The 134,206-nt window shown below is 41.2% G+C and overlaps 11 protein-coding genes across 21 annotated transcripts; 6 read left to right on the top strand and 5 right to left on the bottom strand.

Annotated features, from left to right (window-relative positions):
• Positions 1-1,428: 1,428 nt before the first annotated feature.
• LOC119905769 (AP-4 complex subunit beta-1-like) lies at positions 1,429-12,141 on the top strand (the record flags this gene model as incomplete). The annotated part of the gene is given in 7 exon segments (XM_038723082.1): positions 1,429-1,540; positions 1,959-2,042; positions 2,156-2,259; positions 5,400-5,607; positions 5,686-6,000; positions 10,632-10,775; positions 11,031-12,141. Coding segments are annotated over 7 exon segments (1,455 nt in total), but the record flags the coding sequence as incomplete, so codon positions are not given.
• Positions 12,142-12,992: 851 nt separating this feature from the next.
• LOC119905770 (alpha-1,3-mannosyl-glycoprotein 4-beta-N-acetylglucosaminyltransferase C-like) lies at positions 12,993-22,769 on the top strand. 2 transcript variants are annotated; one of them, XM_038723084.1, is made up of 6 exons: positions 12,993-13,234; positions 13,380-13,398; positions 17,716-17,814; positions 18,030-18,180; positions 19,285-19,539; positions 19,646-22,769. In XM_038723084.1, exons 3-6 carry the CDS (start codon positions 17,719-17,721, stop codon positions 20,545-20,547), a joined length of 1,404 nt encoding a protein of 467 aa, XP_038579012.1. In that variant the 5' UTR covers positions 12,993-13,234; positions 13,380-13,398; positions 17,716-17,718; the 3' UTR covers positions 20,548-22,769. The 2 variants fall into 2 exon arrangements, with proteins under 2 accessions (XP_038579012.1, XP_038579011.1); XM_038723083.1 differs by lacking the exon at positions 13,380-13,398 and having other exon boundaries at positions 12,996-13,234.
• Positions 21,407-29,125, bottom strand: cfap126 (cilia and flagella associated protein 126). 2 transcript variants are annotated; one of them, XM_038723087.1, is made up of 6 exons: positions 29,041-29,125; positions 28,735-28,809; positions 28,590-28,652; positions 28,326-28,400; positions 28,024-28,224; positions 21,407-22,155 (listed from the first exon to the last, which is right to left on the bottom strand). In XM_038723087.1, exons 2-6 carry the CDS (start codon positions 28,759-28,761, stop codon positions 21,775-21,777), a joined length of 747 nt encoding a protein of 248 aa, XP_038579015.1. In that variant the 5' UTR covers positions 28,762-28,809; positions 29,041-29,125; the 3' UTR covers positions 21,407-21,774. The 2 variants fall into 2 exon arrangements, with proteins under 2 accessions (XP_038579015.1, XP_038579014.1); XM_038723086.1 differs by lacking the exon at positions 29,041-29,125 and having other exon boundaries at positions 28,735-28,886.
• A 79-nt stretch (positions 29,126-29,204) lies between these two features.
• On the top strand, positions 29,205-35,639 carry ccnq (cyclin Q). The gene is made up of 5 exons (XM_038723085.1): positions 29,205-29,548; positions 30,358-30,541; positions 31,287-31,419; positions 31,836-32,054; positions 34,498-35,639. The coding sequence occupies exons 1-5, from the start codon at positions 29,401-29,403 to the stop codon at positions 34,585-34,587; spliced, it is 774 nt and encodes a 257-aa protein (XP_038579013.1). The 5' UTR covers positions 29,205-29,400; the 3' UTR covers positions 34,588-35,639.
• Positions 35,640-54,930: 19,291 nt separating this feature from the next.
• On the top strand, positions 54,931-100,039 carry atp2b3b (ATPase plasma membrane Ca2+ transporting 3b). Of its 5 annotated transcripts, none has more exons than XM_038723076.1 (26): positions 54,931-55,497; positions 59,895-60,698; positions 64,058-64,255; positions 66,525-66,782; positions 67,332-67,457; positions 68,005-68,130; positions 70,194-70,235; positions 70,375-70,539; positions 70,946-71,017; positions 71,161-71,303; positions 72,253-72,385; positions 73,307-73,416; positions 73,658-73,792; positions 74,898-75,004; positions 75,174-75,249; positions 76,866-77,024; positions 77,157-77,336; positions 79,079-79,166; positions 79,257-79,363; positions 79,688-79,879; positions 81,669-81,882; positions 82,106-82,317; positions 86,031-86,138; positions 86,419-86,601; positions 87,778-87,864; positions 95,042-100,039. In XM_038723076.1, exons 2-26 carry the CDS (start codon positions 60,449-60,451, stop codon positions 95,546-95,548), a joined length of 3,978 nt encoding a protein of 1,325 aa, XP_038579004.1. In that variant the 5' UTR covers positions 54,931-55,497; positions 59,895-60,448; the 3' UTR covers positions 95,549-100,039. The 5 variants fall into 5 exon arrangements, with proteins under 5 accessions (XP_038579004.1, XP_038579000.1, XP_038579001.1 ...); XM_038723075.1 differs by having other exon boundaries at positions 54,932-55,497; positions 87,778-87,937; positions 95,042-95,210; XM_038723072.1 differs by lacking the exon at positions 87,778-87,864 and having other exon boundaries at positions 95,042-95,548.
• Positions 100,040-101,413: 1,374 nt separating this feature from the next.
• Positions 101,414-107,444, bottom strand: crebzf (CREB/ATF bZIP transcription factor). Of its 3 annotated transcripts, none has more exons than XM_038723079.1 (4): positions 107,350-107,444; positions 105,259-106,088; positions 104,993-105,067; positions 101,414-104,602 (listed from the first exon to the last, which is right to left on the bottom strand). In XM_038723079.1, exons 2-3 carry the CDS (start codon positions 106,026-106,028, stop codon positions 105,058-105,060), a joined length of 780 nt encoding a protein of 259 aa, XP_038579007.1. In that variant the 5' UTR covers positions 106,029-106,088; positions 107,350-107,444; the 3' UTR covers positions 101,414-104,602; positions 104,993-105,057. The 3 variants fall into 3 exon arrangements, with proteins under 3 accessions (XP_038579007.1, XP_038579006.1, XP_038579008.1); XM_038723078.1 differs by having other exon boundaries at positions 107,232-107,404; XM_038723080.1 differs by lacking the exons at positions 101,414-104,602; positions 104,993-105,067 and having other exon boundaries at positions 105,280-105,419; positions 105,520-106,088; positions 107,232-107,401.
• Positions 107,445-108,623: 1,179 nt separating this feature from the next.
• Positions 108,624-111,202, bottom strand: las1l (LAS1 like ribosome biogenesis factor). Its single transcript, XM_038723077.1, has one exon. It carries the CDS (start codon positions 111,013-111,015, stop codon positions 109,300-109,302), a length of 1,716 nt encoding a protein of 571 aa, XP_038579005.1. The 5' UTR covers positions 111,016-111,202; the 3' UTR covers positions 108,624-109,299.
• A 6,053-nt stretch (positions 111,203-117,255) lies between these two features.
• haus7 (HAUS augmin-like complex, subunit 7) lies at positions 117,256-120,413 on the top strand. Of its 2 annotated transcripts, none has more exons than XM_038723542.1 (9): positions 117,256-117,378; positions 118,118-118,233; positions 118,341-118,411; positions 118,572-118,633; positions 118,712-118,902; positions 119,075-119,186; positions 119,399-119,611; positions 119,708-119,819; positions 119,906-120,413. In XM_038723542.1, exons 1-9 carry the CDS (start codon positions 117,322-117,324, stop codon positions 120,037-120,039), a joined length of 1,068 nt encoding a protein of 355 aa, XP_038579470.1. In that variant the 5' UTR covers positions 117,256-117,321; the 3' UTR covers positions 120,040-120,413. The 2 variants fall into 2 exon arrangements, with proteins under 2 accessions (XP_038579470.1, XP_038579471.1); XM_038723543.1 differs by having other exon boundaries at positions 117,257-117,378; positions 118,118-118,238.
• Positions 120,414-120,799: 386 nt separating this feature from the next.
• Positions 120,800-121,628, bottom strand: mrpl49 (mitochondrial ribosomal protein L49). The gene has a single exon (XM_038723544.1). The coding sequence runs from the start codon at positions 121,597-121,599 to the stop codon at positions 121,081-121,083; it is 519 nt and encodes a 172-aa protein (XP_038579472.1). The 5' UTR covers positions 121,600-121,628; the 3' UTR covers positions 120,800-121,080.
• Positions 121,629-122,865: 1,237 nt separating this feature from the next.
• si:dkey-93l1.9 (uncharacterized protein LOC562339 homolog) lies at positions 122,866-127,394 on the top strand. The gene is made up of 4 exons (XM_038723536.1): positions 122,866-123,033; positions 124,470-124,704; positions 125,844-125,979; positions 126,064-127,394. Exons 1-4 carry the CDS (start codon positions 122,980-122,982, stop codon positions 126,137-126,139), a joined length of 501 nt encoding a protein of 166 aa, XP_038579464.1. The 5' UTR covers positions 122,866-122,979; the 3' UTR covers positions 126,140-127,394.
• emd (emerin (Emery-Dreifuss muscular dystrophy)) lies at positions 126,742-131,595 on the bottom strand. 2 transcript variants are annotated; one of them, XM_038723534.1, is made up of 7 exons: positions 131,378-131,595; positions 130,931-131,009; positions 130,606-130,701; positions 129,471-129,505; positions 129,336-129,361; positions 128,519-128,575; positions 126,742-127,608 (listed from the first exon to the last, which is right to left on the bottom strand). In XM_038723534.1, exons 2-7 carry the CDS (start codon positions 131,007-131,009, stop codon positions 127,395-127,397), a joined length of 507 nt encoding a protein of 168 aa, XP_038579462.1. In that variant the 5' UTR covers positions 131,378-131,595; the 3' UTR covers positions 126,742-127,394. The 2 variants fall into 2 exon arrangements, with proteins under 2 accessions (XP_038579462.1, XP_038579463.1); XM_038723535.1 differs by lacking the exon at positions 131,378-131,595 and adding an exon at positions 131,100-131,118.
• Between the last annotated feature and the right edge of the window lie 2,611 nt (positions 131,596-134,206).

The raw sequence follows: 134,206 nt of genomic DNA, 5'->3' as shown, positions 1-134,206 counted from the left end.
CAGTTTAGATTTCAAAGCCATCAAGTCAGACTGTCTGATGTCAGCAGGAAGATAATTTCAGAGAAAATAATGTACTTTGTTGTTGTTGCTATATTACAATACTCATTATTGAAAGACAACATAAAATAGCTGCTTAAAAAAATCAAATAAAGTCTGAGCATGTCTTTGCAGCTCGTCAGAAAGATACCACAGAGCTTTTAAGCTTTATGTGTTTTAATTATTGATTCCCTCCACTTGCAGCCGGAAACAATTACTCTATTGTGTCACTTATCTCTATTTGTTAACATTGTTGCTGTATCTCATGATTTCCCTCTTCTAGTCATTATTTTGTAAACAACTGCAAAACTGTTATATTTAATTTTTTTGTTATTAATTGTTGGTGTTGAATTTGGAAGAAGTGTGCGTGTGAGATATATAACGCTGAAGACCCAAAGCAAATTCTAAACATTTGTTGTTTGTCTTACTGGACAACAGTGTTTTGCGTGTGTGTGTGTTTAGTGTGCCGACGGCGTAGAGACACAAAGCGTGTTGTTTTATGCTATTTAAAATGACTGGATTAGTTTCTTTTTCAGGGAAAATATCTTGTCAGTTGGATGTGTGGCTACATATTGAGAAATGAAATGTCTTCTTCTAGTTGCTGTTGCGTTCTGTCCCTGGCCTGATGGGGGCGCACTACAAACGTTTCTTCTGTGGCTATGCTGAGCCAGCCTACATCAAGCAGAGGAAGATGCAGGTGATGCTTGTTTAGTTTTCTGTTCAAATTTCATCACACATTTCATCACACATTTCATCACACATTTCATCACAGAGGCGGCGGAGGTTCCAGCAAAAGTACAATTGTTTGGGAAATCTGCTATTCGTTGTCTTGTCTATGCTGGCAACCTCTGCTCCCAGCCAAGAAATAGTCCACCAGGTACACGCATATGTGCTAGACTATTTCCCCCCCTGTCCGCCCACCTTAAAACCACAACATGTAGTATAAACTTCAGATTCCTTACAGATTACACAAACAAGATTTAACATGTAAACCAGTAACCCCCCCCCCCCCCCCCCCCCCCCCCGTCTCCAGTCTTTATGCTAAGCTAAGCTAACGCTACAGCTTCGTATTTAGAGTACAGACATGATAGTGGTATCAGTCTTCTCATCTAACTCTCAGAAAAAATTCCCAAAGTGTTGAACTATTCCTTTAACTTATTTGATCCATTATTTTAAGCAAGTTGAGAAGATAAACGTGGCTGGAGAGTAATCCGCCTTCCCATATTTAACAAGAACTAACAACTGGTTTAAGAAGTTGAGAGGTTCAGAAAGTGTGTGACAGATTAAAAGCCAGGATATCTCCTTTAACACGCAGTGATGTCCACAGTTACGACCCAGTATTAGCAGTAGTTGTCCTTCTTTATTAAGCCTAAGGCTGGTTTGTGTTTGCAGGTGCTGGTGGAGCTGGTGAATGATGAGAATGTAGCCATGTTACTGGATGAGCTGAAAGGATACTGCACTGATGTCAACGCTGACACTGCCCAGGCTGCAATCTCAGCTATAGGTAAACACACACGCTATTATTACACACTCTCTTGTTTGCTGTGTCTTTATTACAAGTCAAACGCCTACAGACTGTCACTTTTTCATATAGTCTTTCAGCTCACGTTAAGTAACCCTTATACTCTTAAAAATCTGTAGTCTTATTTTGTTCACTCTGGCAGGAACATTATATTCATTTTCTCCTATGTCCTTGATTTTGCACTTTATTCCTAAATGTTTAACACCAGTAAAGCTCAGGCCGACTACATGTTTCTATGGGAACACTACCTGGCTCTGTTCATGCCTCATTACCTTTAAAACTGCACCTGCCTGTAATGCAAATTTCAACATTATCGGGTCCTTTCTTGGGATTCTTAAACCTCATCACCCAATGGGTTAAAGTCATACATTCACTCATGTCCTGTGTGGATTTGGTGCAGGTCGTATTGGACGGAGCTACAGCGACAGATGTCTAGAGATCCTTACTGGACTGCTCGGGCTCAGACAGGAGCACATCACTTCTGGTAAAACTCGTTCTTCCACAAACACACAATGGGTTCATATTGCACTGTCAGAATGCACCTGCATTTGTTTGAATGTTTCATCATTCAACATCTCTCCCTCTCACACTCCTCAGTGGTCGTGCAGACTATGCGTGACCTGGTCTGGGTGTGTCCTCAGTGTAGCGACACTGTGTGTTTGGCTCTCGAAGGCTGCGAGGAGACTCTGCAGGATTCCCAGGTCAGACACAGCTGCCACATCCACGTACTGCCTGGATGTAGAAATGTCACCATTTCATGAAACATTCACATTCTTGACTTCAGTGAAAGTACTGGTGCCACAGTATAAAAATATTCCATTACAAGTAAAAGTCCTGCTATCGAAATGTTACTTGGTACATTAAGTATTATCAGCAAAATATTCTTAAAGTATCAAAAGTTAAAGTTCTCATTATGCAGAATGGTCACTTATTTTAAGTGTTATTTTACTTTTCATAATCAAGGGTAAAGGCCTCGAGAAAATATTTTCTCCATCAGCTTCTTGGCTTTTTCACCAGAGAGATTTCTGTCTGTGGTGTTGTGGTTGGGCTCTTTTCACTGGTTTGAAGTGGGCAGGACTCCTATTATTTATTGTATCTGCAGTCCATATACAGTACATATTTTGATAAATTGTTCATTTATGTGTGCAGTAAACAGACATTGTGTTTATCAGTTTTTATTACAAACAATTTACATATTTCTTTCCCCTGCTAAAACCTCGTGGCTCTTGTAAATCCCATTTACGGTATGTTTACATCTTCAGAGATGGAGGATTTCCCAGCAGAACTGACAGTTGCAAATTGTGTGTGTTTAGTAACTCTATCTGAATACATAATCAACCTCTGTTAACATCACTCCTTCAATTACTGGCATGTTCCTCCCTGAAATGCAATGAGGAGGGAGATGCAGGTTGCACAAAATTCACACAAATGATATGCAAACTGGGAGCCAACACGTGTTTTGGGCAGAATGTATCAAATCTGAAGCCGCAGTGAATCTGGTCCTCAGTAATTTACACTGAGCCGTACATTAATTAATTATCATCATTTTGCGTCTTGACTGACAGGTGTACTGTTGCGCCAGTTTAATTCCGCATTTATAAAATGCTGTACATTGCATTATGGGATTGTTAGTAATAAAAGTGGTGTACGTGTCACGGATTCTAGGACTTTTTATGTTCCATTGTAGGAACGCTTGAGGGCACTATCATAGTGCATGAATTTTACCATAAATATAGTGCACTAAATAATTTACATGGAGTAAATTCTGACACAGCCTAAAGAATAATGCTTCAAGATCGTTTTTTTTTTTCAAACAAACTGAATATTTCGTGTTGTGAAGAAAAACTTTTAATATATTAATGTTGTAGATGTAGATGACTTCTAGCCACTACTACTAACTAGTATCTATAACTGTGTAATAAATGTAGTAAAAAGTCAAATAATTCCCTCTGAAATATAGTGCAATAGAAGTATAAAATTAAATTAAAATACTTAGATAAGTACCTAAAATTTGTACTAAAATGCCTGTGTCAACAGGTACCAATGCTGCTGAAACAATCTTCCTACCTACTTCCTGCCAGCTTCTGCTCTGCAGCAAACATTTAAATTAGGTTAGTTTAGCCAGGAAATGTGTGTCACTACTGAGTTCCGCATGTTCTTTTTAATTCTCTCCTCTTTCTTTTTTGCTCATTATCTTTGTTTTAAAGCATGGTGACATGTTCTTGTCAGCATGCTTGAATGCATATTAATCCCTGTACTTAAGGCAATTGTTGAGGTATAGTACTAGTATTGTACACATGGACAGATTGTGAAAGAATGGGCCCCACGGCACAGGCACATAAAAGTCCCTTGCGGCCACTTTTGGTCTCTTTCAGTGACATTTTGCAGGTTAACCACATCACAGTCCTGCTGTTGGTTGAAAGCTGCACTTGAACTTCAGTTTTTACATGCTGGAGGGAAAGAGATCCTTTCTGAATAGTTTCTAAAGCTTCTTGCCACATTAGATCCACACTGAAATTCATCTCCACAAATATTATACACAATACTCTGCAACAGCAGGTGGTGGCAGAAGTACTCATATTTTAAGTGCTTAAGTAAAAGTATAAATACCACAATGTAGAAATAGTCTGTTAGAAGTGGTCTTAGAAGTAAACCTTAAATTTTAGTAAAGTACAAGTATTAACATCCAAAATATAATAAAAGTACCAAGAGTAAAAGTAGTCATCATGCAGATTAGCCCAGTTCAGAAAATGTTATAATATTGGATTATAATTATTGATTCATTAATGTTTAATTTTATGTGTAGCTGATAAGATAACTAATATTGATTATATAATGCTGAGAAGATGTTCCTTTATTGATATATGCATTGTAGTAGTGTGCCCAGTATCTGATTATCTGGTTAGTCATTTCCATGTACACAGGCATGTTTGCAGCCTATGTGGAACTAATAAGCAAACAATCTACAATTCAAAAAAAGATAGAGATTTTATTGGTGGTTGTACTTTTTATGTTAATGAATGAATGAACTGATCGACTTCACACAAGTAGTGTGAACTATAACACATAAGCTTGTTTCCTTTGAACTAATAACCTCAACAACCACATGCCATGCATCTGTTTGTATATCGAAACTCCACTTTGCATTTGGTGTCTGATTCTGTGTGAGCACTTAGGCTCAGTGTATAGATGTGTGTGAATGGTGAATGTAAAAGTGCTTTGAGTGGTCGAACAGGCGACTAGAAAGCTATATAAATACAGAGCGTTTACAAAACTGTGTGAAATTCAGCCCTCAAATTTCCCACGCCCCACACGAAGGCAATTGAGATTTCCCATGTCACTTACCTTCAGGGAAATACTCTCTCAAGGTGTGCCATATTATCTCCATTTGCACAATTATCTATGAATGCAGAAACAATTAACAGCTTCTCCTTCAGACATGGTCAGACAACACGTTTTACTGTTTACTCCTCACGAGGCACTAAATGCTGTCACGTGGAGTTTCTTGTAAACTCAAAAAGTTATGTTTACATTCAGCGTTTCTCACCAGAGCTCATTGTGTGTCTAATAAACACGTTGAATGCATTTCCATCCTCGTAAAACATTTGCATAGACGATTTTTGGAACCTACTCCTGATCAAAATAACGGTGTGTAATCATCAGGATGACCGTGCTTCACGTCATCTACTGCACTATATTCACTACTAGTGGTTAAAAAGTTCACAGGAAGGGTACCTTTAAACCTGAGCAGAACACTGATTGGCCAGAGTAACTCAAAACATCTCATTGGGTGTTTAAACTTAGTACTAATCCTCTTCTCCTTCTCTTCATTCCCCATTAGGGCAGGCAGGCCCTGCTGTGGTTGCTGGGTGTGTATGGGGAGCGAGTCTCCAGCGCCCCCTACACTTTGGAGGTGTTCATTGATGGAGTGAGGAGCGAGTCCTCTCTGGGAGTCAAGATGGAGCTGCTGACGACCACCATGAGGCTGTTTTTGTGCCGGCCTGCTGAGACACAAGACATGCTTGGAAGACTGCTGCACTACTGCATAGGTGTGTGTGTGTGTGTGTGTGTGTGTGTGTGTGTGGTAGAGAAAGCGAGGATATCGTTAACGCTCTTGTGTTTTTCAGAGGAGGAGACAGACATGTGTGTGCGTGACCAGGCGCTTCTCTACTACCGCCTGTTACACTGTGGGATAGAAGAGACACGTAGGGTCCTTCAGTGTCGGAGGTCAGACCCGTCTCTGGGTGTTCTGATTGGCCGCCCAGCGGAGCCTATCAGTCAGTGGGCATGCAGCTTTAACACTCTGGAGCCTCTGAGACAGGGCGCCGTAGAGACAGAGTCCGCCAGCAGAGGAAGCCCTGAACATGTGACATTTGACCCCAAGCCTAACACCGACCTCTCAGGCACACTGAACTGTAGCCAAGGTGACACGGTTCATGCAGGTGAGTGTACAGTGGCGAGGCCTTTAATGAAGTTACACAGTATTTCTCTACAGTATTTTTCTTTGTAATATTGTAGTCAAAATGTAAAATTAACACGTTACTTTCTCAGCTCTATAACATCCAGTCTTTCTACCATCTTGGTGGAGTTACTGTGTTATCATAGGTGAAGCGGTTGTAGCTGTGGTGTCTCGCATTCACCAGTTTTCCTGACTAACTAGCTAGTAGTGTATAATGTGCCTGACAGTCAGTGGATGTTGGGTCAGATGTATTAGCCACGCAGTTCATTTAAGACCATTTGAGGAGAAGGGGCAGCGATATGCGAGACATTTTTAGATAAGCCAAAAATGTGGAACTGGAGAAAAAGTCAGGGGATTCATCCTCCTGGGGCCGTGAATGTTTATACACAATCACATGGCAGTCCATCTGGTAGTTATTGCAACAGGCATTTCAGTGTGGACCGACCGGCAGACAAATATTTCCACCCCTAGAGACATAAACACATTTGGTGACTGTAGAGTGCGCTTGCAACTAAACAAGCAGAGAAGGAGGGATATTGAAATGCTGAACAAACAAGTGAGGAGAAATAGGGAGACACGGACGAGGCTGATAAAATGTGCTATCTTCCTGTAAAACTCCCTTTCAGGCCCCACAGTGAGGGGAAGGACTGTGAAAATGAAGCCAATAAAATCGGGTAGACACTGTATGGATTACACCCATTTTTGATCGGTCGGGTCTAGATCAGTGTGTCGTCTGTCCTGCAGCTTGAGCAGTTCAGCGGCCCGATTTCCTACATGGCTGCTGTTTAGTGGCATCCTTTCTTACGCAGATGTACCTCTGTAGATGTTGAGAACCACGAGAAGCTTGTGTTACCTTTCCTTCTGAACCCACAGCTGTGCCATCACCAGTAGAATTGTGAACTGTTGAATTCCCATAAATGTAGAATTTATGGGAAAGCTGTTATATTAAATTGCAATATACTGGTTTTACTGCCTCACAGAAGAGAACATGGCTAATATATCTGCAGGAGACTATTAAGGCTGTTTAACAATGAATTCCACTGATTCACTGGCTTCTAACAAGCTGCTGATATTTCTAGTTTTCATAACTTATTTTTTGGCCTGCGGGAATTGCAGCTACAGAACCAATAAAACCTTGTGCTCAATCCAAGAATTACAGTGGTATTATCATAATTGTAAGTTCAGAAAGTTCACTTTTTGTGCACTTCATTGTGTTATAAATGTAACTGTCTGACAGTGATTCTAAAGGCATTTTCTTTTGAAAATGTGTAAAAAATCAAAACTGAAATCTCTCCTTTACATACAGGAAGTATTCAGTGCCTTTGCTTTAACACCCCAAAATGAGCTGTGGTGCGTAATAATAGACAATAAAAGATTTGTCATAAGCCTGCGGCAGGGGGCGTGCCAGTAGAAGATGAGTGACACACCACTAACAGTCAACATACTACTGTATAAAGAGTTGTACAGGATTTGCCACACAAAACTGGTGTCTTTCAGTTAAACAAGAGTTACAGGTTGTGAATGTTCTCAGTCATCCAGGTCGTATGTATCCAAGGAAGGTTAAAATCAAGGGCAACTGGTCTTGCAGACTACAGAAACCACCTCCGGTTTAACCTGAGATACAGACAACATAAACTTACACCTAACAGCCTACACTTCCACAGTAAAAGGACACAGCGCTGGAATGATCCTGGAAAACGCACAACACCAACTATTGAATGAGAGAGCGAGACCGATCTATGTCACCATTGAAGCCCTGAACAAAGAATCGGACAGCTTACACCGCAAGAGCAAGGAAAGACAGACCCATGAGTTCCAAAACCTACAGTCACCAGCTGGAGATCCCAAGAAAAATAACTTTCTAGGAGGAATGTGACGGAAAGGCAAGAGCAGTAACCCCATTTTTTTGAACCCGGGTCTGCAGGGTACCAAACATGCAACTTGACCGCAACGCCAAAGAGCCAGGCTCGTTGAAATGGCAGTCACAGCGCATACTCAACCGTAGTGACGGTGGTCCGTCACAAGGAGAAAGAACGACAACAGATGGGTGAAAAACCTGTCAGATAGGGAACTCACTCAACCAGAGCAAGACATTCTGACCAAAGGATTAAACACACCACAGCAGCTACCTATAGTAGCAACAGTATGTTGTTTCTGAGCTGAGCATACTCTTTACATTTCCTCCTCCACCATGGAGGCAGTAGAAACCGTTAGGACACAACTGATACAAGGCAACACCCTGAATAACAGAACTAGCCTCAGCCCTGACCAGATCTGTAAACTACTCTGGAAGAAGGGTCATCAGAACTCTGCACCACCGAGTTGAGAACATATCAACAAGTGATGAAGCCCAAGAAAAGGAAAAGAACCACCTGAAGGGGGCACTTACAGCCTGTGGAATATCCTAAATGGACCTTTGGCCGCAAGATCCAGAAAGAACAACACTAAAGGGAGTGGGGGAAAGAAGAGTTAACGCAACCACATTGTGACACATGGCTCAAAACAGAAGGGCTAACTCCTCAGGTCAAGACTCAGCAGTTTACCTACATCTGAAGGATAAAGGACACTCATTTGAGGACCATCAGTTACACATTTTAGACAGAGAGGATGGATGGTTTGAAAGAGGTGTCAAGGAAGCCATTTACACCCGGGGTGAGAAGCCGTCGCGTAACAGAGGAGGGGGTCTGCGACTCCACTTATCCCCTTCATCACTTCCCAGGAAACTTTTTGCCCCAGGTGAGGATGCCAACGATGGTAGTTCAGACTTGGCTCCAACGACCATAACGACTGTCGTTACAACATCCAGGAGCACTAATGAACCTGCAGAATTGATCATCTTTCACAACAACCCCACAGAGGTTAAATAGCTGAGTTTCCCTACCCTGTCAGTCAGAACTGAAGAAGTCTCTTGGATGAGTAATGGAAAGTCTTTGAGTATCTTCATCCAAGTCCAGTTGCCCTTGATTTCAACATTCCTTGGATGGGAGTGACAGGTCATTTTTAAGTTTCACATAGCAGGATGCCAGTGAGAAGTAGCTTAAGCCAGTAGAAGGGCAGTGGCATAACAACGAGTCCAGTGCTTTTCACTAAACGCCAGCGTCACCGTGCTAATGATGTGTAAATTCTTAGAGCATTATATTATAGTCTAAATTGTTATTATTAATTATTAGAGCAATCATAATAGTCTACATTGTCATCATTTAAAGTGTTATTTTTATCTTAGGTTATGTTATAGTTGAATTGTTATTGCCTTAAATGATGACGTTATTGAAGAAAGATTGCGTCAGTAATCATTCCCTCTCATACTCCCTCTACACTGTGTATGTGTTATATGCTATTATTTGCAGAGTCGTGACTAGTAGTTTTTGGAAACACAAGACCGATAAAAAGTATCAAACTGCTGAACTACACCACAGACTAGAGAATAACGGTAAACACGTCAGTTTTGAGAAGTTGCTGAGTCACAATGGCAATAGCGCAAAGGCCTGAGCAATAGAATCAAACAGTCCATTAGTACTATGGTTGATTTTACAATGACTATTTGATCAGAAAAACATGTATATCTTTTTAAAATATACAATCGTGTTTGAGTTTTAATGGTATCTAATTATGTACTGTATGTTTTGTCTTTGAAAAGGTACAATTTGACCTTCTAAAAGTTCTAATGGTGATTTTCAGGATTAGAGCATTCAAAAAATATAAGAACCATGTTGTTACAACAAAAAAAAGGGGGGGAATTGCATAAAAACACCGCCTAAATGGGAGGAGATTGAGGATTGCAAAAGGAAATGTGCGCTAACTGCGCACTTACTTATTCATCCTGATGCCTACTAGGATGTGACTCAGGTTTTTGTCTTTTAATGGAATAAAAACCCTTTTGCACCGATTTTTGACTGTTTCCAGAGAGGTTTTTTGGATGATAAGAAAAGTTTTGGGTTTATAACTGGCCTAGCCCTGAACTTTTTTTCGTCACTACAACATGCTAACAATGACTTTGCTAACTTGCTGACCATGTTCACCAGTTTAGATTAGCATGTTAGAAAACTAACATTTGCTTATTGGTACTAAATACAAAGTAAATCAGAGGCTGATGGGAATGTCGTTTGTTCCTGAATCAGTCTGTGAATACTTTTTTTTTTTTATAAATTTGCTAAAACTAATTATAAATGTGTTTTTGCTTTGTCGTAATGGGTTATTGCTTATATCTTTTTTTTACTTTTTTAAATTTCTAATGCCATGTCAAAGGTTTGTTTGTATCCATCTATAACACAATGAGTGCAATAGGTAAAGTGCTCTGAATACTTACTGAAACTACTGAGAAAGGTCACTGAGGGTCAGAAATATCTTCATGCCACTTCCCCATGGATCCAGCTTTACATACTTTTGTTCAAAAACTGGGAGTTTTTCCCCCCAAGGTAAGGATTCATTTCTGAGAATGCAGTGCCACTTTTAATCACTCATCCTAACTCCCTGTCTCCTTTCCACTTTAACCACATCCTCCTTCCCCGTCCACTGTTTGGCTTGCTGTTGCTGCGCCCTTATCCTCTCTCTTCGTTGCCCTTCTTTCCTTTCCTCCTTTCCTGCATCTTCCCCTTCTTTGTCCTTCCAATCCAGGCACAGACAGTGCTAATAGATGTACAAACTCCTTTTCTGATGTCCTGGCTTCCAGCGATGCAGTCCCCCTCAGTTTGTCCCTCTCCCCAGCTCTCAGCCCAGAGGAGTTTCAGCGTCTGTGGCTGCAGAGACAGACTGAGCAAGGTAATTAAATGTAAGGGGACTCTTTTCTGCAGAAGGCTTCCCTTTTGACGGGACAGGAATTGTCGCTGACAGGAGCTAACAGGCCTGCAGTAAAAAATGTAAAAACCAATACAAAATCTCCTGTGGTTGAATGTACAGTATTTAAGTACATTTCCTCAAGTACTATTAAGTACATAAGTATGTTCTGTTCTTGCTACTTCTTTTTGTCTGTCTGGCATCAGTTTCTCTGACTTTTTCTCCTTGTTTTCTCGCTAGGTGCTGAGAAAACAGAAGAGGAGGAGGATTATGTGTGTTTGGAAGAATGTGTCCAATGCCCTGCGATAACTCACTGTTCACCACAGAGCCTTCAGGCTGCGATGCAGCTGGTCAATATCCAGACATTGGCTTACACGCCACCGCACACACTCCCCTGGAGGGTCTACCTGTACACACACACCCAACGCGCACACTCTGGCAACACACCCCACAGCACGCTCATACTGGGGGAGCTGCTGTACACTGGAGAGGCAAATCAGAAAGTAGTTAGTAAGGAAGCTGTAGAGGGCGGGGAAGAGAAGCAGGTGAAAGAGGGAGAGGAGGCCACAGTTGATGGGCTGAGTGGGAGAGAGTTGGTGAGAATAAACGGAGAAGAGGAGGAAGTAAAAGTGACTCTGAAGCAGCAACCAAGAGATGACAAAGCTCTGAAGGGGTTTCTCTCCATCATCACCACTGTACTGCACACACTGTCCTCAGAGCAAAATTAAATATGCATCACAACCACACACAGACACATCATCAGCTGAAATAATTGATGCAAGAGAGGAGTCTTAACTGGAGTCAGAATGTGATTTAACAAGACCACACTGAAGTAAAGTTCAGCTGAGGGCCACTAATCTCCTCAGTTTGCTGTTTTTTCAGAGTTGAGCCATAATAAGTAGATTAAAGAATAGTTGGGGTTAGGTAAAGGTTTGGCCTACTGGGGGCACCATGGAGGACTAGCCTCACTGCAGTCAGACACATGCCCTGATGGAAGCAACCACCTTACTCATTCACAGAAAGTCGAAACAAGAGTTGTTGAAGAAGACCTGCCAGCTGCTTACTAGTTCAGAGTCAACTGAAACTGACCCAGAGTTTGAGTTACCTTTCTTTCTTTCTAAGTTAACAAACTCAGAGTTTTCACTAAGCGTGCTTTCTGGAACTGAAAGGCATTAAGAATACTGTTCTTATTTCTGTGTGCACCTCTAAGCTCTAACCAGATGCCTACCCTTGAATGTAGATTAAATTTTACTGGTGTGTGTGTGTATGTATGTACATTGGAGGCTATCATGATGTAAATGCAAACACATGAATTGCCTTAAAACAATAAACACTTGATTTCTTTCTGCACTGTTATGCGTTTGTATGTGTTTTAGGAAGGCGGTACATGGCCTGCTGGGTATGGAAAACCATCAAAATATTTATTCCTTAAAAAGTAAGTCGCTATTTATAAGCTACTAGTACTTATTTATTAGTTACTAGTAACTATTTTTTAGTTATCAGTGAGTAATTGCACATTTTTGTCCTTGAAATGTATGGTTTTGACTTCATTGCATTTTCGCCAGGTTTGTTCCATAACACTTGCCATTTTGCACTTCAGACATGTAAAGCTAGACTACAGATCTCTTTCCTCTTCTTGACCTAATCCAAGTGTAGAATAATCATTAATATTTACCAGCCAATTTGCATCATTGAAGTTATCAAGTTGTTTAGTTTGTTTGTTTGTGCCACTTTAGTAGTCATTAAAAAATGACTAGTTACAAAAAAAGTTGACTAGTAAGAATGAAAATGTCACTTGTATCTTTTGGAATAGTTATTAGTAACTAATGAATAGGTACTAGTATTGAAATAATAGAAAATAGTACAAAGGAATAGTTACTAATAGCCTAACTGATGAATGGGAGATATCTGAACTGCAAAGCCCCATAGATTTCAATGGCAAAAATACTAGTAACTAACTAAGGGAATAGTTACTAGGCTAACTAATAATGTAATAGGCTATAATCAATTGTTAAAACGTAGGCTACTACTATCGGTAAAGTTACTAGTTACTAATAAAGAAGTAGAATACAATTAGCTTTTAAATAGCGATTAGTAAGTTTTAACGAATAAAAGCTGAAACGGCTTGCCGTAGACTGAGGTCCTGTGACTGTTGCCTTTAAGTAGCAGGCGGTTGGATATCTGTCAACAGTGACGACACACCTGGCTCTATAAAGCGGCTGACACCTGGTGGCTCGTGCTCTCACCCGTGCAGCGCTGAGGAAGGACTTCATTCAGGCTATGGGGAGGAAAGAGGATGTGGCTTGTTATATGCAGATAACGGGCGCGTCTAGTTCCATCTGCGTTGATGTCTCCTGTGACTTTCCGTGCCTTATAAGTCCAGCCTCAGGGAGCGGAGCCCGCTGAAAGACGGCCAGCCGCCGGCTGAGCGAGCCGCTGAGGAGGTGAGCGGACGTTCGTTTCTACTTCAACAGCAACTGAGCGATATTTGACTGTCACACGTACTTTACTACACGCAGAGAGGGCACTAGCCTGTATCTGCGACACATTCAGCGATCTCTGTTTTTTTATTTCCCACTTCTTCAACAGGAGGAAGGCGGAGCTCGCGGTATTATTCTGATTTATTCAACTTTTTTACTCTTTAATACTGTCGCTATTGCAAGGCTGCATTCAAACGTTACGATACTTTTTTCAAGTGGAGCCTAATTATAATTTTGCTAATTAATATAATTAACCCATTATAATTAGGTATGTACGCAGTAGTCTGAAACGTGCTTCAGCTTAACACTAACTAGTTATTACCCATAATTGTGTGTTGTGTTATTTTTAAACAGCCTGTTCGAACAGAGAGCCTGGAGCTCAGTAATAACCAACAATGATAACGTTGTGTATTTTCCCTGGGAGCAGCCGACGTTACTTTAATTGAATCAGTCGGGACACGCGGAAAGGACCAGCTGCGGATTTCTTCTGGTAGCTTTATTATGGATTTATTGATTGATTTATTTATTTTTTTTAAAGAGGAAGCTCGTCATCAGTGTCAGTAGGTTTGTGCAGCACGGTTTAATATCCACTCCGTTATACAAGAGTAAACATTGTTTTGAATTTGAAGCAGAGGAGGATAATTATAGATGAGGAGGCCTGATCTATAATTAGTGTTAGCCATGGAGGTTCTGTGTACATGTTGACAAAACAAAGGCAGTGAACTCTTTCATCGTACTGTTCTGTGTGTCTTGTACACCAGGAAGAGTCTGACCAGATATTAACCATCTTAACATGTTTCCTGGACTTTAATGGCATTCTTATTTTTCAGTGCCTGTAAATAGCAGAGGGGAGCAGACTGACTTGGCTAAATATAAACCTAGAGGTCAACCTCGATCCATTCACTCCAGTTTATACAGTGCTCACACACTAGCCTACTTCCCCCACTCACTGGAAAGTTCTCATCTGTTGCCTGTTAAATAGTATTTTGCCAGCAGAGCCATAAACCCACTGCAACTAGACAAGACCAAAGAAAATCAGAAGTGCCAAACAGCAATAGAAAAAGGTAAAAACACTAGGTGGGAGACAGTCAGCACTGTCTAATGGCTGTGGTCAATATAATATTACATTGTGAAATTTATTGGTGAACAATAATCTCTCAATTATATAATTATGAGTAATATTACACAATTATGTGCAATTAAGTTTAGCTATGTAAATACAAACATAGTACTAATATGATAGATAAAAAGCTCACAAGGAATTACAGCAATAAATTATAAATAAGAATCAACAAAGTTTGTGTGAATATTTTTTAGTTTTTTTGCTGGGAGGTTGTTCCAGTCTTATGTTGCCCCTATAGGCACTTGAATCATCTTGATTTAATGACAGATAATCCCACTCTGTCAGGATTTAAGATTGCCTTCACATATGAAAACTCGACTCTGTGCTGGGATCACATTGTGTAATAGTGTAAACTTATTTAAACTGTAAATCAGCCGTGCTCATAGCAAGCACATGCATGTTGAAACAGCCACTTTTTGTGAGAAGAGGTGGGTAAAAGGAAATAGAAAAAGATAAGAGCATGATTCATTAACTAAAAGTCTCAGCCAGATAAAAGTAGCTTTCAAAATCGTTACATCCGCACTGTTTTATACTGATAATATTAGACAAAAATATTTGGTTAACTGTGATTGACAGTGTGAGACAACGAGGATTTGACGTCAGCCAGATTCTACATTCTGATACTACTACTGATTTAGTAATAAGCTTTAACATACAGCAGAAGAGAATACAATGTTGAGGGACTTTTGATCGGTGAAATGTCCTTTACTAGACCTTACTATCTGCAGTATCTGACACATGCTGTAAATATGATCTTGTAAATGTATGGATCAGGCTCATCAACACAGAGAGCTAGCCATAATCATGTCCTCGACGCACACAGTCCAATCTAACCTGTCTAACCGGTTGCTATCTCTGAGCCTTCTAAAACATTCATTAAAGGTTCAGTGTGTAAGATTTAGTGGCATCTAGAGGTGGTGAGGGTTGTGAATTGCAGCCATCTGTCCAGTCTACCACTGCCCCCTAACCTTTCAAAGAGCGTAGGACAGCTACAGTGGATGACGCAGCACAAAAGGTGTACCTGCTCAAACAGCAGAGAGTGGCCAGTCAAGAAATGAGGTTTCTTTAGTTAGATATATTAAGAAATTATTAGGGCTCCGCTTTAATCTTGAGAAGCTGCGGAGCTGCAGTCTCTTTATTCAACTTACACTGTAAATTTCCTGCTAAACTGAGGCTTTTTGAAGACCCTTTTCTCTCTCTCTCTCTCTCTCTCTCTCTCTCTCTCTCTCTCTCTCTCTCTCTCTCTCTCTCTCTCTCTCTTGCCTGCCATTCACCGGTTTTGTGCAGAGTTTTGTGTGCATTGCGTGCTGTCGACAACTGCATGCACGTCGCGTTTCCTCGCGGGTCTATTTCAAGTAGCCGGCTATTTAAAAACGGTAAAATATTCTTTTTGTGGTTCATCAACGGTGTTACCTCTTCTGCCACTAAACACATACAGGCCTACACATGCGCACTGACTACCCAGGGTTAGGGTTAATATTTTGGATTTATTCATGCACTTTAAAAACATTTATTGAAAGTTTTATTCTTTTTACATGTTTATTTACAGCATTAAACGTTGAAATGTGTATTGTAATAGGCTGTATATTAACTTAATGGGAGAAAAACAGTTTATTATGTAAGGACTTGACACGCCACTGAAAACATAATAATGAATCTTATATTACATTTTTGTGTGACAGAAATGCAATAACATAACCGCAGGTCCCCCGTCCATGGAGGCTGACATATTGTGTCGCCACAGAGCACTTTTCATCATCACGGTGTTCTACTTCTGCTTGTATAATTCTGGCAGTGTAGACGCCCGTCACTACATGAAATGCGTCCATAGAAGAAGAAGAGGAAATAATAACAATAATAATAATATACTGTCTCTGAGTAGTCCTCTGGTTTATCAGGAGTAAGAAGAGAAATGACATTTGGACAAATGAACGAGCACACATATTATTGTTATGTTATTTAGCACGAGAGCCGACAGCCTGTGGATCTTTATACCATGAAGCCAGACAGAGTCAGGACAGATACAGACAGATGACAGCAGAAATCACGGATATAATCGGTGTGGATTTTCCCAGATGGAAGGCTCTGATTTGGGACAGATGTTTTCAAAGCGGTGCTGAAGTTGTCTGTTTTCTGCTGGACAGGTAATTAACTGAGTCGGACTTCAGCCATGCAAATAAAAACTATTGTTTGATAGCTTTAGCTAGAAGCTGGCCATAATCACCCAGAAAAGTGGCGTGTTTCTCCTGTCAGTGGTGTAGGTAGCTGGATTAATTTCATGTAACTGGTCGTTAATTGGCAATAAAACGGCAGCTTCCAGCATAGAAGCTCAGATCAGCCAGCTAAACCTTTACTGCCATGGTAGAAAAAAAAAATGTAGTTGGATTGTAATTTCATGTAATTATTCTCCAGCACTCTGTTATGGGTTTGCAACGTGGACAGAAATGTGCCCTTACCTTCGGGAGTCAAATATGGAGGAAAACATGTATTTATTTTTACTGCTAATGTGATACATAACAAGACCATATCAAGTGACCAATAATATATTAAAACATAGATATTTCTTCACTACTGTGCACACAAATGTGTAATTTGTACTTCACATGCTAAATACCCATTAAAAACGTTTTACCACAAGCTGAAATTAGGGCTGTCAGTACTACTTTGTGTTTTTGTTGTATTTCAAAAAATTTAAAAATAAATTTTGGTAAGATTTGCTTATCTTATTAAGCAAAGCGAGAGGAGCCTTGATCCGCACCTCACTATGCCTTTGTAAACTTCATGGATTATGTGTTTTATAATGGACTGTGGTGCAGAAGCAGTGAGGCTTACATTGTCCTGGTATCAGTAAGTAGTCATACTTGATGCCCTAGATGTGTTTTTGAGATGTTATTTATTTACTTTGGTATGTTAGTCCAGATGAGCCAACCCTCCCAAGATGTAACAAAAAGTACAGTAAAATAATGTATTACAGGAGTATGAGACACCATGTAGCACTTCATTTCTTGATGTAGCTGTTGTTTAGTGAACAATTAACAATAATATTCACTATAACATATGGTTTTACTGAATAATTAAGTAAATAAAATTTCTTGACATAGAAATCTAAAGAAACCTCATTTCTTGTAGTGGAAACTGTGGCACCATAGCTATACAACTCGCTTGGATAGGCGAGGGGGGTGCAATTCACAACCCTCACCACTATATGTCACTAAAACTTACACACTGAACCTTTAACTATTTGAATTGATCACTGTTGTGGTGACTGAGTTACACACCAGTATAATGGGTGTGTGTGTGTGTGTGTGTGTGTGTGTGATAGGAAATGCGACGTCATTCAAAGAAGAAGAATGTTGTTTTGGCAGTGCTGCTGCTCCTCGGGGCATTGTACTTCATTAGCCATTCGGACTTCCTCATTTCTGTGAGTGTACACCCATCCTGCCAAACAATCCCACACAGAATGATACACATTTCAACCCATTAGCTGAGCGGGAGAGTTTCATACTGCTCTAGCTTGCATTTAAAAAAGGAAAATTTTGTCATGCTCTTCAGTGTGTTGAAAACAGTGTGCCATGACTATTGATAACAAGACATTTGAATACACACATATTCTTCAAAAACACATTTGTTTTGCAGGGCTGGACAAGGTCAGACGAACAGATTCCAAAGGAGTTAACTTGGCAAGCAGATAGGCTGGTTAGTAAGGAGTCCTGGGTCGAACAGGGAGATTACCTGCCTTTCAATGTGTCCTATCAGCTGCTTGCTGGAGCACCATCCACTCAGCAGAGTGAGTGACACATTTTGTTTGTCCCTTGACATGATCGTTATTTACTTTGTGCAAAGGTTATTTCTAAGCTGCCGCTTTGTCGCAGAAAGAGGTCATTGAAAGAGCTGAAAAACAAAAGCATATATTTTTACAAAATATTTTACTCTTAAAAATTGCACATTTCACCTTCACACATGTGTACACTTCTCATGCTGCTGAGCAGGAAAATAAAACAAACCCCTCACACCACCAACTTTTTCCCAGTCTTCTGTTGCTGACCTGTGGAGTTAGAGAGGAAATTTGCAGTTTAGACCCAGAACAAAATCTTAATCATGCTGTGATTATTTGATAAACTTCATCCTGCGACATTACATTTTGTCTTTGTTAACTGAACTTGCAGGCCCCCCTGTAGCTTAGGGGTTAAGGCATCGACCATGGGTCAAGTGTCATGTTTCATGCATGTAAATGTTTCTGATACCAGAGGGGTTGCTTATTCTTGACTGTTTGTAAAACTAGTCAAATTAGAAAAGCAGGGATGGTGGTTGACTCACGACCTTTTTATATACAGTCTATGCTCACGACCCACGACAGTTTAGTCTGAGGCCGTGTTCAGGCAGACTTTAGCTTAGCATGATAAAAGCAGCCTTTTGAATGGGGGCAGTCTGTGAACGCAGGTGGCTTCAGCAAAGAAAGTTTTAACGTGGCTCAAGTTCTGCTGCAGTGCAACATCTAGTGAGGCACTTTTGTTTTGAAATGGCTGATTTTGATCTAAATGCCCACTAAACTAATAGAATCTACATATAAGGTTTAATTGAGTAGTTTAGCATCTAGTCTTTGCTTGGGTGAGAGAAGCATCCAAGTACAGTTTAGTTAGAGAATTGTGTCACCCGTCAGAGGGCTCAGTAGATTTATGACGGCACAGCGTGATACCCACTGCAGGGCCTAGTGATTTTCATTAAATCATTTGGGCTTCCATAAAAATGCTCTCCCAACTTTTGACACATTTAACCATGTGTGTTGAGAACATTCATTCATTCATCCTTTCAAATGATTAAAGATCATGATTAGTGCTACAGTAGAAATGCTTAAAAATCTTTATTTGGTTTCTGTTATGGCATTTTTCAGGGTATTTGTCTATTGGATTATCATCGGTGAAGAGGATGAAGGGCAGCTATCTAATCCCCACCCTGCAGTCGCTCTTCTCCCAGTCGTCTCCTGAAGAGCGCTCTTCCATGGTGGTGATAGTGCTGCTAGCAGATTTCGATGACGGCTGGAGAGTCACTACAGTGAGAGAGATCAAAACTGCATTTGCCTCCGAGCTGGAACAAGGACACCTGGTGGTCCTCCATGTTCCTCAGGATTGGTACCCTCCTCTAACAGGTGCAGTGTGCCTGATCCTTCTAGTGTACAGATTCATTCACATCCATGTGATGAGTGTATTGTTGTTGCTGGAATACTGATACAGGTATCTCTGGCTCTCCTTCAGGTCTAAAGAGGAACTTCAACGATGCCCCTGATAGGGTGTCGTTCCGCTCCAAGCAGAACCTGGATTACTCCTTCCTGATCCACTACAGTGCCGGTCTCAGCCGATACTATCTTCAACTGGAGGACGACATCTCCTCTGCTAAAAACTTTCTTACCACCATCAAGAGGCGTGTTGAGGAGCAAGAGGCTAAGTCCCCCAATTGGGCAACGCTGGAGTTCTCAGCCCTTGGCTACATCGGGAAACTCTACAAATCAGCCCACCTTCCTCTCCTGGCCCGCTTCCTCTTCGTCTTCTACCAGGAAATGCCCTGCGACTGGTTGATGGCTCACTTCCGAGTGCTGCTGACTCAGAAAGAGCAAATCTTCTTCAAGCCCTCGTTGTTCCAACACATGGGGACTTTCTCTTCGTTCCAAGGGACATACAACAAGCTAAAGGACAAGGACTTTGAAGAGGGGTTATACGCCAATCCTGCAGCTGAGGTTTTCTCTGATATGTCACCCTACAAGACACACATCCCCAAACTGGCCTGGGATGCCGGCGAGGGATTCTTCTGGGGACGCTCCCCAGAAAAAGGAAATCACCTGACTGTGGTGTTCACAAATCCTGCACTAGTGACGGGCATATTTGTAGAAACAGGGTCAGGGGGCAAAGATCTCCTGGAGTCAGCTCTGGTGGAGATTGGCCGTGACGTGGTTCCCACCAAGAACGGGGAGAAGAGTTGTACAGAGTTCAATTCAGTGGGGACGTTGCAGAATGGCAGGTTTGAGATGCAGGAGATGGACAAAAAGTATAGCTCTGCCTCTTCCTGTTTGAGGATACAAGTCACAGACGGGCAGAAGGATTGGGCGATCATTCAGAAAATCAGGATCTCAACAAAGCCTGAACCTCCACACCAAGCGTAGGATTGGATCGTTCCTCCTGCCAGATTAATAATTTATCCTGGTTTGATCTGCTGGACCTTTCTATGCACGCTGAACATGTGACTTTTGTGCCTTTTGTTTAACACAATCCAGTGCTTAATGCAACTTTGTAAAGCTAGTGTCAGTATGAAGAAAATGTTTGACCAAGATCTGTGATAACATGTTGTGTCTCTTTAACATAATAAGGAGATTTGCAATGATGAAAAAGTTCAAATGAGCTAACAAGTAAGCAACTCTGTGGCTTATTTAATATGTCATGTAATGTGTGTCACAGTTTGGGACACACACAGTAGAAGTGGTTATTTTTATTGTCCATTGTTTTTAAATGTTGAAGTGTAGAGGAGGGAGTAACTGGTTAGTGGTTTTATAACAGATTCAAGATTGTGCTGTGGTTTATTTTTGTACAAGTGTCAAAGACATGTTAGACGCTGTAAGACGCCTTAATCAGAATAGACACGTCAATATGATCACACCTAGGGCCTTACAGGATTCAGGACTTCGTTCATCCATCCACATCACACCTGCAATCAGAGCATGTCTGTGCCAGTCCATGAAGGCCAACTACGCATTTAAGAAATTCATATAAATGTAGTCTGTGTGCTCCTGGATGAGAAGCATCTTCTTATTTTCCACATTTTCCATTTTTCATCAGTGTGTTCTCCTTTATTCCTGCCAGACCGTATAAAGATTCAGGGTTTCTTCTTTATGTATTGCCCATCATGCTGCAAAATGTTGCTGAGCCTTTTCCAGAATTTGAGAGGGCCAAATCAAATCACTCACTGACAAAGGCATATCTACAGGCAACTTCTCTTTCCACAGAGGAGAAAACAATAGCTTATTCTTTTGCAATGTTTATTGGAGCAAGAACAAGAACACATTCTGGAGGGAAAACTGATTAAAAAAAAGGTGCCACAAAAAGTGTATGAGCCACAGAGAGAGGAGGGAGGAGACGGGTGGATGTAGGCAGTGTAAAGGGGATTTTGTGGGCAAAAACAAGCCTTTCAGTCAGTAATCATTATGACGCAAACATCTATTAACTAAAAGATATTTTAAGAAAAGTGTTTTATATTCTTGCCCTCAAATCTATGTATTTACTTTTCATGAGTTAGAAACTACTTCAGCCATGCTAAAATAATTAACAACTGGTGCACATTTATTTTTGTAGCTCGAAGAATGAAATGAAGAAGTGGTTATTTCTATTGTCCAAGTTCACTGGTCTTGTTGTGCATCTCTGTGTCTCTGCTTAGAGGATGATGGTACTCCTTGGCTGGCTTCTTTCTCCGCCATATTGCTCTGTGGTCTCCCCTTGCCAGTATCGGGTCTGCTATTGGTTCCCTCTCCAGCAGCAGGCCTCAAAGCCAGCTTCTGTTCGGCTACAGAGCACTGACTCGGCGGCTTGTCTTTCCCAGTATCCTGAATAGCTTGTTTTTCTTCAGCAGCCTGACCAATGGATCCAACCACAGCTGCCTGTGGGTCCTGGTTTTGGCTGGCAATTCTCTCGCCTCCAGTGATGGGGCGGTTCTGAGATGCTTGTTGGACTTCAGCTGCAGATGATGGGGCAGCACCGGCCTGCTGTACATCCACATTGGTCTGAAAGTAATGAGAACACATAAAGGGGTACAGTCATGCACAAAAAGTTGTATTCATAAGCAGAAAAACACACCGTTGTTCACGTCAGTAAGCTCCATGAGTGTTGGTGGTATAGCTAATGGTGGCTGGTGTTAGCTAACATTAGATAGAGTATTGCTGTATAATACCCATTAAATGTGTTGATTTCACGAATCTTTTCGATTTGTTCGTGTGTTTTAGTATTTACCAGTATCCTGACTCTCTGCAGTGTTTATAGTTCCAAGGTTTAATCTATGTTTCCCTGAGTTAATGAGTTAAGTGTTGAACTGACTCACAGTTTAAAGCCTACTGATGTTAAACTCTTTGAAACCTATGCCCCCTAATTTGTGGGCAAGGCAGTTCTCTTGAGTCTAGACACTGTTATCTCCACAGTGGCTGAACGGATTTTTACCATTCGTACATACTTCATTTCAGTTGTCTTGTCTCCCTTCGTTCATTTGCCCATTTGAAATGCGAAGATAATCTCTTATAATGTAGGTTTAATTCATGCTGGGAACATAGGGATGAGCCCACTCTGAAAACATGGCTTCAAATCTTACGTATTTCTCTGTTACATTAAATATTCATGATTTGTTGCAACAGACTTATTTGGTTTGGTAAAATCACTTGCTATTTGTGGCTAATAATTTAAACTTTACTTAGCAATTGCTGTCTAACTGATATTACTGAACTAGTTTGCTGACTTTATTCTATTTTGCTTGAGCTACTGTCACACTACTTTCTACCGCATCACAGATGAACATTTCGGTAAGCAGGGTGTGTTTACTATCTGGTAATAAATAAATCATCGTGTAGCCGCAACACATTTAGAAAAATTCAGGACAAGTCAGGAATGTCATTTACAAAGCAATATCTAAACATTAGCCATTTACTGTCTACCATTTCATTTCAGTGTCTGAATTCTGAATCAACAATATGGCGCCCTCAAACATTCAATGGAACAAAAAAGTGGTGTCCATGACATGTTAGAGCTAACAATCCCACAAACAAATACTCCACGTTTTACAAATGCAACAATTACTGTTGAGTAACTCTATACATTTATTCATTTAGCTGACGCTTTTATCCAAAGCAACTTACAATCGCAATGTCAGAGGTTGCACCCCTCTGGAGCAACTAGGGGTTAAGTGTCTTGCTCAGGGACACAATGGTGGATGGGTCACAGTGGGGGATTGAACCCAGAATTTGGATACCATGGTCCTTAAACCAGGTACTGGTAGCTTTGGCACTGTGTGCAGGTGCCAAGTCCTGTTGGAAAATGAAATCTGCATCTCCATAAAGTTGGTCAGCAGCAGGAAGCATGAAGTGCTCTAAAACTTCCTGGTAGACGGCTGCGTTGACCTTGGACCTCAGAAAACACAGTGAACCACACCAGCAGATGACATGGCACCCCAAACCATCACTGACTGTGGAAACTTTCCACTGGACTTCAAGCAACGTGGATTCTGTGCCTCTCCTCTCTTCCTCCAGACTCTGGGACATTGATTTCCAAAGGAAATGCAAAATTTACTTTCATCAGAGAGCAGATCTTTGGACCACTCAGCAGCAGTCAAGTCCTTTTTGTCTTTAGCCCAGGCGAGACGCTTCTAATGCTGTGTCTTGTTCAAGAGTGGCTTGACACAAGGAATGCGACAGCTGAAACTCACGTCTTGCATACGTCTGTGCGTGGTGGCTCTTGAAGCACTGACTCCAGCTGCAGTCCACTCTTTGTGAATCTCCCCCACATTTTTGAATGGGTTTTGTTTCACAATCCTCTCCAGGGTGTGGTTATCCCTATTGCTTGTACACTTTTTTCTACCACATCTTTTCCTTCCCTTCGCCTCTCTATTAATGTGCTTGGACACAGAGCTCTGTGAACAGCCAGCCTCTTTAGCAATGACCTTTTGTGTCTTGCCCTCCTTGTGCAAGGTGTCAATGGTCGTCTTTTGGACAGCTGTCAAGTCAGCAGTCTTCCCCATGATTGTGTAGCCTACAGAACTAGACTGAGAGACCATTTAAAGGCCTTTGCAGGTGTTTTGAGTTAATTAGCTGATTAGAGTGTGGCACCAGGTGTCTTCAATATTGAACCTTTTCACAATATTCTAATTTTCTGAGATACTGATTTTGGGGTTTTCATTAGTTAATATAATCAAAAAGGAATGAACTGAAATATATCAGTCTGTGAATAATGAATGTATACATTATACACTTTTTGAATGGAATTACTGAAATAAATAAACTTTTTGATGATATAATTATATGACCAGCACCTGTACTGTTACAGATTTCTTCCATTCATAACTGGAAAATCCAGTTAAATGACTTGAGCATTGGTAATGCTCTGCATTTGTATGAATACAAAAAGCATACTAAGACCACTTTCCATATTTCTATAGGCAAGGAACAAAAAAAACAGAGGAACTTATTTTGCTACTGTGGCCTCAAGAGACAAATGCAAGATAATGATTAAAGCCAAAATGTTGTGTAACAGGAGGTCACAAAAGAGTCATAAAGTCAACAAACTTGATCACCATTTTGAAGCAATGCTTCTATCAGAATTTGATAATACTAGCTACTGTAACAGTAGATCATACCAGACCAAGTAAAACTGAAGCAGCATAAATCCTGTGTATTGAATGGCCCAAGCATGTGTTTGTTTGCATATAAATTACATTTTTCATTTGTAAGAGGAAGAATGTGTTATTTCTCCTTTCAAAAGTTACAGTCTTGCTTTTTCCTATACTTTAAATAAAGGTTAACTAATTTGTTCTAGGGTGTTAATCTGGTCATGCTATTAGTTTTCCTTCACTGAAATGTTGGGTAGATTAGTCACATTCATTTTTTTCAACCAAATTATATTTTGAAAATACAAACACATTTGTGTGACTGATTTAGATGCCCTAAACTTGTAAATTATATAGTCTTCACTTTTGTTTTCAGAATTGTAGAATTAGTATATGATAAGCATAATACAGTAACTTGAAGAGAAAGCAGGAGCACTTAACTGTTCCATGCACTGAGATCAGAGAGTGTTTTAATTGTTCCTTATTTTTTGAGGCAACACAGAGAGCTAAATGCATTTCCTCAGGCTATCCACAGGGGAACAAGCATGGTCTACAGTAGTTCCAGTCTCTTGTAAATGTCCAGACCTTATTTGTATTTTGCTTCTCCTCCACTCCTCAAAAGAACTTTAGGCAGATTAGATGGACATGCCAGGAAACGTGGTTATAGTTTGGTGCAGCCCACTAGCTAGCCCACTTGCTTCTGATCGGCCTTCTTCTCCAAGCATGACAGAGGGGCGGAGCAAGTTCTCACCTCTGGTCATATTGACTTATACAAATCGATTCTCTTATGGAAATTAAACTTCCCGGAACTCTTGGCAGAGGATATCTGGTCAGACTAATAAAAAGTCCATATGAAAATTTGGAACATGGACACTATCCCTGTAATAAATTGTCAAACAAATTTAAAATGTATTTTTTCTTTCTGTAAACTAGAAGTTGAATCTATAAGTCATCTTTTCTTTAATTGTACTTATTCTCAAGAATTCTGGACAGAAGTTGCTGTATGATTTTTCTGCGCCTTAACACTAGAAGACATTAGATTAGAAGACATGGTCTTGTTTCTAAATTGTAAAACTGACTCACAACCCATTCTGTAAAACTATTATGTCTTGGGTGGTGATGGTGATGGACCAGTGGATAAGATGCATGCCTTTGGTGTGAGAGACCTGGGTTTAATCCCCCAGTGCGACCTCTGACATGTATAGCAAATCTAAGTCACTGTCTGTGGTTAATAAAGTGTCAAAAAAAGAGAGAGAGAGAGAGAGAGAGAGAGAGAGAGAGAGAGATAGATCTCTCTATAGGGCTCTATAGGCGTCACTGATTGATGCACAAAAAACATAGACTGAATATAAAAATACAATTTTATAACTTTATTCTGTGGTTTTGGTGAAACTGGATCAGATTTGACTGAGAAAATATTGTCTGGTTTTCCCTCTGATGACTTCTGTCTGCCTCAACTTTTGGTTTACGGAGTTACCAGTTATTTGCTAACTACTGCTAACAGCAGCTGCTCTTAGCTATTCAGTTAGCAGTGCAGCTAGCTGTCCTATTGCCAGTGTTGGGCAAGTTATTCAGAAATTGTAATAAATTACTTTTTACTTACTTCTCCTTAAAAAGTAATAAGATTAGGCCTACTTTACTTAATACTGGGTATTAAAAGTAACTAGATACGTTACTTGTTACGTTACTATATTACTTTCACAGTGTTTTTAGAAAACACAAAATGTTGCTTAACGTCACTCTCTCCCATCGAGTGCACGCATATCTGGCAGTGGCAGCCGGAGTTTCACATTGCTGAGCTACTACTGAAGCAGATGCTTCAATAGATTAGATTAGAATTGTTGTCAGTTGAAAACTTTTTGCTACTCACACAAAGTTTACAACAGACAACAATGTTCTTTGCATCCTAGATTTTGACACAATAATGGCAGTTGCTGAAAGAACGCCTATCTCTCTTGTTCTCCATTCTTTTTTTAGCTTTTAGACAGCCAACTTGAACAACATCCGCATCACGTCTAGCACTTGTTGGCTGGTTGGTTTGTTGTTTTTTCCGGGGTCTTTTGCATGTGCAAAGTTTACATATGAAGGAGCAAACTGAAATGAGGCTTACTTTATTTAGTTCTGTGTACTGAACTCTTTTTATTTTACTATGCCAAGGTAAATACAGTTTTCCATTCTACGGCAACTTTATGCAAAACTCTGATTACTATTTCCTCTGGTTATTAAAAATGTGTTTTATCATGTCAAAGACAATATTCATGGGTGTTAGAATCAGACCATTGTAATTACATATGTAGCCTAAAAAAACAAATGCAAGTGACAGAAAAAATAACTTTTAATTGTCCTATAAGTTACATGTTGTTGATTTGACATTTCTTACTCTGAATAAACAATTTGATATTATTTTCGAGTGCGTGCCCCAGCCAGTGTATGCTACGCAAAGGTTTATTTACCTGGGATGTCACAGGTTTTGACAGTTGCATTTCCTCTAAAATATGATTTCATGATTTATGATAAAACATCCAAAAATCCTATTATATATATTATATCAAACAAATTTAATGTTTAAAAATATTGAAAAGCTTATTGTTATTAATCGATTAATGGTCCATAATGGCTAACGGACCCCACCCATTGCTCAGCCCATAAACTCTCCAGATCAAATGTCTGAGTCATCTCTTAGAATTAAGCTCCATATAATGGTGGACAGCTGACACCACCTCAGCATGCCTGAGAGCACCACAGACTGGATTTCTTTCAAAAAACAGCCTGTGTTATGATCTCAAACATCTCCACCCTTATCCCCACGGCCGGTCATTAATCTGCTTTAACGTTTTTTATAACAAGTGTTTGATTTCCTTTTGAGATGATAAAACAATTGTAATTGCATTTTAATTAAATATAAATTAAATGTAGCCTAAAACTTTTAACATTAGTTGCTGATGTAAGTAACCGGAGCAATTTGTTTCATCATCTATTCTATTCATGAGAAGCATTGTATATGTCCTGAAGCTAATCATTTTACTCATCTTTGAGTAGAGATGGTTTGAGTCTTTGCTCACACCTTTGATCATTTTGATTGCTGCATTCAGCTCAAAGGTCATACCATCCTGTAACAGTAACTTCCTTGTCTATGTGAAAACAGAATGTGCTTTTGAATGTAGATCTTGTTAAATAATAAGGCGTGAACAAAACAGGTTTTATGAGTTCACTGAAAGGCTTTCTGTATATGATGTGTGGATGTTATGTATGTGTGTGTGTTGCCTCCTGTTAGACTGGGTCTAACCTGCTTGCCAACATCCTGCAGCATATCTGTGTTTTTGCTGCCTCTGTGTGGCTGAGACTTGCCAGTGTGATGTGGGTCGAAGCCCCAGGACTTCAGCCTGTTGAGACCCTCCACAGAACGGCCCGTAGGGTTGATGCAATGGGCTGGGATACGAGCAGGTAGATCCCAGGTCCCCTTAAAGTTGGGCCATGCACTGCCTCTCTGTATCACACACGCACACACAAGGGAGGTGGAGTCATACATAGATTCACAGAAAGGCAATTTTTAATGAAGAGAGAAGAAGAGGGTTGATATGCTCTCACCTTTACCACTCCTGGGAACAAATGTCCTCTATCATTGGCAATGAATTTGGTGTGACCCTTATGTGCAGTGGGTCTCTAGACGCACGCGCGCACACACACACACACGCACACACACACACACACACACACACACACACACACAGTGAGATGAAGTCATTCATCAAAAATTTCAGATGCCATGCTACTCTTGAAACTACCAGGCAATGTTACAATGTTAAATACATCTAGTATAACACAACAAGACAGGACTGCTGATATAACTACCTCATTGAAATGCTTAGTCTCACACCAGTTCTGCAGTCTCTGCGACTTGAAGGCACTCTCATACTGAGGATGGAAAGTGTGCATGAGCAAAACAGACCAGCAAAATGTCTAATATTTCCATATTTTTTAAAAATAATTTGGTTACCTGGTTTGCGGAGTAACTGGACGACATTCCCGCAACTGTCTGCAGCCTGCGCGTTTGTTTTTGTTGATCCGTTGCCTAGCAACATAATCAAACTAACTTTTCCTTTCCAGACATTTCCTAAGCGGAAATTGCAGCTCTAAGCCTACAGACAATTATATTAGCTTTAAGCCCTGTTCCTGATTTATGAGAAATAAACACACAGGACACATAAACACAAAAAAATAATAGACCCAATAATAATAATATTAATAATAATAATAATAATAAACTGTATAAAAACTTTTAATTAAAAAACATTTTTCTTACACTTCAGCGTCCATTAGAATGAGTATAGCGCAATAATTTAGAAAAAGTATCCTCTCAAACATCTTCGACAGAAAATATTCGCACGCGACATTTATTTTGGAACTCTTGGCCGGAAGTTGGGCTGTTTGTCTTCCGGCAACTAACGTAACTAGCATGTTTTGCTAGCAACAAATCAGGCTCATCCAGATAACTTTAGCACTTTTGAAGTTTTTGAGCGTTTTCTAAATTTGAAACACACACCAACCCTGCTGCAGCCCCGGGTGAAGCAGCAGTAACTAGTTGCCTTCTTGTTAGCCCTCTAAGAGTCGTTTTTGAAACGTTAACAGAAAACGTGATATTCCTGTTGATGGTCCGTGCGCCATGGAGGGTCCGTCCTCTCGTTTACCTGCCGCCAGAGACAGACCGCAGTGTCTGGCGGGCAGGAGAGACTCCGGCGGGGATGCAGAGTCTGACCCTGCCCGGGACATCAAAACACACTTTCGCGTCTGTAGCTTCATTATGGAGACAGGTAGGCAGACAACGGTGTGTTTGTGTCAGTAATTCACCTGCTTTGTGGGATAAATGGTAAACTGTGGAAGCCAGGAAAAGAAAAAACGAAGAAAAGTTATGCATGATAAAAGTTTAAATGATCATTGTAAAAATGCAGATTTACTACGTCAAAATTATGGAGGACATCCAATCATTGCACTTTTGACTAACTTTACAAGGACTTACCATCTCGTCCCATTTTGACTTAAGCAACGTTATACTTTTATTTGGATCCTGTCTAATTGTTTGAGAACAGGCTTCAGATGCTGCTAGCATTTAAGAAATACTAATCAGCCATTGCCCTGAAATGGTCACCTCTCTCTTATTTAGAGAGAATACAGAATTTGTCAATTTAATGTATAATGGTTTTTCTTCATCACTTCGGTTCTGTTGTTAAATTCACCACACCCCCTGAACCACCAAACAGCACTTACTCAGCTTTTAGCTTTGCATCTACACTGTTGATTGTTTACTAAGTGTGTGTTTTGGTGGAAGAAGATAATGATAATGTGAAGCAAAGTAGAAATGGACATTTTGAGTTATTGTCATACTAGCCCGAGTCCAAAACTCTGAATTACTGCACAGATTTCTTTTAATGATTTAAATTAATAATAAAGTTTAATGAAAGTGCAGTTCAGTTTCATTATCAGTTCATATTCAAACTTACTAAATACATGTATTTATAGATAGCAATACATGCATGAGTGTGGATGAGTTTGTCAAAGATGATGAAACACCAAATCAGATTACGAAATGAGTCGGCTACTGCTTCTTTCTTCCTTTGCTCAGGAGTGAAGCTGGGCATGCGCTCGGTGCCCGTGACCACAGCATGTGTGTTGTACCACCGTTTCTTTGAGCGTGTCAGCTTGCGTGCGTATGAACCCTACTTGGTGGCCATGAGCTGTGTGTATCTGGCTGGCAAAGTGGAGGAGCAGCACATTAGGACCCGTGACATCCTCAACGTGAGCCACAGGTAATGTGCTTGGTCTGTTTAAAACTGTTTAACTAAGTTGTATGAGAAAGATTGCAGATAAAAGCCTCTCATGGAAGCAATTAGTTTTAAGTTCCTTTTAGATGTTGACTGTTACCTGAGAACTAAAGGTTTTTGTCTTGACTTTGATGTCAATGGGGAGGACTTTTCATTAAAATCCCATAGACATAAGTACTTTAATCCTTGATATATTCTTCAGATGATGATAGTAGGCGTCCATGACCACACCAAGATTTTTTTGCATAATTATGGTAACATATTTTGTTGTTTTTCATAATCTGAGCCAGTGGAAGCATGTAGATATTAAACAGAAGAGGCCCCAGAATGGAGCCTTGGGGGACTCCACAGGTCATTGTCAGCTCAGATGTGTGATTACCTATAGACACAGACTAGTCCCAGTCCTTTGATTAATTGATTCAATAATAAAATAATTGGTTAAATAACCAGTAAGGAAAATAATCTGAAATTGCAGCCCTACTTTATACCTCTTTGTAAAACTAGACCTTTTTTATATGTATTTTATATGTACTACAAAACAGATGATGAGTAACAGAACTCATCAGCGTGTGCAGTTCACTTCAACTGAAGTGGCACAGAATACTCAGAATTGAGTGTTTAACAGCAGAATGTTTGTTTTTCTCATCACTGTTCGAAGTGGTCACCTTGAATGCTCTTCGCCTCCACCTCCCTCCCACCTCCCTTCTGTCCTTCCGTTCCTCCCTCACAGGTATCTCAACAGTGGCAGCGCTCCTCTAGAATGTGACAAGGAGTTCTGGGACCTGAGGGACAGCGTGGTGCAGTGTGAGCTCCTCATCCTCCGACAGCTCAACTTCCAAGTCTCCTTTGAACACCCTCACAAGGTAGGTGTGTGTGCACGCTCATGTTGGTGCACGTGAGCGTATTCCTGTCCCCCCTATTTAGTGTTCATCCTCCTTGTCTGTCGCTGTTACTGTCTGATGTTGTCATGGTTGTCTAAATGTGTTTGTGTGTACAGTTGCTGTACGAAGAAGTGTTTTCAAATAGTAGTTAAACAACAACACTTTCCTTGGCAGATCTGATGTCATGTAGCTTTTCTATTTTCTTTATTTAATCACCTGACCCTTCCATTCAGTGATCCATCAAAGAGTCAAGAACAAGTAACAGAAAAGTCAATTAGAATGACTTTGCTTACTTGTGATTGGCTGATCACCGTTGCACACTTTATTAATTAGTTTTCTAAACTAAAACTAAAACTTTTTTGCCTCAAACATAGATTAATTGTATTTTTTCTCTCCAGTATTTACTCCACTACCTGCTGTCTGTGAAGTCGCTCGTGAACCGCCATGCTTGGGCTCGGACCCCCATTGCTGAGACTTCCTGGGCATTGCTTAGAGACTGTTACCACGGAGCCATGTGCATCCACCACACACCTCAACACATCGCCATAGCAACGCTGTACCTGGCTCTGAACAGCTACGGCGTGGAGGTGCCCGTCGGGGAGAAAGAGTGGTGGCAGGTGTGTGTGCCTCCATAATTACAGAGTGAAGAGTGAGGACTGATCAAGAAAAACGTGTGCGTGCATGAGAGCGAGCGAGAGAAAGGGGGCTGTGTATGAATGTGTGTTTATTAAGTCGAGTTTGAAACGTGACATATGGCCAAAACAGTTATCATGATAAAAAAAATTACACAATCATTTGGTATGGATAATTATCAGGAAAAATATCACATTTTTCATTTATTTCTTTTATGTTTTAAGGCAGATTTTTGCTCCAGAGTGAAAGTTGAAGAGACCAGATGGTTGATTGTGGTTTTAAACTTTTCTTTATGATCAGAACAAACACTTGATGCCAAACACACTGAGACAGAACATTCAAAACAAATCTTTTTTCAACAAATACCCATGAGTGAAATTAAGTCTTTTGTCAGTCCCTTTTCCTCAACAAAAATAAATATCTTAATCAAACATTTATTGAACATTTGTTATATTAGTATTGAGGAAAATTATATTGCAATAATTATCGTTATTGTTTATTGCCCAGCCCTATTACCACCGACAAGTTAGGGCAAACGTGTTCGCAAACAGTTGCCTGTTGACACATCCAGCAGATATGGAGCAACATTACAATTCATAACGAGTCAGGTCTCTGGATGAATGTAATTCTAACACACAAGAACATACAAGAATGTATTTTGTTGAACTGTCAGTAATTTGATAAGTAAGAAGTGAAATCAGTTGAACTGTTAGTTGAAGAGTAAACAACGCCATCACGACGGCTCCCAGCTGCCATCCTCTCAGCCTGTACACCACGGGCTGCTGTGATGTACCTGATGTGACCTCATTGCGCAACTAAAAACAGCAGGTTGTTGCTTAAGATAGAGGCAAGGGTTAACCACATGACACGCTTAATATAGCAGGATTTGCTAACTACTATCATAAACCTGATGAGCAGATAATCATACTTTGAAGCTGGTGAAGAGGGGAAATTTTCGTGAAACTCAGATTCCGTAAAATCAGATTCTGTGTGGTTTCCATGGTCACACAGCGAGTTGAAAAAGTTAAACTATCATAAACTCCAGCTGCAGCGGCCAACAGCTGTGCCTTCTCTAGAGTGGCGTCTGCTCACTGTCTGAAAGCACATTTATGAACGAGGTACTTCACATTTATACCACAAAAAACGTTTTTAATAGTTACAAGAGAAAAAAAAGTTAGTTTTCAATCAGTCTGCTACTCTGGATAATCACCAGACCTCGCTGCACTTTTCACTGGAGCTACTTGGTACTAGGCTTGGGCGGCATCTGTTTTGTCATACCTTCCTGACATTTCACTTTCATTATTTAAAAAAAAACAAAAGAAAAACACAAAAAGCTGAGCTGCTGGTGATAGAAGTAATCGTAGCATCTATACCATTGCCACACAGTGCTGTGTGTGGAATAGGTAGTTAGTCTACTTAGACAAGTCTCGCTGGGTTTTAATATTGATAGCCTGTAGATTAATGAATAGATGAGAAATAAGCGCCTTCTTCCATAGATTCTTGCTGGCGAACCCCATGACACTTGGATACGACACATCAGTGGGCTGAATAGAGATGATGTGCACAATTTGTCCCTGTTAGCTGGCTCATCTTCATTATCTACTAAACTGAACTGAACCCAAAATACTCTCAAACAGGGGCAGAGCCATTTTTCTTGGTTACTTGACATGTAACGTTATCCCACCGCTGGCAGTCGCAGTTTATTGCCTCCTATGTTTAGTGCGTACACTACAATACATCAGCTCAATGCAGCATCTCCATATCAGTTTAATAGAAAGAGGAGCGTCTGTATTTGTGACGGTATTGAAAGACATGCCGTCTGGATTTCTAAATACCCTGGTATACCAAAATACCGCGAAACCGCCTACGCTTATTTGGTACCAAAGAAATGGTCTCTATGAAAACTCGTCGCTGTGACATTGTAAAGAAACCTCTGGGATGCAGAATGTGTCCGACTCACATTTAGTTGAATTTAAAGCATGTGCAATGTTCAAATTGGTCCATAAAGGTACTTTCACGGTGTGACGGACACATACAGCCTAGCCTTACACAGGTGCGCCCTGTTTTTTAGGGTCATGCCAACAGCAACCATACAGCCTTGCAGTATTGTGCACCATCCAGCCCCAACCAGTCATCTAAGCAGAAGTGCCTTCTGTATGTGTTAAGTACTCATTGGAGGGTGGTGGCAATTATAGTTTCCCATTGTCAAACAATTTTACAAATTAGGTCTCTTTTGTTAGAGCTTAGATTTTATAAGTATCTATATGCAAAAGGAAAAAGTCAGGATGGGTTATGGTTTTCCACTTCAGTCCTCAAGGCAACGAAATCTAGGTCATTTGAAATGGTGTGTGGACCTTTGATGTCCACTGTTTATTCAGGCCAGGTGTGGAGCTGAAATCTGTGTTGTGCGTGTGTTTGTGTGTGTAGGTGCTGTGTGAGGACGTAACCAAAGCAGACATCGATGCCGTGATCTCGGACCTTCTTCTACTCTACGACTTGGAGGCCAAGTGTATCTGAAGGACACACCGCACATGGGAGACGCATGAGAGTTCTTTGTGTATATGTGAGTGTATTTACTCGTGTGTGTGTGTGTGCGTGTGTTGCAGCATGCAAGTGTTAGGGTTCAGGTGCGTTTGTGTACATGTGTCTGTGTCTGTATTGGTGTGAAAGAGAGGAACACTTTGTATTGCCCCAGTTAATCTGTGAGCTGTGACAAAAACACACCTGCACTACTGATTCCTGCCACCCTGGGGAGACATTTCTTGCTTTCTGGTCTCAGCTCTCTCGGCCCTGCAGAATACTGATGTGCTCTGTAAGATATCATCAGCACCAGGTTTCTCAAAAACATCCCAGCCCTCAGCACCACAAATCTCTTCACACTCCACACATAACATGTTTTAACTACAAGTACCACGGCATAGATTTGATGGGAAAATCTAATGTTCATCTGACAGTTGTTATAAACTGTGCGTTCATTGATAAATAAATCTGTTAAATTGCATGAGAATAGTGACCTTAAGTGGGTCATTATTAGTAAAAGGCAGTATCCCAACACATTTCTGCATTAGGATAATAACTTGACGATAACATAATTGCAGTCAAGTCTTGATTGTCTGATTAGAATCCACCTTGCTGCATAAATCTGCATATTAACAAGGACAACTGGATTTCTGTATGTCCTTATGTAGAACTCATCTTGATATTGCATATATTGTATAAAAAGTATCTTCACATTATACAGAATGCAGTAAGTGTTAATATATCATGGTGATTATAGTGAGGGTATTTGTTACCTCAAGTGCCTCTTGGTTTATTAAGTCTTGTGGTGTTTTTGCAGTGCTGCCATTCCCAGAGATCTTTTCATGGATTAGTTAAAAGACAGTTTGCAGATGTGAAAAAACATATGAGGATATGATCTGCTGTATGTTTTAGACTGCTGTTAAAATGACATTGTTTTAATTTGGACTGTGTATTGTTTGAAATGAAGTCTGCTCTATCCTGTTTCAGGGATATGTCTGGTGACATTCTGTATTTTCTTCTTCTCAATAAATCCCATGAAAAGACCAAAACCAACAATGAATGGACAATAGTTACAAGTGTAATCTGTTTTTCAAAGCTAGATATGTGTTTCTCAGAGCTCCATTAACAAAACGATTACATCGATGAGCAATACTGTTGGGCGACATGTTCCTTAATCACTATGAACACTCACTGTAGTTTATTTTAACTCCATCCCACATACACTGTCCTGCTGCCCCAAATACTCACTAGATTCATCCGCCGCTGAAAATAGTCCCCAGTAATGCATTAAGAATGGGCTTGCCTGAGAGTCAGAGAGGCTGGGACAATCTGAAAGTGTTGAAAGATAGACTAACGCATTGTTGGTGGAAAAAATCACAAATAAGAAATGATATAGCTAAAAAAAAACTAGTTAAACCATCTCTCTAATTTGGGAAAAAAATGAAAGACCTTCTTTATGGTAGTCACCAAATATCCATCATAGTAATGATAAATAATACATAATAAAGACAGAGTGAGAACGTACTTTTAAAAGGTAGATTTTTACAATATAATGAATCTACATTACTCTGTGAAAGTTACATAAATTCAGGCAAACCATTCCAGAGCAGCGCATCAACTGTGAGGGGGATCGAGAGACACTACAGGTGTTTATCATAATATCCTTGTTATCAATTAATTATTTTATGCATCTTAAGGACTAAGATGAAGAGGATGGTTTATTTGTGTTATCTGTCCAGCAAATATACAGTACAGCTCTTCTAAAACCATTAGCCACTGGTTGAAAGTTCGCTATGTAGAAAATTAACATTCACAGTAAAAGGGAAGTCTAGGGACTGAAAAGACCTGGGGCTTTTCCACGTATACAAGGCAGGTTGGGGTCAAGGGCAACTGGAGTTGGTTGAAGATACTAGAAGACGTTTCGTCTCTCATCCAGTAGACTTCTTGTCTTTCTCTTGACCTCAACCTTTGCTGGATAACTATGACCTGGATGACTGAGAACCTTCACAGACATCAGCTTTTCCATGGACTTGGAACTGTATACCATTATTAGATCTCTATAATTCATTTATATTTATAGTATAGTTTGTTGCCTATGTTTTTTTTGTAATTTTGCCTATGTATGCATATGTATGTACATACAGGACGTACAATATCTCACAAAAGTGAGTACACCCCTCACATTTCTGTACGTATTTGATTATATCAAATATAATTCTTCTGAGACGACAGCCATGCCGACCAATTTGATGCAGTGTGTGGCGTATGGTCTGAGCAGTGACAGGCTGACCCCCCACCCCTTCAGCCTCTGCAGCAATGCTTTCCCAAAGACAACCTCTGGATATGACGCTGAGCATGTGCACTCAACTTCTTTGGTCAACTATAGCAAGGCTTTTTCTGAGTGGAACCAGTCCTGTTGAACCGCTGTATGGTTATGGCCATCGTGCTGCAGCTCAGTTTCAGGCTTCTTACAGCCTCGGCCATCCTCATGTAGAGCAACAATTCTTTTTTTTTTTCAGATCCTCAGAGAGTCCTTTGCCATGAGGGGCCACGTTGAACTTCCAGTGACCAGTGTGAGGGAGTGTGAGAGCGATAACACTAAATTTAACACACCTGCTCCCCATTCACACCTGAGACCTTGTAACATTAACGAGTCACATGACACCGGAGGGAAAATGGCTAATTGGGCCCAATTTGGACATTTTCACTTAGGGGTGTACTCACATTTATGGCCAGCGGTTTAGACATTAATGGCTGTGTGATGTGTTATTTTGAGGGGGCAGCAAATTTACACTATTATACAAACTGTACACTAACTGCTTTACATTGTAGCAAAGTGTCATTTCTTCAGTGTTGTCACATGAAAAGATATTTATATAGAGATATTTACAAAATAATTTGAAGGTGACTGTATGTATATGTACATGTTTTGTTTATGCGTCCACTCTGGTGAAAGCTGTGGAATCATGTTTTTGTGTTGCCCGTCCACCCATCCCATTCTCCCAATATCTCAGGAACGACAGGAAGAACAGGAAGAACTGATAAGACTTTGGTGGTCAAAGGTCACTGTGATCTCACCAAACACATTTTTGGCCATAACTGATGTGGTAATTATGGGATACAACGATGAAGTGATGACATGTTTTGCCCAAAAGGTCAACTTCACTGTGACATCATAATGTCCCTTTTAACTCAGGAACAAAACAGGACATTGTGACCACATTTCACAGTTGGTCGGACACTGAATAGGTGACACTTCTAACTCAAAGGTCATTGTAACCTCAAAATAGTTTTTTAGCCATAATTGAATTTCACACATGTTGCCTGGGACTGAGTAAACAATAACTAACACACTAAGGGCTTTCCCCTAGCTCGTCCTTTCTGCATTTCATGTCCTGCCTCATTGTGAATCATGTGACTGCCAACAGCATATTGGAGCCAGTGTTGACCCTGTAAGTTTCACCTACAGCTCATAAGGAGGCTTTGCACATAAAAATGCCAGGAGAAAAACAAGCAGCACATGATGTGTAGCTATTAGAATCCATCTTTACATAGCTACATGTTTAGACAATACATCAATGATAATCCTTCATCTTCATCAGTTCAACAATGTATAGTCACTGAAATCATACATATGCCTCATCAATATGGTGATAACTATATAACATTTACATTTATTCATTTCTGATGCTTTTTATCCAAAGCGACTTACAATTGCTATACATGTCAGAGGTCGCACGCCTCTGGAGCAACTACGAGTATTCACTATACATATATTATGAGTGTGTGGACAGACATGGATGTAAACTGCTCCTTGACTGCTTGGCGGAGGCACACAACCGCAGGCCAGGAATTGTAGTTTCTTCTCTTTTGACCGCGTCTTTTTATATCCGACATACAAAACAGAATAAATACAATGGTTATAAAAAAATCACGTTGTTGTTTGTGGTCATTTCATGGGATTTATTGTAGAATCTGTCTGAGGTTCACTTTTAGACAAATTTATCAGTGAACCCACCAGGGTGAAACAGTGTGACAGCTCAGGGCTAAAAGGCCAGATAGCGGAGAGATAGCCCCGACTCTGTAATGTGATTGGTCTGAGTGGAGTGGGAAAACAAAGTGAGCGTTGAGGTGACATGAGGACACCATGCCCTGAATTTTTAATTGTGAGAATGTTTTGGGGGAATGTAAAGAAACAAAGATATATAACACTGCCAGCTGTGTGAGGGGTGAAAACTCATCCATCACTGCCGGTTATCATCAACAATATGTTTGACTTTGTAAAGTCTGTCTGCTGAGATACTGTGAATACTGTTAAAGGTTCCTTCTCTTTACGGTACAAAGCGTCTCAGACATGATATTTTTAGGAGAGCGAGTGTGTTGGCTTACTTTTTGTATTTATCTTGTAAAATCAGGGCTGCCTGTCTCGCGTGTGTGAGTCCAGGATAAAGGAGTCATGGTCACGTGATCAACACTGACACATCTGAGAGTCTCTTTCTGTCTTTTCCTCCCTCCCTTTCTTGCTCTCCTTCTCACGCATTCAGCCTCTCTTCACGGGACAAGAGACATTGCGTGCATCCCAATAACATCACGTGTCATACAATATTCCTCTTCCTGACACATTCGCTCCCTTCTCATCTGTCACTCTCCTCTAACTCCTGTTTTTTTTTTACCCTCCCTCATGTAGCTGCTGGGAAAAAATCTGGCTGTCTTTCTCTTGGCTGCTCTTCATTTGCTCCCCCCTGTCGCCTTCTCTCCACCTCTCGTGCCCTCCATTTACCTAGCTCCCTTTCTCACCCTATCCCTAATAACTTTCTCCCCTACTGTGTCTTCTCCCGGTCCCTTCTCCTCTCCTTTCTCCCTTTCTCTCCTCCTCCTGTCTCCCTAATGTTATATTAATAATAGAAAGGGTGCATGTTCAGTCAGACTTCATGAATTAACCATCAGATGGGAAGGAGTAGTGAGGGAAGAAGAGCAGTAGGGAAAAATAGAGTGACATGGATGGATGAGAGGTGGAGGGGGTAAGGACAGGGGAATGTAGGGGATGGAAGGTGGGGCGATGAGAAAAAGGAGGTGAAGAGGTAAAATGGCAAGTGAAGGAGGGCAGCTTTGTATCATACTTCAGCACTCTCCAGCCTGCTCTGATTGCCTCTTCTCTCCGCTCCATGCTTCTGATCTGCTTACACATCACTTCAGCCTTTGCTCTGGGCTCGAGGGGAAGTCAGAGGGTCACACACACGACCAGCTGTGAGTGTGTGCGTCTCCGTGTGCATGTGTGTTTATATCGAAATGACAGTTTGGGATGTTACTGCTACATCAAGCCTGCAGTCTACGAGCTGAGTGCCCTTGAACTGATAAAAGCTCTGCAGCCTTCAGCCTCAGACCATTAGACATCAACCAAGCGCTCCTAAACACTTTAAATGTCTAATGCATAGACAATAGATTTAACAGAGCAAGTTTGTGTGTGTGTGTGTGTGTGTGTGTGTGTGTGTGCACGCTCTTAGTATCAAGGGGTGGAGCAAAAACAGCTGTCTACATGATTCATCATTAATGTAAACTGTGAGATGAAAAGATGGGTGTGCCAGCAGACAGACAAACATCAAACCATCACTCAATAGTCTAGAAAAAAACATCTTTAGTTAGTATATATTAAGAGTTTATGACTCAAGAGTCTATAGCTATGCAAGCAGCTGTATATAGGACAGCAATCCTCTACCATGTTCACCATCTTAGTTTAGAGTGTTAGCAGTAAACAAAAAGTAGAACTGAGGCTGATGGGAATATCATCAGTTTTGCAGGTATTTGGTCATAAACCAAAGTATTGAACTCATTAATATGTAATGATGGTTCTCGACTAAAAGTTAAGGGATCACCAAAGTGATTTCAATCCATCCTGAGGAATATGTCTGTATCACACTTGATGACAATAGTTGTTGAGATGTTTCAGTCTGGACCAAAGCAGTGCACTGACATTGCCATCCCCGGAGCGAGGCAACTAGCACTCTGTAAAAACTCTGTTAATCTGCTTCATCATGACTGTGTGGGTGTGGTTTAATCAGATTTGATTGACATTGGCCTGGCAACATGAACAAACATCCGCACAACTGTCACCATATTTCAATTCAAATGTTGCTAATGGACATATGACATATGAGACATGGCTTTAAACCAACTGAGCCCAAATACAAAAGACGAAAACACAAATACAGAAAAGATTATGGAATCCATAAAACAAAGGAAGAAGTGATTGCAAAAATATGTTTTTGGGCCTTTATATGTCCTCAGGAAATGCAGATTGTTACTGAATTTAAGGACATTTGAAGGAAAAGTCCTAGGTTTGCTAATTTAGAACTAACTAGATGGTCAGTTTTCTCTGAAACAAACTTGTTGGCTAACTCAAACCAGCTGGAAGTCTGCACATGTAAGCAGGTTAAAAAGTACGAGTCTTAACGTTTATTATCATGCGGTCTTAAATCATGGAATAGTGTTTTTAGAGTGTAAAAGCTGTTAAATCCAAACACCTTCTAAAGCACTTGATCAAATTTAAAGAGTGACTCTTGGGTGTGCTCAGAATCAACCGTTGTCATCTTTACATCACCAGCACTGAGCTCTACACCCTGAACACTGCGATGGCTGCCTGAGTGATTTCAATAGTGATGTAATTTAGGTTGTTGTTAGTAGGACTGGCACCATGAAAAAATTTTCACTCTGGTAGGCTTCTTTAAAGGGAGGTCCACCTCCTGTTCCAGGTATTTTAAATTGTTGTTGTGTGAATGTATCATGGCTGAGATTAAAGTAAAGCAGCCGTTGTGCGGAGGTCTATGTGAAGTTTGTAGTTTATCTTCATTGAGTAGTTGTGATTATGTATTTAATTACACAGGAAGGATGGCATATCAAATAAGGTCAAGTCATGTATTACTGTGTAAGGCCTCGATGACGTATGATTTAAGAAATTGCTAATAGGTGGGACAACTTTCTTTTAGGAGAGTTGGGTCTCCTGCACTGTAAACCCAAATAAGTTCAGAATACTCAAAATATTTGTGGAAACTGATTACCTCAAACTTTGTGGGTAGTGGTAATAATATTTTTGAGTAAACCTTAACTTAAATATAATACATTAAAAAAACTTTAATTTCCGCATACTAAATTAAATTGATTCACTGATGCTTATTACAATTAAATTCCACTAATTCTTTACTCAAGAAATGTAATTGTGCACAACTTGAGGGAAATCTACTCAAAAAATGGATTGTGCTAGACTCAAATACTAATGGAAACTCACTCAACAAAATTACTACTAGTCAACTTAAAATTTACAAAATGCCCATTTTCAGATAGTAATCCTGATAAAGACAAATACAACTCCATTATTTCAATTCAAGTTATCTTTATTAGTATCAAAACCTTAAGCATCTTCTGTCATTTCTACATTTAACAGATACAAAATAAGGTACAGTAAGTAACTGACTGCTTGATCAGATAATTAATCAGCAACAATTTTAATAATCAATTTGTTTTCATTCTCTTTTGCAATAATGTTGAACATTCTCTATTTCCAGATTCTTGTTGAGATTTTTTGGTGTTAAATGATAATAACTTAAATCTTGAGCTAAATAAAATTTCCTTTTTCTACTTTAGTGTGTTTTGTGGAAAAAGCGACTATGCATAATTTTATTCCATCAGCAGCACTTTTACTTTAATAATATAAAAGGGATCTTTAAATGTGTAGTTTTGGAATCATAAGCAAATAAAGATTGTTAAGAAAGATTGTTTAAAATAAGAAGCCTCACACTATGCAAATTTTAAATTCAGGTAATGGAACAATTTCAGGGTTTCTGCAGGTTTCACTTGGTCAAATTAAAGACTTTTTTAAGACCATTCTGAATGAAATTTAAAACCTATCACACGACTTAAAAAAAAAGAAACACACAAAGGAAAGGCAGTCACAAAATTACTTGCAGAGTAAATGCGGAAGCTTTTATCCAAAGCGACTTACAATTGCTATACATGTCAGAGGTGTCACGCCTCTGGAGCAACTAGGGGTTAAGTGTCTTGCTCAGGGACACAATGGTGGATGGGTGACAGTGGGGATTGAACCCGGGTCTCTCACACCAAAGGCATAGTCTTATCCATTGCACCATCACCACCCCAAATTTAAGCCATTATGGATGAAATTTAAAACCTATATCACGACTTAAAAAAAGAAACGTACAAAGGAAATGCTGTCACAAATTTACTAATTAATAATAGGCAACATGAGAATCGTCTCCCTTCTGTATTTCTACAAGCATTTCATTTGTACATCAAAATTCAAAAGATTAATCTCCTCATTAGGACTAACATTAGTTTGCCTCCCTTATTTGCTTTAATGTTACTAACCTCAGCTCCTCCGTGGTCCTGTCTTTTAATTTAACTATGGAGATGTACGGTAGAGACCTGACAATTAATGCTGATCTTATCCTCCACTAACTTTCACCGTCACTTTCTGCCGCGCTCTCTCTCACATTTGCTAGTCATTTGAAGAACGAGGAGAGGGAGACAGCCATGCCTTGAGTGTTACCATAGCTTACTGATAATCAATAACGATCATGTGAAATTTTAATAGCGGCGCTCATTCATTAAGCAGCGACAGTAGGCTTCAAATACGTTGCTTGAGACTGGTTTTAAGCTCTAAGATCTGTTTTTCCATCCAAGAACCGATAAGGTTGCACTTCCCCATAGCTGAAGAATAAATCTGTTTTATATCTGAGGTACATCCGAAAGACTTGCTGCAATAACAAGAAAGCTGCCTGTTAGTCTTTGTAGTTGTAATACAGTCAATTATATTTGGACCGATTTGGACTAGCGACAGAAAAAACTACACCACCAGGGGAGGAAAAAACGTTCTTGAGCGCTGCGGGGTCATTTCAATGAGCATCAGAGGCAGCGTTACATGGACGTTGGAAAATAAATACCCGTTTAAAATGATTTAAGACCTAGAACACAAACTTCAGCGAATTTAAGACTTTTTAAGGCCTTAAATTTTGATTTTGCAGGACATCTACCTGACAGGTGCTGTTATCAGAGCAGCTCCTTTAATCTGGAGGTCTCAGAGTGTTGGATTCTGGCAGTAAAAGTACGGTGTCTGTGTGTCAGGTAATAAATGCTTCAGCCTCTCCAGACCAACATAAGTCTGTTCCCAAACGCCTGGAGAAGTGAAGCAGGTTAAACATCTCCCCTTCAGACTGGAAGCTAACAGAACATCTTTTAGTTCAATTTATAGAAAGCAACGAGCAGATTTATTTTATTCCAGCCTACCTGTCCAGCTGAGAGAAAAGAGATGTTCAGCTCCATCCTGAAAACAGACCGAACATTCATGTGGTACCATATTTGGGTCACACATAGTGACTTCTCAATAACAAGGTAGCCCCACCCTAAAGCCTCTCCTGCTTTCTGGTCTATTTTCCTCTAAATTGGACCATAATTTACTAAATGAACATCATGCTGTGTTGAAGAAGACTAGTGACTATAGACCATAAACTCATTAGGAAAGTGTTTACTGAGGTAATAATTCGGGCCAGCCCTACATTTATATTTAGTTGATGCTTTTATTCAAAGCTACTTACAATATATATGTCAGAGTTGCACGCCCCTGGAGCAACTAGGGGTAAAGTGTCCTCCTCAGGGACACATTGGTGGACGTGTCACAATGGGGAATTAAACCCGGGTCTCTCACACCAAAGGCATATGTCTTATCCACTCTTATCCATCACCAACCCCAGAGAAACAGACAAATCCATCCACAGCCACCTTTCACTTTGGCTGAAGCGGACTGCACCAGTAGCGTCAGTGTCAGTGACCACATTGAGGAGTGTCAGCAATGTATGGTTCATCTTTGCTCTGCAAAATACAAACAATCCAATTTGTTTATGTAATACTATCGCTGTCCATTGCTAAATTAGATTATGTAATACTGTTAACATGTTTTATCGGTTTTTAAATACACCATGGATGTAAAAAAAACAAGTAATCACACTTAAAATTATAAAAAAGTTAACAAAACAATTTACTTTTAAACAAAACATACTAACAGACTCAAACATGATGTTCTCTCTCTCCTGCTGACAGCCATTTAATAAAAAACTTTACAAAGAGCAGCGGACACAAATTGCCTCTATCCTGATTGACAGGTCGCCATAGTAGCGACCTGTCAATCAGTTACACTGTCATTCTGTGTGAAACACTGAACTGTATGATCATTTTGGATTACATGGACCGGTGTTTCTGATATTTTGTCTATCCCATTTATATCAGTGAGGCCATGCTAAATAAAAGAGACTCAGCTGTTAACACAATACAGTTCACCAGACCACAAACTACATCTGCCAAAATGAACAAATAATATTAAATTTAAATAAAAACTTCCTCACCAATTTTCATAACCACAGTGGAAGAATATTCCTTTACAAATACATATTACGGTCACTTCAGATGAGGCAACTTGTGTCTGCAATTGAAGGGCTGAGGGGTTTATTAGGTTCACCACTGATAAAATGAAATATTCATCCTATGATTCAGCCATACATCAACACTATTTCAGGATACATCTTTCTGAAATGTCTTTGAAGCTCGAAGAAACTCAGTGCTCAGGTTCACTTCAGAGGACAGATTTATTAAAACAGATTACAACAGATATAAGTTAAATGTAAACATATTAAATACTTATCATACAAACATAATAATTACACAGTTCCAACTAATCTGACTTGAAAATCTCCCAACAGGAAGGGTTTTCATATCATATTTAACCTATATCTCTGAAACTAGGTTCTATATTATTCCACATTATGAATGTTTTTACTTTTTGATGACTGTACATCTTACTGCAAACAGGCCCAGATTAAAAAGTCAGAGGCCCCTGGGCACAAAGTTTTGTAGGGCCCTCAACCGCTGACCCACACACATGCTCTGCAACTCCCCCCCTTGATAACAGTACCACAAAACAAAGCAACAAGGCTGACCAGAATCCAGCAGAGCAATGAGAACCAACAACGGAGTTCACAATGAGTTGGTCATTTGTCACGTGAAATACATTACTTAAATAATAAAAATAGTAGTCATCGCTTCTCTTAGCACAAATAAGCCTGAAACATTCACATTTCCGTGGCCGTTTTTCACTGCCCTCTCCCGTTTCCTCCCGGGTCACCGCAGTATGATTAATGTTACAGTAGGTGAGTGGTGGAGGCTACACTGTAAGATTTATTTCTGGAACAGTGTGGCAGTTCTAGCGAAGGGTCCTATCATTTCTCCCTAGTTCGTCACTTACTTGCTGACTTACTTATAAATTCTCTAATATCACTTACAGCAGCTATCGCTGTCCATTGCTAAATTAGATTAGCCAAAAATCTAGTTAATGCAATATTTATCAGTGGATGAGCGCTAACGTCAATGAGCGGTTAAATTATAGCATATAACTTATTCTAAATATATCTGCAAGCTGCGTGTCTGTAGTTACAGTCTAAACCAGACGGGACATGTAAATAAACATGAGCTGAATCTAACACATCTTCCAGCCAAACAAAGTTAGCTCCTCTTTTAAATGTGCAACAAATATGAATGAAATGAATATGCTACATAGAAAGTTATTATGGCATATTATGTGTTTAAAAAACATGCTTATTTACTCTCTGCACTTTCTAGCAGCAAATATTTATTGATTTGCAGCTGTTTACATGTTCAGTTGTTGAGACTGTAATCTTAGGCATTTTTAACATAATCCATTAAGGAAAAGGTTTTATAGCCCACATACAGAACAGCTTTCAATATCGGCCTGTTCTAAGTAGTAGTCAGTAATTTATACAGGAAACGGTTCTACTATCCAAATAATTTTCTAAATCAAAATATCAGTTTATAAATCGGCTCTTTTTCACTTTAATATCAGCTTCTGCCCCCAGAAACACATATGGTCGGGCTCTACAAGATTTACACTGATTAACACATGTAACGTTATTCATCATACAGGATTTACACCACATGACTGCAACAATGCTTTCCTGGACCACAATATCAATACATGTCCCTACTTACTGTAAATCCCATCATGTAAACACATAGTGCCTCGCCTCTAATCCAGTTCTATGAATCAGATTCTTCCATAATTCACACAAACACACATACAGTAAAGAGGCTACTTCATTGTTGCCATGTAGAGGCAGCCCTCTTTCACTTGAAAACTTAATGACAACCCGCTTGTCTCCCTCCAGCTGTTGCACTAGTTTAGGTTCACAGTCCCGCTCCCAGTGACAGATGAGCTCTGAAGCAATGCTAACATGTAACAATGCTCTGTGCTTTTCTCACACACACGATCGCCATCAGAAAAAGACCAACAAATAAAAAATTACAAAGCTAAAATTACCTGTGGATGGTGAATAGGGGATCCACTCTATGTGAACCTTTTCCCCATTTGGGAGTGAACAACACAGCAGATCATTGGTGAGGGAGCACACCTTACCCCTTGAACCCCATCAGGGGCTGAGGCTAGATATTTCCAGGATCGGCGCAAGCATCTTTGTTGATTGCCCCCCAGCACCAACAGCTTGTTAACTTATATGAAGGCAGAGCTTGACTGTCTCCACAGTAACGTTATAAGACAAAATTAACGTTAACTAAGTTACAGCAGTTCAATGCAAAGTGAACACTGATGTTACCTCATTGTGTTAGCCAGCTAACTTCAAGTAACGTTAACGTTTGCCTTTCTGTTAACATTACTGCGCCCGAAAATAGAACTTTTTCACTTACCAAACCAAAGCGCATGTAACAAGGAGCAGCCCCAGATGAAAAATCACAAGTGTTGTAACCACTGGTGATACGTTATCGTCAGCTAACGGTTGCTAAGGTTAGCATGACAGGAATGCGGCAAACTGACTCCACATACTGCCTCAGGTCATCCCAGAGTACGGTTATAAAACAAAATCACAGAACAGAAAAAAAAACACTTTCACAGCGCTGCAAAGAAAGCTGGGTTCTATCGAACTTTGTAAATTAGTCATCAATTAACAGTTTTTCATTCAACATTGGCAACAGGGTTCCCGTTTGGTGGGCGTGTAAGAGGTGTTACCCAATCAGCTGCAACACATTTGTAAACACAGATGTGGTTAAAAATGCAGTAAAAATCTGCGAGCTTGCATACACAACTGTGTGTTCAAGGTACCACCGTTTCCGTTTAAAAATATATGTTTTGCTACATTTTGTCCGCTGTATTCAGTCTAGATCCAATGCTGATGCCAAGGTCCACCAGGCGCGGCCTCGCTCACGCCACACCCCCTTTATATTTCAGCATCGTTTGGCGGCAAGATTTCGCGACGAACAAAGCTCGGACGTTATCGGTCACGTGGAATGTCATATACTGTCGATATAATCGGCAACACGCCCTTTGTGAAAGTAAAACGTCGTTGATGTCACGTATCAAACGTCCCATCATTGGCCTGTGGTAAGTCTCTCCTACTTATTAAAACATTGTTTTGTATTTTAACAGAAGCAGTGTTGTAGAATAACTTGATATTGATGTTCACTATAAACTCCAGCTGGCTGGTTTTTTTTGGTTTTGTTTACTTTACTGACTCTTTTATCTCTGCTTCTTAAGTTTTGGTGTAAGTTCGTTCAATATAATGCTGCAGCATCTGCCTCATACACACCAAGCAGACCTTAGCGCTGAAAGGGCGGTGGGCCCACTAAAATGAACCAGGTGGAGTGTATTGCTCCACAACCAATAAGTATGCTCATTACTGTATGTAGACTTATTTAGCAAGTTTAGCTTTTGGGTGTAGTTTATTCAAAATCTTACTCTACTTGTTATTCACAGATGTGGTAATAACAACGTTCCAAAATTATGTGGACTTGCATATTTCTTTATTGGAAAATTTTTACATTTTACACCCTGCGAAAGCATTTTTTAATCCCCACGGACATTATTTTTATTATTATTTCTAAATGTACCTGCTTTGCACCTGCCTCGACTTCTCCCTGCACTCACTCACACACACCTTTACCTCTGGTCTCTCACTGCAAACACATTGGCTTTCCCCGCCTCTCTCTCCCTGTCTGCTCCCCTGAGTTTCTCCATAATCAGTAGGTTTTGTTTTATAAAGTCGCGTTTTATAAAGGTGGATATTTCCACCTGTGATCCTTTTTCAGCAGGTGCACCGCATGCCAGCGTGTTAATTACGTAGCTTATCAATATCATCATCAATCCCGGTGATTCATTGTTGTCATCGTCTGATGCCAATTTTGTAGACATCACTCATCCCTAATTTGAATACGTTGATTTGCTCTGCAAGTAATTTTGTGACTGCATTTCCTTTGTACATTTCTTTTTTTAAATCGTGATATAGGTGTTGAATTTCATTCATAATGGCTTAAATTTGACCAGGTGAAACCTGCAGGAACCTTGATATTGTTCCGAATTTGGTGCAATTCGGCTTAAAGATGGCACTATAATTGAAGCTGAAATACCATGGGAAAATCCCATTCATTTCAATGGGATTTTGAACCAAAGGACATTTTGCCTCATAACTACGCGCCACTACATCGCACATTCATAAACCTTATGTCTACGTGTTTGGGGGATACTGCCGATTCGTATGGTATAGGACACGCCTCTGTGGGATGACGTTTTAATTTCACTAAATCGCAAAAACTGTAAAACCTATTTTAATTAAGTTCTCCGAAGACGCAAGTCTGAACGGCACCAAATTTGGCATGGACGATCTCTGGAACAAGCTGATAAAAGTTTGTAGAGGAAATCATGATCCGCCACAAAATGTCCATATTATTAGATTACAAACATTTCCAAAAAATGCTAAGAACTAGATGTGATGTCATATTGTAACTTGGTGACCTTATCTGGCACGCCCTCCCGAGAGGCTGTGTGAAATTTTGCATCAATCCGCCTCTATGTAGCGCTATTAATCGTATATAAAAAAACACTCCCATAGACATACATTCATGTCACATCTCCCTAACCGCTAGTCCCTTTGATTTCAAACTCATGGTTGTTTATTCACCACGGGCCCCCGGAACCGTGGCGGGGCACCCGGGTCGACTCGCGCGGCCCCCGCGGGGCGATGGCCTTGGACCCCGCTTACAACTGCTTGCAGTTCTAGTAATGGAGTTGTATTCGTATTTTTCAGGACTACTACCTGAAAATGTGCATTTTGTAAATTTCAAGTAGTAATTTTGTTGAGTCAGTTTGCATTAGTATTTGAGTCTAGCACAATACATATTTTTTGAGTAGATTTCCTTCAGAGTATAAGTTGTGCACAATTACATTTATTGAGTAAAGAATTATTGGAATTTAATTTTAATAAGCATCAGTGAATCAATGTAATTTAGTATGCAGAAATTTAATATTTTATTTATAAATATGTATTATTTAAGTTAAGGTTTACTCAAAAATATTATTACCACTACTTATGAAATTTGAGGTAATCAGTTTCCACAAATATTTTGAGTATTCTGAACTTATTTGGGTTTACAGTGACAGATTCTTGAAACCTGGTCGTGATGAAGCAGTCAGATCTTTTGATCTTTTAATGATATAAAAATAAGCATAACCTGCTTAACTCAGATCTCTGGAGTTTCTTACAAATGTCAAGTGTCACTTTGTCTACTTTTAAAGAATGGATCGAATTGATGTGCACAATGGTTTCTTACAGTATGAACAGTTCCTCTCCCAACTGGAGAATAATTCTTAAAAATGTAAGACCTGAGATTTATGTATAGTGTGTGTGTGTGTGTGTGTGTGTGTGTGTGTGTGTGTGTGTATATATATGTGTAGAAAGATATAGATAGATAGAGATATATATAGAGAGATCCAACAAGCACAACATTTATGTTACTTGGCTAATCAGGCAGAACTCCTATTCTTAGATATTTATAGAAATAATAAAGCAGATTACTGCTCATCCACAAAGAAAGTATGTTTGATTTCATTTTCTTTTTTCCATGTGCCTCTGGGAGATGGTGTGGAACAGTGAAAGATAAGAGGCGCTTTTCATCGAGATGTGTGTGTGTGCCTACATGGACAGTCAAGTCTGTGGTCCATCTCCCTGCAGTGTAGAGGATATCTATTAATAAGTTCATCTGATTCATCTATAAATACATTTCTCCTCACACTGGCTCGCTGCATAACAAGCTGTGACAGTAGCCAGTTGGGTATAGCTATGAAGATGGGGGTGTGGGTGCAGGGGGCTGGTATATGTATATGTGTGTGTTGACAGGGGCTGTATAAAATGAACGTATGATTCTTTATTCTTCAGCACTAGGTGTGCGAGCCTTCAGCTCAGCGGACAGCGCTTGCTTTGCTCGGTCGCATAGAGCAGAAGACGGAGGGTCTGCTGGTTCTACACACACCGGCCAACGCTGGGTTCATTCCCCCAAACCCATGAGCTGTGGGCCAGTGGAGTGGCGCCCAAAGAGGGAACCCAATCCTCCTGTGCTCTTTGAGGGGGCTCCCCGCATCCCCAGACTACAGTTTTGCTCTGCACTTTGCAGAGTTCACTTGTCACTATGACTTATAAAAAGCTAACATGAAAGCATAAAGTCCTGGAAAGTAAAGTAAGTACAAAAAGTACTCATGTACTGTACTGTATTGTACAAATTTGAGGTACTTGTACTTTGAGTATTTCCATTTTACTCTTCTTTATACTTCTACTCCATTACAATTCAGAGGGAAATATTGTGCTTTAACTCAGCAATTGACAAATATACCGCAGTTGTTAGCAGTTCCACCAAAGACACATTTCCCCTCTAATCTTACAATTTGTTTGTTGTTACTGAGGAAGTTGTACCAGAACCAACTTTTGGCATTTTTCATTAATTTTCTGTAAACTGACTAATCAATTAATAAACTAATTGTTGTAAGTCTAAAGTAAGTGTAACAAGTTTATTTTTCCTACTGCAAAGTGTCCATGTATAAACAATGTAAGAGATCCTTATAGAAAACGCCTTTGTTGTGTGTTTATATATAATGTAAATAATGTTGTATGTTTACATGTAATGTAAATATAATTTCCAATGCTGAGAGCTCCACTAACACAGCATTTAAAGTCTTTTCTTCCTTTACTTTCTTTGTATTGAGGTGAGGGCAGAAAATATAGATAGGTAACTCAAAACCTGGGCAAATAAAACCAGAACTCTGTGCATGACCACTACAGGAAAAAAAATAGCTAACTATGCAAGAAATAGTAATATAACACTGCTATTTAATTTGCATTTCCTTGCGTTGTTAGTGCTCTGAAACCATTTAAATCTCATTTAATTAGGCACAGATCCACAGAGGCCGTTTCATTAAATGGAAGTTCCCTGATGAAACGCAACATTCAGTTTTAACTTAAACACTAAACCCTGACAGCGGACTGCGTACATGTAATGCCTCTTGTTTATGTTTTGGCAGCAGCTTCCAGCCCCCGACAGCCGAATCGGCTGGGATGACAGTGAGAGGAAATGGTCTTGTCAAGACAATAGTGCAATGAGCAGAGTGCAAAGGATGCAGGAGTAAAATTATTATCATTATTATGTACATGTCTGAGGTGGATGTGACATACAGGTACACATACATGTACACATTGTGATGGAGCATAGTGCAGAGGATGCTGGAATAAATAAGTATTATGTGCAGGTATTATGTACATTAGGTTGGTGGATTTGGTATACAGTATATACAAAATGACAATATGAACCGCTCTGATTTAGAGAGTGATGAATAAATAAGAAGCGATGGCCAGTAAACAGGTGGCAGATTACAGGCAGAGTTTCTGGGTTATTGCACAGGAATTGTTTCCGTCAGAGTCGGCTATTCATCAGAGTGATGGCTTGTGGGAAGAAACTGTTCCTGAGTCTGTTGGTTTTGGCGTACAGTGCTCTGTAGCGCCCACAGAGGGGAGAAGCTGGAACAGGTTGTGTCCGGGGTGAGATGAATCTGCAGTGATATTTCCTGCCCGTTTCCTGATCTGGAAATGTATAAGTCCTGAATGGAGGGCAGGTTGGCACCGATGATCTTTTCTGCAGTCCTGACTGTCCGTTGTAGTCTGCTCCTGTCCTTTTTTGTGGCAGATCCAAACCAGACGTCAGAACGTGAAGAAAATTTTTTAAAGATATTTTTGGCATTTCTGCTTTATTTTATAGTGACTGTAGAGAGAGAGAGGAAGGAAGAAAGAGGGCCTCTGTATGATTCAAGAAATTGCTAATAGGTGGCACACTTTGGGGAGAGATGGGTCTCCTGTACAGATACTTGATGATCTGGTCGTGATGAAGCAGTCAGATGTTTTGATGACCTTAAAAATAAACATAACCTCCTTAACTCAGATCTCTTGAGTTTCTTACAAATTTGACATTGTATTCTATTTTATTAAAAGAATACACTTTAATTACTTTTAAAGAATGGATTGAATTGATGTGTGAAATGGTTTCTTACAGTATGAACAGGTTACATGTAGACTGTCTAGGAGATTTTCTTTGCAATAAAGTATGAGGCCTGTTTTTCTCCCAACTGGAAAATAATTCATACTCAAACACGTGCCAATGTAGTAAGGACTCAGCCTCGATACGTGATACATGCTCTACCGAGAACTCAAGTTTAGATTTAAGATGAATCAACAACTGTTCAGTCATGCTAACAAATGTTATAGACAGATTTACTTTCCTCTGACATCTTTATTTTCAAGAGTCAGTTCTTTATTTGACACAGACACCAGGTGGAGCTGCTCCCAGGGAAGTTTTAGGTGTAAGACTGAATTCCAATCCAACTTTAAACTTTGTGGTTTGCAATGTTTTTTATTAGCATGAAAGGAAACAACCAAACACACTGCAAGTTTCCATCATATAGTGTATGTTTTCATATACAAAACAGTGCACGCTGGGAAGTCTGCTAGTCAAGTCAGTTTTATATATATCAGATATGACAAATTTGCCTCAAGGGGCTTCAGAATCTGTACATCGGACAACACCCTCTGTCCTTAGACTCTCGATTTGAGTGAGGAAAAATGCTCCAAAAATCCTTTAACTGGGAAACCGCAGGAGGAGCAACAGGACCTCTTGTCCATTTACATTTATTCATTTAGCTGACGCTTTTTATCCAAAGCGACTTACAATTGCTGTATATGTCAGAGGTCACACGCCGCTGGAGCAACTAGGGGTTAAGTGTCTTGCTCAGGGAATTGTGTGGAATTGAACCCAAGTCTCTCACACCAAAGGCATGTGTCTTATCCACCACCATGGAGACATGGAAGAGGACAGACAGACTACACAAAGACACAAGAGGCAAAACTCAAACACACCATTCACACAAGTATAGGAGAAAGGAGGAGAGACCAGAGGAGAGGATGAATATAATACTTACATATCTATGTTAAGTTATTTAGAGAAGATGAGATGATACCTTTAAATTCCTGTATTAGGTTATATTTCAAGACTTTTCCCATGACTTTTTCCTTCACCTCTAAAAATTCCTTTTTGAGCAGCATGTGTTATTTATTTTTTTTATGTAGCAAAGCATCATCAAAAAGTGAGCTACAAGTTCTCTTCCTTTCCTAACTCCCCCCTTGCTACAGTCACAAATCTTTTCATCCTATTTCCATTGCATTTAATGTAAATCCTCCATCTTCTCCCAAGCTAAACAAAACAGAACTGCTCTCTTGGAGGAAATGTGGCAGTGCTTAACCAGTTGCATTGTGCATCTGTGTCCTGCCCACACAGCCCTATAGGGGTCTGAAATGAGAGTGTATCCTAATTAATTTGAAAATAAAACTTTTTCAGGTATGCATAAACTATTTGTGCCAAAAGTGCCAAACAGGTTTGTTAGATTAGGAAGAAATGGGCTCTACAGTCTGCTGGGCCTTTTGAATGAATGTTGTTTAAATGTAAAATAAATGGCACCCTTTGTCAGTGTATTCAGCTGCGATTTAGATTTTGTTGTGTGAAGTTTGTGTCTTCAAAGTTTTTGAAGGTTCTATATATATATGTTAACAACATGACTAACTCCATTCATTAACACTGCTGTGATGGGCACCACCAGCACAGTATTACATTTTAAGAATAATAGAATTGCGTGTGACATAGGCCTGTGCTAGGTTACTGGGGAAACCCCTGCGACAGGCTAAACACAACGCAATCTTTCACCAGCACGTCCTGTTCTGGATCATCTGCAGGTCAGGTTAGTGTTTCTAACAGATAGCCTACCTACTGATAATACCTTCCACTAAATACGTACACTGCGGTGTGTCTGGTGTCGTCATCACGCAACCGAGTAGGTGGGGGTGACGTGTAAAGACCCCCCCCACGCGTTCGGTTCTTTTCGCGGATGCTGCGATCAAGCTCCTGTGCGCGCGGGCTCTCTCAGAGGCTCAAACCCTCCTCCTCCTCCTCCTCTAAAGATGTCGCATGAGCGTCTCTCAACGCGGCGTTTCTTTTCTTTTTTTCTTTTCTTTTTCTCCCAGTGTCCTTAACGGTTAACCGAATTCGGTCAAATTAGCAGCTCTCTCCACCGGGAGCAGCTAGACTTGGTCCAGGCGCGCGGACAGCCCCCCCTCCCTCCCCACAACTGAGGTGTTTAAACCCTCAACCCGGCGCATCCTCACTCTCTCTCTCGGGCTCTCTCTCTCTCTCTCTCTCTCTCTCTCTCCCCTCAACCGCCGCAGAACTCCGCCGACCGACCGTCAGGTGACCGCGCGGAGCGGAATATTCATCAGCACCGTCGTCGTCTTTCATCCCTCCACTCCTTCGGACTCCAGGAGCTGCCGCAGCCCCGGTCCCCCCCCCTGTCTCCTCTCATCCGGTTTGGGACATTCTCCGCTCCACGCACACGCAGATTAACGGGGATTCTGCCTCCCCGCCCGCGCGCTGATGCTGATGTCCTTGAGCTCGGCCTGCACGGTGAGTCGGTGAGTCCGTGCGTGCCCGCGTGCGTGACTGTTATTTACCCCGGGCGCCCGAGCGCAGTTTTTATTAGGGAAGATGTGTTGCTCGCGCTGTGGTTCGTTAGGAGCTTGTCGGGAGGTTTTCAGACTTGCAGAATGTGAAACGGGGCCTAATGTGGCATCTCTCTTCACAGGCCTTACACAGCGGTGATAAAAGCCCATACAGTAGGACATAGACTACTATAATACCCTGGCAAACAGCGCTGTGACATTATGAGGGAGTATGTGTGTATGCGTGTGCGCGTGCACGCTTGAATTTGTTTGTGAGCGCGTGTGGTGTAGAGCTAATGATACACATCCATCCATCCATCCGTCCGTCCTGTGTCAGATGGTGAAGGGCTTCCGCTTGCCTCCTGGTTTTGCCGGGCGTTATGTTGGCTACCAAGCTATTGGCTACTGGATATCAGTTGCGGTGTGTGTCTCGGTTACGGCGCGTCGCACCTGCAGCGCTGAGCTGCGGGGGTGTGGGTTTGATCTGCTAATGATCTCTGGCTGGAGGGACCTTCACAAGTCAGCCGGCGCAGGGTGGGTGTGAGTTGGGCAGAGCAGGCCGGCGGTGGCCGGTAACCTTGCGGAGGGACATAGGGTAGTGGCGCACCAGAGGCTGCACTCTCTTTCTTCTTTAGTAGGCCTACAGTGTAGTCTCTCTGCTTTAATCAGGACCTCCTCCTGTTGCCTTATGTGTTGAGGATGGGGATGAGCAGAGGGAGCTTCTGAAGGTGACCAGGAAAGGTCGTTTTGTGTGGGAAACACAGTTGCATGGAGCACAGAATGCACAATCTTGCTGGAAACTGCAAGAATTAAGTGTGTGTGTGCAGCTTTGGGTGGAGGTGGATAGTGTCTCATGTGGGAGGTACATGAGACTGAGTGTGTCTGTGCATGTGTGTGACATGTAAGAGAGATGGATACACCTCAGAGGGGTCAGTCTTAACCAGGTAGCCTATTTCTTCTTTCTTGCTTGCTTTCTTTCTTTCTTCCCAAAAACACCACACATGCCCTCCCCCCAAACCATCACCATCATCCTCCTCGTCATCGTCAGCATCATCCAGTTCCTTTAATGTGCTCTACAGTAATGCAGATACCTTGGCGGCCCACCTTTAATGGCTCCAGCCACTGACTGTGTCGAATTCAAAGTGTGCTATTCCCACTGGGCTTTACAGAAGTGTGTGACTGGCACCGAGCCAGTGACGACAGGCAGCAGCCCAGATATAAGGGCCCTGCCAGAGGTGACCCTTCAGATGCCTGTCAGAAAGTAGGACTGCAGGTGCACAGGTGGAACGCAGGCTAGCCAGTGTAGCAGTGTAGGCAGGGAGATGAAATACTGACAAGTTCCCACACATGCACACACAACAGGAGTGTGAGCACAGTCAGTCAGAAACACATAAGTGCGCACATACATGTTTAGTCAAATGAACTCAAGTGTGTGTTCATGGGTTGCCCCATCCAACGCGCGCGCACGCACCCACACACACACACACACACACACACAGTAATAAGGCATACAAAGCCCCGCTGGCCTAGAATCAAATCCCGTGAGGACCTGCTCACTCTGTACACTTCTCAACCTTCTTGCTGCCGCGATAAAGAGAAAATACCCGAGGGAGAAGAGTAGCCACTTTCTCTTGAAGAAAAATAATAAAAAAAAAACAATCAAATCGCGCCAATCCTCAGAGGGGTAGTGTGCGGAGAAGCAGGGCTAGCATTCAGGATAAATGGGCAGGCTGCTGAGGATTGTGGTGACCTTTTGTCTGACTCTTTTCATGTTCAAACACATTTTCAGCCAGGACAGCTGCCTCTCTCTCTCTCTCTCTGGCTCTCCATCTCTCTCTTACTTTCATTTAGAAAGCGCTGTGGTGTATGACACATTTGTGCGTGTGTCACAGCAGAGATCATATAAGTGATGTCTCTGGGCAGGAGTGTTAGTGTCTTTGTTTAACTGTACATCCGTGATGCTTGCATCCTGTGGCTAAAGTGGACAGTATCTTTATGTGTGTGTCTGTTTGTATGTAAGAGTTAGGAATGCGTAACAAACCGAGTAACAAAGTCTGTGTTATGCAGGCTCACATGTGCACACGCATACAATGCACATATCAAAGCTCTGAGACAAGCAGACAGACACCGTCAGAGTTAGCCACAATAGCCTCGTTGGGAGGCTGAACAGAAGAGCTTTTTCTGGCATGAGCGTTATAAAATCAGACAGAATCAGTGAGTAAGAGAAGAAAATGTGCGACTGGCTGAGTAAATAAATGATTGCAGTAGCAGGAAGCAGATAGACAGCGAGAGCGACAAAATGAGGGTGTCAGGAGAGGGGGAAAAGAGGAAGGTGAATTCATATAGATAGAGTAGAGAGATAGATACAAATGGAGAGACAGGAGAGCAGGCAAATAAGAAAAGATGTAGAGCGAGAGGAAGCTTCAAAGGCAGAGCAGGGTGACTCAGTCATAAACTAACACTCTCAGTCAGGATAGAGGCATGGCAGGGCAGAGAGGAGAAAAAGGAGGGAGAAGATGCAAGAGGGAGCAGAGGGAAGAGGAATTAATGATGAGATTCAGTTCTGTAAAATGCCCTGATAGGGAAATCAGAGTATGTTGTGTCATGTGTGATGCTGAGAATATTTAGTTACAGGCGGTGTTAATTGCTCATGTGGGATGAGGCTTCGTCTTAGTCGTTGAGGCTGAGGGAAAGCAGGTTGCCGTTCTACTAGGCGGCACTGAACGCTATTGGTGTCAGATTTATTTTAATTAAATCAGTTCCAGAGGTGGGTTGAAATGTTAATTTAGTGATTATAAAAATTGTCTTTCAGTTGATTCAACAAGAGCGGCTCACTTCAGAAAATGTCCCACTTTCAGGTCTCACAAGCCCTTTATTAGGCCGGACAAACGGAACGTGAATTAATCGCACATACAAGGCGTCTGGATGTGTCCAGGCGTGGCGTGGTTTGTGTCAAAGTGGACGTACCTGGTTTGAAGTAACAGTATCTGGGTTAACCAGACATCACATATTGTGCCATAGAGCTCAATTGTTGTCCAAAATCTATTAAAAACACACCTATGAGCCTCACTGCAGCACTGGGTGACATGTTCCTTCATCACTGTGAACACACACTGTAGATTATTCTGACTCGGTCCCACATACACCATCCTGCTGCCCCAAATACTCATTAGAGCACCACATGTGGATTCATCCGCTGCTGAAAATAGTCCCCAACAAATTTGCTCCTGTTTGAGTAATGGCTGATTAAAACTACAGTGAGCAGCTGTTTAAGGAAATGTCTGAGCCTTTTTAAAAATGAAACTATATAATTATATAAATATAATAATAATGCATTTTATTTAATGGCACCTTTCATAACACCCAAGGTCACCTCACAAACAATATACAGATCACTGCATTGATATATTTATGAGGTGTTCTGGAGCTGAGAGCCACAGACAGATCAGAGAAGTCAGAAAGTATTGAGCTACGGACCAAGAACAATATAGAATGAAGCCATCCTCGAACAGTTTACTCAGGTGGTGGTGATGTGACAATATCCAGTACAAATAATGTCAGATGAAAAATGTTACAACTTTATTTTTTTTCCTTCTGAATTTTCTGAGCTCGTTGAAAATAATTTTGGTGGGAAACAACAGTTTGAAACTCAATCTAAGATGCTGTGTGCACTTTAAGAGTAATGCTTTCTCCAATGCTTTTTTCCCCTTCTGTGAGAATATTTAAAGCTTATATAATTTGTGTTTTTATATGAACAATGGATGAAATGACAATGGGAAAGGTGTACCTTGTAATAATGAATACACATAGAACTCTGCAGCTGTTGTACGCTGCCTACCCAGCACTAACCAGCGGACAGACTAAATTAGTTAATGTGAACTGGATTTGTATATATGACACTGTTTGCTAACAGATTAGTCATATCCACTTTATAAAGTAATGATATGTCAGTTTTGTGTTACAGTTTTTTAACGAGTTAGAGGGTTAAGAGGGTCAAGAAATCAATGAACGCTGGTCTAAACATTGCATGAAGTGAGACAAAGGTCTTTACAGAGAAAAATGTGTGGAAAAGCAGAAGTTTCTTTTCGGGCTGTGATTATAGCAGTAATGATCTTACTTTTATAGATTATTAAATGTATCATGTTTGTAACCATTTTAAACATGACTGTATACATGAAGTCATACTTGTGTATTGTTAGATCGTGTTAGATCAAGTATGGTGCATCAAACGAACAAGTTTTACAACTGAGTCCAGTCTCAGCATGCCTCATCTCTGCCTCAGAAATGATTTGATGTAATGACAGTGAGGCAGATCAATAGAACAGAGTGGTAATGTTTTATCTCTTTCTTTCTCTCTCTTAGGTCCTGGTGGTGCAGCAATAGCTACCTCTGAACTGGATCCACTTCCTGTCTCTGATTCATCAGCCGCCTTTGCCCCGCTCGCCCCTCTCTCCATCCTTCAATCATCCCTCCATCCCCGTCTGTACGTCTGTCAGCCCGTCTGTCCGTCCGTCCGTCCGTCCGTCCATGGACTGGCCGTGACCCTGGAGGGAGGGGGACAGAAACAAGGAAAGAGCGGAGTCGCAGAGGAGACGAAGGAAAAGAAAGCTGGATTCATTCAGATATCACGCTTCTGAAGTGCCCCTGCTCGCTGTCCTTGATCCCCCTCAACCTCCTCCTCCTGTTATGGAGAATTAAAGGAGCAGTGGGAGGCTAGGCCGAGATAGTGAGGAGAAACAAACAAACAACAAACGCCCCTTTGATGCCCCTAAACTAAATTTTTTAAAAGGTTTTAAGTGTATCAACATATTAGCAAATTTTTTACATGATCAACCTTCCACCAAACAAACGAAAGTGGAACTGAGTTGAGGACAGGAGAGAAGGGAGGACCAAAACAGACAAAAAACCTTACTGACATGTCAACAACAGCCACGATGGGTGAAATGGCAAACAGTGCTGTGGAGTTTTATCCCAAAGGGACTCGAGCCGGGAGCGGAGGAGGAGGAAGGGCAGATGGCAGCCATGCAGGGGGGGACTTCGGGGTCACGGTGGAGGAGCTCAGGGAGCTGATGGAGCTCCGAGGGGCCGACGCCCTGCAGAAGATCCAGGACAGCTACGGAGACACAGAGGGGCTCTGTCAAAGACTACAGTCCAGCACCACTGATGGTGAGCAGGTGTATGGATGGTTGAATTTGTAAAAATCAATAATAATGGAGGAGTAGATGGCTAGGTAGATGAATGGTTGACAGCAAAGTTGTATAAATAGACTTATGGAGGAATGGTTGGGTGGATGAGTAGATACATGAATGGGTGAACCGATTACTAGCTTGCTGGATGGATGGATTTGTAAAGGATGAATGGAGATGGATTAGCAGGGAGATGAATTGAGAGGAGTTGAATGAAGGATGACATTGTGGAGTCGCACACAAACACCTCTGCATGAATGATATTGCTGCCTGTCCAAATCATCAAACTAATAAAACAGATTACACAAGGGCACCAATAATTTGCCAAATTTTAACTCGCTAACAAAATGTTTTGATCACAGAACCTGACAAAGACGGCGCTCATTCTATTTTACTCGTGCATTATTTAAAAAATGCACCAGTTTCACGGCAGTACAACACAAATCAGACAAAAGGATGCAGAATGAAATGAAAGCACATTTTACTCATGTGGAGAGTAACCCTGGCTGTGGAAGACAGTTTTTTGGTGGAGAACATGGGTGGGTGAATTGATTAATGATGGATGACGGGATTATAGTGGATGAATGGATGGAAAGCAGTTAGAGTAAATTAACAAATGGATGAATGGAGTAAAAGTGTGCAAGGATTGACTCGAATCTCAGCACACCTGTAATGATTGCAGACACTGTGTCTGTAAGTGTGGGTTCATGCATAGGACTGCAACTGTTTCATTCTTTCATTTAATCACATTACGGCTGCAACTAAAGGTTAATTCTTATTGCCGATTAATCTGCCGGTTATTTAAGAAATACACACACACACGTTGTTTCTGGACTAATGCTGTAGCTTTATTGATACCACACTAAAACACACACTCTTGTTGTTTTTGTGTGTGAGAGAAGAAGAAGTTAACGTCTGAGGATGCCAATCAGAGATTTGTAATGACGACTGAGGGTAGGATCGTCTGTGTCTATAGTGTGTGCACATGCATGTGTGTTCATGCAGGGGTGTGGTACCACACTACGCCCACTCCTTCAACTAGTTTGTAACCTAGCAACACAACAGCAGAGAGAAGTTGGCTGGGAAAGTCGGCAAGAGAGAGAGAGAGAGAAAGGGAGAGAGAGAGAGAGAGAGAGAAAGAGAGAGAGAGAGAGGGAGAAAGACGACTGAGAGATGTGAGATGGAGAGGGTGAGGAACAGAGAGGGGTGAATGGAGGAGGAAGAGTGTGTGTGTGTGTGTGTGTGTGTGAGAGAGAGAGATGGAAAAAAAGTGAGAGAGTTGGTGGGTGTTGAGTTGCAGTAAGTCTGTGTTGAGTGTTGCTAATTTGATACTTTGAGCTGGTCAGGAATCAGTGCAGCAGGTCCCAACAAACCCAGCACACGCACGCACACACACACACACACACACACACACACACACACACACACACACACACACACACACACACACACACGTGTCATGTATCTGCAGTTGTCCCTACAAAGCATAGTTGGCAAACAACACACACAAATGCTGCTGCCTTGCACACACTTGGACTGAGCTGCACTGTGACTTTCACAAATTACATATGCTGTCATCTGCTGTGACAAACCAGCCAAAGTGCAAACACAGAAGCAGAAAGATGTTTCCCACCTTATGGAAATCCAATGTCATTACTTGAACTGCTCAAACTTCCGGCTGATGTTTCGATCTCACAGCTTAAGAGATTTTCTGCTCCAGATCTGAGGCGTTTGACAGTACAACAAAAGCTGCTGCCTCTGCTTATTATGATTACAGTACAACTAATCACAGAGGAGGAACATGAATTGGCAGATCAGATAGATACATGGGAAATGTATACACTTGAGAAATACTCGTGCCAACAGAAGTACATACTACACAAATATGTATGACACACACACCGGGGTAGATGTACCACAGGCGTATATATTATGATGCTGAGCATCATCTGTAATGTGATACACAGAGCAGAGTGAGGGTTAAACCAATACAGAATGGGATCTTTCTCTCTCTGTCTCGCACACACAAACACAGATATGGATACCACAGCACTGCAGTATGAGACCATTATATCCACATTGAATAGACAGAAAAGAGGAGGATGAGAAACGATGAGAAAGAGGGAGTGAGAGGAAGAGTGTGTGTGTGTATGTGTGTGTGTGTGTGTGTGTGTGTGTGTGTGGTGATGGGGGGGAAGCTAGAACAGCTTGCCGCATTGTCAAGGACACATCAAGGGGAGATTGAGAGAGGGAGAAAAAGAGAGGAGGAGGAGAGCCAACGAGAGAGGCTGTGGAAGAGGATGAGGAGGAAGGGAAGAAAGGAGGGATGGCTGAGAAAGGGAAGGATGGACTAATGGAAGGAGTATACAGCTCGCTGCGATTACTCAGCATAAGGTCACCTGTTTCCTCTCTCTCTGTTTCTGTCTCTTCCTGCCTTGGCCTGAACCCTGTTGAGCGTCATATTGCTACACAACTCTTCGGCATCACTGGGAGCAACATATGACTCCCTGCAGCAAGCACATTGGACTAGGATGTCTCCACGCAAACACACACACACACACACACACACATACACACACACACACAGGCAAGCGGACGCAAAGATAGTCACCGTTCTGGGCCAGCCACAGCATACAAAGTTCCCCCTCCCCTGCGGCTAATCAGTAAAAAAATAAAAAATAAAATAAATAAAAGCTCTGCTCCAAACCTAGCACGCTGGAGAAATGACATCACCTGTTGCTGGGCAGAAACCTGTTAGAGACAGGAAGCCCTGGACCTGATATCCTGGTCACCATGGAAACTGAATCAACCAAGAGGAGGGTGAGGATGGAGAAGTTGCAGGGAGGCTGGAGATGAGTAAAGCAAACTTAGAGCCAAAATTCACAGATTCTACTGTGTTTTGTTTGTTTTGAACTATTTTACTGGGTAGAGAAAGTTTGTCTTGTAGGTTTTGGCTTTTTTGAGAATATTTATTTTGCATCTGTGTTGCAGTGTGAATTTCTACTGGCTTTGTGTGTCCTGGTGATAAACTATACCTGCTAAATAGTGCTATATGGAATTTTAATCTTTTATGAATGAAAGTGAACCTGGAACCATTCAAACGGGTACTTGCTCATAATTCTCTCTGAAATTACATTTTATTTAAAACAGCATGAAAGTGACTGAATGTGTCTCTGTGTGTGCAGACGTGTTTTGTTTTGATCATTCCTGCCATGTGAATTTCACTTTAAGTGATTTGAATCTTTTTACAGAAAGATCTCAACCTTTCTTATTTTAACCCCTCGTTTTCCTCCCTATGTCTTTCTTTTTATCTCTTCCTCCGTCTCCACCATCTCTCAGGTCTCAGTGGGGACCCGGCAGACATGGAGCGTCGGTACCAAACGTTCGGCCATAACTTCATCCCCCCGAAGAAGGCCAAGACTTTCCTGGAGCTCGTGTGGGAGGCCTTACAGGACGTCACTCTCATCATCTTGGAGGCCGCCGCCATCATCTCCCTCGGCCTGTCTTTCTACCAGCCTCCAGGAGGGGACTCCGAATGTAAGGAGAGGGGCAGGTGGAGTGGGGCATGCAGTAAGACCAAATGTTTTAGGGGTGAGGTTCTATGTGAAAAAGAGTGAATATGATAGATGGAGAGAAATAGTGGAGAGACATAGAGGAGGAAGAAGACAAATCCTGATCAGCACATGGTATCGCCCAGTATCCTGGTTAAAGAGGACAGTAGAAACATGGAAGAATCAAATGTTTTAGCAAGAGAAGAAAGGAAGAAATTTAGGAGGTTGCAAAAGAGCTTTGGCTTTTTAAAGAGAAAGGGGAAAGCAAAAGAAAAGGGAGAGGTCACAGAAACTGTGCAAAGGCTGCTCAACATTGTGGCCACAAGTTGCTTTTATGTGTTGAAGGTTCTGTAGCACAAGTAGAGACAAAAAGAGAATTGACAAAAGAGGAGCAGAATGCATCCAAATCCAATCCGCTGATAAAGACTACAAGCTGCTGTTCAGAGGGGACCTTGAGTTAAGATAGTTTGGTCAAACTGCCATTTCCAAGAAATAACTTTCACACTCGAATAAAAATTGTGAGCAAAGTGACTCAGTAATGTCAGTTACAGAGCAATATGTATTAAAGTTAGCTAACCTGAGCCTCCGTAAGTTCTCATACCAGACTAAGTAAGGCTGTAGCAGCAAAACCCTCTAATGAACTTTTAATTTGGGAATATTTGGTTAATGGTAAATGCTAATAATAAAAAGTCACAAAGTGTAAAATGAGTAAAACAGTCGCACAAATTTGAAGCCAAAATAAATGATTGATTTGAGTTACATCTACATGAAGTTTGCTGATCAGACCAAGTATAGCAGTAAAACCTGTGAGCATATTGAATTGAGCAACAGTGTACTTTATTGCATCTGAATTAAAAGTTTCATTTTAAAGTTACATAGTCTCTTTAAAGATATAGTTTCATGGGTAATAGTAGTAAATAAAGTGAGAAAGTGGAGTTATACATCAAATATCTGTTACCTCCCTTTGAAGCTTTTCTGTAGCACACCTCAATGAATACCTGTAAACATGGGGATATGAAAATAATGAAATTTTTAGCCCCATACTCATGTCCACATAACACTTACATTTAGACGAAGGTACACACAGTGAATCCTTAAATCATCACTACGCAACCACTTCATTTAAAATAGCAGTGCAACAATGATTGGGTCAAGTAATTCCTACATTAAGTAAGTGACGTGGTCTGAATGTGGGACCTGGTTGAAAGTGAAATGCTGTACATCCCTGCATTATGTAAATGTGAAAAGTGAAAACAATAAAGGGCATATAAATTCAGCTCTTACACGTTTGTTTATGAATTAGATACTAGAATGAGGATATGCATCATATACACATTATGCTTCAGTTGTGATTTTCAGAGGTTAGTGGTTAAGTGAGACAATTTGTAGAAGAGAGTGATTATGAAAATGGAAGGGAGTGGTAGGGTGAGTGAGAGAAATTCCTCCCATTTGTGAGATACTTTAGCCTATTTGGCCGGCACTCCATCCCTCTCATGTTCATCCAGTCCCCAGGCTGCTGTTCCTATTCAACCGCTCTTCCCCTTCTTCTTCTTGTTTTATTGGCAGGTGCCGCTTGAGTGAATGACTTCCCGTCACTAGATGTTACAGCAACATACTGCCACCTGCAATAACGGAGGGGAATGTAGATAACATATCAAATACGCCCAGTGGCTTTTTTTATTTTTAGAAAGGTAAAAAATACTGGGGACTTACAGGAAAATATTTCAACGGGAGGACAGTGGGAGAGAATTCTAAAATACGTGATCATCCTGGGAAAAACAGGAGGGTTGACAGGTATAGAAGAAGTTTAACCAAAGTAAATGATTCAGCTGAGCTGAATATCACTGCATGTATGTATCAGGCTCTTCCATCAACAAATCCTTCCTTGTCTCATAAAGCGGAGTTTTTTGTAGATGTGTTTATGAATCTACATATTATACTTTGTTCCTGTTTCTTTAAGTAGAGTGATGCAACATGAGCATTTATACTCATGTTCTGTAAGACATGAACCTTTTTTCATCTGTGAATTGTAGTAAATTACATACATACTCTTGAGTTTATTTACATTTGGATCACACAGCTTTCCATCTTACATTTGATAACTAATAGCAAAGAAAATGAACCTCTCCCAAACTAGCCATACCACCAACCAGCTGATGTTTCAGGCAGGTTAAATACTATTTGGTCCAGCTGTGATATCATGTCTACAGCTGTGTACTTATCTAACCAACCATCCCTCCATTCCCCTCTCCCAGCATGTGGGAACGTGGCGGTGGGAGGAGAGGATGAAGGCGAGGGCGACACCGGCTGGATTGAGGGTGCGGCCATCCTGCTGTCTGTCGTGTGTGTCGTCCTGGTGACGGCGTTTAACGACTGGTCCAAAGAGAAGCAGTTCCGGGGTCTACAGAGTCGGATTGAACAAGAACAGAAGTTCACTGTCGTGCGGAAAGGAAATGTCATCCAGATCCCCGTGTCTGACATGGTGGTGGGGGACATGGCCCAGGTCAAATATGGTAAGGAGACCAACACATGCTTATTGGATAAAAGAGTAGCAACATACAAATGTTTTCATTATCGATTAATCAATTAATATGTCAGGTTGAATGATTAATTGTACACACTATAGAGTAGCTAAAAAATAAGAAACAATCATCACAAAGGAAGCAAAACTGACCTGCAGTGAAAGACTCAAAAGACAGTAAAGCTGAAAAAGTATTTCACTAAAATTCTCAGACACAAACTCTGCCAATCTGAATTGAATTTCTTAAAGTGAATTGAGTGTTCATGAAAACCCTTTTCATCTCAGTTCTCTTTTCACCATTGAATCAAAACTGTCAAAGCATACGTACTACATGTCCTTTAATAATTGGTAGGTTTTTTTTTTTATTTCTGCTCCCAGTCTTGCATAATGTTTTCTCCACAATGTTGACTATTCCTGTACTGCTTATCTCTGTAACATATAGTAGTTTGTGTAACTAAAGAGATACTGATACATAAATGTCCCTGTTAGGCACCCTTGCACTGACATGAACCACAACGTCTGTATGCACGTCTGTGTTCAGGGGACCTTCTGCCAGCTGATGGTATCTTGGTCCAAGGCAACGACCTGAAGATAGATGAGAGCTCTCTTACAGGAGAGTCTGACCACGTACGCAAGTCTGTGGATAAGGACCCCATGCTGCTCTCAGGTTTGCTATCACATCTTTGATTTTTTCTCTCTGCTACCCTGCTGGTAGTACTTGGAGGACAAAATATTCTTATCATGGTATAGACACATTTTTGTTATGAAATATATGCGTATCTCAGTCCATAGCCTTATTAGGATAAATGGTCACGATCTATTTCCATAGTAAATGTTGTCAGACAACTGTTAAAGACAATGCTTAATGCCATAGGAGTTCATATTAATTATTAATGAATAATGCATGCTGGTTAAGTAGTACTCTGTATCCTTCATAACAGAAAATGTTTGTCATGTAAATTGGACCTTTAGAAATGGTCTCTTTGTTTCTTTGTCATGTGATTGTCTTGATTGTCTGTAGTTGGAAACCCATATGTGCTGAGCACCATTTGATGCAGGGAGCTTCAACCAGTCAAACACAGAAAAATAGAATTTAATGAATAAATAGAATTATTTAAATACATGAAAGAACACAAATGTGTTGGCTAAAATCTGTGCCCACTTGGGGTCTGCTGCTAATTGTATCTAAACAAGTTCTCTTTTTGGACATTGAGGTACCCATGTGATGGAGGGCTCAGGCAGGATGCTGGTGACAGCTGTGGGTGTCAACTCGCAGACGGGCATCATCTTCACCCTGCTGGGTGCTGGAGAGATGGAGGAAGATGGGAAGGAGAAGAAAGGTAAGTGAAGTAGAGGACCTAGCAGAGAGACACTGAATTTACAGGATTGTGTTTCGGACTGTCATGAGAGATATTTTTGTTGAAGATATACTGCAGCTTTTTTGTAGTTTTATGTAATATTTAGTGATACATTAGAAGCACAAATCGTTTTCTTCGAATATGGACGTAATAGGACGTAAAATGATACAATCAAAACTCACGCACGTGGATAAATTACTGAATGGGCCAATGGGGTCAGGGGCACCTGGGCTCTGTTTAAAGTGACTTGTTGGAAAGTCACTCATATTAAAACAAAAAGAAACATCGTTACCACAAATAGACTCAAAACGACCATGCAAAGTGATTCAAAATGACCACAGTGACACAAAACGAACACATAGACATAAAATGACCACAGAGATATGCAGCACAAACAAAAAGACTACAGAGATTCAAAACTAATATAAAGAGACAAAAAACAACCCAGAGACACAAAATGGCTACAAGGAGACGCAAAAGGACAACAAAGAGATGAAAAATGACCACAAAGAAGCCAAAGCAATCAACAAGAGAGGGGGGCTTTTACATGTCTGTGCCCAGGGCCCCATTTTCTAATAAACCATCCATGCTGACACTTAAGCAGCAGTGTATGTAAGTGTGAGTGTGTAGAGTTAGTCGTGTGCCTAACTGATTTCAGATAAGAGCTTCAACAGGAAACACACCAGTTTAACCTCATCGATTATTTAGCCCACATCCTCTCCATCCCTCTCTCCACTCCCTCTTTCTCTCTCACTGTCTCACGTTCTCGTGCCCCCTCTCTCTGCTTACCCTCCGTTCTCTATTTCTCTCACTTGGTCTCTTGTTTACCCCACTCCTGTGCTCCTCTTTCACTTTCCCATCTTTCCCTTTGCTCTCCCCTGTTCCTCCCACCCCACCTTAATCTGAGAGAGAGAGGCTGCAGATTGAATCAATTATTGAAAGAGCAGGGGAGAGCGAGGGAGCCGGGGAGATTCAGGGAAGAGTGTTGGTTGGTCAACTCATGAAGCATTAGTCTATGCTGAAATTTGTTTTGGAAGGGCCCTGCAGCCAGAGCAGAGCTGCAGACAACAACAGAGGCTACACATACTTTCAGAAGCACTTAAGGTTAATATCATTACCAGTGCACTCATCCATGCCTCTACCACTGCAGTCCTCACTTCTGCATGGGAATGTGCGTAGTAGTTGTGGCATCTTGAAAAGCCATCCTGGAATGCAGAAATGGAAAGCAACAAATTAGCTATTGATGCTTATTTTATGAAAAAATACTCTTTATCACTTGTTGTCCTCATTGTGTTTGCAAGTCTCTGTTGCGCACTATATATTGCAGCAGCGTCTGTGGGCTGGATCGTTCAGTCATTTACTGGAGCTAATACATTATTCATAAGACTTCTACAAATGCCATAACTTGTTAGTTTTTCCTCATGTAATGTGAGTTTGCTGTGAGGCTGTTTGCGTTTCTCTTTGATCTGTCTCTCATTTTAAGATTATGTTCTTTTTTTTTTCATTCTACATCTACAAACATTCTACTAGGACAGTCGTGCGTACAAACACGTTTACTACTTGAGTTTTTTATTCTTCCCTTTTTGCTCTCTTTCGTTTTCCCTTTTTGCCAAATCCTCTCAAAACCTTCCTTCCTCACACATTCCCTAAACAGAGGACAGTACTCAGTTGCTCATCTCTGCAGATGCCAGTTACAGCACAGTCACCAATGGTATGTGAGCATAAAGTTGTCTGCCTTGCCCCGCTCCTTTCCTCAGCCAATAAATGGACCCCATTACACGGTGCAGTGAAAGTGACTTATGATGGACTTAAACATATAAAATGTCTCTCAGTCTCCCTACCCGGTGTCTGACGATGTGTGTACCTTTATTACTCTTCCCTTAAGTATTGTTTCTTTGTGGTTTTCTGTGTCTTTGGCTGTCCTAAGATCAGAAATTTGAACTCTGGGTGACTATGAATATGCACACATGCAAACACTGCTTAATCGTAGTACTGTCTGTCTTTCTGTTCCCTTCTCTTTGTATGCGCCTCTGTTAAACTCACAGGAAAACAACCTGATGGAGCTGTGGAGAACAATCAGAACAAAGGTAGAAGCTCAGGACACGTGTGCATGTGTTTGCAAAGCTTGATTGGGATGTTGGATGAGCTTATGTCATCTGCAAGCGCAGTGCTTAAGAGAGTATCTCTTTTTGTGTGTGTGTGTGTGTGTGTGTGTGCGTGTTTCAGCCAAGAAGCAGGACGGGGGTGTTGCCATGGAGATGCAGCCCCTGAAGAGTGCAGAGGGAGGGGAGGTAGAGGACAGAGAGAAGAAGAAGACCAGCGTTCCCAAGAAAGAGAAGAGTGTGTTGCAGGGCAAGCTCACCAAACTGGCTGTTCAGATTGGCAAAGCGGGTAAAGAACTGTCATACCTAATCTGGTCTAGTTTAGCAACTTTCTACACTAAAATGAACACATGGAGTAGATTCTGTAGCCGTCTGTCCCACAGAGCTTTTGTGATAATGACGTACAGCAAAGTTCTTTCTCAATATGAGAAATTAATTGTGGGAGTTGTGTGAAGCTTTGCACGTAAGGTGCGAAGAGTCATAGTTTATTTTACCGCTCAACAACAGACAGACGTGCAAAAGATGATTATTCTCAAGTGATCACACAGGTACAGGAGTGAAGTGAATAATGAAGCACTGTCTTCATTCACTGGGATGCATTAAGTCAGCCCTAAAATGAAAGCAGAGATATTGAATGAAGTCGGACTAAGTGAGGGACACGCTGATGAACTGTCCCTTCTTTAATCTCCCCACAGGTTTGGTGATGTCAGCCATCACCGTCATCATTCTGGTGCTGTACTTTGTCATCAACACGTTTGTCGTTGAAGGTCTGTGTGTATTCAACTTCCCAACTATCTCAGAATGCACCCTTTTCACTTCCTGGCACTCCCGTTGAGTTACACTCTCATGACTCACTCTTAAGAGTGGACTATTTGTTTGGCCTTAAGATGTAGTGCGGTGTGTGTTGCAGGTCGCACGTGGTTGACAGAGTGCACTCCGATTTACGTCCAGTACTTTGTCAAGTTCTTCATCATTGGAGTCACTGTGCTGGTAGTGGCTGTCCCAGAGGGCTTACCTCTCGCCGTCACCATCTCTCTGGCTTACTCCGTCAAGGTACATCCACCCATCCAGTTTAATGAGCTGTTGGCTCTTTAACTAATGTGACAGTGACCACATTGGACAAACCTGGTGAAGGAGATGTGTAATAAAAAGATTTGGCTAATATAGATGTTGTAAAAGCAGGTCCGGAGGATGTGAGTAGTGAACTGTCAGTCTGTTCAAAGTATATTCCAGTCAGTGGTGTCATTTCCACTGGGGATGGTGGGGGGGTGGCATGTTCCCCTCATCTTCAAAATCCTAATCCAGAAATTCAAGCGATAGTTTGAAATATTTTGGCAGATGCACTTGGTTGTTTTCTTGCCAAGAATTAGATGAGAAGATGGCTTCCACTCTCATGTCTGTCCAATCAGTATGCAGCTAAAACCTGGAAGCCTGTTACCTTAGCTTAGCAGGAAGACTTGAAACAGGGGGAAACAGCTTGTCTGGCTCTGTCCAAAGGTAACTAAATTCACACACCAGCAGGTTTAAAACTCAGATATGAACGCTTTGCTTAATCTGTAGAAAAACTTACATCTTCAATTTGTGCCAGCCGCAGTGACTTCCTTCTCATCACTGTGAGATTGCCAAGTAACCAGTGGAGACTCCAGGAAGTCACTTTAGATTTTGTATAAATTAGACAATTTGAATATATAAGGTGTTAATCAGTTAGGTGAATTTTGTCACCATTTGACAGAGCAATGCTAGCTGTTTCCTGTTTCCAGTCTGTATGTTAAGCTAAAGACATAAAGATTGTGCAAATAACCATCAGGTTGTATTCACTGTAACGTTTCTTTCAAAAATATCTTGAAATTTTTATTTATGTGAACAGTTACTGAATTTTCCCTCCCTCCATCAATCCATTTCTCTCTGCCTCTGTCCTTCTGCCTTCCCTCTATCCATCATCATTCACTCCCATCCTCCCACTCACACATCCCTCTGCTCTCCATCACTATCTCATATGTAGAAAATGATGAAGGACAACAACCTTGTGCGCCACCTGGATGCGTGCGAGACAATGGGCAACGCCACGGCCATCTGTTCCGACAAGACTGGAACCCTCACCACCAACCGCATGACTGTGGTGCAGAGTTTCATAGGTGAGTGAAGAGCAAAACTTCATAACTAATAATAAAATACAATTCAACCAGCACGTATTGATCTTTCATGCTGCCTGTAATTCACCATCTATCACAAAATGAAAACATAAAATCCAGGCAATATACATTAACTACTATACATTTTCACATTAGGTTTTCAAACAAACAAAATGAGAGAAATAAGCAATAAACATCAAATATTATAAAACTGGGAGAGCGGTGGAAAGGTTAGTCACTTTAAGTAGAGTTCAGAGAACTGCTGATACAACAACAGTCTGATCCAGCCGAGCAAAATAACATTTTATACATTAGATTTTTGTTACTTTTCATCTGTGTAATTTCAGTCGAATTTTTTGTCCAACAATTTTTAATTTCCATGTCTTCCAAGTATTTTAGGGCCTCGGCTGTTGCCATATTTGATGTGTAGTTACCACGGTACAGGTCGCCTTGTCAGTTGTGAGGTTTGATGACTTGTTTACACACGTTGTCTGTGTCACTTTGCCCTACAGTAATACAACAGGCTGACTCTCCTCACTAAATCCAGTTTCAAACTACCTATTCTCTCCACTGCAGAGCAGCGAATTATTCAGAAACTAAAATACAGTTTGAGGGGAGAAGCTAAAACGCCAGATAACGTAGTAATATTTTGTTCTTTTTAACATCTAAAGGAAGATGTAGAAGGTGGAGTGCCGAGAGTACTTTCTGTTAGGAACTTGATTAAGACTTTGCAACAGTAATTGGTTCATTTGTCCATTTATCTGCCTTTCACAGTATTGTTTAGTTTTAATTCGCTGACATTTTGTCATGGTTCTTGTTATCAAACATATTGTTTGATTTACGACAAAAGATGGAGATAGCATGTTGGTTGACTGTACAGAGATTGTAATTGATATGTATTAAAGTTAGATTGTTGTTGCCAAGGTGATGTGCACCACCGTGTGGTCCCGGACCCTGGACAGATCAACCCCCGGACACTGGATCTATTAGTCAATGCTATCGCCATCAACAGCGCCTACACCTCCAAGATCTTAGTGAGTCATGCACAGAGACAGAGATGCCATTGTTTGGCACAAAATCATTTTCTACATTTATTCTCTCTTTTGCAAACTCTTCAGTAGTCCTTAGTTAATGTTAGTTGGTGTTTGTGCCTTCGTTTTAATGTCACTCTTTTTCGTTTTTTCTTTCCTCGTCCATCTCTTGTCTCCTTCTCTGTCTTTCTCTCCGACTTTCTCACCGCCCTCTCTAATCTGCTTCAATCTTACTCTTTGTCAGCCGCCTGATGTGGAGGGGGGTCTGGCTAAGCAGGTGGGCAACAAGACTGAGTGTGGGCTGCTGGGATTTGTATTAGACCTACAGCAGGACTACGCCCCTGTCAGAGAGCAGGTCCCTGAGGAGAGTCTGTACAAGGTAGGAAACCATGCACCACATCCACCTTCACAATTTATTTAAAGTTTATTTATAGCTTCATAAAAATTACCTCCTGCAGCTTTAACACAAGGCTCTATCACAGTTTATTTGAGCCTATCCAACTGATAGTATCGTCAACAGACTATCAATTGTTTTACACCATGATATGTTATGTTAGATTCTCAGGACCCCATGTGGGGTTGCTTCATATGCAGACATGGTGGCAGGAGGTTTCTGAGACACATATATTGATATTTCTGTGATATACATACATACTGCATGCATACAGTATGTCTACAAATAAAGACTAGAATTGTACAACACAAATCTGCATATTTTGGCAATATGCTTTCCTGTTCGGGAGCATTTGACGTCACACTTTGAAGCTCAAATGCTTGCTTGGCACACTGGCAGACTCAGTAGAATACACAATTGCAGTCTGTTGCACGTTTGATGAAGTAGTGGGTCTAACTCGTTGTGTTGTATAGTGAACAAGGATGACACATGCCAAAATATCCATCAGCAATTTATTGCAAGGCAATACAAAGGGCACTTGCATAACTTCACTACAACGGCAGAGAAACAAAGCATTCACAGGGTCATAAATGCTCTCTGTACCCTCCCAGAGCACAAAGAGAAAGTAGAGATCCATCCGACGAGTTGTTCAGTTAGTGAAAACTTTTCCACACTACGACTTTGTGCCGAGATCTACCGAGTACACCATAGTTTCTAAAGGGACTTTAAGCTTAATGCTTAAACACTATAATGATATGTACATTTATCACTGCAGAAAGGTGTCAGAGCTTGATATTGTTGTGCACATGTTCGCAGTCATTATCTTTTGTTAGGATGTCTAAGAATGGAAGCCATGTTCATAAAAACAGGTTTTAACACCCTTAGTTTAACATAAGCTACAACCACATTTCAAATGATAAGGTTGTAGGTGATTCTCATTCCTTGACAGTGACTCTACACCATTGTTAATTACTTTGATACAGGTGTAAAACCTCAGGTGCATCGTCTAACACACTGCTGAGCTGGGTTTCTAGTCATGTTTGTCTACCTCTAATTTTATTTTCCTGAATCATACGTACTTCTCTCTCAGGTGTACACGTTCAACTCGGTGCGTAAATCCATGAGCACAGTGATCAAGCTGCCTGACGGTTCCTTCCGCCTCTACAGCAAAGGAGCCTCTGAGATCTTGCTGAAGAAGTGAGTGATGGAGGAGGATAAGGGAGGTGGAGGTGGCCTTGGGTACATAGAGACAATAGTAGTTCAGAGGGGACTGGGTTAAAAGGTTTGAATGTAAGAGACAAAATATGTTGAACTCATGAGTCTTTTTCCCCTCGGTCACTGTTTTTTGTCCTCGCTCTCTCTCCAGGTGTTCCTACATCCAAGATGCAAATGGAGAACCACGCACTTTCCGCCCACGTGACAGAGATGAGATGGTCAAACAGGTGAGACTTGATGATTCAAAGTTCCAATGTGTAGAATACTTCATTCACTATATCATCATAAAATCACTATTTGGATGGAACTCCACCAGCTCCTAAGGGAAATTGTTGGCTCTTTAGCTGTTATATGCTCCTCTCTATTCACCAGTCAGTCTCTAATCATGTCTGTCTGCTGTTTGTTGCTGAGCAGGTCGTGTACAGTGGCTTTTTAAAGGTTTTTTCTCTGAAAATGACTCTATGAGAGCACTGAGCGCTCCAGAACAGGAAATCTGCAGCCGGACAGATAAACAATGAGCTGAAAGTCAGCTGATAATTCTGTGTAGGGTCATCACTATGGAGACAATGTTCATCTAGTCACAATGTTTCCACATTGTCATTTCATACAGAGCCAGGCTAGCTGTTTCCCCTTGCTTCCAGTCTTCATGCTAAGCTAAGTTCATCCTGGCTTTATATATTTAGGTGTGGGAGTGGTCTTCTCATTTCTGCAAGAAATCAAATAAACATGAACTTATAAAATATCAAACTATTCCTTTAAAATGTTATTTTGAGCACTGTTGCCATGACTGTAGAACCTGAGATCATGGTTTAGTTGATGTGTTACTTTCTATTTAGCATGTGTGACCTAATTTGGGAACAGGTGCCCCAGTTAGTTCCTCAGGTTGTTTTAATTGATTACTATCTTTTTTGAGATAAGCCATTGTGTGCCTCAAATATAAATACAAGACATGCTTTGACAAGCCAAAAACAAGCCAATGGTGTGTATTTCAGGTCATCATATATGTTTTTATAAAGTAGCATAAAATATAAAAACTCAAGTAGGGTAAAAGTACCTCCAAAATGTACAGTACTTTTAAGCTGTCATGATAACCACCACATTCACCTACAGTACTGTGAGAAGAGCTACTGTACCGCTCTGCTCTGCTCTGTAAGACAACTGCTTCGCTGACTCAGTCTGCTCATACCTAAATATCCACCAGCAAAAATATCTTTCACACTTTATAGACAAGCAACCACAGTTGCAATCACACTAAACACCCTAAACATCACTGAACAGAATGTGAGCGAAGACTGTGGCCTCATCATTGGCAGACGTATATACACTCCAGATCTGTTATATATAAAACTGCTTTGCTATATCAGTCTAGTTGTAACTAAAATATTTATCAGCAAAACAAATGTATTTGTTCCACATACAGTATATTAGATTAGTCCGTGCATGCTGAGCGAGCATTGTTTCAGTGACTGACAGGCTGACTGACCTAAATTTGGCTCATGATGAACACAGCTTGTGCCGTGAGAAAAATAACTCTCCTCCTTACACAACTTTATTCCAGCTCAGTTGTTCCAGTTTGCATTGTGGCAGCTTTATGTCACCTCTTCTTTACATCATGCGTCTCTCGGCTGTCTGCAGTAGGCTGGGGGTCTTTTCCCTACAGCTGTGTCAGAAAGCATTCCCACAAAGGTTCTCAAGGGTCGTCACACATAAACCTCAAACTGTATGCAAGCAACTTAATCCAGTTTTTATCTGTCAGAACGGAATGAAAATTACATTTTTGTGTGTGTTGTGATGGGGGGAGCTCTTCCTGACCATAATTGTATTAATAATAATTGATTAATAGGTGATTGAACCAATGGCGTGTGAAGGGTTGAGGACCATCTGCATTGCATACCGTGACCTGCCGTGTAATCCGGAGCCAGACTGGGAAAACGAGGCAGAAATAGTGACAGAGCTGACCTGCATCTCTGTGGTCGGGATAGAGGACCCTGTGCGACCTGAGGTACAGTACTGTGGAGAGTGTGTGTGTGTGTTTAGTTTCAGCTCGTACTGGTCTGAGTTTGTGTGATTTATAATATGTGATGTTAACCTGTATTTTAAAAGCACTTGGTGTTTTTTTGTGTGTCCCTCTAAGGTGCCTGATGCCATCCGTAAGTGTCAGCGTGCAGGCATCACGGTGCGGATGGTGACTGGTGATAACATTAACACAGCCAGGGCCATTGCTGCTAAATGTGGCATCATCCACCCTGGAGATGACTTTATCTGTATAGATGGCAAGGAATTCAACCGACGAATCAGAAACGAGAAAGGAGAGGTGAGTTGGAGTCTCAAGTGGGTCTAGTGCAGGGAAAACTTGTGCATTTTAAAAATGCTTCCTTGTGTATCCACTAGGTGTGTCTCTGACTAAGGATTTTCATAGCACCACTTTAATCTTGAGAAGCTTCAGAGCTGCAGTCTCTATTCATTAGTCACTGTAACTGACACTGTACATTTCTAGCTAAACTGAGGCTTATTGTTGAACCTTTTCTTTCTGCTCTGCTTGCCTGCCATTCACTGGTATTGTGCAGAGTTATGCAAGTCCGCCAATTTGCTAAGAATTGTATGCACCTTGCGGTTCCTCGCGGGTGTATTCAAAGTACGGTTTAAAAACGATATAAAATTCTTTGTGTGGTTCATCAATGGTGATTATTCGAATGCCCCGCTAAGTTCACGCACAACTCTGCACATCACAGGCTCAGCTGGTGCTTGGTCTCTCTCCCTCTTCTACCCCACACACACAATAACGCCACACATGCGCTATATAAATATAAGAGTATAAATATAAAATATAAAGAAAAATATATAGGAGTGTGGACATGTACAATATTTACATTATTAAAGAATTTTAATGGTGAACAGATGATAATGCACAAAACAGATAATAATGTCCAGTATAATAACTAGCTAAGTGTCTGTGTGTCAGACACTTAGAGGGATGAGTTATAAAGTTTGATGGCCACAGGCAGGAATGACTTCCTGTGGCGCTCTGTGGTGCATTTTGGGGTGACGAGTCTTACACTGAAAGTGCTCCTGTGTTTGAGCAGCAAGTCATGGAGTGGGTGGGAGATGACATGTAGTTTGGACAACATCCTCCTCTCTGACACCACCGACAGAGAGTCCAGCTCCACCCCCACAACGTCACTGGCCTTGCGGATCAGTTTGTTGAATCTGTTAGCGTCCGCTACCCTCAGCCTGCTGCCCCAGCATGCAACAACAAACAGGATAGCACTGGCCACCACAGACTCATAAAACATCCTCAGCATTGTCAAGCAGATGTTGAAGGAGCTCAGCCTCCTCAGAAAATAGAGAAGGTCTGGCCCTTCCTGTAAAGGGCTTGAGTGTTCTTGGCCCAGTCCAGTTTATTATCCATGCACACTCCCAGGTATTTTTAGTCCTCCACAGTGTCCACACTGCCCCCCATGGAAACAGGAATCACCGGTGCCTTGGCTCTCCTTAGATCTACCACTAGCCCCTTAGTCTTTGTCATGTTGAGCTGCAGATGTTTCTGCTCGCACCATGTGACAAAGTCCCCCACCACAGCCCTGTACTCAGCCTCGTCACCCTTGCTGGTGCTATGTAAAATCAGACGTTTAGCACCCCCACCCCGAAGCATCGAATCTTCTACTATTCAGGGTCAACCCTACTATGCACATGAAGTTGTCCTTTGCTGTACTCGATTAAAATGATTTGTCAGTCAAGAAGACAACTTCTTACATATTAATAAGTCATGGGACTGTGCTTTTCTATGGAGTGTGAATTTAAATTAACACTTTAAAAGGCCACGTGTAAATTATCATTATGTAAGAGTGCAGTGTGGCTACACTGATTACAAGAGAGGACTATATAAGAGCCAATTTCACAGTGTTTCTTTGATGCATTATCCTCCATCACACCTGTGCACAGTTAAATCTGCCTAACACTCTGGATCAACAGTGACATCTAGTGAAAGAGGAGAACAGTTAGTAGGTTCTCTATGGTGTTAGTCATCACCACAGACTCTTTTCCTCTGACTGACAGATCGAACAGGAACGTATTGACAAAATCTGGCCCAAACTTCGCGTGTTGGCTCGATCCTCACCAACCGACAAACACACACTGGTTAAAGGTGAGTCTTTGGTTTATTAACCCAAACACATGCACACACACACATTCATTCACATACACACACACTTAGAGCCTTTGTCCTTGTATCCAGGCATCATCGACAGTACCGTCCTAGAGCAGAGGCAGGTCGTTGCAGTAACAGGCGATGGAACCAATGACGGACCAGCTTTGAAGAAGGCTGATGTGGGCTTTGCCATGGTAACCAGACATATTATTCACCATTAATGTTTAGTTAGCGTTGAAGCCCTTCTATGTTGTATTAATTACGTAGTAGTAGTATATTCGTTTTATACCCCCTAGTGACCATGAGTAATTTTAATAAAAAGCTTAACAATATTAATAATATGCATTTTATTTGGAATAAAACCATTTTTTGTTATAGTGTGCATTTGACTTTGGCCACAGCTCTTATTCGCGCCAAGTGTGAAGTACTTGGAGGCGGGACAACATGATATTGAGACAGTAGCATGAATCACATCATGAGTCTCCGTCTCCTCCTCACTCTGTCTCAACCTGTGTCAGGGTATTGCGGGGACAGACGTGGCGAAAGAGGCGTCTGACATCATCCTCACTGATGACAACTTCAGCAGCATTGTCAAGGCGGTGATGTGGGGACGAAATGTCTACGACAGCATCTCCAAGTTCCTGCAGTTCCAGCTCACGGTCAACGTAGTGGCTGTCATAGTGGCCTTCACCGGGGCATGCATCACTCAGGTAGACAGATTTATTAATACACATACCCTCTGACACACATGCATTCCCACACACACACACACACACACACGCACGCACACACACACACACGCACATGTCACTTCTGTAAACAGCACTCACCCTATATCTGCTAAGAGGAACAATGCAGAAATGCTTTTTATGCATTTTTATATAAAGCTAATGTAAACAGGGACGTCCTGGTCAGGCTTCTTAGTCGACCTGTATGGACAAAATTACTGCAGTTACATTAAAGCCACAAACAGATGTGCTCAAAGTGATGTCTTTGTAATGACATTACATTTACTCATTGAGCTGACGCCTTTATCCAAAGCGACTTACAATTGCTGTATATGTCAGGTCACACGCCTCTGGAGTAACTAGGGGTTAAATGTCTTGCTCAGGGACACATTGGTGGATGTGTCACAGTGGGGAGTTGAACCTGGGTCTTTCACACCAAAGGCATAGTCTTATCCACTGCACCTTCCCTGCATGACCCTGCAATGACTTTTCTTTCCATGATTCATTATAACAGAAATAAATGTCAATAAACAGTCAATATATATTTAAAACAAGGCTGCTAACAAATTTTTCCATACATTTTTCCTGTAATTGTTTCCGTGTAGATTAGACCATTAGACATTCACTCAAATTCTGTTCTGAAATCCTATTTTGAGCTACTGACAATAATGTTTCCATTTTCTGCTTCTTTATACTTGTATTGCACCACATAGAAGGGCATATTGTACTTTTACTTGTGTGTGTGTGTGTGTGTGTGTGTGTGTGTGGTTGGGGCCCCTTGTCACATTTCAGATGTCTGTGAGTTGTTCCACCAAAGAGTGATTTGTTCTTTAAACATCTCAGATGATATTTAAATATCTGAAGAAGTAAAATGCTCTGAGATTTCACAAAAAGCATAAATTAGCGATGTCCCAAAAAAAATTTTTTCCCATGATGGTCCCCTCTTCCCACCCCATTAATCATCTCACAACTCCACATATGTATCTTTATCTGTCCCCCAGGTTAGGACCCACTGGACTCAACTACCAAACAGACTTAACTAAAATATAAATCAGACAGAGGCAAAACACAAGTTGAACAAAAACAACCAGCAGCTAAAACCTGCAGCCTCACAGCAAGCTGCCACCTAGGCTGTGTCTGCATTCACTCCCAATTTATTATTGTGCACTTTATTTATCGCACATTTTATTTGAATGTGAAATTTATCCATTAAATAGTTCCCTCAAAAATTCCTGCTGTGGAATAAAATTAATAGGGACCTATTTTCTGCTAACTATCCCACAATGCAATGCATCACATTTATAGATAAAATATTACTGTTGTTTACCGATGTTTCACCTTTCAGTGATGACGCAAAGAGAAGACGATCATGCCGCTTTCACGTCAGATGGTTTAAACTGTAATTACGAGCAGCCGAGTGGGAAAAAACGTTAATTTCAGCCTCTGACTTGTATTTCCGAGCCGGAGATATCTGGAATTTCTGACTCCCACCTGGTGAAAAGAACTACAGATATGGCAGCAAGCTGTTGGCAGAATGGCTGCAATGCACCACCACTGGCAGCTACATCAAAATAAAATCCAAAATAAACATTAATACAATCTTGGAACAATCTGTGAACAATGCCACGTCGGAATAAGGGGTGTTTTTCCTGTTCTTTCCATTGTGTCGACATTGCGGGAATGCAGCATCACCTAACAAAAGACAGAACTTTATTTATCCCCAGGGAACAGGGTTCATGACACAAGCCTCTGGTTGCAAATCTCTCTACAGGACTCTCCTCTGAAGGCCGTGCAGATGCTGTGGGTGAATCTGATCATGGACACGTTTGCTTCGCTGGCCCTGGCCACTGAGCCCCCCACTGAGGCCCTGTTGCTACGGAAACCCTATGGTCGGAACAACCCGCTAATCTCACTGACCATGATGAAGAACATCCTGGGCCATGGAGTGTACCAACTGATCATCATCTTCACGCTGCTGTTCATAGGTGCACACGCACATACACACTACTGAAGCAGGTGGTTTTGATCGGTGCATGTATTGTGGAATTAGGACGGTCAGGTTTCATTTTAGCGTGCTTAAACCAGAACAAATGGTGCATTGGTGGAGACACAAAATTACACAGTTACAGTGTTGAGAAGTGTATTTGTCCTGCAGCAGATCAAACATACCTCTCATTTCCTCTTCTTACTCCTTTCTTCACGGTCCAGGCGAGCACATTTTTAACATCGACAGCGGCCGAAACGCTCCGCTCCACTCCCCTCCCTCTGAGCACTACACCATCATCTTCAACACCTTTGTTCTCATGCAACTTTTCAACGAGATCAACGCTCGCAAGATCCATGGAGAGAGAAATGTCTTTGACGGCATATTTGCCAACCCCATCTTCTGCTCCATCGTTCTGGGGACCTTCGCCGTGCAGGTAAGGTAACCCTTTAACACTGTTTGATGGTTTTCTTTACTGTTTAATACAAAACATTACAAAACAACAAGTTTTCTTTGGTATCTTTTCTAGATTTTTTTTACCTTGACAGTTGATTTGACAGTGATAGCCCCCCTGAACTGTGGCATTGCGTTGTAGGTAGTTGTACTTAAAGGCCGACTGAATAGGATTTGTTGGGTGCAGTGTGTATATACAACATTTAAAGTTGGCTTCTCCTTACTGGCTCAACGTCACCAAAAGCACTCACCCAGTGGTGTGTATGACAACGTTGCTGTATCTGTAATGTTAGCTATTGTCAGCCTAGGGCTACACACCCACTGAAGGTTGAAGCCCAGAAAGGTCCCAAACACAGCAAAATAAGGAAACACAGGCGAGTGCAGGGTCTCTGCAGATACGGACACCGCCATACACTTCTTGTGTGTCACAAGGGATTGTTTTTATATGAGTCTAGACATTGTTTTTTAGGGAAATCCTACTCATTCAGCCGTAAAGTCAGCCTGACTGAGGATCTCCAAGTATGTTAGGCTCAAAAACCAGACCAGATTTTTTTCAGGTGGAGACTTTTGGGTGCAGCAAAATGGCTCTTAGCATGTTTATGGTGTTTTTATCTAGCTTAATTTCATACGGTCGACTGAACAGAACAATGTGAATGCTTACCTAATAAAACCAATAATGTTTTGCTGTACTACTATATCACAGTTTAGTTTTACCCAAACTGAATATTGCCACAGTGTTACTGCCTTACCTTAACAAGCTGGGTCGAAACATAAATGGGAACAAACTTTTTTATTTTTAAACTGTAATTTAAAACTTCCCCAGACAAATCTGTTATTCCCTTGCATATTGTAAATATTATACACTCAGTGGCCACTTTATTAGGTACACCTGAAAATCTAATCTAAAGATCTACATTCAATTCAACAGCTCAGAGCTTCAGGAGAAGTTACGCCATTGCACCAAAAAAGGCTAAACTGCATATTACATATCCTTTAATTCATCTAATGTTTTAGACATGGTCGTTAAATTCAAAAGGCTTGTCCATTGTCACATCCCCTTTCACCATGTTACCTGAATGCAAGTCCAGATTTAGGATTTCAGACTTTACAAACCACACGAGCACTGTTTGTTCAGTCGACACACAGTGAACACAGAAGCGATACACTTAGCAGGGAATTGTGAAAAACACAGACAAGCAAACAAAGACAGAGTGAAAGGAAGAGGGATATTTTCTAAAGCTCTTCAGTTCTCGGTGGTACTCTGGGGAGAAACAAGAGAAGAGAGAGAGCCGAAGGGGGATGGCAGTGATTTGGAGTGTGAAAGCGACAAAGAGGCAGTTCAGAGGGATTTGGAAAAGAAGACGTGAGAGCGAGAGCTGAAGACTGGAGGCAGCTTGAGAGAGGTGAAAGAGAGTAAAGCAGGAAAGATGGATCCCTCCACCCTGCAGAAAGATAATATTACTGTATGTGAGACACTGTATTGTACTCCCAGTGAGATTTATGACTGTGCAGTTTGGTGTCAAGATGATAGTGTCACTCTGATAAGCGTTGTTCATGGTGTAAATGATCATGTTGCTATTTAAAATGCTGTCGCTACATCCACTGAGGCAAGCAGACCTATAGGAGTGTGGTACTGTTGTCCAGGTGGTCCCTAAGGCTGCATTTACTATATCAAAACACTTATTAATACAGACTAGCTCTATAAATTTTATTTGTCATTTGTACACAGTGACATGAGCTGGAGTGGAACGGATGCCATGATTTATGTCGCAGGGGTCAGAAAGTATCTAAATTCACTTTCAGGCATCACAGTATAACACAATTTTAACTGTTGAATAGATTCAATTCGCATGAGAAATGGCCTTGAGAATGGCCCCAAACTTTGACTTAAGAGTCTTAGAAATACGTAGGACTTAGAAGCTTTATATAAAGAAGCTAAAAATAACTTAATGCACTCCTATAAATAACATTGTCGGACTTACAATGGACAGAAAAGAAAGAAAATAAAGGGATCAAAATCAATGCTGTGGAACCAGAGATATCTTCTTTATTTTATGCATTCTTCTTCCCTGTCAAAGCCTGGGGCCTACATTAACCACAATGCAACTGCGACAGTTTGGTTGGAGATTTGGTGTGTTAAGCTAGTAGACGCTAATGTAGCCTTGTAGCCTGCAGCAGATGAGCAGAGGGCTACAGAGGTCTGGTAAGCTCACTTCTTTCTAACTTTGCAGCAACAAATTTGTTTCATTTTCAAACTGGTAGTCTTCTGCCCCGACCAACGCTGACCCAAGTTACATCACTTGAGGACATTTATCAGACTTCACACAGCTCCCTCTGGAGACACTAAAGCTTTATACTTTTTTCATTTAATATGCAGTAGTACTTGGCAGACTTTGATGCTTCTTCATTGTTGCTCTTTCAAACTCACCAGTCCAGCTAATATGAAAATTAATTAATACTTAAATTAAGTACTTATATATCTTATATCTTTATATATATTGTGGTTAAAGTAAGACTAGTAATAACAAAATCCTCCTCTTACAAATGAAAATAGAAATAAAACACAACCTTGCTGTTTTGCTACTACAGTCGTAGTAGGCAGGGTGTGACCACTAGCTTATGGCAGCTAATGTTAGCTAATGTAGTCAACTTTACATAGATTATAGATATTGCTGTGTGTGTTTCTCATGACATAGAAACTTCTCTACTTATACTACTGTTGCACACTATGTAGTAACATGTCAGAGATAATAAGATATGCGCATGTCACCAGGATACACGTTTGTAGTTTCATGATTAACAGCACAGTAATTAACATGGTACGTCAATGTGGCCAGAGAGAAATACCATGTAACTCCTGTATGTAAAACCACAACATGTAATTTTTACACTTTAGTTTTGTACGGATTAAAAAAACAAGTTATAAGATGTTCATTAGAGGGGTTACTAGGCAGATTTTGTTATCTTTTGACAGAACCAGGCTAGCTGTTCCCCGTTTCCAGTCTTTATGCTAAGCTAAGCTAAACGCTCTAGCTTCATATTTAATGGACAGACATGAAAGTAGTATTGATCTTCTCAACTCCCAACAAGAAAGCAAATAAGCATATTTACCAAAATGTTGAACTATTCCTTTAATTAATTTTAAGTCAAGACCAAGTTTTAACACATAGAAATGTGTATGCAAGCAAAATGAGCCATCCTCAACGCATTTAAGACCAAACTTTTACTCTGAGGAGCTTTATTCACACCAGCCCAGAGAACATAATGTTTTCTTACAATGTTCCTAGTATATACACACAGATAGGTTTCCATGACCAGATGTTAGCCAAGTGAAATTGTGAAAGGATGGTTTATGATCTTAATAGCCACTAAGGGTTAGTTATACCTCATGCACAATTAAATACAATGCTCTAACACAGAATGTCTGCATGTGCTATTACACATCTTGGTGTTATTGTTATTAGATGTAGCAGGGATTACAGTGATAATGCCACCTTGTACTTCCTACTTTAAATTGTGACAGACTAGAAGATAGAGGTGTTGACTGCTGACACATCCTGGTGTTATTGCTGTGTTTTTTTTACAGCACAGACTGTGGTGGGTGCAGCAGAGATAAATGGTGCAGTGCTGGTTTCTCCATCGACACTGGTGGTATGTGTGACAATGCTGATGTCCTTCCCTTTGTTTCTGCTGCAGATCGTGATTGTGCAGTGGGGAGGGAAGCCCTTCAGCTGTGCTCCTCTCAACATGGAGCAGTGGCTGTGGTGTCTGTTCGTGGGAGTTGGAGAGCTGCTTTGGGGGCAGGTAAGCAGCTCTTCAGCCTGCTGAGTCAAACCTCACTGAGCAAGTGTAGGCTGGCAGGCCTGGTTTACCTAGAGTTTTATCTGAGGTGAGGCTAATGAAACATTTTCACACTGACTTAGATAACACCTCTAGATCTATTCTATTCTGTGCTGAAATTAACACTTGGAATAATCTGGTATTATCCGATCCATCATGAGTGTAAGAAAAAGGAAAGCTGCTCAATATAACGCCATACTAGCATCTTCTGGTCAAATGTCATTGTAATGTACTTGGCTTCCAGGTGATCGCCACGGTGCCAACAGAGCGGCTGCCATGCCTGAAGGAGGCGGGGCTGGGCCTGGAGCCCGGGGAAGAGGAAGGGGAGGAGATGGCAGAGGATGAGGAGGAGATCGACTGTGCTGAGAGAGAGCTGCGCCGCGGACAGATCCTCTGGTTCAGAGGCCTCAACCGCATCCAAACCCAGGTACTGTTCAACCGGCCCACCAAAACAAACCATAACCAAACCTCTTTCACAGGAACACAAACACACATCGATATCCAGACAGCACAACACCTCAACCAGAAGCCTGACGTGGTCATGACACACAAGCAGTTTGGCTTAAGGTGAATCACAGATCGGAATGTGCCAAAAGTTTGAAGAATATTATGTATCACAGAGAACAGAGCAATCTTAATATGAATGAAGATTATTTTGGGGGGATGTTGTTCCTTAATTATGTAGTAACACTGCCTAAATAAACTGCCAGTATCATGGCCTTTACACACTAACATAACAGACTTTTGGAAAGAAAGAGAGAACTGATTGACTCTTCTTCAATTTTAGTTCAGTTTAAACACTGTTTGTGCTTTGTTCTTTCTCTTCAAAAGTCTTTCTCCCATCCCGTCAGTCCTGTTCTTCTGACTTGTGCCAAACATAATGATTCCAGTTTTTTCTCTCCAACACAGCTAACTTTTCTGTCCTGCTCAAACCCGTGAAATGGCTTTCTCTAACGTGGAAGTGGAATTTTATAAGCCATCACGAGGATGGATAAATGCTGTGATTGTGTGTGTGTGTCGCTGCAGCGGCACTCGTGTGTATGAGCGTTTACACATTGTGTACCGGGTAATGCTAAGTAGACAGACTGTTGGCTTGCTTGATTGCTTTAATTGATTGATTCTTGCACTGCATTTGTGTGAGAATGGACATTAAGACAGCAAAACAGCATCCACATGAACAACAATCTGCTAACAGCCTCATAAGCAGTGTTAGAGAGCCAGTCCAGACTCTCTGCTTAAGTGCCTGTCTTTGCGTAAAGTGGTCAGTTTTTCATGACGGGGGTTTGGTCTGAGTGTGCAGGCAACAAATACACATGCAAGCACACACACACACACACACACACACACACACACACAACCTCATATACACATAGGGTCGTCATTTAGAATTATTGTTTATATTCAGAAAGCAGTTGTGATGTGGATCACTGATGCACATTTGCCATCAAAGGGAATTAAAGTGTTGTTTCTATCATTTCTGCTGTGACAGGAAATCTTTTAAAAGGACCACAACAGTCACACACACATACAAACAAACTCAGGCACACTCAGACCGGCCTCTCCTGCCCTCACTGAGTGCTGCTGTTTTGTCTCTGTCCTGCAGATGGAGGTAGTGAGCACGTTCAAGCGAAGCGGTTCGTTTCAGGGAGCGGTGAGACGGCGCTCCTCCGTGCTCAGTCAGCTCCACGACGTAAACACTATCTCTACCCCCTCTCACGTAGCTCTCTCCACTGCAACAGCCAATACCAGCCCAGCCCCCGGGAGTGAGTCCGCCGAACGCATGTGTACACAAACACACACACACACACACACACACACACACACACACACACACACGTATACCTGCATACACACTTGCAGTCACTTTCTCTCTCACACACACACTCGTAGACAAACACACACTGCTGCACGGCACGTGGACTGCAGTATTTTTACTCTCAGTGGTTGTGTCCCCTCCGGCTCGCTCGCTGCTCGTGTGTGTGCATTGTCTCCTCTATTTTTTTTTCTCTTATTCTCCCTTTCAAACAGCACCCAGTCCTGACCGGCTGTGTAGTTCTGGTCTGATCTGGTCTGGTCCAAATCCAGCCCTGGTTCCAGTCCAGAGTCGGTTTTGTTGTTTAGTGTTGGTGGGTGCGGGAGGCGGCTCGCTGTTCTCTCTCTGTCTGAGGTGTTCTGACAGAAATGGAGCAGCATTGTTTACAAAGAAAGAACGTGACTCACGTTTAAAATATCAAAAAGGATGAATTTATGTAACGGAAACAGTTTGATTTACTCAGACAAGGCAACGACGCATCCTAAAGTTCAGAGAGCAAATGGCAGCTCCTCCTGCGCCATGTGTTATTTCCTGTCTGTGAATGAGGTCAAGCGTGGTTACTGTGGTTGGCCCCCCGATATAGACAACTCTCACATAAAGGAGTGGTGTCATTTCTTTTCTCTAAAAACCAAGAGATTATAGTGTTTCTGTAACAACTCTGTGACTCCTATTAAACTGTGGAAAATGCTACGATTAGATTTCACTGCCATAGAATTCATACTCATTACCAGAAGGCTTTCATAAGGCTTCTGCAAATCTCTAAACTGTAAACCTTCGAGTATAAAAGCCCCATAACACACTGCTGTTTCCAAGACTACAATGGGAAAAAAAAGTTACCTCTTTCTCTATCGCTCTTGCTTTTTTCTCCTTCTTGTGTTCCTCTCACTTTTGTCCAGTGCTGCAATTGTTGTCAACTGGTTATTTCTGTAACAGTATTTCCAGCTCCGACGTCACAAGTTTGGCCCCCCTGATGTCTCCAAAAAGTCCTGATTTTTCTCTCTGTCCAGTCTGTTTTTTCCCCTCTCTCTCTCTCTCTCTCTCCATCACTATTCTCTCCTCTTTCTTCTACATTTATGAGATATTACAGGTTCCCTGTTTGCAGAAATATTCTGTGAAATGTGTTCTTATTGTTCTTCATAAGTAGAGTTGTTCTTTTGTAGAGGTATTTAGATTTTACCAGATCTAAATACAGGCTCTTGTGTAGCATACAGATAAGATTTCTTTAGTAGGTTTCTCTTCATGTTTTTCTCTCTTTTTTTGTATCTTACTTTGTCCTTTAACTCATCCCTTTTTGTCATCCTCCCATCACTAGAGTAGCATCCACCCCTCATGTTTTCTCTTGATTTCTTTGTATGTCAGTTCTGCGCGCATCTGTTTGCAAGTGTGTTTATGTGTGTGCATTTGCTGACATATCCGAGAGCGCTAATTTGACTTGTGTGTGTTTTCTCTGTCAGTGTGCGAGTGTGCGCACCAGTGCTCGTATGCTTGTGTATGAGTGTGTGTGCCTGCGTGCATGCGTGTGATTGTGCTGTCCCTTCATTTGATTGTCTTCATCTGTCTTCTCAGTTGCTTCTCCTTACCTTCCTTGCTCCCTTCCGTCCATCCTCCCCTCCCTTCATTCCACGCTGCCTTCCTCCCCACGTTGCTCCATCACCTGTAGGTGTACATACAAGAGGCCCAAGTCGGCGCTATGCGATCGTCCTGCTCAGACACTAGGAGTTACCTGGGCTTTCTTTAAGTACTTTGGAAACACATCCTTCTCTCCATCACTTTACAACATTGATATAATTTGCAATAAAATGCATAGAATTGTTATTCAGAGATGGACATAGCTGCAATATTGGCTGCCTGATAGAAAAGACAGTGAATATGACAAAGGTGCTGAAGGAGGGATGTAAAGTCAAAGTAAGTAAGGGTTGAGGTCCCACCACTGCTAGCTCATTGCTTGCTTTTTCAATCACTCCCCCTTAATTCGAAGAGCTTGTTGTGTCAAAATCTGTTATTCGACAGCAGTATGACACATACTTGCATTTTGAAGTCATCCTCTTGTTGTTCGGTTCCTGATGAGAAACCAAATGGATTTGGACAAGGGGGCAATGTGAAGGAGCAAGCATTAACTTTGAGTTTAATGTGCACCCAGGTTTGCTTCTCTGAATCAAACCGCTTGCTTTAGTGTTCAGGATGGGGTTTATGCAAAAAGTAGAATTCAGATCGTGTCAAATCAACACAGATAAAACTTGATTGTACTTAAAGGAGATGCTTGGTAATATTCTATAGTTTTCTTATTGTCGAATCTCATGAAAAGACCAAAACCAAGAATAAATGTATCCTTCTAACAAGTTTTGGGTTGTGTGTATCCAGAGCCTGATATATCTTCTATCCATATCTGTCCATTGTGTTTCAAAACCTATTAAAATGCTATGAGTCCACAGCAACGCTAGCGGCTCTATGAGGCTACACTTTGAGATGAATGCTAATGCTAACATGCTCACAATGACAGTGGCAACATGCCGATTGGCTTATTAGCACAAAGCACAAGTACAGTTGAGGCAGATGAGAATGTCATATAAGAGAAAATAAAGTTTTGACCTGATGATGTTGCTAGAGGGAAAGTCATGGGATCACCAAAGTCCGTATTCATCGTCTGTAAAGCACGAACATCTGTATAAAAGTTCATGGCAATCCATCCGATATTAGCTGAGATATTTGTCCAAAGTGGTTGACTGACATTGACATGCATGGAGCCATAGACTTTGTTTGTCTATGTTTGTTTATTGTTTGTAGATACTGTTGCACTGGGTGACATGTTCCTGCGTCTCCATGAACACACACTGTAGTTTATTTTGACTTAGTCCCTCATACACCGTCCTACTGCAGTAAATAGCTCGCTAGACTATCAAATCCGTGACTGAAATTAGCCACGAACGAATGCCTATTTTCTTTTTAGGACATCATTTTGCCTTTGATCTTCTTTTCTTTTTACATTTATGACCCCTTTTTAAAGATTTATATCTTGGGGTTGGCTACCACAGTCAGAGTAGGGAAGTCAGTAAAAATCATAGATGTATTAACACGTTGGTTTTGGTCTTTTTACGGGATTAGGTGACTGTAACCACAAATACAGAATATCCCCAGTCTTAGCCTTTAAGTGTTTTCCTATGAATGCCTAGAGTCTGATGATATAGTCCCCAAGCAACAAACACACCCTACAAATGATTGCCTACGTGTTATCACGACAGACTGACTTCTCCCCACGGCACTGCTGCTCATCCACAGTTAACTCTAGGTAGTAAAGTAATGACCCTGAAGCTCTTTGCAAAGCAGACCCAGCTTTCAGACTTGGCACTGTGCCCCGTTGCAGTATGATTGTGCGTAAGTTCTGACGTCGACACCATCACCTCCCTGACTTTTACAGCCAAATTCTATCATCACTGGGTAAGAAAAGAGTCCAGGGAAATTAAAGAAACATCTAAAATATCAAACAGAAATATCAAAATTATATAAGTAGATGTTTCATGCTTTCATCCACCTGAGCTGTGCTGGACCTTAGTGATCCCTCTGGGTCTTCAGAACTGATCCATGGATCCAGTTTGTTTTCATTTCAGACTGGGCTAATTTCTAATTTCATCTACCTGCAGTTACAGTAAAGTTGAGAAAAGCGATGAATATGAAAGTTTACTTTGGCAAGAAAGATAATGGGTAATAAGAGGTATAGGCCTGAATCTCAAATCCATCCTCAGCTCCTCAATTCTTTGTTCTTTATTATTCAAAAAGAAGGTTTCAGCCTACGCCCCCGGTTTCTGCTCCTTAAATGAGATATGGGTAGGAGACATGAAAAGAATATGCATTGAATTGAGGAAGGTGTTGCTGAGGTGTTGCTATGGATTGGTGCTCAGTCATCACATATCAAAGGGTGGTTGCCGCTCAGAGTCGGGCCACACGGCGGGCAGTGGCAGCCATTAACCAGTCATGTACCTCACAGCTTCTCCCTGTATTTATGTTGCAGTTTCTTCTCATCAGCAGTTGTTTTGCACACAGCAGCCTCTCTACCTTCCAGCGCCTATTTCCTTCTCGTACTTTAACCATCATCGTTTTTCCATCAAGCACTGCTGAAAGAGCCGACAGGGAGAGAGGGAGAGAGAGAGAAAGTGGGTGAGAGAAATAAGTATCACAGCAGTGCCCTGACCTCCAGGCCTCTCTGGTCACACTGTGGGCGTTATATACTCGAAAGTTTACTCTTTCCACGGAGACAAAATGAAAACAAACCAAGCGCTGACAAAGTGAGAAAGTAACATTCTGAGACCTTCTCAGTCTGCATGAGGTGTTTTTCTACTGTCTGACAGGCTCTTTGGAAAAACAGATAAGCACTGAACCTACTGCTTGACCGTTTGTCTGTCTGTACGTCTGTCTGTCAGTCTATCATATATGCCAGAGTCATAAATAGAGACTCCTCCTAGTTTGGCCAACTGCAGCACTGATCTCCATCCATCCACCTCTCATAATCACAGTTCGGACTCCAGTCGGTGTTGCAGTCGACATTAAGCGTCTTCTCTGTTGATCTCATTTGGCCAAACTGTCTCTATGTAGGGCTCTGCCTGCCTGTGCCTGTCAGTATATTTGCACTGAACTGTCTCTGTTTCTTTTGAGCTCATGCTGCTTCTTTTCCTCTGTTTGGGCTTGGGGGAAGGGTGCATGGACCAACTGCCATGGCAAAGGAATGTGTTTACGCACGCATACACCATAGACTGCATAATGCACCTTGAAGTATAGACCTCACTCTGATGTATGTGTGTGTGTGTGTGTGTGTGTGAGAGAGAGAGAGACAGAAAGAGAGCATAAGTGACAAAGATCTGATTCAGCATGACCTGGCTGCCTCTCTGTGTGTGACAGGGCTGACGCCCGAGCTTCGCTCCGGCCTTTGTACCAATCACCTTCTGTTTCTAGTATTCTAACCAATCACACACTGTTCTAATCTGCTGATTCTCCGTGATGTCATCTTTCTGTTTTGCAAGACTAGTTTTTTTTTCTATCCTGCAGCAACCTCATCAGCATCATCATTATTTCAATCACTCTGCTATCCTCTGGCTCTCACCGCTGCATGGCTGCAGTGCATATTGCACATGTGCATGTGTGTGTGTGTGTGTGTGTGTGTGTGCATAGAGATGCTGACAGACCAGTTTAATGTCTGGCTGTCAGTGTGTTTGAGTGTATGAACCTGATCTTCTAAACAAACAGCACCCATGATTGACAGCTGTCCGATGCATGCAGGCGTCAACCTCCGGGCCGCATCATGTGGAAACAACTCAACTGTTGGTTCACTCAGTTACACTGCTGCTCCATGCATGTTTCTGTGTGTCTGTGTGTCTGTGTTTGTGTGGTTACTGCTATAGGTTCTTGCCAATTTCTTATTTAATTGTAAACTAACACACTCACCATTCCTGCTTCTTCTCCATTTGTGCCTAACAACCACCTTCATCTGTGTGTGTGCATGCATGTGATCCAGTGAGCTGAGGTACGAGTGTTTTCCCCACACATGCTGTATCCCCCCCAACACACACACACACACACACACACACACACACACGCCACGTGTGTTTGATGAAGCGTCTGCAGCTTCTGTGGTCTTTGTGATGATGGCTACTGAATGTGCTCGTCTTGTGAGGTCTGATTGGTGTGTGAGAACTGACAAAAACGTGTCATTAGCCAACTCATTTTAACATTTTGGGTTTTTTTTATTTCACTTTTGAGACACACAGGATCAGGTGGACGCTCTGTTGAGACTGAAGTAGTCAAGGTTTTTGTGTTCCAAAGGTTACAGTAATATAACAATAGAGAAATTACCTGATATCAAATGGAATCATGCAAAATAAGTGAGGACATATCCAACTTTCCTCCTGAAAGAATAACATGAATAAAAACTGAGAGCATCTCGATGCTGAAATAGTGCAGTGGCAAGGTGAGGTTGCAGATACGTTTGCCTTTAAATTTGGTGATGGTTCTAAAGTCATGCTAATACGTGCTGTCAAAAAAAAATTAATTCAAAAATGTTATCCATTACCAGATTTTATCTGTTACCAGATGAATTTTCAGCCCTTGTCGAGAGTTGTCTTGCCTAAACATGACCACTTGCTAACCTTCTCATGTCAAACTGGTCAAAATAATCTGCCCAGTTTGTGTCTTTAAGAGATGAGTAAAGCCTCCAGGTGGTTATTTCAGACTAAGAAGACTAGGCCATTCTCTGAATGGACAGGGAGCGAGCCATAACTTTCACTGGACACCAGGACATAAAAACTGCATGTGTAGAATCACCAGTAAAATCTGATAAAAAATGCTGCCCCAAAATAAGTTTGAAAAGTGTTTTCCCCCACTGGTTATACTTCCCTATAAAGTTGTATTGAGGATTGTTAAAGTGGTGTGTCTCCTCTATAAAATGTCTCTGGTTAAACGTTAGCCAGTTAGCTTAGCTTTAGTCAGAAATGCAGGGGGAAACAGCTAGCCTGAATCTGTCCAAAGGTAAAAAATCCACCTACCAGCATCTCTAACGGTCTGGTAATGCTCGAAAAGAAGTTCAGCTAGCTGTTTTCTCCTGCGTCCAGTCTTTAAGCTAAGCTAAGCTAACCAGCTGGTGCTTTATATTTAGACAAGACACATACATTAGACAGTATCAATCTTCTCATCCAACTGTAAAAGAGCACATAATCATATATCCCAAATGTCAAAATATTCTTTTAAAAAAGAGTGTTGTGCTTTGGCCCCGCCCATTACGGTATTTTCATATTCTAGAGCATCTCTAAGTCACAAGACATTTTTATAGAAAACAAATCGACACACCAATGTGAGCATTAGAAGTTATCTTGTATAAACTTTAAATGCCGCCACCTGGCCCTGAGTGTCTGTCTGTCTGTCTGTCTGTCTGTCTGTCTGTCACTCTGTCTGCTGGAGGACACAAGTCTGTCTGTCTCTGGGTTTCCCTTGTCTCTGTCTTTTTTACCTTTTGTTATGTCTGACTTTATCTTTCTTGTGGTCTCTCCCTCATCTTCCTTGCTTTGGACAGATGCGAGTGGTGAAAGCATTCCGTAGTTCGCTGTACGAGGGCCGGGAAAAACCGGAATCCCGCAACTCCATCCACAACTTCATGGCCCACCCGGAGTTCCTCATCAACGACCTCATCCACAACATCCCGCTGATTGACGACACTGACGTGGACGACGAATCAGAGCTCAGCAGATACCAGCACCTGCACCCGGCCCTCCGCAAACCGCCACCCCCTCCCACCCAGCCCCAGCCCCCGGCCCGCACTCGCCCCACCCGCCCTTACCGTCAGTACAGCCTCCCGGTGACCCCGTGCAACCGAAACAACAACAACAACAGCAGCAGCAGCAGCAGCAGCAGCATCAGTTCAACAGTCACCCACAGCAACGAAAACAGCACCAACCAGGACCGGAGCCCTCATCACCACCTCCGCCACCAACACCACCATAACCATCATGGCAGGGACAGGCCGATGAAACCCTCTGCTCCACACCTGGCCCATCTCTACTGCGTGGAGACGTCCTTATAACTGAGCTGAACGTGGGTTGGTGGGAGAGGAGAAGGGGAAGGGAGTCTTGGGGAGGGGGAAGAAAGGGGAGCGGAAGAGAGGGCTGAGGACACACATGACATTTTCATCCGTCTCCTTTACAACAAGCTAAGAGGAAGGAGCGAAGGACGAGGGAGGTACAGGAGGGAGTGGACAATGGCTGGAGACTTCTGCTCGCAACTCCCTGAGAACATTGCGACTTTCCCTCCCTTTGCCCTTGCGCCAGCTCTCTCAGTCAACCCCCACCCTCCCCAACACCACCACCCCCGCCTCCCCCTCCACCCTCGAACCCACCTCCCCGTCTGACAGCCTACCTGAAGATCCCGCCCACCCCACCCTGCCTGAACCTCACGCACACTTGTCACACAAACGCACAGGTCTGCTCTCGCTGCGTTGTCCTGGGCGACGGTGGGTTGGGGAGGGAGGGGGACGGACATCCAAAAAACGACACATCCCTCAACGCTTCAGCATTAACAGGGCCATGTCAGGGCCAGAGGCTGACTCACTCTGTTTCTATTGGTGTTCATCAATAGTGTTGTTGTCATTACCCTCCTACCTACCTGCCATGGCACCATAGTCACTACCACCATTGTTTATCTGGCTCGAATCGAAAGCCACTTTTAAGTCACTACTTTGCTTGCGGTATAAGTAAAACGCTTTGTTAAATCTTGAACTAGAATTCATACAATTCCGTCCTTTGGTTCATTTATTTCTCAACATGATGGTGCTCATTCATTTCTTTCTTTTTACATTTCTTTCTGTTCTTTTTTCTCTCTTTGAAATTTTTACATGGGACATATTTTCTTTTCTTTCATTCCTCTCTTCTCTTTCAGTGTATGTATGTGTATTGTCTTGTCTCTTCTGGAAAAAAAACTAACAAAAACATGACAAAAACAGAAATTGCAAACAAAGATACTGTTCATTTAAACCTAATAGTAAATAGAATGGCTGCAAAAAACAACTGAAGGAGGGGGGGAATACATATATATATACTGTATGTGTATATATAATTTGAATGTTTGGGAAGCGACAACACGGAACTCTTCATGTTCATCACTGTTCTTTCTCCAGTCCAACCTGCCCAGTCCTTGAATGCCGCCCCGAGTCCACATGACCTGTTCTCTGTCCACCCTGCTGAGATGATACAGTGTGGGATCTCACGTTACTTGTGATGTATACATACATTAGCTCCCTACAGGACGAACATAATTTACAGCCTCCTGCCATGTTGATAAACTGATATGTATGGGTAATATCTAAGGACATCGCCCTCGGGTGATGTCCTCTTCCAGCCTCTTAATTTCTGCTCCGTGTTCCCATCATCTTCTCTCTTGCTGTTCCTCAGTCCATTTTGTTGTTTCCTTTGCTCACTTTGTCTCGTCTCGTCCCTTCTGGTCTTTCATCGGTGGGCATGTGTGTGTGTGTGTCAGCTTTTTATTGGGGGGGGAAAAGCTGAATGCTTGTGAAGCATTAACCCTTTAAATGCCATCAAACACACAATGCACAGGCGGTGGCCCTTTAAGACTAACTTGTACTCACTTCAAACCCGCTCCTGCTCACGTGCCATTGGGTCGTCTCCATCATGTACCAGTGCCCGCTCCATGACTACTGTGGACAAAGAGATTGTTTGAGAATTGATCTGTTGGATGTTCGGTCCAGTCATTTTTACAGAGAAGGGAGAAAAAAAAAACACTGTTTGATGTTGAAAAGCTACCAACCACTGGAGCAATCAGGCCAATGTCTAATGTCAGTGTTCAGTTTTAGCTTTAGGCCCAAAGCCCGCTCAGATCTATCAGGTACGACCAATGAGAGCTTTTGTGTCATGTCTTTGTGTCAAATACAGTGCATTCCCCATCATCATGATGTACACTTCGTTGATTGGGAGACCTTAAAGGAGCAGTTTGACATTTTGGAAAACGTGCTTATTTCTTGCTGAGAAGATGGATACCACTCTCATGTCTGTACGCTAAATATGAGGCTTCAGCCAGCAGCAGGTTAGCTTAGCTTAGCATAAAGACTGGGGGAAACAGACATTACACACACTTACAAACTAAAAGTGGGATTGTTGTGACAGTGGATTGTGCTGCATGAAGGCAATTTCTTTCTTGGCCGGGCTCAGTAACTGGAGTCTTGTCATTATAGCACAGCACATAACCCCATGTTAAACCATGTTTTTACACTTTCATTAATCTCCCTTATACGTGTGGATCGAACTAATGAGATCTAATGTGTTAATTTGCAAACTTCAAAAATGCTGGCAGAAGGATTTTGGTACTTTCGGACAGAGCCAGGCTAGCTGTTTCCCCATTTGCAGTCTTTATGTTAAGCTAACCTAGCCGTATACTGCCCTCACCTTCACACATACAAGGGAGGTATGTTCTAATTGAACTCTCGGCATGACAGTGAATGAGCGTATTTAACTGAAAATGTTGAACTAGTGCTTTGAGACATATCACGGTGAAGCTGTCCAACGTAAATATGGCAAAACACGCTGCATGAGCACAACCCGACAACAACAACAAAAAATGTAAAAAAAAAAAAAAAAAAAAAAGAAAAAAAATCACAGAAAACATTTGCATAGTCGTGACCAAGGCGTCCGCGGCGTTCGTGACATCACATTCCACCGTGACCTCGCCGAATTACCACCTCAACATTCCATGGAACATAACATTCCAAACAGCCGCATCACATTCCAGACTGGGTGTGAAAGTGCTTTCTGTATCCCATGTTGCACTAGGTGTGGGTGAACCGCTGACTTCATGTTGCCTCGGAGCGTGACCGCAAAGCAACCCCCCCTCCCTCCCGTCCCCTCTCCCCTCAGCTGACTTCCCCTGAGTTGTCAACTGGTCCCACCACCTGAGAAAGGCAAGGGCAGACAATATGCAACAGACTGCCATGTCAACACCTGTACCCAGGCGCAGAAACACAGATGATAACACACGCACGCACAGCGAGAGAACATGTCTGTCCTGCTAGTTGTGTTTGAGGATGCACGCAGGGCTCTCTGGGAAACACCCTTACCTGTACAGAACTCTGTCTTCTTGAATGCTCATCATCATCGCCACCACCCTGACCTGACCCGTCGGAGCGGGCGGGTGGTGACATTGTATTGGTCTGTCTGTTTTGAAGCATGCATTTGGTATCATTAATGTCACTCTTTATGTGTTGGTAAATCATTTAGGCTACTGTGTGCTATGATCTCTCCACATCTGCTCTCTTCCTCTCACACACACACACACACACACACACACACTCATATCCTGTTCAGGTCTAACCTATTCTGTTTCAGCACCTCTTAGCACAGCTCTATCAATGCTTTCTGCGCTATACAAACACACACACACACACCACACACACACACACACACACACACACACACGCATACATACACACCGAACATCAGGTGGATTAACCTACAGTGGTGTAAATTTGACTGTCCAGTTCCAGCCATCTCTGTCCATCCGTCCAGCCACGTTACATCATGATGTTGTGAGACAGTTTCACAGAAGGCAAAACACAATGTGAAAAAGAATATATTATATTTATCAAAATTATAAATTGTACAACTGCACCACTACTGTACAGATCGCCCAAATGTGCACATGTGCATCTTTGATTTACAGGTACTATGTTCCTGTTACACATTTTATTTTTGATGTTTCTTTCTTTTAATCCTATTGCTTTTTGTAAAGAGAGGAACAACAAAATGGAAGCGCTTGTATATTATTAATATTATTATTATTGTTATGGTTATTTTGGATTTTCTCCACCGGTGCTCCCACTGATGGAAAAAGACAGTTGCACATTCTCCTGAGCATATTCTGAGGGCTGTGTTTTCTGTCCACTGAACAGCCTCTGAAGTGTGCAGAGGTGTGGAGATGCTTATAGTCTCTTAAGACCAGAGACACCACTCTGTAAATAGAGAACCGGAGATACAAATGTACCTCATTATGATCTAAAGGACTGGACAAAGTGGGGACCCAGGGAGAATGGAGAACTGGAGGGTGATGCAGAGCTAGAGACTGCAGAAGTGCAATGCACCCATGCATTGTTTAGGCTGCCCTTTTAGATCTGCTACAAATATTTACTGCCATGTTACGATGGGAAGAAATTAAGGTTTTACATTATTCATTATACATACAGATGTAAATATTATGTGTGGAATGGTCCCCCTTCTTGCACAATGCAGTGCTGTTCCGCAGACAGAAAATGCAGCCTTAACTGTGCTGAAATGAAAAAAGACCAAAAAAAGACAAAAAATACCATAAAGACTATTGAATATATTAAAGAGTTACCTGCCTGTTATTTAAGCGAATAAATATCTATATATGAGAAAGAACACACCTGTATACTGTAGACTAAATCTGTATGGAAATCTAAGAGAATTTAATGGGAATTAAGTCCAACACCTTTTGTCTGTATGAAAGAAAAAAATACATCAAAGTATTCTACAATAATAACTTTGACAAAGTCTGTGTGGCCCTGTGTTGTTTGTTCACAATGATGCGAGACTGTACTTACATTTTAAGGTGTTTAACATAAAACATGACCACATGAAGTCCACTTGAGATGATCATTTCAAACCAAGACTGAAGAATGTAGTGCTTGCAAGTGTTTGTTTATTTATGAAAATAGCATCTTTTAGTGAGTCACTGTCCCTCCAGCGAGTCAAATCTGTTGTGGTGAAGGTGCAGAGCCAAATATCTCTTCATTAGACCTTTTTCACAGCAGACAGGATTTGTCAAACGTGTAATTAACATTAATTAAGGCTGCATTCCATTTAGGTGTACCAGTTCCAACCTGGCTTGAAAAGAGGAGGCAAGGTGTCCACCCACGTTACTTTGTTTCCCAGTAACTGCCAGCAAAGTCAAGTCTCTGTGTTGCCTGCAGGCAGCTGCCATTTGCCAATATTATTTGTTTTGTAGTTCTACACAGAAATGGATTTTTTCAGGAAACTTCAATGTTCCCTTGTTGGTTTTTCAGGATCTCTGTGTTTGGACAGAAGTATACAAAGGAAATCATTTTTCTAAGGCGTTTTGAAGATTCATGTAAAGAACTCTTCATTAATTTGAAAGCAAATACACAAAAGATTTTCCCAATATTTATAAAAATGTGAATAATTTCTGGGTTAAGACTCCCTGAATCATCATCCCAAATTTGTATGGGGTCGATTTCGTTCATTTTTTGTTTGTGTAGATTAATATAAGCAAATGTAAGACGTATCATTCTCATAAATACATAAAATCAACAGTTTGCCTGCAGAAAAACCTTTTAACTAGTACCATTCAGGTTTTCTCCTGTGAAATCATCAGGCCTCTGTTCATTCACCCTCTTACCTCATCATCTGCACTTCATTCCCACTTAGCTCCCATCTTCATGTTTCCAAATAACCATGTCATCCTGATATCCTTAAATACACAATCATCAGATGGGTGCACAGCATCATTTCAATAAAACCACTGGTGGCTGAATAAACCTGCTTATTTTCCAGTCTACCCGACTCTTTGGTGAGACGTCAACTCCACTTGCAGAGCTCTTCGACCCAGACACAAGTTTTACCACTAAACATTTTGTCTTGTCATAGTAGGAAAATAAAACGCAAAGGTTCTGGTGTTCAAGTGTCCCAGTAAGCCAGAGTGAAGAACACCAGGACCTGAAACTGAAGCAGCTAAATGGAATTCAGCCATCATTCATTTTATTGTTTTAAACCATTTCTTGTGACAGCAGCAGGAACATAAATGAAATGCCAGTGTTATTCACATATTATTTTACTTGCATTTACCAGGTCAAAATATCAATAAGAAATCTCTATTGGTTTCTAAATACAGTGATTGATCTGAGCCACAATGTCTGTCAGATTACTTTATTAAATATATACCCATATGATAGGCTATTATATAAATGAAGAGATCTGAAGTCCATGGTGTATTTTTTAATTACACCCTGTCCACTGTATAATGACATATTTTTGTGATTCCAGAGCTCTCTACCTGGACCTGTTATTTTAGATACTATCTAAACATAAAAATCATACTCCGTAAAAGCATTCCATGTATAATGTGCACTGTAAAAATCACTGTAAATTTGCTTAAAGTCAATTAATTTATAAATTACTGTAGTACTGGATTTAAACCATTATGGGTCACAGTCAGCTGACTGGCATCTTAAAATGCACACGGATACTCAGTATTTTTTTAAATGTGCCAGATTGCTGCAAACTGAATAAAGACCCTGGGTATTAAAGGTGAGGTAAGGATTCTAATCCAATTCAAGTCTTTTGTCATATTCAGTGAATCTCTCCTCACGGTCCGCTAGCTGAGCCCCGTCACACAACGCTATTCCAGCCATGATTTGTGTCAGGTAACATTAAAGGACTGGCCAACAGACACTCTGTGTATCATCCTCTCTGCGTGTTAGCTCGGCAGCATCAACTGTAACAACAGTATGCTAACCCATGGCTTAGCTAACATTAGTTACATTAATTATTGCCTTGTTTTGTGTTGTTCTCTTTGTATCATGGTACTGGATTTCTCCCATAACACACCTTTAACTTAGCAGTGAAATGGACATCATCTAATCTTCATAAAATTTTTCTCAAGCAGTAAGGTTGCTGATGACATTTCATGATGATGTTTCCTCTAACCTTTGTTGTTAAGAGCACCTGACTGCTGAATTTCTGTCTCCCTTTAAGGATCACACTGTTTTCAGCAGGTTTTAGCCCATGTACTTCAAGTCAAACATCAGTTACAGTGCAGCTGTCAATTTCACAAAACACACAAAGATCGGGTTTTGTTTCTCCTAGCAACAAGTGGTCTTTATTTATTTTTTTTACTGCTGTATTGTATTCAACTTAAGCTGCATCATTGTGCCGTCGTGTTCAGAAGGAATCTCAGAGGGGATCTCATCATTCTGTCAGGCTCGGGAACTTTGGCTATCAGACAGAAATGTCTCCTGACGTTTCAGCCTGAAATTCATTTCATTTCAGTCATTTTAAGTCGACACTGATGCATTTGCCAGGATGTTAAAAGTGGAGCAGAGCGACGTAAAAACAAACATACATTAAAAATATCGATTTAGAACAGCCTCGACTGAAGCGTCTATCTGGTCTATAGTGGTCATTGTAATCACTCCACCTTGGTATCATCGCTAGTCCTGTCCATGGCACTCATTGGTTATTCACTCGTTAGCCCCCCAGAGCGCTCATTGTATTGTTCGACTTTTCACCCAACAAACTGCTGTTTCATGTCATGATGCCAGACCACATTCAGTCAACTCAGTGGAGTGAGCTATATGTAAGAATTAAGAGAAAGAAACTGCGTTCCGTGGCAAAGAAAGAAGTCAAGATAAAAGCTAAATATTGGCGTTGCTTTCCACCACTGGAGACCTTGAAGTTTAATGCTGAATTCGCAAAGTTTCTTCAAGACTGGTAAGTAACGTTAAACAGACATTAACATTGGCTATTTAGCGATAGCTTATTAAAGAATAGCCATTTGTTGAAAGACCTATGCATTTCCTTGCTTCTTACAACAGAAGTGGACACCCCACCTGTCTGGTGACATGCTGCCGCCTGAATTCGACAGGTTAGTACACATTGCTCCTTTAAGTCTAATTAAACATTGAAAAAGCGCTGAGCAGTCGAGCATCTCTGGTACGGTGCATTTTCCACTACACAGCAAGGTAAAGTTGTTTATTCTGATCATGTGTTGGAGGTGTGCTGGTCACAAACCACAGTAAAGCTTCGTTAATACTCGCACAACACACGGTGGCGTGGGCCTCCACATGTGGCACACAAGCTACAAGCATGCACAAGCCCAAGCATTGTTCGTTGCAGTACTCTCCAAAACACCAGAGGCCGTACAAACAAAATACTCTGAAAAGTAAGTTGCTTTGTTGTGTTGCATGCCTGAGACCTAGCTGTGACAGGAGAGAATAGTATCAGATTACATAAAGTCAATTGCTGCACCTGTTCTCAGATTTTCAAATTAATTTAAGAAGAGCTAGGTTACGTTTGATAATCCACGAGCCCTGTGTTTGACAGTCACCGAGTCGCTCAAGCCGCACACCTTTCATGTGTTTAATTACGACCAAATATTTTATTTCGCGTAAATACGTGTAGTACATAGCAGGGTAGGCCTTTGTTCTAGCAGCTTTAAGTCTTTAAACGGTTTGTTTATCCAACCAAATCATCAGCTCACTTGCTTCTGCATTAAGAACGACTGTCTCAGTTGTAGTTAGCGAGCTGAACTGAATGTTCAGCTGTGTTTCAGGTCTGCGAGCGGGACGACGCAGTCAGAGCTCCGGTCTCCCACTGAACAACTCTGAAGGAAACTTTTTAATGAACTGATCCATATGATTCAGTACACTGAAAAGAACTGCCTTGTCCATCACTAGTATCCATGATTTGAAGTAAGTGGGCTAAAACTTGTGCAGAATGATTAATCCCTGTGGACCCTGTCATACTGCGTGCTTTGAACTTCCATCAAATGAGGACTTTGGTCTTTTGTTTTGACAACCTTTACCAGACTTGACCCAAATGTTCAGGAAAAGTAAGACCTTTATCGGCAGAGAGCTTGCTGTTTAGAAAGAGAAAAAGAGATGCATTAATATCAACAGTACAGAGCAAGACACAGTAGATATTTGTAACTCAAATGTAACGAAAATATGATTTATTTGTCCAACATTTCTCAAAGGTCTTTTACTTCAAACAATACGTATTCAAAGTTATATACACATTTACATGTTGTTACACTTGATCAAAATGTATTTACTCAACACATTCCAATATATATACAAGACATAATCATGAGACTATTAAGCCTTGGGTAGCATTTGCTCCAAGTGATGAAGCAGCTGTTGTCAGTCCCCCAAAAATGCGGGATGAGCTACGCTGACAAGATCTACAGCTACAGGTGTTGTGGAGTATTGGTAAAATGTAATCACCGTATACCATTTGTTACCGATACTACCTTTAAAAAAATACCAGGCCGCGTTGGCAGCTGCTTGTCCAGTCTCTTCACCTTCCACCAGCAGAATCCACTTTAGCATAAAGAAAAATAGGTGGCGCTAAATGAAAGTATTCTTTTGTACAATGGTGCTGGTTCACAAAGAGATCAATTCTTTACAAATGAAAGTTTATACACACTTAAATTTTTCACTGATCATTGCATTTCCAATTTCATAGCTGACTCGAGATCACTCTTTGTGGACCTTCACCTTTATCTTAACATTCAGGATACTTTGATTTAACTCTTACATTTACACGTTAACTAAAATTTATATCAAAAGAAATTATGAAAGTACTCAAAATCCACTAACTCATAACAGGAACTGTATAAAATTAGTAGTACTAAGGTTGCTGCTGAACTCCTCAGGCCTGTGAAAAACGACAACAAAAAAAAAAAAGGTCTTTTCTTGTCTGATCCTTACCATGGAGTCAAGCAGGCAAAGGTGTTCAGAAAGCCACTCATCCCGCATGGTGGATCAACCATTACCTAGAAGAAACTGTCAACAAGGTTTAGCAGTAACGTGTACTCAATCCATCATCACACAGCACATTCACATGCACATTCAGCAGTTCTTAGGTAATCTTAACAAATTCAACAGTGTTCATCCACCATCAAGACCTTCAGTACACTGAGTCATATCAAGTTCAGTCTCAATATCTGAAAACAGAGATAAGTACTTGACCCTACATTTTGAGTGATGTGCTTGCACTCTCTGCACACTTGGTGCAGAACTCCACTGAGACGTGGTTCTTGTCCACATGCAGACACACGCCACCAGATGTCTCTTTCTCCTCCACTTTCACACGCTTCCTGGGTAAGGCGTAGTCGTGGTCGTTTGAGTCGGGGCCCTGGAAAAGCGAGGAAGATAATTTCATCCCATTCACACCGCTCAACCTGGACAAGAGCTGGCCTAACATGCTCTCATTGGCCAGCACAGCTCTCAGGTACCTGGTCTCATCTTCCAACTCGTCCACTCTCTTCGTCAGCTGAGAGTTTTCCTGTTTGAGCATGTTGTTTTCTGTTGACAGGATGCCAACTTTCTTCTCCAAGCTGTTAACATATTCTTTCTTCTTGAGACGATTCAATCTGGCAGCAATGGCATTTTTGTTGCTCACGTGGCCCGACTGGTTTTCTCTGTTCCTGATCTTCAAGTCAGACGACCGTCTCTCTGGAGAGGAGGCTGTCGAAGCTTCGTTCCCTGAATCTTGATCCTTGGCACTACACACACCAAGATCAGCCAACTCAAGATCGAAGAGCGGGGAGGCAGGATCTCTTTCAAGTGTCCATTTTAAGTCTTCGATTCCAAAAAGGTCCTCTAGCTCTATTCCAGCTGTGTCAATGTCGTCGGCCGGAAACCCCTCAGAAATACATGGGAGATCTTTGTCAGTTTCCACTTCAACCTCCAGAGAACGCACCTCTGTGCTGTTCATGGAGCGGCCTCTTCTTCTGGTGATCATTATGGTTTGAGAATGATGGCAGCAAGGACGCCGTCCACAAGATATCTAGTGATTCCTCACCTGTGGACACAAGAAAATGTACTATGAGTGTTTCATCCTGCAGCAATTGACTGATTAATTTATCAGAGAGAAATGTTTGGATACTTATTTTAGCCAGTGTAGCACAGTAAAGGCTTTTAACTAGAAACATCAGTACTTTTCTCCACTTCATAAAATAAACAGACCAAATAAGAAGCTCTGCATTTTCACTATGGACTTACTCGTTGACACTGAACGGGCTAAATTAAATGACATTAGTTTATCAGTATTTTCAGAATCATGTTGGGTCTGTTGAAATGTTAACTTATTAGCTTGGTAAGCTATTAGTTTAGTTCAGTTGGTCACTGATTCATTTATTTTCAATAATTTGAGTGCATCCCTTATCCCTTATGTCAATTTTAACTATCAGTGTTGCAGAATCTTATTTCTTTAACTTTATGAAATTTTAAAATGCTTGATTTAACTGTTTTGAATTTTTTGTTATTGTTGGTGTTGGTGTTCAATAATGTAAAGCACGATGTAACTTTTTTAAGTGCTGTATACAAAAGTTATTATTAGGTTTTTTGTATTAATGCACTAAACATGCACCACTGGGAAACTCCCTTTGAGTTACTGATCCAGTCCTTTCCACAGTATAGTCTTTTATCCTGACAACCTCACACAGCTCAGTTGAGTGTTGACTAAACGTATTACCAACGTAACCGACTTCCTGCTTAAGCTAGTCCCAATAGCATTAGCACCATGTTAACTTTATAAAGAATGCTCTATAGTAACCCTGTAACGTTAAAACATAAACCTCACTGTAACGTTACATAATGTCCTCACTGCTGCAGTAACGATAGTCAGTGATTTCGACAAGAATGACTAATATTAACTCAATCTTAACGTTAATCGTGCCGATTTGTGCCAACAGGCCTCGGTTATTCTAACGTTAGCACCCAGCTAATGTTTGTTGTATGTACGTTAGCCAACTTACATCCGGTCACCCTGCTGGATGTAATACCGGTGCATTAAAACAAAAAGTGTTGTTATGATGGTTAACTATTTAACCTGCAGTTTTTCTTAGCTAACGTTACAGCTAACTGTAGCCATGAGGCCGTTACACAACGGAGCTCGTGAATGACGCAGCATCTTTTAACGTTACTTCTTCCACCACCAACTTACCGTTCCGTTTACAAAAAAGTTAATACAAAGACTGGGTCTGAGTCCTTAGGTGAAACTGTGCTGGTTAATGAACGTCTTTTAAATCGGTGACAGCTTGAAAATAAAACGAACAACGGACCTCAGACGGACGTCGACACCACCGGACAAATTCTTCTTCTTCGTTGTCTTCTTCTTCTTCTTCTACTTTTCCTGCAGTCTCGGCCCTGTTTGGTGTACTGCTGCCTCCCACCGATGTAGTGTCGACATTGCTCCAGCATGAGATCTTGAGATTTCGATTTGTGGTTTTAAAGTGTATTATTTCCCATTACTTCTTTTTTGTAAAGCACACCGTCCCCAGCAGCGTTTTGATGGAAAATATTTAAATTCACAGTTAATTCACACAAACTGAATTAAAATATTTTCTTTGTTATAAAGCGGGCAATGCATTAAGTAAGATATGTTTTACAGACTTTTGCAGAGAATATTGATCCTATCAGGCAACAAACACCTGTTAGATGTTTTCCTTTGATAAACAGTGTACTGTTAAGGTTGGTGTGCCCAATTCTCTGTCTGCATATAATTACTAGCTCTTTGTTCCCTTACTTCTCAACCAACATACCTGGTCTGTTGATTGAGTATAAATGTCTCCCTTTTATTGTATTATCCCAATGCTGTTGCTAGTGTTGATTTACCTTCCCCCTCTGATTTTGATCGTTTAATATTGATTTCAACAACTGCTGCAGACACTGATGACTTTGGGCTGTTCCTGTCTTAATGCTTGCAAGGGCTTACAGAGAATAACTAATTAAATCGCTGCAACTAACCTGTTCAGTTCATCAACATGGCAACCAACTCAACCGTAAATACAATAAAACAATCAGATTTTCTCTTGCTAAATCCACTTTGCTGTTGCACCCTTTGGCTATCAATCAGACAAATTATTCAATAAAAAGCCCCACTTAACTTTGCTGATTGGACAGAAACTACACTGTATGGCTGCCATACAACCTCAGTCAGGTTTGAACACCTCTCTAACACAGTCCTATTATTTGTCCTAATGCTGCTTCGTTTGCTGTCTCTTCTTTAAAAGGCATATAGAACAGTAAGGTTAAACATATCATTGTACAAGTCATTTTACCATTCACAGGAACTCTTTAATTGTGGATCCATTATACAGTAAAAATTGGAAAAGCAGGCAGTAACACAACAAACATAACTGGTTTCCTTCACGGTGGAAAGTTAACAAGTATACACTTGTGTTGTTTGAAGTTCAGTGCTGGTTTCAATCTGAAAGCCCTCATAAAGTGCCTGCTCATACTGCAATTAGCCATTCAGCACATAAGACATGCTTTCCAACCCAACATGCTGCTATTCAGTTTCATAAATCTTAAACTCTAAAAGAACACACTCCTATTCCTTTAGTAGAAAAAGGTTTTATTAAACATAAGCGCACAAAAGAAAATTACACACATGTTCAACTCCAAAACCCTTTGCAGGGACCAACAACTGTTTTAACAGTGCAAGTTAACTAGCATGACAGGTGTAAGGAAAACCAACTTGCTGTATTACACATTATAATGAATTACCCACATCCCAATTCTCACATTCTTCATTTACCATGTGCATGAATGTTAATGATGTTTCACAGGATTTAAAGGTGTTGTCTGTACTTGAATTGAAAATATTGTAGACAGCATACAATATGAAGGCTTTTATGAAAATTTTATATTCATTAGAGCAGTTATTTTCAAAAATCAGCTAATCTGCTGATGATTTGTTTGACTAACTGATTAATTGTTTTGTCTATAAAATGAAACTTGTGAAAGAATTGTGGGTTTTGGACTGTTAGTCGAATAAAACAAGTAATTTGAAGACATCACCTCGGTCTCTGGGAAATTAGAATGGGACATATTCTTAATCAACTACTTTACATATTTGTTTTACCTCACAACTAGCTCTGTTCATTACTGAAGTTGACATATTTTGAACATATCTTTCTTTTTTCCCATGTGTCCAAACAACAGAGAGCGCACGTACAGTAATGTGCCGGCAGATGAAGGCCTATTTTTTCACAGCATCACAACATGACTCAAAAAAGTTGCAGTCCAGATTTCAGCTTGTTAACATCACCGTGGTTCCAAAGAAGACCTTCGGACGTTCTCACAGGTGCCGAGGCTCCTGGGACGTTGTGTGTTGCGCTGCTCTCCAAGTCCACCGGCTGGTCAAAGACAGTCATTGTTGAGTAGTTTTCCACCATGAGGCATGAGGGGTCATCAGACTGCCCCGGGACTTTACCAAGAGGATAGTTCTTCCACCAGACTTTATCAGTGCATATCTGCCACGGAGAACCTCTGAGCAACCTAGCTTTTTCAACCTGAACATCTGGCTGGGAGGACTCGCTCATCTCAGACTCCCCCGTGGAATGCCGAGGATGGCTGCGGCGCTTTGAATGCTGCAGCTTCTCATGCAAACTCTCCAGAGTGTATATGGGCTGATGTTTGGACTGCAGAGGAGCCTCAAACTCTGAGTGTGTGGTCTGCGTGTAGATGGAGCAGAGCTGGAGCAGCCTCTGTCGGGTTTCCAGAGGGAGAGGATGCTCCATGTCATCCAGGATTAACTGGAGCAAGTGAGGCGTGCTGATGCAGGGAGCATCCAGGCACGCTGTCAGCAGCTGCTGCCACCTCAGCTGGATGCGGTTTACAAAAATCCTTTCCTTCATTCTGGCCTTCTTCTGTCCCTTTGTTTCAAAATGGTATTCAAATTTGTTGCTGTTGCAGAGGATAACTTCTGAAATCCAAGCAGGGATGTAGAACGCCCTGTGATTGTTCTGCTCTTTGGCGAGCAGCTTCAGTTCGACAAAGAGCTTCTCCAGCAGGAGGTGAATAAAGGACGGTGAGTTGAGCATCTTCAGGAGGGGCAGCCAAAAACGCAGGAAGGTTGGAGGGATCCTGAGTTCAGGGGGACTGGCACCGTCAGTGGTGTCACAGCCTAACGTTTCCAGTTGTTCCACAGTAGGAACTAGAAATCCATCTTCCAACAACACATCAATCAGCAAATCACTCGACTCCAAAGCAAACTGCTTGATCTCACCTAGTAACCAGCTCATGTCAGCAAAGGGGGCTGGCCACAAGCCCTTCTCTTCGCCTTCAGGGCGCCCGTCAAAAGCCTGGAACTGCTCCTTTTCAAATGAAATCAGAAGTTCCCGTGCGTTCTTGTAGGCTTCCATTTCTTTCTGCCTCGCAATGAGCTCATCCTCCTGGCGTTTCAGGTCAGCCTCTTCATCCTCTACATCCGACTGCGATTCCCAGTCCTCACTGGGCCCTCCTCCCAGCTGCCTGGACCAGTACTCCTGCTGGAGCCACTCCAGAACCACCTTACACCCCTTTCGACACCATTTCAAGGTAGGGAGCTTCCGGTGTGTGAAATCATGCCTCAGGTCCACCACCCACTCTGGGATGTTCAGGTTGCCAGCCAGCCGCCTCAGTGGACGGGCTGTTCTGCCCTGCTGTCGCTCAGTGATCAGATTGACAAACCTCACCAGGGCCGCTCCGTACAGCAGGACCAGATCATCTCCGTCCAGCTGTCCCGACCTGTCCAGCACCTGGCACCTCACCAGGTCCGCCGTGCAGTCCACCGCCACGGGCGTGCTGTTGGCATACCTGCCCCTCCACGCGGATACCCTCTGCAGTGCATACCTCTGCAGGGCGGAATCCTTAGAGTACAGGTACTCCAGGACTTGATCCCACTCCGCTTTGTTGACCCATGCTACCACATGGCGTTTCTTCTCTGCGCTCTTTTTCTTCATTTTAACGGCGGAGGAGGCGAACAGGACACTTCCGTTAACACCGTGCACACATACCGCAGAAACACAACCAGAAACTGCTGTCTTCTGACAGACACTCCCTAAATCCTGGGACAAAAATTAGCTTTTTATTGCAGCGTGGATGTGGTCAGAGGTGCTGATTATATTGCATCCCGGAAATGGCATGTTTACTTCTTCTTCTTCTTCGATGTTGGACGGCGGCTGGCTGCATTACTGCCACCTCCTGGAGGGAGTTGCCACCTACGGTGTCCTGTTTGCCTCCGGAAACTGACCAAATATCTTCTGCCTCTCTGCTTCCACCAGGGTCCAGTCTGCTCTTTAGTGTCTTTTCTCTAATATATTTTCTGCAACTAACAAGCTCATGTTTTACAGTTTCTGGACACAAAGACCACTTGGATGCTTCCCTACAATGTTCAGATCACTGTATCCTATTCTTTATCTAGTCATGATCCTCTTTTCTGTTCATGACACACACTTGAATTGAATGTAAACGTCTCCCCCTTTTCACCTGATCCCAGTGCTGTTGTCACTCTTCATTGAGTGTTTTTCCTTTTCCCATAGATTTTCCCATGATGGCACATGTGACTGACATTCTAAAGCCGTCAAAATGGAGTACAACTCAACAGTAACCCGTTTTTGGATCATTTGATGCAACAGTCAGAATCTGCACTTGTATATTTACATTCATTGTAACCATAAAACTCCCTAAATCTGCACTTTTGTTTTCTTGCCTAAACTTGAATTATTTCCAAATCTACCAACATAGTTACTAGTAACCACAGATGTATATGCCACATCACAGTTGCACAAAAATGCCTTTTTACATCTTCTCAAGTCTTGTGCTGCCTCATCGCCTGTCCAGACCAAACTTGACTTTGTTGTGTTTTTTCAACGTCATTTTGTGGCTCCAGCAATTTTTTTATTTGATAAAGAAAAGGCGTATGACATGATGTGGAAGGAAGGTCTTTTAAAGTATACAGTTGGATAAAGGACTTATTTCCTAGTATATTCCTTATATTTTCTAGTTATAAATCTAACCCCTCAAGGAAGTGTAATCAGTCCAAAAAGCCATCATTGAAGTTGATAATTGGTGTGGGGTTTTAAATTATCTGAAGAAAAATCTAAAACTGTCTTTTCTACAAGAAAGAAAATCTTTGAAATATTGCAATCTTATGTAGAATTATTAGAATAGGAATGAATGAAACAGTAGCAACTTGCAAAAAAAGGTATTAAAAGCTATCAAGTAGTGGTGGCAATATCAATAAGTAAGGTAGAAAAATGAAGCTGCAGTGGCAGAGGTTATGGTATGGAGCTCTTGAAGGAAGGAAATTGTATCAGATCCAGCAAGAAGTAAGAAAGAAGAGTGCCTGATCAGTGAGATTATAAACTCCATTAATCTCTCACAGAGAGTTGTTGTGCTAAAATGCAAATTAAATACATTGTTAATGAACAAACTGGGACCTGAAGCGATTAAACACATGGATCTTAACACAATCTTTACAATCAGTTGTGGAAATTCGGGTTTGAAGCGTGACTTCACTTATCAGACACAGGACTGAGGCAGAAGACAAAGAGCAAACTCTCAATCAATCTCTTACTCTATAATGTGGAGATGCTGGCAGCACATGATGGTATGCCAATTCTCTTTATGTGGGTTCCTGCACATGTACAGTACATAGGTCTGAAGGGAAGTGGGGAGGAGGACAGTTTGACAAAAACAAGACTCTACTTAGAGATTTAGTGTTAAAGTTCCATTGAGCAGATCAAGTTCCAATTTAAATGATGCACTAAAGAGTTGGGTCAAATTGGGTTATGTGAGCAATGAGGCGTGTAGGAAATATTGTGGCCGACCCATCCCACCCGGGACACAAACTGTTTTGACACACGCCTCCGGCAGGAGCCTGCCGTCCATCAAACCAAAACATCAAAACCACAAGAATAGTTTCTTCCCATCTGTAGCTGGCCCCATCAACAAGGCCCGGGACAACCACTGGCACTGACTCTCAGGTCCCGCCTCAATCCCCTATCCCATTTTACAGCACACACTGTTAATGTTTGCACCATACAAATCCAATGCATGTGTAAATAACTGCCATATTACACACAGTCTCTATAATCCTTTATAACTTGTTTATTTCACATCTTTATATTTCTATAGGTTTATGTCTATTGTTACGCACATAGTCACCAAAACAAACTCCTTGTATGTTTAAAAACTACTTGGCAATAAAGCTGTTTCTGATTTTGGATTAAGGGACTTTGGGTCTAATCTCTGCTCAACACCCCGAAGCTTCAGCGTTGTGAACTGGAGCACAGTTGAGACGGAGCAAGGAGGAAAGTATATGAAAGAGGGAGGGAAAAAACAAAAGAACACAGACAGAAGTGAGGTGTGTACCGGGGAATGGAAGTACATCTTACAATGGAAAAATGGACGGAGTCTGGTGGCAGATGGGCAGGAATTTAAGAGATTTGTAGACGAATTTAAAGATTTGCCAGAGGTGATATTTATTCAGGAAACTTGTCTTACCATGCTTAGACTTTGTGATTCCTGGATACGAAAGTGTCAGATATAGAAACGGAAAATCTGGAGGAGGGTGTGCAACATTTCTAAGATCAGATGTACAGTACCAGAAAGTAGAGATCAAGTCTAAACTAGAATGTGTTATAGTAAGGGTATGGGGACTACACAGGTGGATTAACATAGTAAACTTTTATAATCCTTGTTTGCAAATACATTTAAATGAGTTGGAGAGGGTTGTGGAACAAAGAGGGACCCCAGTTATTTGGGTGGGGGATTTTAACTCCCACAACCCTCTTTGGGGTAGTACAATAAAGGATATTTCTGGGAACACTATAGAGGAATATATGGACAGGTGGAGATTAGTTTGTTTAAATGATGGCAGACCAACTAGATTCGATAATAGAACAGGAAATGTCTCATGCATAGACTTAGCGTTAGCATCCAGTGAACTAGCAAGCGTTGGATAGTGGGATTTGTTGGACAGACATACAATAGGAAGTGATCATTATCTAATACTATTGAGATTTGGGAAAACTATGTTGAGTGAAGAACAGGGCAAGCAAATTCTTTTAAAATTATAGTAAGGCAGATTGGGCACTTTTTTCTGATGGGTGTACTAAAGCTATGGGAAGTAAATGGGGAAGGGGCGGTAGATGAATGGAACAGCAGTTTATGTGAAATGATTATGAGAAGTGCAAATGAATCTATCCCGATAAAGAAGTACTCCAAAGGAAAAATGAGTGTACCATGGTGGAACAAGGACTGTGATAAAGCAGTAAGAGACAGTAATTGTGGGTATAGAGCATTGAGGAAATATCCAACAGAAGATAAAGCAGTAGAGTATAAAAGACTGTGAGCCAAAGCACGCAGAGTGATTGAGACTGCAAAAAAAAGACTGCTGGAGAGGATACTGTGGAAAATTAGGGGTAGAAACAGCAGTAGCAGATATATGGTGGGCTTTACATACATCGTATGTCAGGAAGCAATAGAAGAAGGAAAATGCCAGTTGGAGGAGGGCTTGTTTGCTGCAAGTGATTTGGATAAAGCTAACATCGGTGAAGCAGTTATAATGAAAAGAAATGAGATATTAGAGCAAAATAGGTACAAACCTAAGGTAAATTATGACAATTCTGGTGTGTGTAATTTATTTTTCTCGTTCGAAGAATTGCGCAGGGCAATTGGAACAGGGAGGAAAAAAGCTCCAGGAAAGGATGGTATTAGCTATGAGATCGTTAAGAATTTAAGTGATCTAGTTTTGGAGGAAATCTTTTCCTTAATAAATTACATAGGGCAGGAGAGAATCCCGCCTAGCTCCTGGAAGCATGCACTGGTGGTCCCAATATTAAAGCCAGGGAAAGACGCTTCAAAGGCAGGATCACACAAGCCCAATTGCACTGACATCAGTCCTCTGTAAAATAATGGAAGGGATGGTCACAGACAGATTGGTTTATAAATTAGAGAAGAAGGGATGGTTTACACCAGTACAAAGTGCCTTCCGTGGGGGAGAAGTACTATGGATGCTGTGATTTCAATTGATAGTGATATTAAGAATGCTATGGTGAATAAAGAAATACTAATGGCGGTGTTTCTTGATATTGAAAAGGCAAAGTATATAATATTTGGTAATAAACTGAATGTGGTGTTATTTTTGTATGAACAAGCAATTGAGATGGTAAAAGATCATTGGGGGTCTTATCTTCAGATTTACACAGATGGATCCCAAGATCCACTCACTGGGAAGTCGGGTTTAGCTTTTTATATCCCACAATATGAAATTGTAAAGCTCAAGTGACTGTCTGAGGGGGTATAGGTGTATAGGCTACAACAGAACTACCACTTTGTAGAGCTGAAGGTTCTGTTGCATAGAATCGAACAGGCTGGAGGGTCAGTGGGATTTCTTTAGGTGCCTATCAATATGTCAGCAGTACAAAAAGGAAAGAGAACAGCTACTCTGCACTGTCAGGAGTTGGAATAAAGACAATGACACAGAAAGACCTTCTGAATCCTCAGGAGAACCTATCCAGGATAGTGGAAGCAGTCATGGACTTTACTGTATATCTGCAACAGGATTGGTGACGCCTTGAAACGATACTGAGACTGAACTGTGAGAGGCAGAGATATGTCGCAAGGCATCTAGTCTGCCGGAAAGCCAGAAGAAGAAGAAGAAGAAGAAGCAGAAGATGAATTTACTGAGAGTGGTGGCTGGGTGTGACTGGGGTGCAGATAAACAGTCACTAATTGACATAGAGCATGCATGAGGTCATCAATAGATTATGATGCAGCAGCAAAAACAACATTGGAAAAGATAAATAAATTACAATACAGAGCTTTACGGATATGCATTGGAGTTAAGAAGAGAGAAACTAGTGCTAACATATTGGGTCAGATTGAAAGGAAGTGGGAAAGAAAACCCTGCAAAGGAGATAACAAAGGATTGTTGGAAAAGAGAGTCAGGGAATACGGAAAGGAAGCATTAGATTTCACCACACCCAATCCAGTCAGTAACATTCCACCTCTATCCAGACGTAAAAACAGATTTTAGTATACTGGAAAAGAAAAGAGGATGGGGAATAGAGGAAGTGGGAATACGGACAAGCAGCTATCTGAGAAACAGTTTCCATAATTATCTACAAATCTATACAGATGGATCTAAAAACAAACAGGAATGTGTGGGAATTGGAATACATATATGTATTCCAATTCCCACACATTCCTGTTTGTTTTTAAGTACACCTTTTAAGTACACACCCGTACTTCTATTTCTGAGTGTTTATACCAGAATTCAAAATAAATATCTCAAAACGATTATCAGATAGGCTATCTGTATATAGAGCAGAAATAGTGGCAGTCATCATAGCGTTACAGTGGGTTGAAGAGGTCAGACCTGATAGGGTGATATTATGCACAGACTCCTTAGCAGTTATTAAAAGCATTCAGTCAATGACATCTGGCAGAGAAGACCTACTGATAGAAATGTTTCACAGCTTCTTAAGATTACATCGGGGAGGGATAGATGTTCAGTTTTGTTGGGTGCAAGCTCAAGAGTGAGTAAATGGAAATGAGATTGCAGACAAATTAGCAAAAGAGGCATTACAAAAGGAACAGTTCAAATACCGCTAGGAAAAGGAGAAGGAAAAGCAGCCATTAAGAAGAAAGGTATTGAAATATGGCAGAAATGGTGGGAGGAAGACAGGAAAGGAAGGGGTTACTATAAAACACAAAAGTCTGTCAGTAATAAAAATTATAGCGGAAGGAGCAGGCGGGAGGAAATTATAATGACAAGACTGAGAGTAGATCACACAGGACTGAATGGCACCTTGTTTTTACTGGGGAAAAGGAATACTGAAAAATGTGAAAACTGTGGGGTTAAAGAAAATGTTGACCATGTCATTTTGCACTGCATATTGTTTGAGTTGGAAAGACAGATATTTCAAGATAGGGTTCAGGAAGCAGGGAGGGAATGGAATCTGATGGAGGTATTGGGAACAGAAGGAGAAGAAAAGGGTATAAGAATCACCAGGAAGGCATTATTTAAATTTCTTAAAGACACTGGGTTGGTGAACAGAATGTGAGAGCACATTAGTTGAGTGATATGATGTTACACAATCCAGTACAGTAGGTGGCGGTATGCAATCTGCCATTACCAAAGAAGAAGAAGAAGAAGAAGAAGAAGAAGAAGAAGAAGAAGAAGAAGGTGGCGCTATTGAACCTGATACACTGGTCGACAACCGCCGGCAAAACCCACGAAGAAGAAGAACGTTTGGAAAATGGCGGGTGTCTCGAGAGAAAAACGACTTGAACGAAACGTCTATGACGCACTGCAGGTAAAAGAAGTCAAAGTAACAGGAAAATCATTTTAAGTAACTTTAAATTTGTATATTCAGTGTCCGCTTATCGGAAGTACTGTTATGTTTTAGGTCTGATATCCACAAGTTAATTTAGCACTTTGCACGTTTCTCCGTGATTCACATTTAACGTAGTTAACGTAAGTTACTAACTTAACTTAGCCTGAGGGGAGAAATCGCGGTGTTTTCAACCTGTTATCCATCAGCAGGTTGTATGTAGGTGTTTCTAGTGTCTTCTATCCGGAGTGATCACACATTTCCACAGACGATGACAGGACATGATATTTTATTTCTGTTTTTATTCTTCTGTTTTATAACGTTACATATTTATTGCTCATTTTCACACTTGTTTTGGAGTTGGAGATGTTTCATTACTGTAACGTTATAGAGAGATGCTGTTTCGGGTGTATGTCTACAATTCAAAGCAAAGACAATATTGCACTGTAAATATTTTTGTTTCATTTCAGAACATTTTGTACTGAGAAGAGAAAATGTTTAATGTTTCAAAACTGTAATGCATAAGTAACCCTAACCCTAATGCATCAGTACAAAAACATTCAGCACTAAGTTACCTAAACCAAGACCCTAAAGACTCTTAATATATTAATTGAGTAGGATAAGGCCTGAGCATTTTACAGTTTGTTGCTATATATTTTTGGTAAGTTTGTGAATAAAAATTATTTTTAACATTGATCCATCCTGTGTTTTCTTTGTTGAGGCTGCGTCTTGTCCCTTGGTAGAAAGTCTGTACCTGCAGGAAGCGGAGAGTATGCTGCAGCTGCTGTGTGCTCCCTCGCAGCACCGCACTGACATACTGGCATGGATCTTCTGCAGGTACGGTAAGCTCCACAGAACACTGCCCCTGTTCTCACCCATCAAAAACAATTTGTATTTAAATATAAATGAATCCCTCTGGCCCATCTTCACCTGTCACTTTACAGCATCAACCCAAACTTTGCCAGTTCCAAGGCGATGTCGATGAGATCCAAAGATCCAGATGTTCTGACTAAAGGTAGCGCTGTTTGGTTACCAGTTAACAGTCTCTAATAGTCTTGTGATAAACACCTTATGGAAGAGAGTAAAATGGTCTCGGTGAGCGTGCGCATGCACAGTCGCTGATATTCGTGGCTCCGTCGTCTTATAACTTCTGTTGGGTGTTTTTGTACAAACAGAGATGGCTGTGCTTGGGCATGACCTGATGTTGTGCAAAGCAGATGACCTGGACCTGATCAGGGTGAGAGAGGTTGCGTTAAAGTAGTGTAGATGTGATTATATGTATGTGACAATAAACAGAAAATTTCAAACCCACCAGGGCGATGCGAGTCCTCCCAGGCAGCTTCAGTTCCTGGAGCAGCTCTTGGCTCTAGTCCCCGGTTGCAAGAAGTCTGCTGGCCACACAGTGGATGCAGCGATGCTGCTGAACGAGCTCTACGCTGCTGAGAACCTGCCACACCTCATACAAATGCTCACACCCACATTCGATCCCTGGCCTTCACACATCAAGTGTGTATGCTGTTTTTGATTATCCTGTTAAACATTATATCCCTTCGCTCTGTTTGTCATCTGCTGTGTCGTGCTTTTGAATGTACTTTTTCTTGTTGTACACCGGTGTCTTTTTATATTTGTATGTTTGTCTCCTCAGCAACCTCTCTTACCGCTTTTCCTTACCTCACAGGGCTCTATGCAAGGGCACCAAGTCATCCAATAAGCCAAGCAGAGAAGAGGATGCTGATGTTGCCGCCCTGCTGCAGCAAACTCAGTCAGCACTGGAGCAGCTACAGTCAGAGGTACAGTGTTGCTGCGGTATTAAAGGAGCCTTCATTTGGAACCGGCTGACCGTGCTAAATGAATACAAACTGAAAAGCAATTTTCTTAACGTTCTTTGGAACAGTAACTATTATAATGCACAAGACCCCATAGATATGGCCACACATGCTTGAAGGCCCTGGTAGTAATGAGTGCTGTTCGTTTGCTGTGGTCCACTCTCTGTTGTCCTCAGTGTGAATTCCTGAACAATGAGGCGCAGAGTCCTGGCGTCTTCTCTCCGAGCTCATTGCGTGTGGCGGCACGTGACCTCCAGCAGTTGATGGCTACTTTCAGCCACGTTTACGAAACAGACTTGAGAGCTTATTGCAGCAGAGATCCCCCCAGCTTCAGCACAGAGACCGAAGTCTTCCAGAGAGTTCACCAACTGCTGCTGGCCTGCATCACGGTACTACCGACGTACAACTCTGTCTCAACTCAAGCCTGACCTGTAGGGCGACGTCATACTGACACTTTGTCCTCCTGCCTGTGTTTTGTTTCTCAGGAGTTAGAAATGCTTAAAGAAGTTTCAGAAGCTTCAGTGTCCATGACTGAGGATGTAAACCAAATACAAACACAGCCCTGCTACTGGAGCAGAGGAGAGAAGCGCACGTTACGTAAGTGAATATTCGCTTTCGCACGCACACGTCAGTTTGTTGCACGTTGTTAAATATTTGTTTCCTCTGTTTGTTTGTTTTCTCAGCGGACCAATTGGAGGAACTTACTAGAAAAATGCTTCTGATGGCATCTCTTACCTCATGTAGTGCAGACACCAGCCAAAACACTTCAAAACACCAGTGTGCTGAAGTGAGCACCGCACTCAAAATAATGCAGTAGTACCGGGACAACAGTCTAATCTGTGGTTGTGTTAAAACTGTAAACGTCAAACAGGATTGTGACTGAAAGACGTTTCAGCAGAACTGCACCCGTCTTTTTGTGTTAGAGTAAACTAACACTGTTTGATGGAGTCATGCACACCCTGCTCATTATTCTAACACGACTGCGGTGTTGGACAGGCTCTGTGTTGTCAATCATAATACTGCAAACAATGAACACTGAAATGCGTTACAGTAGTGAGAAGGGACAATAGGAACAGTCTTGTCAGAATTCAAGTCCTTTTTTGTTTCTCACCTTCACTTGTTTTGTCCTTTTGAAGCACTCAATATAAATGTGCCTATTTCATTACTGAATAAATATGTTTTAAACTGTAATTGTTATCGAAATGGGTTTTCTTCTGTCAGGTCTCATTTTAGTAATCAGTAGTTTATTGTTCCTTTTGTTTACTCTTTGATTTTGTGATTTTGGGCTGCAAAGATTACTTGATAGGCAGAAAACTCTTTCAATAAGTTATCCATTGTTTTAGTTTATCCCCCCCCCCCCAAAAAAAGCTAAATGTTCTAAAATGGTCAAATGTTTTGGGTTGATAAAACAAGCACTTTAATTCGGTCACATTTGGTTTCACAGAAGAGCCAAAACGATATCGGATGGAGAGAAAAAGGACTGTTTGACAATCTAAACAGCTTCGGAAAAAAGCCGGTGTCTTGCGTATATAACACATCATGTTTGACTGGTTCAGTGCAGTTATAACACACATCAGGCAGTGGGGCTATGCTTTTATATTTAATGTTAGATTCATTACATACAAGTATGTACACTGTTTAAGACCCGCTCATCCCACTACTTCACATCTCTCTGGTGCCAAAGAGTTCAATACAGCGGCAGTGGTCAAAAGCTGTCCCTCCATTTGGACTGAAAGTTTTTAATATCCTGTAGGACGATGTTTGCCAGCAGAGTGGTCCTCTCCATCTCCACAGGCCGGCCTCTGCCCCCTGAGCAGGATGTTGGAACAGTCCCGGAGGCTCAGCGCCACCTCTTCAGTCAGAAGCCTTTGTTTGTCAGCCATTCCTTCAGCTCCTTATCGAAGTGACCTTTGACCTTCAGGGTCATGGTGACCTCGTTGACCTGTGTGGGCAGCTCTCTCCCCGTCACCTCCTGCAGGTACTGCTTCACGTCCTTCTCCAGAGCCCAAATGTCCCCCTCCACTTTCCGTATTAGCGTCGTCCTGCGGCTGCCGCATGTTTGGTCGGTGTAAACGGGGATGTTGTGCATGCGGGAGCGGCGGATCATGTACGGCAGAGGCGGCGGTGAATCTGCCGGAGGGGTCCAGCCAGACGGAGTGGGCCCGGCGTGTTTAGGCGGAGCGGGGACCCGTGACGGTGGGATGAGCCGCTCTACGAACTTATATTCCTCCGTAGACTCTAATATCATCGTCTTTTTTTCTGCTGGAGCAGCGCTACAAACAAACCTGAGCCCGGCGGCAGAGAGACCCGCAGTCCGGCTGTGCAGGCTGAAAGCTCCGCGGAGCACGGTGGACCCGAGGGTGAAGCGAGCCGCCATGTTGTGTAGCTGTGCGGCGGGGGCGGCCCGGAAACACTCAATAACTTCCGGTAGCAATTTAGAACAATTTAAAAAAAAAAAAATCTTTATTTATTTATATTTACAGCTTCAGTGAATTCCGTTGTTTATCTTTTCTTGATAATTAATATTTATTATGATATTTTTCACGGCACACATTTGGCTTGTTATAGCACGTGAAGATTAATAACAAGGTCATCAGAGCTTACTATAGATATGTTTTCCTGGCTTCTTTAGTTACAGGTATTAGTGTTTAACTTAAATTAAGTATTTAACATTTTCATGTGAAGATGAAAGCACATTATCATCTTGTTGCTGCTATGCAAAGTCAAAAATGCACTGCAGAATGTTCTGGGTGTTAACGTGTCTGTATCTATATACATAGCCTTACCGCAGGATTTGTTGTTTTATTTAATTGTATTTTATGTTACCATTTTAATTGATCATCTGTTAAGATCTGTATGTGTAGCATGAAAGGACTACACATTTTAATTTCCTTGTGTTGTATAATGATAAATAAACTACCTTGTACCATGTTTGTAATTAATTAATTCCTCAGAAGTTTAGTATTGTTTAATTTTTTTGGAGACACTTTTTTGGTTCAAATTGCACTCATGATTGTGCTCAAAAAACAAAACTAAATAGTAACTTTGATTTTAAAATATTAATTCAAGACCAAAAGGTTGAATATTTGGTTAATAATAGGCTGATTTTGCTGCAAAAAATATTTTTTACATTTACGTTTTAATCATTCTTTTCCTGCATTTAAAATTATTACTGGTTAAAAAAAAAACAATCTGTAAAACTTGTTTGAGTACAGTGGCCTCTACTGGACAATATAAATCATAAAAAAACAACACAACAAAACAAATGTTGAAGCTTAGACTTATTCATGGCATAGACCAAACATCACATCATGTTCAAAACAATCCAGGAAGAGTTCTGCAGTTTGTGGATCTTACCTTATGAATAGCATAACTAATAATAGGTGCTGCTAAATGAATATAATAAATGAATTAAATGAATAATTTAATTACTATGCCAAACCACATTTTCTTATTGTGTTTCTGTGGACACACAGAGGAGAATATATGAATCCCTCGGGGAAGAAATGCAAACCCAAAAAATATAAACATGAAGGGAAAGTGGGAAGTTGTACAACAAATAGAGACCCACAGTAGGAGGGGACTTTTTAATGTCCCTGTAACAGAAGAAGTTGCCTGACTTTGTCCGGTTTACTTCCTCAACTATCTCTGTGGCTATTTAAACAGTGAGCTGTGAGGCTACATCTGTGCTTTATATTCATCAGCAGCAGAAGGACAGTTTCATGATAGCTGCTGCAGAGCTATCAAAGAGAGGAGAATGGACACAGACCACAGGCGGAACAGAGAGGACACAGCTCTGGATGACATAGAGGTAAGCAACACAGACTGACAAGCACTGTGCCTTTTCTACTGCAACAGTTCACTGCAACAGAAGTGCCAACCAACCACAAAACATTTAGCACTGTTTGTATTCAAATGATAAGTATCACAGCTCCCTTAATTTGATCTTTAGTAACTTTACACTGCACACCTATGTCCGCTAATAGATGCATTTCATATGTTGAACAGTTAATTTAAAAATTGTTGGCAGTAAGATAGTATCAGAGGAATAATAAACAGCAGATGGTTTCAGACATTGCTGAAAGCACAGGTGCTTACTTTCATTGTAGTTCATCCAAGTATCCCAAGTGTTGTCTATTGCAAGTCTTGTATGTGAACGTAAACATCAGATACCTTTAAAGCTGGTGGAAATTACATTTCCTTTGGCCCAGAGTTATCGCACTATTTTAAAAAGTAAAATGTCTACTTTCTAAAATATGCTTACATGTATAATGGTCCATAGCAACCACGTGGTGCTAAAGCAGCAGTTCCCAAATGTACCTTTTTGGCTTGTGACCTCTAAAAACAAAGGAGTCTACAAGTGAGGCACCATAATTGGTTGCATACTGTATGTCTACCAGTGGCGAACAGTTAAACCAATGAGAAAATTTTTTTCTGTTGTTTTGTGTACACCTAGAATTATCCAGTGATTTCCAAAGTAGAGAAAAGTCTCCAAAGGTCTCAGATTTAACTAGTGACCTCTTGTAGGGGTCCTGACCCCCTGATTGGGAACCACTCCTCTAATGTCTATTTACAGGAATGCCATTGGTGACACATGTTAAATCAATGTTTCCTTCCATATTTGTCTGCTGTGTGTCGAGATGAATGAACACTTTGTGTTTCAGAGAGAGTTGCACCCAGGTGTGACATCTTATCTACCTATGCTACAGGACGGTGCCCCGAGAAAAAGCATTCGGCACTGACATGGTTTAAACAAACGAAGAGGTCACTTCCTCTCTGGTGCACAGTAAGATAAAGGTAGCTGTGATCAGCATGATTTTGTGACCCAGAACAACAGTTTACCTGTCCTAAGTACAGTCAGTTCAGTTCACTTGCTGCACGTGCATGAATCAGTTCAAGCTGCCAGATTTCTAGGGTTGTAGAAAGAGACCGCCCATCAACATGTTGTGTCTTGAAGCCTCTTTGCCACTCCCACAAGTCCGCTTGAAGCCACACCTGAGTAAACAGGGTACAAAGTAACAAAACACACAAACACCTCTCTGTGTTTGGAATAAACCACATTGAGGCATGGGCTTGCACATGAGAACAATAAGACCTGTGAACGAGAACAAAACAATAACAACATCCTGTTATCTGTTACTGTCGAAAGTGTATGAAATAGCAGATGTAATACGGCATCTGTTTGACTTTGAAAGACCTGGAACTTCACTTTTTCTCAGACATAACCTATCCTCTGTTCACTCGCAGGCACCGACTGCCCCCTCTGGAAAAAGTTGTCGCCGCCTCAACGTGAATCACTATGCCACCAAGAAGACTGTGGCTCAGAGCATGCTGGACGTTGCCTTGCTCATGGCCAACTCGTCCCAGCTGAAGGCCGTTATCTTTGTGGGGCCTCATTACCAGTTCTACTACCCCCTTATTGTCCTGCTGTCTATGTCCATCATGTTACAGGTCATGGTGGGCCTGCTGCTCATCTTTATTGGCAAGTGACTCAGACCCGTTTTTAATGTTCCTCCTTCTGCATCTTTCTTTCACTTGTATACTTTTGATCATAGAAACTTTAAGTCTAGAAGGTGCAAACAATCAAAGAAGGCATACAAATAAGTTTGAAGAGCAATCTGGGGTTCAGTGACTTCTTGCTCAAAGACACTTTGACATGAACCAGGGTTCGAACCACCGACCTTTGATTAGTGGACGACCCACTCTATCTCCTGAGCCAGGAGACTGGAAACAAAGGGAGACAGCTAGCCTGGCTCTGTCCAAAGGTAACCAGCCTGCCAGCACCTCTAAACACTAACTAACAAATTATTTCTCCTGGAAGTTACCACACCCTATAAAACAATGACTTCTTGATTTTACACTTCTGTGCAAGTGAAAACAAAAGAGATATAACATGTTCGTGAGTTTTAGAAGCATTTGTTGATGGATTGTGAAAGAGCCAGGGTAGCTGTTCCCCGTTTATACTAAGTTAAGCTAACAGGCTGCTAACTCCATATTTACATAAGAGTGTGATCAGTCTTCTCATCTGACGTGAATGAGTATTTCCCAAAATGAAAAACTGTTCCTTTAACGCTTTAATACAGTTTAGTCTACCTGTATCTCACACATTGCCAATTTTGTTCTTGCGCTACATTTAGTTGTAAGTTCAAACTCTATATACAGTATCTCACAAAAGTGAGTTCACCCCTCACATTTTTGTAAATAGTTGATTATATCTTTTCATGTGACATCATTGAAGAAATGAAACTTTGCTATTATGTAGTGAGTGTACAGCCTGTATAACAGTGGAAATTTGCTGTCCCCTCAAAATAACCTCTAATGTCTAAACCGTTGGCAACAAAAGTGAGTACACCCCTAAGTGAAAATGACTCACTTTTGTGACAATTAATGGCTGTGTGATGTGTTATTTTGAGGGGACAGAAAATTTACACTGTTATAAAAGCTGTACACTCACTACTTTACATTGTAGCAAAGTGTCATTTCTTCATGTTGTCACATGAAAAGATGTAATTGAATATTTACAAATATGTCTCTGGTTCAAAGATCCCATTATTTGTTCCTCCCCCTCTTTATGTCTCTTGCTCATCAGCTTTTGCTTTTGCTGCAATTCTGTGCCAGCAGTGAAGTATGATCTTAACAACATCAGGAAACAAAGCAAGTTGAACATGATGAACAACATAGTGACGGTCTTAGTCTTCTTCACTGTCATCATCAACATCTTCACTACAGCGCTTGGATTTGAGGGACTTGCTGTCAGGTAGGCTGTTACAGGACACACAAATACTGTAGGCTGTCTGACTGTTGTAAACTCCAGAGACCTTGTTCTTGTTTTTCTTGCCAGGTCCCCTGAGATGTTGATACCAGAGACTCAGTTTTCCCTTCCGCCCACCGATTTTAACATGACTGACATTCACTGATTGCATTTAGACCAGTCTTTGGACAGAAAGGAGACATTATCTTATTCACCTGTTCTCAAAGGCTTGACATCTCAAGGTTTGTGTTGGGATAGCAGCACTTTTTGTACCTTCTGTATCAGCTCCCTGTTCAAATTATGACTTGCTTGGGCAAAAATTCACCGGCTGGAACCTTTCATTTCTGACTGGATCTACCATCACATCAGTGACAAGAAGCTTTTGTGGATCGAGGCTGAAACCCAGATAACCTGAGGATCACCATGTGAAACCCCATCCTCAGTGACCTCCGACCACAACTTCAACTCAGGAGCTTTTGTTTTGCCAACCTATTTAAAGCTTCTATCTTGTAAATATAAGTGTTTATTTATGGTTTTAATTGTTAGCTTGGTGAAATTAAGCTTGTTTACAGTTTCATAACTAAATGAAAGAATGACTGACTAATGTAAGAAGAGAGTATGAAAGAGACAGTATTGTATGTTTGGAAACATGTTTCTTATTCTGTTCATTTTTAACTTTTTCTTTTACCTCATTAACATTTTTACATCCTTTAGGAATTCCCTCTGCTCAAATGTCACGTTTTACAGAAAGTTCATTGCAATATCTTGGGAGCTGGAGACTTGATTTTATTTAAACACATACAGTATGAAAAAACAGCCTTTGATTTTAGATTGGACATGATGTGGAGGGTATCTTGGAAATATGAAAGACTCCGTCTCAGTTCACTAGTCTGTGCTACATGAAATCATGTATGATTCATATATAAGAAAAAATCACATACAGTATGTTAAAGAACATAAAGGAAATCAAATAAACAAAACTCTGCATAGCTAAAAAACATAGTGCAACATTTATGCTAGAAAGCAAAGACATTAAAAAGGAGAGGGTGAGCATTATTCTTTGTTGTCGACAAGTCCCATGAAAAGACCAAAACCAAGACCAGACTGAGCATGTGTTCATGTCTGTGTCTCAATACTCTCTGTCTGAAGCCCACTGGTCCCTACTGAAGGCAGAAATCTTTAATGGCTCAAATATATATAGTTTTTACTCAAACAGGAGGAAATAGTGCATTTTTGTTGGGGACTATTTTCGTTGGCGGATGAATCCACATTTGGAGCTTTTTGTCTTGTTTTTGGTCATTTGATGGGATTTGGTGACGCTAAGAAATATAAAGTATTGCCAGCCTTTCCGCCTGTATAGAATGTGATCAAACTGTGACCGCTAATGTCATTAAACGCCTTTAACACCACAACCAATCAGATCATTCAATCCCAGAAGGATTTTCTGCATTTTCTCCAGTTTCTTCTTGGTTTATCACTTGGCAGTAGGCGTAGTAGTAGAAGACAGCTGCTAACACAGCTAAAAGCAGCAGCAGCCAAATCACCCTCCACACACGGCCTCCAGACTTTCTGACTGGCTCCTTGGATTGTACTGTGCTGTGATTGGCTGTGTTGTTAGTGCTCTGGATAGGAGTCCTGAAGCAGAGCAGGTGAGAGGTGATTTAGACCAGGGGCCTCATGTATAAAAGACTGCGCAGCTTTCATACTGAAAGATGGAGTACTCACAGAATTTGAAAAGTAGTACGCACAGAAATGCAATAAAGAAAACAGGTCTGACATAAAGTGGATGTCAAAAAAACGGGAAAATTGTTTTTCTAATACAGAAATCGATGTGCTTGTGAGGTGGAAGTTAGAAAGCTGCCTACATATTGTTTGATGCAGCTTGTTCACAAACTGAAGAGTGAGAGAGAGTTTTATAGAATTATATCATTCTAAACAAAGACTGTAGTTAGACACTATATAGGCTATTGTTGATCCCATCAGACACCTGTCGGCTCCTTCTGCTAACAGCCGACTGCCAGAAACAGTGGGTATAGCCTACTTCCACTCGAGTTGATGCTGATGACATATTTAGTGGACATTGATTTCAGATTTGGCACTAATTTGGCTTATTCTATTTATTTTACAATTGAAAGGTGCGGTATGGAATTGTTATGGCTCACTAGCACAAGCACAAATAACACTGCTGGTTTGAATGTTTATATGATAAAGTGATAATGTGTGATATGAAGTGAAATTAAATATGTCAGCGCCATCATGATCTATTCCTCTCGCATTCAATTTTATTACAACACTACATACATGATCAAACTTTTACTGTGTATTCACGGACATAATTAGGTTTTTGATTGACTACTGCACAGTAACTGGAGTGGAAATGCTATTTTGAAACATTTGGTGAGTTTTGGCACTTTCTTTACACATCCCACGTGTGCGTGAAAATCAGCGTTCGTAACCTTTTTGTGTGTAGGCCGCGTTTATACATGAGGCCCCAGGTGATGAACTCATTTGCTCAAACACTGCTAATTTATTCTGCAAGACTTACTCCACAACTCGTTCTGATTCGTCTTCATTTGTCCCAGCGCTGCCTCTTTGCTTCACCCTGGATGGAGGAACACTTTACACTTCAATTTCAATCTAACAATGTCTATAAAGATATTTACACAAATTACCTGGCACTTTTTCATCCACTACATTTATCTGACACTTATGCATAGTTATTAGTCATCTTGCAGGAAGTGAACATTTGCAAGTGCATCTTTTAATGCACGTCTCTCTCTCTGCTATGGTCTCTCTCCCTCAGAGTGGGTCTGATAAAACAGTGCTGCACATTTAACACTGGTTGCTCCCAGACATTAAATTTCAACACAGGTTTCTCTGGTCAATCTGCTGTGATAAATCAGGTGCAGCAGGTATTTGGATTTCCATTTCCTCCCATATTTTGCACCTCTTAACACAAACGCTTTAAAAATACATATTGCATGAGACCAAACTTTAAATGTTAAGCTGTAGTGCTTTCCTTCCATTTCATTGGTGTAGAACTTGTGTGTGGTTCCGTCGTAAATAAGGACAAATGCAATTTCACAGTTTAACGCCTAGAAAAAGGGGCTACAAATGCTTAGTAAATATCCCCCCTTATTCTTGATGTATAGCAACCTGCCTGGCCTTATTACTCTTATCTCAAAATACAGACACCCATTCTTAAAAATATGTTGATATAAATTAAGAACAGGCGGAAATATTCCTCTACTCTTTCTGACTGTACTTTTGCACTTTTACTTAAGTAAGCTGATGACACTGTGTGTGTGTGTGTGTGTGTGTGTGTGTGTGTGTGTGTGTGTGTGTGTTAAAACTGTACTCACATGCCCCAATGAACCTCACGTCTAACCTGTCAAAAATGAAAGCAGGGTGGTATGTGGCATAATTCCATAACAGTTCCAGAGTAGAGCAGAGGAATTTGGCTCAAACACAGGGACAAGCTGACTTTCAGGACTCACCGGACTCTGGTATGTGATGTAGGTAATTTCTTCCACTGTAAGACGAAAAACAACACATTACCTCACTTTGGACCTCATTCACACAAACACGTTGATTATACTGTGTATTCGTTTTTAAGAATGTGATAAGGTGATGATCATAGAAATCATATTCTATGTTCACAGAGAATGAACTGCAGATGGCTAGCAATAAAAAATATGTCCGACACAGTAAGGAAGATGAGTATATTCAGGAATCATATCAAAGACACCATTATTTTGTGCAGATTACTGGATATCTTCATTTACTCACAGACAGGGGTGTATGCACTCTTTGCAAGAAGCAGCAAGTTAATCATACCTTCATTATTATTGGGCGCAAAATCACCTGGTTCAAACCCTAGGAAATATGTGATCCTAGTCTTTGCCTCTGTGTAACGAAGCCACTGCCAACAACCTGTGTCTTTTTCTTTCCTTTCATTATCACTTTTTTTGATTGTTTTGGCATGTGTGAAGGAGTTGTTTGTGTATTTGTTGTTTGCAAACTCGCTTGCCTCATATAAGTGTTTTGAATTGAACTGAACTATTTTGATAAATCTATTTATTCTTCAAGTACATTTTTCAAGCAATAAAGCCAAATACTCCGTTGAGAGGATTTCATCCTACTATAGTGTTAATCTTATGTAAAAGGTACAAGGTAGATTTATGAGTTTACAACACAGGGTTGTGAGATTCAGTTGTCGTTCCCTTTATGCTACTCACAAAAACCATGTTACATTGTGGAGTGCTGTGGATGAATTGAGTAGGGAAGCTGCTCTGACCTGATAGTAAAATATTATCTTTTGGTTTTTGGTTTGTTGGCTGGACAAAACAATCTATTTCAAGACATCACCTGGGGCTTTTATCTGTGAAATTATCAAGACATGAATCGATAATGAAAATACTAATTAGCTTCAGCCCTACAAAAGATGTAAAGCAAAAGCTGATCAGCGATACATTCAAGTAAAGGCATGGGTATCCCTTGCATTCAAACTCCAGTAATAATGTCAAATTTGATATCTTTGCCAACTGTGTAGGGACATTTATAGACCCAAACATAAACAATCAGCTGAGTGGCGCACAGCCTCTGCCACCTGCTGTCTGGGGAGCATCCTACCTTCCTCTCTGTAGTAGGTCTTATCAGGCGAGGGCTTCACTACAGCCTTCTCCATGGCCTTTTCAAGCTTCTTCTCATACAGCCTTCGAGTAGACTCTGCATTCACACAAGCACAATAACAGACCTCATTTCACACAGCATGGGCTAAATGGTACATTCATATTTATATTATTTTACTTTTCTTGCTTTCTATTACAATTATTTTATATTTAGGATTACATTTCTCAATTTTAAACCCACAACTTTTCAGACATGATGGAGTGGTTGAAGTTATGAGTCCGGTAATGACGTCATTAATGAAATATCATGTGTGCATTTGTCTTACCGACTATGGGTCCATGTTTGATGCCATACTCAGTGAGCAACTTCCCGAGCTCCGCATTACTTTTCTCACTCAAAGACATCTGCAGATAGATAGATAGATAGTTAGAAAAGGGAAGGATCGAAGGTATCAGCATGGAGACAGAGAAAAATGAAGGATATATGCTGCCCACCAGCTACAGGCCAGCAGGAAACTTCGGTGTCCGGTAGACAGTAAAGGCAACGTTTGAATGTCAATGCAAATAATTAAACCTCATTTTGTTTCACGTTACAACACTTGAATTATGCATCATGGTTAAAACCTCGCAGGACAGAGCAGAGCAACAAAGTAAAACAGACTTCGCGGCTTTTTTTAATCTCGCGCGAGCAATGAAGTAAACGCCAGCGATTAAAAAAAAGGAAATGGTGGATTTGGTGGCTTTAAAAGTTCAAACGAAATTATGTCACTTACCTTTGAAAAAGACAAACGACTTAGCGGTTGAGAATGAAAATGAAAAAGCGGCTAAAGGCAGGAGGAGATCCAGACTGTAGCAGAAAAGTGGGTGTAGCCTCTGGCATATTTGGACGGCGGGACTTGGCACACTTACAAGAAATTTACTACAAGCCTACGCAATTTGGTACAATAGCTATGTGCGATAAATTGGTATTCCAATATCTACATAATAGTATTATATAAGAGTTTCATGTAGTAGGCTGCCGTCAAGAAAAAGCGACACTGGGGAGGTGATGGTACAGTGGATAAGACACATGCCTTTGGTGTGAGAGACCCACTGTGTAGCTGAGCAAGACACTTAACCCCTAGTTGCTTCAGAGGCGTGTGACCTCTGACATACTTAGCAATTGTAAGGCGCTTTAGATGAAAGTGTCATCACTTTTTGAAAGCATTTGTTAAAAATGTCCTGAAAAATAGCTTGCACCAAGAAATGTTAAAGAACAAATTTAAAAGCTTTGAGAAAGGTTTATTTGCACAATAAGAATACATGCAATGCATTGTCCAATAAATGTAAGTTGAACTAAAAAACAAGCTTCTTATATAAATCACACCCCTAATCTGAACACCTATGCCCCCACCACCTTTCAACACAAAGTGATGCCCTTGGTTATTAGTGCTGCTTCTACTGTGATAAGGACAGCAACTCATCTGATACAGTTAAGACAGATGTTATGTTAAATGGTATAAATATGTTATTTTAAAAAGTGCTAAAAGAAATGCATCAGACTTGTGTTTCACAGCCCTGCTAATCCTCAGTGTAGGCTCCACCCTACAATGAAAATGACTTTAAGAACAAATATTTTATATTTTGTCACCAACAAAGATAGAAATGTATATTTTCACATTATGGATTTAATTTATCCAACAAACGCATTTCTAAAGAAATAGACATTATTTTTTTGTTTACGGTCATAGAAATAATTACATTTTTATTTCCCTTTATGAAACCTATTTATGTAAAACTTTTTTTTTTTAAATAAAAAGCACCAGTTCAAAAATGAGTTTGAGAACTTACTTTGAAGCACTGTCTGCATGAACAAAAAAGCCATCATCTACATCTACAATGCCATTCAAGTCTGTTTTTGACTTGTATATCAATATTCTCCTGTTGTTTTCCCTGTGCTATCATTGCTTGTTTTGCATGAATATGAGTATGTACAAACTACATAAAGTTGTAAAAGTAACACTAGTCTGCTTTTATAACTATACAATGAACGGTAAAGATCTGGGCCCTCTTACTTGAAATCTGAAATTAATATTCCTCTTCTTAAAATGTACTTGTTTCTACAAATGGCTTCTTCCTAATGGTGAAGCACTTTGACTTAGGACAAGGCTCTCTACGTCACGTTGGTCTCAATTATATAATCTAACCAGATGGCTTCATAGTAAGAGGTAGGCCTGTTTTTGAGAGCTCTGCATAAGCAATGTTTTGAAGTTATTACGCAAGACTTTCAGTAAGATTCCCTCTCTTGCAGCGGCCTCTGGAGGTAGAAAGTGAATCAGACCTAATAAGGAGTTGGAGTTTTCTAGGAAGGGCGTTGGCTGCAGACTCCAGTAATGTACACATTTTCCACTCAGTGGAAACTTTTGCAGATATAAAGGTATCATTAATTCCACCCATACAGAGCGACGCAGGCACACTGAGTCTCTGTTAAGACTATCAATGGATTTTGATTCAATTTAGGTTTCATCCTTTTTGTATTTGTCACCATTTAGTATCTTAATTCATCCGTTCATTCAATGAGAAGCAGACAAGTTAAAAAGACAAAAAAAGATTGACAGGAAAAATACTTAGACAACTTTATTGTGTATCAAAATACTGTCTTACAAACACTTTTAAAGCCTTTTTTATTTAGGACAAGAATCTTTTTTTTTTGTTCTGAAAGATAGATTACGCACAAAGCGAGCTGGAAGGATAAAGGGAGGGGGTGGGTGAGATACAAACACTGATCAGAAAACAAAGCAACATCTGTTCTCTTTTGTTTTTGGTCATCGTGTTTTCAGGACGTGACAAACCACAACATCATTATCATCATCATCAGCTCTTCCATCCAGCACAACTGTAGAAACTTCCCTTTTAAAACCTTTTAATTTATATGAAAAAGTTCCATACTCAAAAAGGTGAACCACCACGAACGCCACCACATGTCATGTCGATGTTAATCTGAATCAGAGGCTTTTCTGTATCCTTAGAGTTTCACAACCTAATGAACATGCAGAGCACATGTTGGTATCACACATTAAAACACACAAAACGCGTTGTTTTCCCAGTAGCGGTGTCTAGAGAGCACGTGCGAGACAAACCAGGAGTAAGTTACTGTGAAATGTGTCCTTCTCCTCCCTGTTCACATATGTCGTCCTATCTTTTAATCTTTTGTTATTTCCCTACTCTAATCCATATAATGGCTTTAAGAACAGCAGTGCCTAAAACTGGATCACACTAGCAGCAGGTTAAACGACTGGGTTAGTTAAAGAGCATCACGAACACCACATGCTGGGGCAAGCTGGGCCGGTGCTGAGCATTTGTTGTTGTAAGTAACAGACGAGCCGTTCATCTGACTTTTATATGGACAATTAAAGGTCTTTTACACATTCTTACATATTAAACCCAAAGGTCAAGAAGGCTTATGACCTCTGACACATCCTGTGATTGCTCATATAAAAGCTCATATAAAACTGAATCCATTATGTAAGAGCAGCTCCTCCAGTGTAAACAGCAACCTTGCATCCGATGCTGGGCTCAGCGGCGCCAAACTCTACTGCTGCTACACTACGCCATGCTAGCCT

Source organism: Micropterus salmoides, unplaced genomic scaffold, assembly GCF_014851395.1.
Source record: "Micropterus salmoides isolate LMB-PRFRI ecotype aquatic unplaced genomic scaffold, ASM1485139v1 Ms_hic_scaffold_16, whole genome shotgun sequence".
NCBI classification, from domain to species: Eukaryota; Metazoa; Chordata; class Actinopteri; order Centrarchiformes; family Centrarchidae; genus Micropterus; species Micropterus salmoides.
Note: the sequence above shows the minus strand (reverse complement) of the source record. Positions and strands in the feature narration are given on the sequence as shown.

Bases quoted from the DNA above. Each gene is read 5' to 3' on its own strand.
- LOC119905770 (XM_038723084.1), top strand. From the start codon at position 17,719: ATGCGACGTCATTCAAAGAAGAAGAATGTTGTTTTGGCAGTGCTGCTG. The intron at 17,815-18,029 runs GTGAGTGTACAC...TTTGTTTTGCAG, and splicing joins ATTCGGACTTCCTCATTTCT to GGCTGGACAAGGTCAGACGA. The intron at 18,181-19,284 runs GTGAGTGACACA...GGCATTTTTCAG, and splicing joins AGCACCATCCACTCAGCAGA to GGTATTTGTCTATTGGATTA.
- cfap126 (XM_038723087.1), bottom strand. From the start codon at position 28,761: ATGTCGTCCAGTTACTCCGCAAACCAG. The intron at 28,401-28,589 runs GTAGTTATATCA...GCGTGCGTCTAG, and splicing joins AGACTAAGCATTTCAATGAG to AGACCCACTGCACATAAGGG. The intron at 22,156-28,023 runs GTTAGACCCAGT...CATTACTTTCAG, and splicing joins TGCAGGATGTTGGCAAGCAG to ACCAATGTGGATGTACAGCA.
- ccnq (XM_038723085.1), top strand. From the start codon at position 29,401: ATGGAGGGTCCGTCCTCTCGTTTACCTGCCGCCAGAGACAGACCGCAG. The intron at 31,420-31,835 runs GTAGGTGTGTGT...TTTTCTCTCCAG, and splicing joins CCTTTGAACACCCTCACAAG to TATTTACTCCACTACCTGCT. The intron at 32,055-34,497 runs GTGTGTGTGCCT...TTGTGTGTGTAG, and splicing joins GGGAGAAAGAGTGGTGGCAG to GTGCTGTGTGAGGACGTAAC.
- atp2b3b (XM_038723076.1), top strand. From the start codon at position 60,449: ATGTCAACAACAGCCACGATGGGTGAAATGGCAAACAGTGCTGTGGAG. The intron at 72,386-73,306 runs GTGAGTGAAGAG...GTTGTTGCCAAG, and splicing joins TGTGGTGCAGAGTTTCATAG to GTGATGTGCACCACCGTGTG. The intron at 73,417-73,657 runs GTGAGTCATGCA...ACTCTTTGTCAG, and splicing joins CCTACACCTCCAAGATCTTA to CCGCCTGATGTGGAGGGGGG.
- crebzf (XM_038723079.1), bottom strand. From the start codon at position 106,028: ATGATCACCAGAAGAAGAGGCCGCTCCATGAACAGCACAGAGGTGCGT.
- las1l (XM_038723077.1), bottom strand. From the start codon at position 111,015: ATGAAGAAAAAGAGCGCAGAGAAGAAACGCCATGTGGTAGCATGGGTC.
- haus7 (XM_038723542.1), top strand. From the start codon at position 117,322: ATGGCGGGTGTCTCGAGAGAAAAACGACTTGAACGAAACGTCTATGAC. The intron at 118,234-118,340 runs GTACGGTAAGCT...GTCACTTTACAG, and splicing joins CTGGCATGGATCTTCTGCAG to CATCAACCCAAACTTTGCCA. The intron at 118,903-119,074 runs GTGTGTATGCTG...CTTACCTCACAG, and splicing joins CCCTGGCCTTCACACATCAA to GGCTCTATGCAAGGGCACCA.
- mrpl49 (XM_038723544.1), bottom strand. From the start codon at position 121,599: ATGGCGGCTCGCTTCACCCTCGGGTCCACCGTGCTCCGCGGAGCTTTC.
- si:dkey-93l1.9 (XM_038723536.1), top strand. From the start codon at position 122,980: ATGGACACAGACCACAGGCGGAACAGAGAGGACACAGCTCTGGATGAC. The intron at 124,705-125,843 runs GCAAGTGACTCA...CTGTGCCAGCAG, and splicing joins CCTGCTGCTCATCTTTATTG to TGAAGTATGATCTTAACAAC. The intron at 125,980-126,063 runs GTAGGCTGTTAC...TTTTCTTGCCAG, and splicing joins TTTGAGGGACTTGCTGTCAG to GTCCCCTGAGATGTTGATAC.
- emd (XM_038723534.1), bottom strand. From the start codon at position 131,009: ATGTCTTTGAGTGAGAAAAGTAATGCGGAGCTCGGGAAGTTGCTCACT. The intron at 130,702-130,930 runs GTAAGACAAATG...GTGTGAATGCAG, and splicing joins CAAACATGGACCCATAGTCG to AGTCTACTCGAAGGCTGTAT. The intron at 128,576-129,335 runs GTGAGTACAGTT...TCCTCCATCCAG, and splicing joins CGTGAGGTTCATTGGGGCAT to GGTGAAGCAAAGAGGCAGCG.